We start from the raw sequence: 128,919 nt of genomic DNA, 5'->3' as shown, positions 1-128,919 counted from the left end.
TTTTGCGCTTTATAATGCACCGCACATTGTCAATGTGTGACAGGTCTGGGCTGCAGGCAGGCCAGTCTAGTACCCGCACTCTTTTATTACGAAGCCACGCTGTTGTAACAAGTGCAGAATGTGGCTTGGCATTGTCTTGCTGAAATAAGCAGGGACGTCCCTCAAATATTAGATTGCTTTATGAAACGGGGGCCCTGGTATTAAACAGGCTTAGCAGACACTTTGATTTTTTTTTTGTTCTTGTTGTTTCTTTGTGTGTCACAGTTTTAATTTGGGTAAATTTATTGTTATATTAAATGAGTAATAATAGGCGCCAGCACCCTGTGACAGATTGGAGAAAGCTGGTATAGAAAATGAATGAATGAATGAACAATTGAGTAGTAACAGATTAAGAAAAATACAACGCAATGCTAAATTACCCTTGGCCATATGATCATAAAAACAGGAAACAGATGTGTGACCTTTTGAACTCTAAAATTGGTCAAGGTTAGTCATCGTTGAACTTGTCAAGGTCGGTGTCTAAAAAATGTTCCCTGTGTATTTGAAGAGGACTGCACTTATGCAGAGTGGAGAGACAGACAGACGGACGGACGGACGGACAGACAGGCAAACGAACCGACACAAAGCCTTCGCAATACCTGATGGCCATATTTTGTCCTTGGGTAAAAATAAAATCGAGACAAATTAATAATAAAACTAGAAGCACTCAGAGAGTGCAAACCTCTGCCAAGGCCATGGGGTCACTGACGCCATAACATCTACACGCCGTGGAATCATTGAACCTAAAAAAGTCTAACAATGATTTTTGCTCAGTAGTAAAAAAAAAGCTTCATCTGCTGTGACTGGATAGCATGTATCCTTAGCGCTTGGCATCACAGTTTATTGCACCTTTCCCAGAAGCTACTGTCATCTGAGCACTGATATTGATATTGCATGTGCTTATAGACAAAAACAAATAAGAGACAAAATTCAATTTATTATTCAACTAAACTGCAAATATATGAATTTTTTAACATTTATGAAACACTTCTCTAAACAAGCAGCCATAGGGTCACTGACCCTAAAGAGATTCCCTCCTTGGCACAGTGATCTATTTCTTTTTGTCTCTTTATCTAAAATTGTATATAATAATCATTAGATTATTAATATATAAACAAAAATAAATTTAAGAAATATTACAATTTGAAAACAAATGCACCATGCCATAGACATGCTAACGCATTAGCATCGGGATCCGGATCGTGATCCGGATCACCACTAAAATTTAATCACTTGTTCCTCTTGTCAGTTCCAACCACTCCACAAAATTTCATCAAAATCCGTTCAAAACCTTTTGAGTTATCCTGCTGACAAACAGACAGACAAAGAAACAAACAAATGCGACCGAAAACATAACCTCCTTGGCGGAGGTAAAAAAATCACTGTTATTCACAGCACGTTTATTTATGTTACAATACATCAAACTAGATTTTGAAATTCTCCTCATAAAAACAGGAAGTCTTGGAAATCATCATGTTGGCAGCCTTGAGCCACAGCTCTTCCAGATTTTCATTCCTTGTTTCATTCCATGACCTTTTTCGTCTCCTCTTCACTCCATCTTGCCTAAAGATCTGCTCTGTGTCCACATACACGTCGTCTAGCACCAATAAAAAAAAACGACACTTCTCTAAAGAAATATTCTTGTTATTCTTAACATTTAAACTCATGAACGATGGCGTAATATCTGTGCCTCATTCCTGAGCTAGGAAACTTTGAGTGCAGAAAAATATATTGTACAAACACAATATACAGTATCATCCTCCAGAGTGAGACTTCTTTCTTCTGTGGTCCTGATATAGGAGAGAAAGAAACAAAAACAAAAGATAATCCCAGGTACTGTGGACAGGTGTGTCCAGCTTGCAGACCATGCGTGCATGTGGGACCTTTGTTGTCTTGCCAACTTCAAACTGTTTGGAATTCAGGCGACATATGAGCGACATGCCAGCGACACCTTACAACCCCGCGAATGTCATGCTGAATTCTTGCTAAATCCCTTGCAAAATGCTGTTCGGAAGCTGCTCCGGCCCAGTGAAATGCCACCAAAGAGGACTGTCAGGCCTTCACGCTGACTGATACACACGGATGGACCAGAGAAAACAGTGCAAACAGCCAAAGATCAGACAGATGGGCCAGATAAACCTGCTGAGCCACTGTGGCATGTGGACAGCAGTGAGTGATGCAGCTGTGGACAAGGGGACTGATGGGAAGTGAATATCAACTATTAATGAAGAGGCAATGGGAGTAAGAAAACTTGGGACTGACACACTACTGGACTGATGAATGGATGAGGTGAGTGATGACTGAGTGAGCATATCTAATGATAAACAGCTGTCTATCTATTGAAGGACAGGAAACCAATACAGAGTTTGACATGGGACACCCGCAGACACACAGAAGACACAGACAGAGAGCTCAGAAGTGATCATCAGAATGCACCTACTACTACCATTTCATTAATGAACTCATCCCATCATCACCTCTGCTGTTAATCAGTGAAATCATCTGGTGCCCTTTCTGGAGTCAGGGTGACACCTGTGGTCCTGTCTGACAGTTCTTCGGTCAACCATAACAGTTTCTTGTATCTACTTTTAGCCAAAAATGCTGAAATGAAGGTCAAGTAAAGTGCACAGTTTTGCCGTTGTAACTGCAATGTGTTCATGGCTTCCAGCTGTTGCAATATGAGTCTGATATGCTCCACGTAAGAGACAAAACTGAGCTGTCTGTCCCAAAAGTCACTTCTTCACATCCTGTCTGAACGCTGAAAACTTTTCCATGACATCTACTGACACACTGTAAGTGTTAGCGTTATGTTTTGTAGAAATTTATTTAGGTATTACAGGTAAAAGTAATTATTGTATTTAAATCTATTATTATTTTTATAATATGTTTATTTTATTGTTATTATTGTTTATTCTGAATAAAGGACATCATTTTGTAATGTATTTTGTTGAAAAAAAAAATAATAAAAATGCTAGTAACGCGGGGCTTTGCTGACGGAAGTAAGCTGTGAGACCCACTCTCGCTCAAACAGACACGAGACTGACAGAGCCACATGCAGCAGCATTGCAAAATTTGCAAGCTACACGATGTATTTGTTATTATTGTATTGTAATTTTCGGTTTTCTTATTGTTATGGTTTTCTAATTGATGTAATATTTGTATAGAATGCACAAGACGACGTTTGCACAAGTTTCACCCTTCAAAGTGGCAGGCAGCCACGAGGTAACTTCTTTTTTTTTCTTTCTGTGAAACCACCTGTGTCCATAAAAGGATACTAAAGCATGTATCTTTGTTTTGTAGTTTTCACGGCGCACGGAATCACCCTGTAAATTTTCATTCCCAAAACTAACACCTACATCATATCAGATCTGCTCATTAGTCTGCATCTAAAAAGGAGTGATCACACCTTGGAGAGCTGTTGCACCAAGTGGACTGACATGAATCATGGCTCCAACACGAGAGATGTCAGTTGAAACAAAGGAGAGGATTATCAAACTCTTAAAAGAGAGTAAATCATCATGCAATGTTGCAAAAGATGTTGGTTGTTCACAGTCAGCTATGTCTAAACTCAGGACCAAATACAAAAAACATGGGAAGGTTGTTAAAGGCAAACATACTGGTAGACCAAGGAAGACATCAAAGCGTCAAGACAGAAAACTTAAAGCAATATGTCTCAAAAATCCAAAAATGCACAACAAAACAAATGAGGAACGAATGGGAGGAAACTGGAGTCAACGTCTATGACTGAACTGTAAGAAACCGCCTAAAGGAAATGGGATTTACATACAGAAAAGCTAAACGAAAGCCATCATTAACACCTAAACAGAATAAACAAGGTTACAATGGGCTAAGGAAAAGCAATTGTGGACTGTGGATGACTGGATGAAAGTGATATTCAGTGATGAATCTCAAATCTGCATTGGGCAAGGTGATGATGCTGGAACATTTGTTTGGTGCCTTTCCAATGAGATTTATAAAGATGATTGCCTGAAGAGAACATGTAAATTTCCACAGTCATTGATGATATGGAGCTGCATGTCAGGTAAAGGCACTGGGGAGATGGCTGTCATTACATCATCAATAAATGCACAAGTTTACGTTCAAACCTGCAATTTACAACATGGCGCTGCTCTGCTGGCGACACGGAGGAGGGTTTCTGCTACAAAATGTTTGTTTGGTATGGAGGCTGCTGATGTTTGTTCTTTTCTTTCTCTCTACCGCTTGTCAACAGTGAACTAAATGTGCGCTTTGTGCTTTTGACTGTGTGTGGAGGCTGAGAGGGAGCATGGTTCTGTTAGCACTAGCATGGCTACTGCTACTTAGCCAAATAGCCCACTGCTCTGTGGATGGGACTGTTAGCACTGAGGGGCTAGTGTATAGCCGGACGGAGTTGTTGGGTTTACAAGACCACGGAGCTCGTCCATCGCTGGGTCTGCTGGACGAGGTTCCGAGGGAGTTGGTACGACAATACCGACCGGATTGTTGGCGAAGCAGGAGACGTAGGAAGCGGGGGAAGAGAGGCGGCCTGAGGTAACGCATCCGTGCAGCCACCAAGCTACCATTGCCGCCCATCCTGCTCTGCAATGCGCGCTCACTTAAAAATAAACTGGATGAGTTGCGCTTACAAACTGGAGCTTGTTACGAGTTCCGTGAGTCTGGATTAATGGCTTTTACAGAAACATGGTTTAGCGATGATATACCGGACAGCTTCATTCAAGTGGATGGATTTACACACATCCGCCTGGACAGGAACAAAAACTCTGGTAAAACACGGGGTGGTGGAGTTTGTTTATATGTTAAAGACAGGTGGTGTACAAACTTTGCTGTCAGAGACAGGGTATGTAACTCCGATCTTGAGCTCCTGTGTGTAACCTTACGACCTTATTACCTTCCTCGAGAATTCACAAATATATTTGTGTGTGTAGTTTATATTCCACCAAGTGGAAATGCCGCCAGGGCAGCTCGTCAGATTTCAGATTGTGTCCATTCTCATCTTCAAAATAAACCGGATGCTGCCATGATTGTTCTTGGTGATTTAAATCACTGCAGTTTAAATAAATCCCTGCCTGGCTTCTACCAATATGTTCAGTGTAGCACCAGGAGCAGTAAGACTCTGGATAAGTGCTATGGGAACATAAGAGATGCCTACACAGCCAGAGTCAGACCCCCTCTTGGCAATTCGGACCATAATGTAGTCCAGCTTCTCCCCACCTATCGATCAGCATTTAAATCTAGTAAACCTGAGGTCCACTCTGTTAAATTGTGGTCTGCTGACAAGATAGAGGAGCTGAAAGGATGTTTCTTGTGTACAGATTGGGACATTTTTTTCCAAAACGCGGATATCAATAATGCCACAGAGGCAATTACTGGTTACATCTCTTTCTGTGTGGACTCAATCATTCCCCAAAAGATTATTAAGAAATACCCAAATAATAAATCGTATGTCACACGGGAAATACGGGAATGTATTAATAGGAAGAAAGCAGCTTTTAAATCAAGGGACTTTGCTGGGGTTAGGGTCGCACAAAAAGACCTGAACCAGAAGATGAGAGATGCTCGACGGCAGCATAAGGAGCGCACAGAACGGGACCTTTCCAGAGCGAACAATAAGAGACTGTGGGATTCTATTCGGGGCATGACAAACATGGACACAAAAAGGAAACCTGTAATTGACAATAATGAATTTGCAAAAGCCAATGAGCTAAATGATTTTTATTTGCGTTTTGAGAGTGATAATCAGGAAGAGTGCAGGGAAATTTTAAAAGAGATTAGGTGTAATTTGCATGAGGACAAGTTTTTAAATCAATGTACATGAATAAAGCTACAGGGCCAGACAATATGTCTGCTTTTCTTTTAAAAAACATTTGCAGAGGAGCTCACTCCAGCTTGGCATCAACTCTTCCAGCTCTCTATTGATGCTTATTCAGTACCTGAGCTTTGGAAGAGATCAGTTATTATTCCAGTTTCCAAGAAATCATGCCCCCAAGTGAATAATGATTTTCGGCCAGTGGCCCTAACCTCTAATGTAATGAAAGCATTGGAGAAACTGTTAATTCAGGAGCTTACTGTAGAGGTGGAGCCACACTTGGATCAGTATCAGTTTGCGTATAAAAGGAAGCGGAGTACGAGTGATGCCATTTTAACTATAATGAACTTGGTTTTAAAGCATCTTGAGAGTTCCTCTGCATATGCCAAATTAGTTTTTATTGATTTTAGTTCTGCTTTTAACTGTATCCGGTCACATATCCTTCTTCAAAAAATGATTCAGTTGAATGTGAACCCTTTTTTAATTAAGTGGTATCATTCTTTTTTGACAAACAGGTCACAGCAGGTGAAGGTCAATTCTGTCTGCTCTGATATTGCATTAAGTAGCACTGGTGCTCCTCAGGGCTGTGTTAGTTCACCTTTTTTATTTACACTGTATACCAATGACTGTATCAGCTATCAGCCAAACCAGTATGTTGTTAAATTTTCAGATGATACTGTAATACTCAGTCTGCTGAACACTAGTACTAATTCGAGTTGTCACAAATCTGGAGTGGACAGGTTTGTGAACTGGTGTGATGTCCATCAATTGCAGATTAATGTTAATAAAACAGTGGAGATGTTGGTGGACCCTCGGGCTGTTGGGGACCGTAGTGTGGTCACCATACATGGACGTAACATTGAACAGGTGGATTCATATAAATATCTGGGGGTTTATATCGATAATAACTTAAGCTGGCACATGCAAGTGTCAAGTGTTTGTGCCCGAATCCACCAGCATTTGCACTTTCTCCGTTGACTCCGACTGTTTGGTGTATGTAGGAATATTATGCTGATTTTCTACAGAGCAACGATTGAGTCCGTGTTACAGTATGGTATTATTAGCTGGTTTTGTAATTTAACGGTTAAATCAAAAACTCAAATATTAAATCTGATTAAGATAGCTGGCAAAATCATGGGTATGGTGGTACCTGTAACTCCCCAAGAGTTGTTTGAACAGGCAGTTTTCAGATGTGCTGACAATATTTTAACAGATGAGTCTCATGTTCTGCACTCTGAATATACTTTACTTAACTCAGGAAGGAGGTACAGGGTTCCTTTTTGTAAATATAATCGATATCAATATTCATTTATTCCATTATCAGTGAAGCTCATAAATCTGCAGATAGTCCAGGGAAGATAGCTTAAGGGTATGAATTGCGGAATTTGCACAAGGATGTTAATATTGTTGTGTATTTATATTTTATCCTTTGACTTACTCTGTTGTTTTTAATGTATGGGTGCTATGTATTGGATGTGTTGTTGTGTAGCAGACTCTGTCCAAGGCAAATGTCTCCTTAGGGAGACAAATAAAGACACTTTGACTTTGATATTTTGGACAATTGAAAGGATGTTTGAGGATGATGAAATCATTTTTCAAGATGATAATGCATCTTGCCATAGAGCAAAAACTGTGAAAACGTTCCTTGCAAAAAGACACATAGGATCAATGTCATGGCATAGGGTCAATGTCAACGAGCAGATCTGATTTGATGCAGGTTTTAGTTTGGGGGATGGAAATTTACAGGGTGATTCCATAATTTATTCCTCAGAATTGAGTGATTCCATATTTGTTTCCTCTGCTTGGTCTAAAAAAGTAACCGTTACTGACTGTCACAATCTTTTTTTCTTGATTTCTTATAGTGTTTCTTAAAGCCAGAAAGTTGCCATTTGAAATGACTTTAGTTTTGTGTCATGTCTGTGATCTGCTTTTTTTCCACAAAATTAAACAACTGAGGCCGGTGATTCCATAATTTTTGCCAGGGGTTGTAGCTGAAGCAATAACTGCAAATCGTCTTCCAGCTCCAGAACCTGCATTGTTCACTGGGGCCCCTTTAAAGTTCAAAGACTGGCAACTGTCATTTGAAACTTTAATTGAAAGAAAGAACATTCCTAAGAATGAGAGACTATACTACCTCAGGAAATATCTCGGAGGACCTGCCAAAAGGGCAGTTGAAGGATTTCTTCTTGTTGGCACAGATGAAGCATACGACTCAGCGTGGAATCTTCTGGAAAGGCGTTTTGGAGATCTATTCACCATTGGGAAATGCTTCCGAGATAAACTTTATAGCTGGACTAAAATAAGCTCTAAGGATGGAGGTGAGCTGAGACAATTTGCTGACTTCCTCTTGAGCTGCGAAGCTGCTATGCCACACATTAAGGCATTAGAGGTTCTTAACGACTGTATGGAAATTCAAAGACTTTTACTGAAGCTTCCAGATTGGTTAACGACAAGATGGAACCGCACAGCTATGAAGATTCGCAGGACAAATAATGGAGAGTATCCATCATTTCACACATTTGTGGAATTCGTGTCATCTGAAGCTGACTTAGCATGTGATCCCATTGCCTCAATGCAAGCACTCAAGTGTCTGGAAATGAGCAAACCCAAACATGCACGCAGTCAAATCATTCAAGCAAAAACACACACAACAAACTCAAGTCATGCAACAAACCCAGGTCACACAAAAACTGTATCCTGCCTTTTCTGCAAAAAGACTGGTCACACTATTGAGAAATGTCTCAAGTTTACAGAAAAAACTGTTCAAGAGCGTATCAAGTTTGCACAAACTGAAATGTTGTGTTTTGGATGTTTGAAGACTGGTCATCATTCAAAAAGGTGTGATAAAAGAAGCACATGTGAAAAATGTCAAAAGAGACATCCAACATGTCTACACGATGACAAATTTCAAGAATGTAAAAGGCTAACGTCTGCAAAAACTGATAACTCTCAAGACAAAGAAGACACAAATGAAGAAGATAAATTGGCTACTGTGATCTCTAACAGAGTCACTCAAGAAACTTCAAGTACGTTGACATCCTCTGTATTACCAGTCTGGGTCTCATCCACAAACCACTCAGACAAAGAAGTTCTGATTTATGCACTTCTCGACTCACAGAGCGACATATCCTTTATCTTGGATGAAGTAGCCCAAGATCTCGACACAAAGAGAAGTAAAGCCAACCTACGGCTGTCCATTATGTCTGCGAAGTCAACCATTATACCTTGCGAGAAGTTAGTAAACCTTCAAGTCAGAGGATATAAGTGTGAAAAGAAAATCACATTGCCACCAGTCTTTACAAGAGAGTTTATCTCGGTTAACAGATCACATATTCCAACATCAGAAACTGCATTAAAGTGGCCTCATCTTGAAAGCCTGGCAGAAAAGCTGCCACCAGTGCTTGAATGTGAAGTTGGTCTACTTATTGGCTATAACTGCCAACAAGCCCTTCTACCAAGAGAAGTTCTTGCAGGCAAAGAAAACCAACCTTATGCACAGTTAACCGATCTCGGCTGGAGCATAGTTGGTTGCTCGACTCAAGTGCAAGATCACAATGATGCCATTGGCACAAGTCACAGAATCATTGTTCGTGAAGTAACTCCAATGTTACAATCTCAGGTTGAACTCAAACAAGAAGTGCACTTCGTATGCCGAACTCAAGTAAAAGAAGTCAGTCCAATTGACATAATAAAGGCGTTGGAATCTGATTTCTTGGAACAGACCACAGACGACAATCCAGTCTCCCAGGAAGACATTTTGTTCATGTCAAAGGTGACCAAAGGCATAAGACAAAAGGAAGACGGTCACTACAAACTCCCATTACCGTTCAAAACAGACAATCCCACTTTTCCAAACAACAAACAATACACTGAACATAGATTGTCTGCATTAGAGCGTTGACTCAGAAAGGATGAAAAGTACAAGAAAGATTATATAACATTTATGGATGATATCATAACCCGTGGAGATGCAGAACGGGAACCAGAACAAGAGCTAGATAGCGAGGCAACGTGGTATATCCCACACCATGGGGTATACCACCCCCACAAGCCTGAAAAGATCCGTGTGGTTTTTGATTGTTCAGCCCGCTTTCAAGAAACATCTCTCAATGATCACCTACTGACTGGACCAGATCTCACCAACGCACTGGTTGGAGTGTTATGCCGATTCAGAAAGGGTCCCATTGCCACCATGTGTGACATTGAGAGAATGTTCCAACAGTTCCACGTTGTCAAGGAACATCAAGACTACCTGAGATTTCTCTGGTGGGACAAAGGTGATTTGAACTCCAAGCCCTCAGTGTACAGGATGACGGTGCACCTTTTCGGGGCAGCTTCATCTCCCGGATGCTGTAACTTTGGACTCAAACATCTTGCATCACAAGGCAAAGACAAGTTCAGTGAAGAGACAGTCAAATTCATCCAAAGAGGATTTTATGTTGACGATGGACTGCCTAGTGTAGCATCAACAGCTGAGGCCATACAACTGGTCAAGGAATCAAGGGCACTTTGCAAAACAGGAAATCTTCATTTGCATAAGTTTGTGTCAAATAATAAAGAAGTGCTTACAGCCATTCCCCAAGAAGAACGAGCTCAAGCCAAAGACCAAGACATGGCTCTTGGAGAGCCCCACATCGAACGTGCACTTGGAGTACAATGGTGTGTCGAAGCAGATGAATTCCAAGTCAGAGTCCAAATCAAAGACAACCCATTGACGAGGAGAGGGATGCTCTTGACTGTCGCTTCGGTCTTTGACCCCCTAGGGTTTGTCGCCCCATTTGTATTGATAGGCAAGCAAATACTTCAAGTATTGTGCAGGGACAAGGTCAATTGTGACGACGCTCTCCCAGATCATATTGTACCATGTTGGGAAGCTTGATTGAGAGATCTACCCAAACTGGCAGCGCTGAAGATCCCACGAAGCTACTCACAAGATCTAAGTGTGACACAGTATGAGCTACATAACTTTTCAGATGCAAGTCTTGATGGTTATGGCGCTTGCTCATACCTCAGAGCAATAGGCAAGGACAGACAAATCAGTTGCTCACTTGTTATTGGAAAGGTGAGAGTTACACCCATTAAACAAATGGCCATCCCAAGACTTGAACTCTCATCTGCCATTACATCAGTCCGTAACGCAGATGTCATCAAACGGGAATTGGAAATTGAAAATCTCAAGGAATATTATTGGTCAGATTCACAAATCATATTGGCATACATACACAATGATGCAAAGAGATTCCACACATTTGTCGCCAATCGAATCCAAAGAATAAAACAAAGCACAAGTCCTGATCAATGGCAGCATGTTAACTCAGAAAGTAACCCAGCTGATCATGCCTCAAGAGGTTTAAACGCAACACAACTCAAAGGATCAAATTGGTTGAAAGGACCCGATTTTCTTTGGAAACAAGATCTTCCAGTCAAAGAGAAAATGGTGGGCGATATTGCAGAAACAGACCCTGAACTCCGTAAAGGTCATACACACACTGTACAGTCAATGGATGCCAACCCAGTGCTAGAGCGTCTTAAGAAGTTCTCTGATTGGTCAAGAGCAGTAAAGGCTATAGCCAGACTCAAAAGATGTATCAAGGAGCATAAAGGTGTTCAACAAAGAACAAACAAGATTACAGATCTTGAAGACAGAAAGGACGCCGAAGTGTTCATTTTCAAGCTGGTCCAAAGAGATGCCTTAGCTGAAGAAATACAGAAAATCAGATCTCAAAAGGAGAATTCCCTGCACAAGTACAACAGATTAAAGCAGTTAAATGCTTTCTTGGACAAGTCAGACGTACTCAGGGTGGGAGGAAGATTGTCCCAATCAGCCTTACACCACAACGTCAAACACCCTGCAATTTTACCTAAAGATTCTCATGTGTCAGCCTTACTCGTTAAACACCATCATGAACATGTACATCAACAAGGAAGAGGCATGACTATAAATGAATTGTGTGCAAATGGATTATGGATTTTAGGATGTGGAAATGTTGTTTCTTCACACATCCACACATCCACCGCTGTGTGTAGAAGATACAGAAAGACAACAAATGTCCAATAGATGGCAGATTTGCCAGAAGTAAGAACAGAAACAGCCCCTCCTTTCACATATTGTGGCGTTGACTGTTTCGGCCCTTTTGTCGTGAAGGAAGGAAGAAAGGAGGTCAAAGGATATGGATTATTGTTCACATGCTTATGTTCTCGAGCTGTGCACATTGAAACACTTGATTTATCCACAGATGCTTTCATGAATGCTCTTCGAACTTTGATTGCCATAAAAGGTCCTGTCCAACAAGTAAGATGTGACCAAGGGACAAATTTTATGGGCACTAAAAGAGTTTTCAGAATTAATGAAAGACATGGATCAAGAACCACCGAGAGCTATTGGCTGTGAATTTGTGATGAACGTTCCATCAGCTAGCCACATGGGAGGCATCTGGGAACGCCAAATTCGAACAGTACGAAGCATATTAACAGCAATGCTAGATAAATTTTCAAACAGACTCGATACAACTAGTCTAAGAACACTACTTTATGAGACGATGGCAGTCATTAATAGCAGACCCTTAAGTGTAGTTTCTTAATGATCCCACTGGTCCAGAACCACTAACCCCTAATCATATATTAACAATGAAGTCTTCAGTGATTCTTCCCCCTCCAGGACAATTCTGCCAGGAAGATTTGTACTTGAACAAAAGATGGAAGAAAGTGCAATTTCTTGCAAATGAATTTTGGCAAAGATGGAGGCGAGAATATTTGTTAAATCTCCAACAACGACAGAAATGGCAAAAGGTCACACGAAACCTACAAGTAAATATTGTGATGCTACAGGATGATAATGCTCCAAGATGCAAATGGAAGTTAGCTCGAGTAATAGAGACTCTAGAGAGCTCAGATGGCAAGGTTTGAAAGGTGAAGCTAAAAACTAGTGAAACTACGTTTGATAAAGGAAAACCATCGACGAGATTAATAAAACTGGAGAGACCTATTCACAAAGTTGTAACTTTACTTGAGACAGACACACATAGTAATACTGATTAAGACTCTAATCCTAACACTTATTAGAAAATCACGGACAAATCATTTGTGATTTTGGTGGGAGTGTAAGTGTTAGCGTTATGTTTTGTAGAAATTTATTTAGGTATTACAGGTAAAAGTAATTATTTATTTAAATCTATTATTTTTATAATATGTTTATTTTATTGTTATTATTGTTTATTCTGAATAAAGGACATCATTTTGTAACGTATTTTGTTGAAAAAAATAAATAAAAATGCTAGTAACGCGAGGCTTTGCTGATGGAAGTAAGCTGTGAGACCCACTCTCGCTCAAACAGACACGAGACTGACAGAGCCACATGCAGCAGCATTGCAAAATTTGCAAGCTACACAAGGTATTTGTTATTATTGTATTGTAATTTTCGGTTTTCTTATGGTTTTCTAATTAATGTAATATTTGTATAGAATGCACAAGACGATGTTTGCACAAGTTTCACCCTTCAAACTGGCAGGCAGCCACGAGGTAACTTTTTTTTCTTTTTGTTCTTTCTGTGAAACCACCTGTGTTCATAAAAGGATACTAAAGCATGTATCTTTGTTTTGTAGTTTTCACGGCACACACAAGCCTAAGTAAAACACCGTCTTTAAAGAAACCGTGCCAGTGTTGTCATTTTGGAGTCACACACACTTTCTCTCTGTCTAGATTAGTCCATGGGCCAAGCAGGCCTACACAAAAATGTGTCATAGCCATCCCAGGGTGGTACCTCTAGCCAGGTAGGGGTCAATGAAGAATTACACAGAGGTCAAACTTTAAAAATGCTCCAATCATGTTGAAAACTAACTAAAAAAAAAAAAAAAAAAAAAAAAAAAAAAAAAAAATATATATATATATATATATATACCGCTATTTTTCATTGAACTTTCATTTAAATTCATTGTATTAGAGATGTTAACACTTTAGAATACTGTTCTAAATCACGTTTCAACTGATGACTGACCTGAAGAAAAGAACAACCTACCCTGATCTTTTGAGGGTTCAATCAGGTGGGATACAAAATGATCAATTATTGTGAAACTCACCTTTGTTTCCATTTAATTTCAACAGTTGCAATAAAATGTCCTCAGTGCAAAGTTACTGGGTTAGCTTTCCACAAAACATTAACTAGTTATCTAATACTGTGGTCTGGCCAGAGTGTAATAGATGACAAACACAAACTTAAACTTAAACTCAAATTTTAAATCTGGACTCTGTGACAGTCTTGCATCAGTTTTCAATAAAATGCTTAATGCCCCCCCCCTCTCCCCCACTTTATGTCTGCTTACACAGTAACAAAAAACACAAACACATCCATCCATCCATCCATCCATCCACAAGTTTGGATGGATGGATGTTAACAGGGTTTTAAAAAGGAATAGTTTGCACCATGTGTCATGCTTAGTTATGATGTTACAGGGTAACATGTCACATGTCATAGAATCCAATGGACGTTGACATTGTTTGACCTTTACTTTGGAGACCAAACATTCAACACAGAACTATTCCATTTGTTAATCCTATAAGTTCAAACAATAATTTGCACAACGTTTTACCAAAACTGGAGCAACTTTAACTTTTGACCCCTGTACAAACTGAAACTGACCTTTGTCACCATTCTTGCTGTTTTTACCCCGTAACTCCAGAACATTCAGTCACAAATTGTCCAAACTATACCTTTTTGGTGTCATTATCATCAGACACATAATGTGGTATCACTTTCAATATGATTGGAACATTTTTTAAATTTTGACCCCTGTGCAATTCTTCAATTGACCCCTACTTGGCCCCCTATTGAAAATTAAAATGGCTAAAGTTATTTTTCTACAATATGTACCAAAAGGTATACACAGTCAAATTTTGGTGCTTGTAACCGGATTTGAACTATTCTTACAGTTACCTGCTGTACTATGTTGAAATTGCTTGCTGATTAATGTGACCATACATTCATGATTTCCAGGGACAATACCCAGTTTTGGATGGCATGTCCCCGACGAAAGCTGTCCCTGGAAATGTCCCAGATTTAAGTACTTTATGAATGAAAACAAAATGCAGAGTAGAACAACTATTCTTACGGTAGTTGGTCTCACTGTTGTTGACGCTACCAGGAGGTACGAGCAAAGCAGGGTCATTCTGTGCCAACACATCTAAATTTCAGGAACTTCCACAGGTCACTCCCTCTGATTTTATTAGAAATGTAGTTCTATATGGTATTACTCATCATGCAAAAGATTAGCTTTCAGTAGGTAATAGGGTACTTTGAAATGTGACCCTGAAAATGCCATTTGTGAAAATTAGCCTTTTCTCCACTTCAGGGGGACCTAGGAAGGTTATATTGCACATATTTATGAGATGGTAGTCATATATATATATATATATATATATATATATATATATATATATATATATATATATATATATATATATATATATATATATATATATGAGGTCTGTGAGAAAAGAAACAGACCTTTTTATTTTTTTCAAAAACTATATGGATTTGAATCACGTGCGATTACATCAGACAAGCTTGAACCCAAAAAAATTATGTTACTGTTTTATCAGGCAGTTCTTGAAAGCATTCTAAGATATGGCATAACCACTTGGTTTGGGAACCTTCCTGTGTCCCTAAGATCAAAATTAAACTACCTTGTTCTCACAGCAATGAAAATCATTGGTTTGAAACAGTATAACAATCCTCAGTCAATTTTTGATCAGTGCGTGATGAAGCAAGCGGACAGAATTCTTTCTGACTCCTCCCATGTTCTGCACACGCAATACAAGTTGCTACCATCGGGCCGGCGTTTCAGAGTCCCCCATTGCAGACTGAATAGATATAGGAACTCTTTTGTTCCTATATCAATCATAGCCCTTAACAAATATCATAATAAACACCGCTAACAATCAGGCACATTAGGAGGTTTTAGTACTTGTATGTTTTTTTATTTATTTTTATTCTTTATTTATGTATTTATTTATTTTTTGTTATGAACTGTTTATGTCTTGTTCTGTATCTTTGTATGGGTCATGATTTTTGAGAAGTCCAAGACAAATTTCCCCATGGGGACATTAAAAGTATATATCTATCTATCTATCTAACCCTCGTGCGCATGCGTGAGTTTTTTCACGCCTGTTGGTTGCGTCATTCGCCTGTGGGCAGACTTTGAGTGAGCACTGGTCCACCCCCCTCGTCGGATTTATATTGTCAGGGAAATGGCAGAGAGACTGGCGCTTTGCTTTATCAAAATTTTTTCAGAAACTGTGAGGCAGATCCGAGTGGACACCATTCGAGAAATTCAGACTGATGAGAGATTATGGAGTGTTACTGTCGCTTTAAGGACTGCCTGTTGTGAAAGTGTCGTGACACAGACCCACAACAGGGGGCGTTAATGAATGGACAATGGATAAGCCAAAAGTAACAATTTAATGTTGTGAATCGCACAACGACGTACAGACAATAACAATATGGTGGACTGTCAATTATACATCAGGTGACGTGTGGGCAGGCTCGACGATAGAAGACGCCTGGCGAGAGAAGAGCCGGATCCCACACAGCTTCCACCACCAACGGAGCTGAAGAACACCGGAGCCGCCAAGCCCTGCGCCCCAGGTGGCCGCTGTCTTCAGCAGTCAGACCCGGTACTGCTGGCAGAGAACAGAGACAGTCCTGATGAGTGTGAGTTCGCACACTCAGTAATCCCACAGTCTGTATTCAGTAAGGAGGGAGCACCTCCACCTCCAATCACACACTCGTGCAGCTCCTGTCTAACCACTTATCTGGTTGGGGTGTGAAGCGAAGCCGTCGCTGATCACACCAAACGCCAATCCCACAGATAAGGCAACACCAAAGGAAAACGGCTGCAAAAGAAGTTCAGACTATTACACAAGGTTTTGTTCAGCAGAGAAAATTACCTGAATGGTAGCTGATTTCTCGGCGGGGAGGTGGAGTTGCAGTCCGGCCTTTATGGCGGTGGTGATGAGTAGTGGATGAGTGACAGCTGGTACAGATGATGAGTGACAGCTGTCACTCCTGGTCGCTCCGACGCCCTCTTGTGCTTGAAGCCCGCACTTCAAGCGCCATCTTGTGGTGGTGGGCCAGCAGTGCCTCCTTTTCAGCGGCCCACACAACACTGCCCACGGAGCCGGACGGCGCACCGCGCCCCGAGCCATCATCGTCAGCCTGTTTCGAGCTGAAAACTTCCAAATTTAAGCCTCTGTTGACGTGCGGACGGATTCGCGCGTCGGCACCCAGCCGCTCATGGCACGTCTTTCATTACAAAATCTCCTTTAACAGTGGAATGTCCGGATAAACTGTTGATCCCGACCTCTTCTGAAACTTCTCTGTTCTCTCACGACGTCCTGCGTCAACAGAGGCTTAAATTTGGAAGTTTTCAGCTCGAAACAGGCTGACGACGGCGGCTTGGGGCGCGGCGGCCGTCCGGCTCCATGGGCAGTCCTTAAAGCGACAGTAACACTCCATAATCTCTCATCAGCCCTTAAAATTTTCACCGAAAACCGTCTGAATTTCTCGAATGGTGTCGACTCAGATCTGCCTCACAGTTTCTGAAAAAATTTTGATAAAGCAAAGCGCCAGTCTCTCAGGAAGACGTCAGACAAAGGAATTCCGACGGGAGGGGTGGACCAGTGCTCACTCAAAGCCTGCCCACAGGCGAATGACGCAACCGACAGGCGTGAAAAAACTCACGCATGCGCACGAGGGTTCAAGCTTGGCTGACGTAATCGCACGTGATTCAAATCCATATAGTTTTTTAGAAAAATAAAAGGTCCGTTTCTTTTCTCACAGACCTCGTATTTATATATATATATACGAGGTCTGTCAATAAAGTAACGGTCCTTTTTTATTTTTTTCAAAAACTATATGGATTTCATTCATATGTTTTTATGTCAGACATGCTTAAACCCTCGTGCGCATGTGTGAGTTTTTCCATGCCTGTCGGTTGCGTCATTCGCCTATGGGCAGGCTTTGAGTGAGCACTGGTCCACCCCACATGTCCAGCTCTCCACAATTTCACTGATACTTACTGGACTGGTAAGCATTGAAAGCCGAGATAGACATGTTCAAACTTGTCCTCTAACACGCCGAAACGGAGGTGTTCCTTTGTCTCGCTTCCAAAGCGAATCGGTCTTTACGCGCAAAGCCTCCGCGCGGCTCTCCATGACAAAATCTCTTGTTAAAAGTGAAATCTGCCGGAAAATGGCTGATGTCCAGCTCTTGTGATAACCAGAGAAAGAGCACACAACGGTCTCGTATCCACAGAGCCATCCGTTTAGAAATGGTCCGGTGGCTTGTGCCACATCTTCGCAACTCGGAGCGTGGCGCGCCAAGCGTCCTTAAAGGGGTCCTTAAAGCTGTATTAACAGACCTTATTCTCTGTGAAGCCCGTAAAATTTTCACCGAAAGCCAGATAAATTTTTCGAATGGTTTCCAGGTGCCAGTCTCTAACAGCTTCTGAAAAAATTCTGATGGAAAAAAAGTCCTTTTCATTCCACCATTTCCAGACAATGAAAATCCGACGAGGGGGCGGGACCACTCCTTCCCAAGGCGTGCTCACAGGCGAATGACGTCACCGACAGGTGTGGAAAAACTCATGTATGCGCACGAGGGTTCAAGCATGTCTGACGTAAAAACATATGAATGAAATCCATATAGTTTTTGAAAAATAAAAAGGACCATTACTTTATTGACAGACCTCGTATATATATATATATATATATATATATATATATATTTTTTTTTTACATCCATTAACATCTGGGATGAACACCTTTTGCACTGTATGAGGCTAAAGATGATTTTGGGCCAAAATGTGGAAATATGGTGGAATTGTAGGAACACTCTTGAAACTATCAACACCTTTCTCTTGATAGCGCAGTAATGATAGAATGTATTCACGGGTACACAGGTTGCCAGGGTAACACAGTTTGGTAATGAATTATAAAAAAATTTAAGTAGCCCCACCCTTCAAAATGCTCTAAAATGGGCCATCTTTGATTTCATATTCAGGAGCTTATAAACTGGAAATCGAACTGTCTGGTAAAGTAATGCTACAAAATGTCATCAGCATACAAAATTTTAGATTCTGGTATAAAAAAAACTAAAGTATATTTTCACAGCTGTAGCTACCATTGCAGGCACAAGGTCACCTCATGGTTTTCTGCCAATTTCAACATCACATTTGGAGGTGGAAAGGGCTTCTTCGGATATTGCTTTATTGCACAGGACCTGAAACTACACAAGTTCATCAATTCCCATTATCAGATTCAACCGAGACTGAACCGGATGTCTACCAGTCTATAACAGAAAATGGTATATTTGGAACATTATAACAAAAAATGATGATGAAAATGAGGTGTGTCAATTTCATGAAACAAGGAAGGCCATCAGAAAACAAAAAAGATCAATGCTGGGTGCCATTACTGGACATTCTTTGTGTGGTTCAGGCCCCAGACATACAGCAGGTAAAAATTTTTTTTATCACTAAATATATTTATATTTCTAATGGTCCTATCAACATGAAATTTTCGCCAAATATCGATAACCCAAGTAATTGACATGGAAAGAAACCAAACCAAGTACAGAAATTAAGCAATATGTAATAAATTGGAATGACAGGGAAAAAATATTGAAGACACCAACTGAAATTTATTTAATACTTCATACAAAAGCCTTTGTTGGTAATGACGGCTTCAGGATGCATCCTGTATGGATATACTAGTTGCATGCACTGCTTAGGTGTGATTTTGGCCAGTTCTTACACACAAACAGTCTTCAAAGTTTAGAAACATTTTCCCCACACAGACTGCCTCCTCAGAGACCAGATAGAACGGTGCTTTCCTAATTAGTACAAGGTTGTAATCGATGATTTTATTTCTGGTCCCTGTCTATCACTTCTGTTAGTTTTTAAGTGCAACAGCTATGAATTCTACTCCTGTGTGAATCCAAAGAGTGGTTAGCACTTTGTTACCATTTATCTTGCACTAGCTTTTGCTAAATGCTTAGGTTCTCTCAGTGGTGGGCACAGCTAACCAAAAAGGTAGCTTCGATAACAGATAATCAGCTAACTAAAAAGTTATCTTTTATAAAGGTAAACTGATAAAACCACCCAAAATTTATCAGAAGCTACAGCTAACCGATAACTTCCAGTATTGTCTCCAGTACCCTTGCAACTACTAACAAGCTGATTTTGAGAGGGCCAAAGGGATTATGGGTAAAATGTCCCTCCGCTAACACTGATTGGTTGACTTATTCATTCTATGTAAAAACCAACAAGTTAAAGTGAGGTGTGTGTTGGTGTTTACATATATAAATGTGCTTTTGTAAAATATGCCTTTTTCATTTGGGGGGAAAAAAAAAAGCCAAAAAATCAAGTTGTTAGTTTGACGACCGTCTGATATAACCGGGGTCACTGAGTCTGCGGGCTCGGTAAGCCTCACTCACACCACCCCCGTCTGCTGTGCGGAGCTGCGGCCAACTCCGGCACCGCCTCCCTGTCTGCTGTACGAAGCTGCGGCCAACTCTGGCAACAGGTCCAGAGACTAAGCTCGCTGTTTTGATGCGGAGCGCTCCAGCAATCTGCAAGGATAGACTTCTTGTGGAAAAATCCACAGCACCGCATGGTTTTGGTAACTGCAGCCGCAGAGCTCTGTGGCCTCTGAGAGAGGTTTGTATCTTTTTAATGACTTGGATTCTCTGCGGGTCCTGCATCCGTACCCCGCAACGGTAACACCGGAGGCAGTGTGAGCGAGGGATTAGACTTCAGCCATTGTTACCATAGTAGTCATTGATTTTGTTCTCCGTTTATATGTCCTTCACTTACACTCTTGCACCTGACTGTTTCATCTTTGTCTCTGTTTTTCCCGTGTGTTCACTTACAATCTTGCACCTGCCTGTTTCATCTTTGTCTGTCTGCCTTGATCACTCCCTCACTCTCTTGCATGTCTTCCCTCCTCTTGGATTCACCTGACCACACCTCCCTTCTAGAACTTTCTTCCACATGTGCTCCTTGTTAACCTAATTACCCCACCTGTGTATTTAAGGCCTTCACTTTCTCCACTCCCCTGCCAGTTTGTTGCGATCCATGTATCCATGTTCCAGCCTCTTGATTTTGTCTTGTTTTTGCCAAAGTGTGTTTCGACCTTGCTTTGTTTACTGGACCTTGTTTTTGCCTCTGCCTTTTATACAGTATCACAGTGTTTTTGAACCCAGCCTGCCTCTCGACCACGTTTTTGCCTAGCACTTATCTGCAGCTCTGCTTCGCTGCCTGCCTTCCCGTGTACTGTACCCCTTCTTGACAATACGATAAAGATTATCTTTTTACTTATAACACCTGGCCCTCAAATCTGCATTTTATGCCCTCACACATTTTTGTGCCATGCATCCTCGAACCTTGACATGCCCTCCCTGGTTGGGGTCCAGTGGAGGTAGACAAACGTGGCATAGCATGTTGGCAGGCTTTGCTGTGACCGATCGATCTCAGAGCTCAATCATCCGCAATCAGATCATTTTAGATGGTGTTTTAATGCCATCAGAATGTGTAAATTGCGGTCAGATGGCCATCAGATTACACATGGATCGCTGTGGTATAGGTGTCCCATCTCGACCTCACCCGGAGAATTATGAACATGTGCTTCACACTCAGGGCCGCAGGCCGATTTTGACCAACTGTGTGGACTTCCACAGATGGCTGTCAGAACGTTTTGGAACTGAAATCTGACATGGATGTGCGTGGATTCATACCGTCAACCCCATTCTGCGTGATTCCGGCTATGTGTGATGGGGGTATTTGGCACTGTCCCAGACCTCAACGCAATGTTGAAGAGACGTCTCATCCAAGACAGTCCCTCCACACCCAGAGCTTTCAGCATTTCTGGACAGATCTCATCAACCCCTGGGGGTTTACCACTGCGAAGTTGTTTGACTACCTCAGGGAAAATCCTCCATCAGCTTCTAGCTCTGCCCCTACTATAGAGGGCACTCCGGTCTGATGCAGGAGTTCCTCAAAATGTTCCTTCCAGCATCCAATTACATCCTCAGTTGAGGTCAACAGAGTTCCATCCTTACTGTAGACAGCTTAGATCACTCCCCGTGTTCCCATCCTGAGAATAGAAGCTTTATTTGTCATTGTACACATCTGAGATTAGGGGTGCCCTCCAGGCAATTTTTGTTGGTATAATAAAGAAAAATAAGACTTAGGCTTACTCTTCATAGCTCCTTTTCTAATAAAGAAACATTTATAAATATGATAGAAAAAATTGTCAATGTATTTGAGGGTATCATATTTTTGTCAAACAGTTGCTTGAAAATATGTCAGTCAGAAAATTCATGTTGGTGTAATGGGCAGACATGAACAGCACAGTTAGGCCAACGTGCCCGTGTAGTTTTACAAAATGGGAGCAGTTAACTGGTTAACTTACCCGACTTTTCAGGCGCTTAGTTTCATGGCTATTTTATTTGACATATAGCTGTAGATTATATGACATGTAAAATTCAAGACCCTGAATATACAGTAGTGTTCAGAATAATAGTAGTGCTATGTGACTAAAAAGATTAATCCAGGTTTTGAGTATATTTCTTATTGTTACATGGGAAACAAGATACCAGTAGATTCAGTAGATTCTCACAAATCCAACAAGACCAAGCATTCATGATATGCATACTCTTAAGGCTATGAAATTGGGCTATTAGTAAAAAAAAGTAGAAAAGGGGGTGTTCACAATAATAATAGTGTGGCATTCAGTCAGTGAGTTCGTCAATTTTGTGGAACAAACAGGTGTGAATCAGGTGTCCCCTATTTGAGGATGAAGCCAGCACCTGTTGAACATGCTTTTCTCTTTGAAAGCCTGAGGAAAATGGGACATTCAAGACATTGTTCAGAAGAACAGCGTAGTTTGATTAAAAAGTTGATTGGAGAGGGGAAAACTTATATGCAGGTGCAAAAAATTATAGGCTGTTCATCTACAATGATCTCCAATGCTTTAAAATGGAAAAAAAAAAAAAAAAAAAACAGACGCGTGGAAGAAAACAACCATCAAAATGATAGAAAAATAACTAGAATGGCAAAGGCTCACCCATTGATCAGCTCCAGGATGATCAAAGACAGTCTGGAGTTACCTGTAAGTGCTGTGACAGTTAGAAGACGCCTGTGTGAAGCTAATTTATTTGCAAGAATCCATCGCAAAGTCCCTCTGTTAAATAAAAGACGTGCAGAAGAGGTTACAATTTGCCAAAGAACACATCAACTGGCCTAAAGAGAAATGGAGGAATATTTTGTGGACTGATGAGAGTAAAATTGTTCTTTTTGGGTCCCAGGGCCACAGACAGTTTGTGAGAGGACCCCCAAACTCTGAATTCAAGCCACAGTTCACAGTGAAGACAGTGAAGCATGGTGGTGCAAGCATCATGATATGGGCATGTTTCTCCTACTATGGTGTTGAGCCTATATATCGCATACCAGGTATCATGGATCAGTTTGGATATGTCAAAATACTTGAAGAGGTCATGTTGCCTTATGCTGAAGAGGACATGCCCTTGAAATGGGTGTTTCAACAAGACAATGACCCCAAGCACACTAGTAAACGAGCAAAATCTTGGTTCCAAACCAACAAAATTAATGCCTCGCAGATGTGAAGAAATCATGAAAAACTGTGGTTATACAACTAAATACTAGTTTAGTGATTCACAGGATTGCTAAAAAAGCAGTTTGAACATAATAGTTTTGAGTTTGTAGCGTCAACAGCGGATGCTACTATTATTGTGAACACCCCCTTTTTCCTACTTTTTTTTTTACTAATAACCCAATTTCATAGTCTTTTTAGTCACATAGCACTACTATTATTCTGAACACTACTGTAAGACAACCCCATTTTTTCAGATGTACTCTCAAGGAAAAATAAAAACATCCCTTTAATCTGATCAGTTTTTATACTAAGGCATCTCAGATAAAGACCTCAAGGTGGATCTCTATCATAGAGTATCATAGAGAGCAGACCAGCTACAAGGAAAATGTTTTGAACTCAGTCTCACGGTGTGGTCCTGAGCTGGACCTTCATGCGGTACGGTTTGGGAGTCTGAGTGACCCCATAGACTGGAGTGTAGTCCGGCTTTCCTCCATCCTCAGGCCAGATGAACTTGAACTTCCTGAGCAGAGTCACCATGACGAGGAAAAGCTCCATACGAGCCAGACCCTCTCCAAGACACATCCGAGGACCTGACGCACCAGCAAGGAAGAAAGAAAATACATGTGAAACATACTTTTTCTGAAACAAACTATTGTAAGTTTGCAACTTCTGAAGCTTCTGACCTGCAGAGAACGGCATGAAGGCTTCTGGCTTAACAAACTCTCCCTGCTCGTTGAGGAAGTTTTCAGGATGGAATTCATTTGGGAATTTCCACTGTCCCTCTTCATTCAGCACTGAGTACATGTTCTGGATGATCAGTGTTCCCTGAGAAGTTAAAATAAATGAATGAATGAATGAATAATTAAATAAAAATGACAAACAGCTGTGAAAATCTAATAAAGTTTCCAGATAGTCACTTAAAAAAAAGTAAATATTCTCTTTGGTATCCCAAGTTATTGGTGTGTGTGTGTGTGTGTGTGTGGGGGGGGGGGGGTCCAGAATTAATCCCTATTCCAGACCTTCATGCTTGTGTTGTGAGGGTGCATGTTGCCTCTTTTTTCCATTTTCCGCAGCACTTTTTCCATTTTTTAACAACTGGTTTAACTGAACTCCAAAGGAAATTTAGTGACTTTAACATAATAATAATAATATTCCCTTTAATATAAAGGGAAGTCTGAGGTTCCCAGCTGGAGCTGTTGCCCCCGTGACCCGATCCTGGATAAGTGGTTAAAGATGAACTAAGCTGAGCTATTTTTCTTACTGGCTTGGTTAAAGTGAGGCAGGATAAGTGAATGGCAGCAAGAGCAGCAAGGCAGTTTGAGTTGTCTGTGAGACCAAGCTCTTGGGTTCACATGAGTTCTGTTTAAATAAAGAAACCAAACTTTTAATGATGTTTTCGTTTATTCTGATGCCATAAAACCACATCAAATTCATTGAATGTGTCAGGATCTGCCCCGGCCCGGGTTTCATGTCTTGGTTTTCCCCTTATTTGGGTCTAGGCTTCCGCTGAGGATTTTACGGTTTTAGTTTTTATATCATTATACGTTGTCATTTAAGTCTTGGCTTGGTTCTGTTTGTTTCTTTGTATTCTGTAGTCCCTGGTTTTGTTTTTGTTCATCATTTATTTCCTATTCAATCAATATTTTTTTTTGTCATGTTTACTGTATTCACTTTCCTGTATCAGGTCCTCACTAGTTTTAGTTATTATCATTAGTTTTCTGGTTTTACACTCTTTGACTCGCCACCTTAGTTCTTAGTTTTGCCTGTTTGTTTTGTTTGCGTTTATTATAGTTTGTCAAGCATGTCACATTTTGCACCATTGGGTTTTCTGTCACTTAATTATCTTGCACCAGTTCACTTTGCTTTTGTCTTACTGCAGTCTCTTGCACTTACCTTTGTCTTCTCTGGCCACGCCCCCTTCCAGCATCTTCTGCACACCTGTTCCTCATTTCACTGCCTGATTCTTCCACTAGTATTTAGGCCCTCACAGTCTCTCGCCAGATTGTTGTATTTTTGCACTTTCCAGCCTCAGGCCATTGTCCAGTTTAGTCTTGTAGTATTTCTGACCTTGCTTGTGTTATCGATTGCCACCTCGTCTTATCCCTGAACTCTGCTTGTTTTTTGACTTTGCCTCTGCCTCAGCCCTGTGAACTCCTTGATGCTGTGTATTTGGAACTTTGCTTGTTTTTGGACTTTGGACTCAGCTTGCTACCTGCCTGTACCTCCACTACGTTGACTGATATCCTGTGTTCTGAACCTGTTGCCTGCTTACCAAATAAAGCCATTTTTTTTAAATCCTACACCTGTGTCTGTGAGTCTGCATATGCCTCCTACAACCTTCAGGGCCAAGCCACGACGAATCATGACAGAATGTTGGTACATTTGGTAATGGTAGAATACACTGAATCATGACATTTCTTGCATGCTGTGTATGTCATGGCGGGGTGTGGCTTGGCACAGAAGGAGGTAGGACACACAATGCAGACTCACAGGCAAAGGAGTAAAGGTGAAAAGGCTTTATCAAGATAACAGGCAATGGTACGGTACACAGTGAGGTAGTCAGCGGGGCAGTGGTACAGGCTGACGAGACGCAGATTCGTAAGTCAGCAAACAAGCAGAGGTCAGGTGCACAGCGTGGTGGAGATTGGAGAACACAAGCAAAGGTGGAAAACACGACGCAAACAGGACTGATTCAAGGATACGAGGATGAGTAACAGGTACAACAAACTGGCAGGGGACAAAGAGAAAGTGAGGGCTTAAATACCAGGGGAGTAATCGGGGCGTGATGTGAAGCAGGTGCGAGGAAGGTTCTAGAAGGGGCGTGGCCAGACAAGACAGGGAAGACAGGTTGGTGTGACAGACAAGACAAGTGAGTGCAAGTGACCCCACCCACTACCAAACAGAGACAAAAAGAACTGAATACCACAGAAAATAAAAGGCAGAACTTAACTAAGATGGAACTCACTACATGGCTAAAGTGCAAAGGAAAAAAAACAACTGACTACAGTGAAAGGCAGAGTGCAAATACAAAGAAAAAATAAAAAGCAAAGACTAAACTAGAACTCACTGGTGGCAAAAATAGAATAACAGATAAATGATACACTAATGATAACAAAGAGGCAAACATGCTAATGACTAACTACAAATAAATGATGACCAGAGAATTCAATAAATAAACAAAGGAACATAACCAGATGAAAACACTGAAGATAAATAATAACCAAAACCAGAGACTAAGGCATAATACAATAAAAATGACAAAATTAAACGGAGACTGAAGTAACAAGCAATAAAGAAAAACAAACAACATGCCAGACAGGAACTAAGACAAAACTAAATACATGGCAACACAGAAAATAAATGAAACAAAACTAATCATAAATAGAACACGACCTAGATGAAAAAACAGACTGGTTAAAGAATGAAAAGCAATAAAAATACAAAAGTGGAAAAGCAAAACAGAACAGACAATAAACGTGACAAAAATAAAACAGCTATCAAATCAAGGCTGGTGTCACCGACCGATCAGTCCCCCCTGAAAACCGGGCTGCCTTTTGCATCTGCGCATGCGTCATTAGCCACGTTTCACAGATGAAAACCTCGGTTCTGCTTCAAACTACACCATCTGTCTCAATGACAGATAACTAAAGCTTTTGTACAACAATCATTTCCAGATAAATTCAGCATTATTTCATCATAAAAGACAGATGAAGCGATCAGAGCGCCGCGGTTAAACGAGCTGCTAGCAGATGCGTTCACTGCGCATCGGTCATTTCAAAGTGTCACAAAATTTTGCAGAGTTTCTGCTTAAAACGGCCTCCTTTCTGCGTAATGCTGACTTTAGAATGATTTAAGAGGTTTTACCTTTATCATCTGATGGTTAATAATCCCATTAATCTATTTGATTGTTTTGTGTGAAGAGACTCTATCTCAGACATGCTGCTGTGGTCCGAAATGACGCATGTGCAGATACAAAAGGCGGACCGATTTTTAGGGGTGGACTGATTTTTTGGTCTACGACACTGAGGCAGAACATGGGTACAAGAAAAGGGGAAAAAGAAATCATAACCCCGAACAGGGCCGAAACCTGACAACGTACTTAATTCTGAGTTGATACTGATAATTTAGCACTTGGCTCCATCTTACCTTTGGGATGGAATACCCCATGAGGTTGGTGTCTTTAGTGGTACTGTGGAAGACGGACAGAGGAACAGTGTTGGAAAGCCTCAGTGCTTCATGCAGCACAGCCTGATGAGGAGGACAGATGGAAGATGTTCTGTTTTATCTGAAAATTCAGACTCTCTCCAGGAGCTCTGCTGTACGTTGAAGACATTTAGATATCGGAAGAAACTTTGGAATATCAGCCTTTATTTTATGGTATTTGCATGTAGATGTGTTTAACATGTGGTTCCATGGCTGTTGCTTGCAGTCACTGCATCAAGTCAACAAATGACTGACATCAGGGAGTTTTGGTTTTTTTTTCACCTCTTTCAGAGATGAAAAGCTTGTCAGTTGGGTTAACGTCTGGTGATCAACTTTGATAGTCCAGAGCCTTCACTATCTTCTCCCTGAATTAATTCTTCTGAAGTCAGTGTGTCATGATAATGATTTTTTTGTTGTACAATATATTGTGTCAGAAATCATTTTGATAAACAATATTATCATCATTTTAGTCTTTTTAATGCAGCTGAATTGTCAAGGTCACTGTTGATGTCACTGACTGTTCTTTTGAGGATTTTGTTTGCAGTGATTGTTCCTTTGCTTGACTGACCTAATCGGTGTCTGTGGATCAGCAGACCACAGATTTATTTGTTTGTTTCAACATTTCAAACTGGTGTGTTGGCTGTGCAATGCCTTGGACTGATTTTCCCTCTTTTCTCTGATTTAAAATGACTTTTTCCTCTCATAGCCAACTCTTAGGTCTTTTAACTCCTGCAGTCTTCATGGGTGATGCCAAAGTTATAACCCAGAGTTGACATTTAGAGCTATTGTCTAAAAAAACAAACAAAAAACAAAACAAAACAAACAAAAAAAAACCTGAATGGGCAAATCCCCCACTCAGGTCTGGGTACAATTCTCCACTGCATATTGGATAAAATCATGATCTAAGTAAGGTCACCTGGTATGTATTGGATTCCGTAGAATCAGTTATAGGTGCCTGTAACCTTCTGATACTTTGTTACAAATCAAGCAGAGCACTCCTGGGTTTCAAAAAATGTGTTCCACTACTTTTCCTGCCAAAAAACAGGGCAGTATTTCACAAAGAAAGTTATTTTCTGCGCTGTTCAACACATCTGGATGTAATCACCATAAACTAAAGGCTGAAATTCCAAACTAGATGTCTCAAACGTACAACAAAACCAAATAAAATGGTGTTGCTGATTTTCTGACTGTATAAAATGGGAACTAGCAGCCTCAAATTTAAATATGCTTTTTGTGTGCGCACATGAAATAGTGACACCAAAGTTACCTGCACATAAGGCATGTTGCCTCTGTCATCAAAACTGGCTTGTTCCTTCCCTGCCAACACCCGGTCGATCTCCTGCTGACAGCGTTCTAGTCCAAGACGGGGGGGGGGGGGGGACAAAATGTTGACAAAATAAACAAATAAATAATAAGATATTTCTACATTATAAAATCAAAACCATGAATAACTAGAAGGACTCAGAGAGTGCAAACCTCTGCCAAGGCCATGGGGTCACTGACACCATAACATCTACACGCCGTGGAATCATTGAACATAAAAAAGTCTAACAATGATTTTTGCTCAGTAGTAAAAAAGGTTTCATCTGCTGTGACTGGATAGCATGTATCCTTAGCGCTTGGCATCACAGTTTATTGCAACTTGCACCTTTCCCAGAAGCTACTGTCATCTGAGCACTGATATTGATATTGCATGTGCTTATAGACAAAAACAAATAAGAGACAAAATTCAATTTATTATTCAACTAAACTGCAAATATATGAATTTTTTTTAACATTTATGAAACACTTCTCTAAACAAGGCCATAGGGTCACTGACCCTAAAGAGATTCCCTCCTTGGCACAGTGATCTATTTCTTTTTGTCTCTTTTTCTAAAATTGTATATAATAATCATTAGATTATTAATATATAAACAAAAATAAATTTAACAAATATTACAATTTGAAAACAAATGCACCCGAACGTGATGACAGCTGCAACTGCTTAATGCTAACTTTTAACACTGAAAATGCCATAGACATACTAACGAGTTAGCATCGGGATCCGGATCATGATCCGGATCACCACTAAAATTTAATCACTTGTTCCTCTTGTCATTTCCAACCACTCCACAAAATTTCAACAAAAATAAATTTAAGAAATATTACAATTTGAAAACAAATGCACCCGAACGTGATGACAGCTGCAACTGCTTAATGCTAACTTTTAACATTGAAAATGCCATAGACATGCTAACGCATTAGCATCGGGATCCGGATCGTGATCCGGATCACCACTAAAATTTAATCACTTGTTCCTCTTGTCATTTCCAGCCACTCAACAAAATTTAATCAAAATCCATTCAAAACTTTTTGAGTTATCCTGCTGACAAACAGACAAACAAACAAACGCAACCGAAAACATAACCTCCTTGGCGGAGGTAACAAGAGAAAAAGATAGTGAAGATAAATGCTTTTCCAAATTCTAACAAAGGCGTGTGTGTGCATGCGCACACGCTCATGCATGGACAAAGCACAGCATAAATTACCATTTACGTGTTGTCGTGAGAGCAGATGTCTGTGTGAAGTACATGCACGTGTGTTAACACAGTATGAACTGGAGGAGCCTCTGTTCAGCTCGCTGTCACGCGTCTGTCCCGTCTACTGCACTTCCTGTCTTATTTTGATATCCCTCGTCTCTTGTGCATTGTCATGGCTTTCTTCCCGTGTCTCTTCCCAGGTGTGCGGTCTATTTAACCTTCCGTGCTCTCTGTTAGATCTCGTGTATTTCCTGCATTCCCTGTGTTGTTGTACTTCCCTGCTTTGCCTCCTTGCCACGGGTTTTTGCCTGCCCTTGTGGACTCTGGTGCCTGGTCAGACTGCCTCTCTGGTTTTGAACTCATGCCTATTCTATGGACTGACATCTGAGCTGTGGGTCACACTTTCTGCATCACCCACTGTACTGGTGCGCTTCTTAATTAAAGACCATTTTTTTAGTTCTAGTGTTTTCTGGTGTTTGATTTGTTGTCACTGTACCTCATGTTTTTGGACCTTGTCTGCCGTCCTGACTGTTCTCCTGCCAAACCCCTCATGGACACTGTCGCCTGTTTGGACTGATATCCTGTGTATTGACCTCTGAGCTCCTCTCATGTGACTCAATAAAGACTGTATTTTGTACCTTCCAATGTGATCTCTGTACTGGGCTCTGAACCATTGTCCACATGTAACAGGTGCATTGCACAAAATAAATGTTATTGGTAGTTTCCACTCAATGCCAGATGGTTTTTATGTGCAGTCATATACATTCTCTACGTCACGAGTGTGTAATTCTAAAAACAAGGTGTGGTCAGGCATCGAGCGTGCACGTTCATATCGTTTAACACCAGAATGCATTTGCACCGGTGTGGCCAACTGAACGGTCCCCCCTAAAAATCATGCCCCCCGCCTTCAATGCGCATGCGTGTTTTCACTGCGTTAGCCGTGGTTCACGAATTATCACCTTGTTTCTGTTTAAACCTGCACTCCAGTCATCATCTGTCTCAGCGACAGATATCTGAAGCTTTTGTACAACAATCATTTCCAAAAATTCAGCATTATTTCATAATAAAAGACGGAGGAAGCGATCAGAGCGCAGCAGCAGCACGAAATGCTGGTGCTGTGTTCACGGCGTCTCTGTCATTTCAAAGCTCCAGTAGCGACTCACTGATTATCGCCTCGTTTCTGCTTAAAACTGACTTTAGAATGATTTAAGAGGTTTTACCTTTATCATCTGATGTTTAATAATCCCATTAATCCATTTGATCGCTTTGGGTGTCTCAGATGAGCTGCTGTGGTCCCAAATGATGCATGCGCAGTGGAGGTAGGATGGACCAGTTTTTAGGGGAACCGTTCGGTCTGCGACACCGGGAACAACCAAAAACCTGGCTTAAAGTCCAGTACAGTGTGCTTCTGGTATTTACAGAGTACAAAAGTCAAGTAGTCCCACATGTGGGGAATCGTGGCATATGCACACTCTGAACTCAGGGACGTCAATAAGCACCATGAAACTGAACTATAAAAAAAATTTAGTGCTCACTCAGTCCAACTGTGCCAAAGTGCACAACACACAGACAAGACAGAAAGAGCAGGGAATCATGGTGGCTTTGTGGTAGTACATCTAATGCCTCACAGCAAGAAGGTCATGGGATTGCTTCCCTGTGTGGATTTTGTCTGTGTGGGTTTCCTCCAAGAACTCTGGTGTCCTCCCACAATCAAAAACATGTTTATTTAGGGTCTGCTCTTTTCTCTGCCGCTGACCAAGGCAGAGTCTCTACATCTGGAGTTGGTCCCCGGGCGCCAAACTGTGGCTGCCCACTGCTCCTAGTAGTTGGATTGTGTCTAACTTTTATTAGGATGGGTAAAATGCAGAGGACAGATTTCATTGTGTGTATATGTGCAATGACAATAAAGGCTCTATTCTATTATATTTCAGAAAATAGCTTCATGATACTTGCATTTATTCAGGAATTTGCCTGTGAGATTCATCTCAAAGGCAAACTTTGCTCTGTCCACCCAGAATCAGTTCCTCACCAGAAAATGTATTTGCATCCACTTAATGTGACAGCAGCATGCACCTGGTGCACTCTGGTTTAGAGACACTGGTTGATTTTATGATAGAACCACGACATAACCAAACAGCATAAATCCAACACAGGGCTACTTTGTGTCCGTAGGGTGAATAAAAAGTCTGGCCTCAACTTTATCTAAAGTCTGGGTCTTTTAGTGAAGCTTAGGGCTAGTGGCCGGCGATCACCTTAGTATTTCTTCTGTTTTTCTTGTTGCTTAATGCTAACAAATTATACCTTAAGTGTACTTTTTCTGGCCGAATGATTTTGTTTTGCTTGAGCTGCTGCCCCCGCGACCTGACTCCAGATGAAGCGGAAGAAAATGGATGGATGGATTGATGATTTTGTTTTCTTTTCCTCTCTGTGCAAGATGCGACTGGAATTCACATTCTGGATTGGATGATTTCTGTGGCTCCGCTGTAGGAACAGATCCAACAAGTGGCTCAATGTCTGTTGTCTGTGTGCTTGCTCTAGGGGTTGCTAAGTATAGATCTTACTTGTGTAAAGCGCCTTGAGGCAGCTTGTTGTGATTTGGTGCTATATAGACTAAATAAATTGAAATTTAATTGAAATCCAACACCTTTGCCCTCCGTGCCGACTCCTATGTTCTGTTTAGGTTGCAACCAATAATCAAAACCTTATATGTGGAGAAAAACATGCTAAAAGAGACTGAGATAAACTAGAGACATAAAGTTACACATGCCATCATACCTTGTACATGTGGGTAAGTCATAAGGTAGAGGAAAGCAGTGAGCAGTGTGTTGGAGGTCGTGTCCGTCCCAGCAAAGTGAAGATCTATTAAATATATGAAGAGTTGTTCTTCTGAAAATGAGGAGTCGCCATCACATCTCTGGAGACAGAAGAGTCATCTTTAATTTGCATTGTCTACCTGAAATCATTTTGTATCTTTGATGTATGCCTATTTTACAGCTTGGGATTTCTTCAAAGTGCATCTGAACAGACAAGATGTGCAAGTAGACCTTCATCATTTCCACACACACAAACCTTGTCCATTTCGTCCAGGTAGCAATCAATCAAGTCTCGTGGTTTTCCTGGGATTCTGGTCACCTTGTGCTCTTTTACCAAATCCTTTATAATTTTTTTACATGTCTGGAAAAATGAAGTCAAAAAATTGTACAATTTTAAAATCCTTGATTTGAGTATTAATGCTCATTTGTGTAATATTATAAAAAAGTTCATAAATCACCATCATATGTTTGTGTTATATTTCATAGTCCTATGTGGTCTTGATATGAGGACAATTCTGTCCAAAACTGAACCACTTTATCTTTGACTAACACACAACCCTTCCATTGCATTTAACTGATCGTTGTGGTTGGAGGTTTACATACACTCATCATGGGCATCATGGCCATGATATCTTTGAACAGTTCTTTTGCTAGGGTGGAATGACTGTACAAGCATATTCATGACTGTAAAGAGGAAGAAATGGGTGCAAAACCAAAAACAACAGTCAACACATCGGGAGAATCATGGTGCAACAGGTAGCTAGTAGTCATAGCGTAGTGAGGTTCGTGAGGTGGCAGGCAGGTAGCAGTCGGGGTGGCGGGCAGTTCGTGAGCCTGCAGAGCACAGTCAGTTCGCTGTTGGGTGGTTTGGCAGTCAGCCAGAGGGGCACAGTTGGGTTGTCGCAAGTCAGGTCATCGTCGGGCAGATCAGCCATTAGCCAAAAGGGTACAGTAAGGTCATCATAAGGGCAGGTGGCTGAGCCATCAGTACCTGAGGCGTCATCAAGAGGGTGGCTGGGCGGCCCCTCTGGAGCAGGAACTGCACAAGGTGAGGCACACCAGTCCTCAGCCATCCAAGAATAGTGCAACAGATTGCTGAAACAATCTTTCACTTGCTGGCAAAAGCACCATATTTGGTACACATGTGCTCCAGGACCTATTCTCTCAGAAAAGTACATTACACATGTTGAAAAACAAAATGGCCACAATTTTTCCAGATGGCCACCATTTGAAGTGGTTTTAAACCATGTTTGAGCTAGATCTTGATGGAATAATGCTATGTCGATGTTCTATACATTGAAATATATGTTTCTAAGTATGAAAATCTAATTCTGCATTTAGACAAATGTAATTATTGAAAACTAAGATGATATGACAGGAATTAAATGATGAAACACACTCTTAGCAATGCTTTTAATTTGAACAAATGACTGTCCAGTATGTACATGTACAGTTACTGTAGTACTGTGCATGTTGCATTTCAACAGTATAAGGAGATGTGGTACTGCTAATCTGGGGTAGGCTAGAGCTTTAGACATATGATGAAACTTTTCCTGGTAGGTAGGATGATGACAACCTCCTGTCTACATTTTGCAAAAAAAATGTGAAGAAGCATATGGAGCAGGAATTGATTTTCTTTTGATTCATGTGGTGGATTAGTCAAACATTTGGTCCTCACATTTGCATGCACACAACTGTGTACACTTGAGGCTGAAACAATAGCATTTGCATCACCCTCGGCATTTGGTCTTGCAGCCACATTTTGTCAACTGCTGACAACTCTTGGCAATTGGTGGAAGAGTTGTCCAAAAAACTTGCATATGAGTGCGTGTTAGTGTGAATGTTTCTCTCTATGTGGCCCTGTGACAGACTGATGTCCTGTTAAGGGTGTACCCTGCTTCATGCACTATGACTGCTGGGCTAGGCTCCAGCACCCCCGTGACCCTTAATTGAAGTAAGTGGGTATAGAAAATGGACATAGTACTAGAATTGTAACTTTTCTTGTAATAGCTACAGTAAAGATTCCCTGTACATATAAGCATTTGGCCCAAATTTTAACCTTGCTTTTAACCAGTTCTTCAACAATACAAATCACTTTGTCTTTAGCTGACTCTCAGTCATTCCACCGGGTTTGGTCCCACTTGGATCAAAACTCTGTTTTTCTTCAAACGTTCGTACGGATTTACTAATGCTCCTGCTTTACATGGGTCTAAGAAACAATAAAAGACTTAAACTTCACCTCAACATTCTTTAAGGCCTTCCGGAAGGGCAGAGGCAGCTTACGAACCACAGGAAAAGAATCGTACACCTGTGAAGAAAGATGAACTTATTTTAGAATCAGAATCAATTTTATTGCCAAGTAAGTTCTCACAATCAAGGAATTGATCTTGTGTTGTTGGTGCATCAACAACAATAACAAAAAAAAGGAAAAAATATTTCTGTAAGAAGTAAAAGAGTCAAATAGTGAAATAGGTAGGCAAAACTATATACACACACACTCATCTTCAACCGCTTAGTCCAATTAAGGGTTGCGGGGGGCTGGAGCCTATCCCAGCAGTCATAGAGCGTGAGGCGGGATACACGCAGGACAGGATGCCAGTCTGTCGCAGGGCCACATACAGACAAACACATTCACACCTGCCCACACACCTACAGACAATTTAAAGTTTCCAATCCACCTAACCTGCATGTCTTTGGATGTGGGAGGAAACTGGAGCACCCAGACAGAACCCACGCAAACACTGGGAGAATACACAAATTCCACACAGAAAGGCCACATGTGGGAATCGAACCCATGACCTTCTCGCTGTGAGGCAACAGTGCTAACCACTAATCCACCGTGCTGCCTGAAACTATATTCATTGTGAAATAAAGATAACCGTTATACAGTTAAACCATTAAACCAGTGTACAGGTGTACAGTTCCTTTCAGTGCAGGGATGGCCAACCTGTACTTTGTGCAAGTTGGAGTGGGGGAGGCAGGGTAAATGGGGTTCTCTGGTGTTATTTATCAGTTTAGCTGCGGCTGGAAAGAAGCTGTTTTTGTATCTTGAGGTTTTTGGTCCTGATGGACCTTAGCCGCCTGCCAAAGGGAAGGGTGAGAAAAAGTTTGTGACCTGGGTAGGAGGGATCAGCCACAGTCTTCCTTACTCACCTCAAGGCCCTGGAGGTGTACAGGTCCTGTAGGGATCGCAGACTACAGTCGGTCACCTTCTCTGCTGCATGGATGATGTGCTGCAGTCTGCTCCTGTCCTTAGCAGTGACAGCAGCGTACCAGACGGTGATGGAAGACAAGATGATGGATTCAATGATGGCAGAGTAGAAGTTCACCATCACTGTTTTTCGCAAGTTGAATTTCCTCAGGTACCGCAGAAAGTACATCCTCTGTTGTGCTCTCTTGATGAGAGAGCTGATGTTCAGCCTCCACTTGAGGTCCTGGGTGATGATGATCCACAGGTAATGAAAGGACTCCACAATGGTGACTGGAGAGTCACACAGGGTGATGGGATGGCCAGGACTGGGTTCTTTCTGAAGGCAACAACCATCTCCACTGTCTTGAGGGCGTTGAGCTCCAGATTGTTCTGTCTGCACCAAGACACCAGGTGACCGATCTCCCGTCCGTAGGCAGACTCGTCCCCATCAGAGATGAGGCTGATGAGGGTCGAATCATCTGCAAAAATCAGGAGTTTCGCAGACTGGTGACTGCAGGTGCAGCTGTTGGTGTACAGGGAGTAGAGGAGAAAGAACGCAGCCTTGGGTGGATCCGGTACTGATGGACTGTGTTGGAGATGTGCCCTCTCAGCGTCACATGCTGCCTTCTGTTGGACAAGAAGTCAGTGATCCACCTGTAGGTGGAGTCAGGCATGCCAAGCTGAGAGAGCTTGGGATGATTGTGTTAACAGCAGAGCTGAAGTCCACAAACAGAATCCTGGTGTAGGTTCCTGGGGAGTCCAGATGCTGAAGGATGAAGTGGAGAGCCATGTTGACAGTGTTGTCTACAGACCTGTTGGCTCTGTAGGCGAACTGCAGGGGATCCAGGTGTGAGTCAGAGATGGCCTTGAGGTGTGTGAGGACAATGTGCTGGAAGGTCTTCATCGCCACAGAGGTCAGGGCAACAGGTCTGTAGTCATTAAGACCTGAAGTTCTTTGTTTTTTGGGGATGGGGATGATGGTGGAGGCCTTGAAACATGCTGGCAAATGCTTAGAGAATGCCATGTGGCTAAAGGAATTTGGCTACTTTCAGCCACAGAGCCTTTTTCATAGTCATACATAGTTCATACAAATTACACACCAGGTGAAATTATTTGGGAAACTACCTTTGATGAACCCTTTGCTATGTGAATTTGGCTTCTAATGATGTCTGTATCATTTATAACAGATGAATTGTGTGGCTCAAGGAGACTAACTGTGGCTAAAGAGACAACATGTCATGAAGCCACATTAGCTAAGCATTAAAATATCAGCGCAAGCCCAATAATCCCATTATGTAGGCTTTGCTCTTAGCAGACAAATCTGATGACATTTTCACTTGAAGCAAAAGACGAGCCAAATACAAAACTGTTGGGCAGAAATTATGTTTCAAACTAATGTTTGTGGTGGCCAATATATATATATATATATATATATATATATATATATATATATATATATATATATATATATATATATATATATATATATATATATATATATACACTCAACAAAAATATAAATGCAACACTTTGGTTTTGCTCCCATTTTGTATGAGATGAACTCAAGATCTAAAACTTTTTCCACATACACAATATCACCATTTCCCTCAAATATTGTTCACAAACCAGTCTAAATCTGTGATAGTGAGCACTTCTCCTTTGCTGAGATAATCCATCCCACCTCACAGGTGTGCCATATCAAGATGCTGATTAGACACCATGATTAGTGCACAGGTGTGCCTTAGACTGCCCACAATAAAGACCACTCTGAAAGGTGCAGTTTTATCACACAGCACAATGCCACAAATGTTGCAAGATTTGAGGGAGCGTGCAATTGGCATGCTGACAGCAGGAATGTCAACCAGAGCTGTTGCGCGTGTATTGAATGTTCATTTCTCTACCATAAGCCGTCTCCAAAGGCGTTTCAGAGAATTTGTCAGTACATCCAACCAGCCTTACAACCGCAGACCACGTGTAACCACACCAGCCCAGGACCACCACATCCAGCATGTTCACCTCCAAGATCGTCTGAGACCAGCCACTTGGACAGCTGCTGAAACAATCGGTTTGCATAACCAAAGAATTTCTGCACAAACTGTCAGAAACCATCTCAGGGAAGCTCATCTGCATGCTTGTCGTCCTCATTGGGGTCTCGACCTGACTCCAGTTCGTCGTCGTAACCGACTTGAGTGGGCAAATGCTCACATTCGCTGGCGTTTGGCACGTTGGAGAGGTGTTTTCTTCAACTCTATGCGAAGGAGATGTGTTGCACTGCATGAGGCAAATGGTGGTCACACCAGATACTGACTGGTATCCCCCCCAATAAAACAAAACTGCACCTTTCAGAGTGGCCTTTTATTGTGGGCAGTCTAAGGCACACCTGTGCACTAATCATGGTGTCTAATCAGCATCTTGATATGGCACACCTGTGAGGTGGGATGGATTATCTCAGCAAAGGAGAAGTGCTCACTATCACAGATTTAGACTGGATTGTGAACATTTGAGGGAAATGGTGATATTGTGTATGTGGAAAAAGATTTAGATCTTTGAGTTCATCTCATACAAAATGGAAGCAAAACCAAAAGTGCTGCGTTTATATTTTTGTTGAGTGTATATATATATATATATATATATATATATATATATATATATATATATATATATATATATATATTAGGGGTGGGCAAACATAAAAAATTTTAATCGCATTAATTCAGTGACTTTCTGTGATTAATCATGATTAATCGCATGGTATATGTGAAACCCAAAAATGAATTCAAAAGCCGCTTAAAAGCAGTTTTATTTGAAAATGTACATTGCATAAATTCGAAAATGTAAATTTCAACTGAAACACTAACGAAATCAAATATAAAACCACTGGCAGGTCATTTGTTATCCTGTTTCATATCAAAATAACAATATTCATGTCCATGACTAAATGTACTAAAACAAATACGTCACAATTGTACACATACCACAATTTGATATGTGTACAACTGTGATGTATTTGTTTTAGTATACGAGGTCTGTCCATAAAGTATAGGTCCTTTTTATTTTTTTCAAAAACTATATGGATTTCATTCATATGTTTTTACGTCAGACATGCTTGAACCCTCGTGCGCATGCGTGAGTTTTTCCACGCCTGTCGGTGACGTCATTCGCCTGTGAGCACTCCTTGTGGGAGGAGTCGTCCAGCCCCTCGTCGGAATTCCTTTGTCTGAGAAGTTGCTGAGAGACTGGCGCTTTGTTTGATCAAAATTTTTTCTAAACCTGTGAGACACATCGAAGTGGACATGGTTCGAAAAATTAAGATGGTTTTCAGTGAAAATTTTAACAGCTGATGAGAGATTTTGAGGTGATTCTGTCGCTTTAAGGACTTCCCATGGTGCGAGACGTCGCGCAGCGCTCTCAGGCGCCATCATCAGCCTGTTTCAAGCTTAAAACCTCCATATTTCAGGCTCTGTTGATCCAGGACGTCGTGAGAGAACAGAGAAGTTTCAGAAGAAGTCGGTTTCAGCATTTTATCCGGATATTCCACTGTTAAAGGAGATTTTTTTAATTTAAGACGTGCGGGCGGATTGCAGCGTCGGCTCGCAGCCGCCGCGACGCTCCGCCACAGGAAAAACACCTCTGTTGGAAGCCTTAAGGACAAGTTGGAACATCTCCAGCTGATAAACAATTTCTCATATACTCACTCCACTGAAAGCCATCAAAAGCCAACTGGATTTTAACAAATGGTTATCAACACAGAGGTGTTTTTCCTGTGCCGCCGCACCGCGTCGGCTGCGTCCCGACGCGCGGACCCATCCGCACGGACCCGTCCGCACGTCTTTCATTAAAAAAATCTCCTTTAACAGTGGAATATCCGGATAAAATGCTGAAACCGACTTCTTCTGAAACGTCTCTGTTCTCTCACGACGTCCTGGATCAATAGAGCCTGAAATGTGGAGGTTTTCAGCTTGAAACAGGCTGATGATGGCGCCTGAGAGCGCTGCACGACGTCTCGCACCGTGGGAAGTCCTTAAAGCGACAGAATCACCTCAAAATCTCTCATCAGCTGTTAAAATTTTCACTGAAAACCAGCTTAATTTTTCGAACCGTGTCCACTTCGATGTGTCTCACAGGTTTAGAAAAAATTTTGATCAAACAAAGCGCCAGTCTCTCAGCAACTTCTCAGACAAAGGAATTCCGATGAGGGGCTGGACGACTCCTCCCACAAGGAGTGCTCACAGGCGAATGACGTCACCGACAGGCGTGGAAAAACTCACGCATGCGCACGAGGGTTCAAGCATGTCTGACGTAAAAACATATAAATGAAATCCATATAGTTTTTGAAAAAAATAAAAAGGACCTATACTTTACGGACAGCCCTCGTATTTAGATTTTGTTGTGATTTGGCACTTTATAAGCCAATTAATTTTAATTGAACATTTTATTGAGTCTTAAAGTAAATAAATATGAATTTGGTCACTGGATCCTTAAACTTTGTACATAATGAACTCTACATGGTGAATCCTTGATCTCTGGACAGAAATAGGAATAAACAAAATCTGTAGTTTTTGTCAAAGGCATTTCCTTTCAGACATTGGCATGAATGTGTTTCCATATATCTGAGCTGAGCTTACAGCTGCTGTGCTTCACTTGAGGATGTAATTTGAAAAGAAAATACAGCACGTTTCATTTTGGGAGGAAAAAAAAAAACTTTTAGTCGATTGTAGTTTCTTGTCTGTATTACATTTGGAAAGCAGCGATTCATTTTGAAGTTATTAATTCCGACCGGACTCTTGTCTCGGCCGTGCAGCGTTTCGAGCTGTGTGAACTGAACGGAGGACGATTCTCGTTTCTTGACAGCAACAAGAGTCCCAGTTAGTGACTTTAATCCACACAAAAACGACTGACGATATTTTAATGGCTTTGCGAGGGGTTAAGAAGTGGCTTCCCGTTTCTGAAGAGCAGTGAATCAAAGAACCAACGAGCTACTGGATCGAAGCATTGCTTCAATGGTTCATGGTTTCAAAGTGGAGCCGTGCTGCAGAAATGGTTTATTACAGACCAAACCCTGAATATCCGACTTTATTTGTACGTCCGTATGACTCTGAAATTCGGAAAAAATCCGTATAATTTACGGACTATAGGTTGACATGAAAACCACCGAGAAGCTGCGTTCACCACGGGGACACGTTCGGCTATTCGAGATTATTCAAGATTTTTTTTTTTTTTACCGATGACGAACGATGCGTAAAAAAAATTTTGATCCGGGCCTGATCCTGTAGAACTTTGTACCGAAAATGTCCATTCAAAAGTTAGGCGTCTTTGTGCATTGCATAGTCTGTACTTTTCTCGATCCTCGTGTCGTTTTCTGTGTGAACTCAGCTATCAGCAGGAAGCAGCAGCATAAGCTCGCCCCCGACTGACGCTTTCAAAATAAAAGGCAACGAGCAACAGTCATAAGGCTAAAAAAAAAAAAAAAAAAAAAGCGTTAAGGGGAGGAACAAAATTGTCGGCGATAATGACCTCAACGTTGCCCAGCCCTAATATATATATGTTTGGTGAGGATTTACAAGCTGCAGAAAAAGTGTATAGATGTCATGGGTTTGACTTGCAATGACTGAGTGAAGACCAGCTTTGGAAAACTGTATGATCAGTAGTTTTAAAAGTGTTTTACATGAACTGAGGCAAACATTTAGGGAGTATGTCCCATACTTGTATTAGAGCATTAAACAGTACAAACACACTTACCAGAGACCAGGGTCCATTGATTATTTTAGAATTCTCTACAAAGCAGTGAATGATAACGTTGATCAGCTTATCGTCGTAGTTGTAACGGGTATTAAACAGAATCTGACAGATGATGTTGGAGGCTGCATTATGAAACATAACTCGAGGCCAGAAGGTTTTACCTGAAACACACCGACAGCACATGGTGCAACAATAAATGATCTATGAGTTTTTCAACACAGATATCATAATGAAGTTGAGGCAAAGAGGAAACTGGAAATGATTCATAAGAATCAGACTAATAATTAACTACTGACAAACCATTGTTGTTCTCCAGCGTAGTCATTATATATTGTATCTCTCCCAGAATCCTTTCCTCCATGGACTGCTTCCCTAGACCGAAGTTCCTCAGGGTCATCAGGGCAAAGCGACGATGTTCCTTCCAAACTGGGCCATAGTCAACCAGAATGACACCTATAAAGTGTACAGCAACAAAAGAACACTGTTCAAAGATGTAAGCATTCTAAAGTACCAACGGGCCGTGGAGGACTACAGACAAATTTGGCAAGGTGATGCTCATTCCTTTCTACTGAATCACATTATTCTTTTCCAAGGAACCTATGCTAATCAAAAGAGAAGAAAATACAATAACGGGGGTCACATGGTTTCAGTTGAGCTCCACTGGGACATAAGGACACAGAAAGCTCAAGTACAAGAGGGCATGAAATACAAAAGCTATGATATTTTAGCAAGTTATTGCCTGAGTTTAGCAAAAACAGCATCGGGCAGTTTGTGTACAGATTATGATGCGAACAAACGGGGATGTTAGAGGCATGTTAGTGGTGAGTATGAGGCTGTTAGAAGCCCATTATCTGAGTTCCTGGCGGCTACAAAGACAGGTGTAGCGCCATGGCCTCGATTCGCCCTAATTAAATAAATATATTAACGCTGTCTCAACAAAAACCTGAGTTTGGAACTACAGACAAAAGATTGTGTTTTCCCTCTCAGTTGAGAAATTCCTAAGTCATCTGGAGATCTTAAGATAAGCTTGTAGACATCCCCCATGGGCCAACACTGGGATTCACAGCAAAACAAAACTATAATTCAAAGTTCTTCAAAGGGGAGCCCTTGCCTTTTTATCGGTGAATTTTCAGTCATTATGAATTACTGTACATGACATTATAATTGCTTCACGTCAGAATTTGAAATTGTCCAGGCCCGAAGAACCCACTTTTATGAACTCAAGCCAAAGACAGAACCCCTCCTCACACCGAGGACCTTCCCCCCATAACATGTGGTCATAAAACTTTGTCTTAATAACAGCTATTATATTTAAGTTTAAGTGAAGAAAGACATCCTTTTGTTTAAAATAAAAGGAATGAGATCAGCATTCCTATTCATATATATCTAAAGACGTCTAATGTTCGTATTGATTAATAAAACGAAAGGCATTGCATGTGTCTCAGAACAGATATGTCAAAATAGTTAATGTGTTTAAATAATTTCATTTGTGTCTGCACTGTGACCACATGAAGTTTCTGTGAAGTTACACACCCTAAATGGGTGGAGTTTGGTGATGTCAGTCCCCTTTAAAAAGTTAAAACAGAGTCTTGCCACTCTCTCTCTTTCTCTGATGGCAACGCTTCTTTTTCTTTTCTCTTCTTTTCTTAAATGCTTAATTTTATTCTTGGGCCAAGGCCCCATTGCTAAGCTAAGCTAAGGCTACCACTTGGCATTCATTCTTTGTTCATTTTTGATAATTTTAACAAAGTTTTAACCTGACACTTTCAGGTGCGTCAAGTCTTTTGAATTTTTAAGAGAACTTCCGAGCTGAACTTTTCAAATTAATAGCGAATTTACAGAAAAGCGACTCTCCTTTTCCGTTGGCTATTTTGTTTATTCAACGCTTTTAAAGTTTTGCTTTTTTCTAAATTCACGAAGACTTTTAATCTGGCTCCAACAAACTTTTTAAAAGCTACCAGAAATCATTTTCAACAAACGCCTTCCACAACCTCTGGGGTCCAGCAGCTGATGACAGAGCTGATTTCAAACCTGACTGCAAGCAACCATCCTGTCGGTAAAACCAGCCGACCCAAGCCTTTGGGATCACACGGGGAGACCACTGAGTTAACCCCTGATCCAAGTGAGCACGCTGCAGAACCTACATCAGTGACGGACAGGCAGGCCGTCCGAACCACCTTTTCAATGAACCAGCTAAGTGACCCAGTTAAAGGTTCCAGAAAAAGGGTTTGTTGTTAATGGATACAAAGTGGCTCCTCCTTATTAGTATTCTTCCTTTTAAGTATATTCTTATGTTTGTTTAATATTTTTCTTAATAATTGGCTTCAAATTTCATCTCTAAATTCTAATCAGATTTATTTACTTAAAGTCTTTAAGCTTCATCTCTTTTCCTTTCACGTCTCATGAGTGAGTAAGACAATTGTTTCCATGAATGAACTTATTTAATTACTGTCCACAAAAATGCCAGTAAACTGTTCCTTTCTATATAATTGTAAATAAATTGTAATTTTTTCTGCTGTGGTTCATTTTGTGTTCAGAAGGAAACCCTTGGTCAATCGTATTGTGAATTCATGACTTTGAGATCAAAGACTGATTTAATTAAATTGAGATTAATTCATTTGAGACTGATAAATTAATGAATGTTTCAATTAAAGTACCTATGCTATAAATAGGTGGTGCCAAGAGTAATAACTAATAATAGTTATTATTAGTTATTAATAATTGCTCCCGGTGTGTAGTGAGCGCCTTGTATGGCAGCACCCTGACATCGGGGTGAATGTGAGGCATGATTGTAAAGCGCTTTGAGCATCTGATGCAGATGGAAAAGTGCTATATAAATGCAGTCCATTTAAATAATAAGTATTAAACCCTAAATCATTAATTATTTTGGTAACTCATCAGATGGGGCGTAATCCAATCTAATTCAATTTGGGCATTTAACTACTTATTCTGCTATATCTTTACGGTCCCCCGGTGTGAGCCGATCCTGAGGCTTTGTAAATTACATTACATTCATATGGTGCTCGCGTATGAAGTTTTCTTTAAAAATTACGTTACATCTTTTGGTCCCCCGTGTGGAGGCTCTAATAGATAAACTGCTACAATCTTTATGGTTCCCCGTGTGGAGGCTCTATAGGCAGACACCAAATCTATCATTCTGCTCTAAAATTCTCGAAAAAGTGGTTTCACGGCAGCTCGTGGACCACCTTACTAAGAATAATCTTTTTGAGCCAATGCAGTCTGCTTTTAGAAAATATCATTCCATAGAGACAGCTCTCACTAAAGTGGTGAATGAGCTTCTGCTTGCAATGGATTCGGACACCACTATAGTTCTGGTGCTGTTAGATCTCAGTGCTGCATTTGATACCGTGGATCATCATATTCTACTTGATAGGGTGGAAAATCACTTTGGGATTATTGGGAGTGCCCTTACTTGGTTGACGTCATACCTGGCCAGTCGTTCTCACTGTGTTTGTGGCATTTTGGGACTACCTTTCACTGCTATGCTGATGATACTCAATTGTACATGCCGATAACTGCTGGTAATCTCATCCACATAAAATGCTTAGAAGATTGCCTTGCATCAGTGAGAAGCTGGATGTCTAACAACTTCCTACTTTTAAACTCTGATAGGACTGAAATGATGGTTCTTGGTCCAGTGAGACATCGGCATCAATTTGAGCAGTTTATGCTTAGCCTAGGCTTGTGTGTCATACATCACACTGACAAAGTGAGGAACCTTGGGGTAATTTTTGATCCTACATTGTCCTTTGACCTCCACATTAGAAATATTATAAAGACTGCTTTCTTCTGCCTGCGAAATATAGCGAAGATTCGTCCCATCCCATCTATGGCTGATCCTGAGACCCTGATTCATGCATTTGTCTCTTCTAGATTGGACTACTGCAATATTTTATTTTCTGGTTTACCGCAGTCCAGCATTAGGGCTCTCTAATTGGTTCAAAATGCTGCTGCCAAACTTTCGACACAAAGCAGAAAGTTTGACCACATTACACCCATTTTGGCATCCCATTACTGGCTTCCTGTCCCAGTGAGATCAGATTTTAAGGTTCTGCTACTAGCCTATAAAATTGTTCACGGATTGGCACCTCCCTACCCAGCTGACCTAATTAAACCTTACGTACCGGCCCGGGCTTTGCGTTCTCAGGGTGGAGGGCTACCTTGTGTCTGTAGGGTGAATAAAAAGTCTGCTTTCTCTTATCCTGCCTCTGTTAAGACGCTTATTTTCCCTTTCGTATGGCTAGCATACTGGCATAGTATGTTACTATGCTTTTTACTCTTTTAGTTAATTTTATTAGGAAGCGGAGTGGGCCGCGGCCTCAACATTATGGAAAGTCTGGGTTTTTTAGTGAAGCTTAGGGCTAGTGACCGGCGATCACCTTAGTATTTCTTCTGTTTTTCTTGTTGCTTAATGTTGACAAATTACACTGTATTTATTGTCTTTCTGATGCTTGATTCTGCTTTTTTCTTTTCTCTCTGTTTAAGGTGCGGTTCCATCCAGAGATGGGTGTGGTATCTGTTCTGGAAACCCTTGTGTCCTGTGCACCGGTAACATTTCCTGTATGTTCGTTTTGTGAATTGTTTTGTAATTTGTGTCGGTAGCATGGCTGAGGCAGGGGGTCACCCCGTTGAGTCTGGTCTGCTTGAGGTTTCTTCCTTTGAGGGAGTTTTTCCTTACCACTGTCACCTGTGTGGTTGTTATGAGGAGCTGTAAAAGTATGTCTATGATCGATTTAACATCTCGTTATAATCGATCAGATACTTGATGCACACTGTTTTTTTTGGGGGGGGGGGGGTTTGCTTACCATGCTACACAGACAAAACACAGTTTTACTTCTACCCATACTGTTTTAGATGTACAACGTGTGCAGTCACTGCATATGAATGTCAAATGCAACATTTTTGAACCAATCACATGACTTTACTGATCCACACTGAGAGCAACGGCCCGCCCATCTGGGTGCGGAGTTAACTGCAGGCGAAAGAGGTAGAGAGAGTGCTGAGTGAGCAGCTTGCAAGCTGTTGTAGCAACTCCCTGTGTAGTGAAGGCATCTTTGAATGCATCATCTAAAATTGAAGTCCGTTTCCTGTCAGTCTTTGAGTGTTCTGAGTTCGCTCCCCACATGAAACTACCAAGAGGTGGGAAAAGCCCCAACAGCACGACTGATGTTTTATGTAAATTGCAATGGTTTGAAGGAGCTGATATGACCCACATGTGATTATATAGCAGCACAAAAGCGTAAGATGTACTTTATTACATAATGGCTGAGTGGATCCTTGTCATTTGATTGGTGCTTTGTAAGTCACATGACATGGATTATTTGTCCCATTTGTGTTGCATTGCATTTAGAGTGAAGTTTGGTTCCATTTAGTGTGCAAAATTTGGTTCCTTACGTTTGGTACCATTGCACTCTACACACACACACACCCACACACACATGCACGCACCCACACACATGCATGTGTGCATGCACACACACACACATACACCTGCGCACACATGCACGCGCCCACACACATGCACGTGTGCATACACACACACACACACACACACACCTACACACCCACCCACACACACCTGCGCACACATGCACACACCCACACACACACAGTCTGGATGCATGAAGAGCTGTTCAGATGAAAAGCTGAGGTGATTCTTGGCTGTACTGAGGAACTACACAGTGTTTTTTTTTATGGAAGTCCGAAGTCACCGGACTACACGTCACGATTTGGACTTTAGCAGCAGTGGAACACCAAAATGTAAGTCCCTTTTCTGTTGTTTATGAATTAATAAAATATCAAATGACAAGGATCTATTTTAGCCGTTATATAAAATGAATCATGAATGTTTTGTATTCTTTCAATGGGATGAATATTTCATGAGGTGAAAGCTGAAACAAACCATTCAACTCATAAACATTCATTATTTGTATACTCGTACATTTATTTGTAGCCATCTCCAAGGTAACAACTACTTCCGTTATGTGGCACTGGTGGCCCCCTTTAGATGGAGCTCCAAGAAAACAGGTTGGGGACAGCTGTTCTCAACTAACCTCCTGTTTAATTACAGTGCTGCTTTGTATCCATAAGCATTTTCTTTCAAATACATACACAAATAAAAAAAAAAACCCTCTAATTACCACCAGTTGTTTTACCTTTTTTCTGGCCAACCTCATTGATAAAGAGGTCTTTGGGTCGTCCAGCAAAATCGGTCGCCTTTGTCACCATTGCCTCCTTCATGGCCTGCACACCATTTAAGATGACAGCGGGTTGGAAGCCAATAAACAAACTGTAGACATTTCCATAAGTTCTTCTCAGCTGGGAAAGAGCAAAAAAATATAACAAGTAATATTACCAGCAAGAAAAGAAAAGGTAGTACTGCAAAGACATCCAGTTGTCGCTTTAGACCACTGGCTAGCATTACCTAAAAAAAGCTGGTGGATTATGTTTTTAAAGGAAAGTTGGTGCACAGATGTAACAGAGCTGAAGAAGATGTGATGTTCTAATTTAGAAGGGCTCTTCATCTACTGCAAGATTTTTCATTCAGTGCTGGAGTTTTCTTTGTTTCGACTGGTGAGTCTTTACATCTGTCCTCAAGAGTATTAGAGTGCAACACTACAACAACAGTGGCTGTTCATCTTTAATACAAGTGTAGTTTTGGGGCTCTCTGACCACCAGCCAGCAGGTATAAATTTAAAGCTGACAAGCTTGTAGTAAAGTCTGCCAAGAGATGGTCCAAACAAGCAGCTCAAGAATGTAATGAGTGCTCTGTTTGGTGTGTCCTTGAAGCTGCAGACAAAGATCTGAATGGGCACACCAGCACTGTAACATCCTTCATGAGTTTCTGGGAGGTTGTGTGTGTTCCCACCAGGATTTGCTGACATTATAAACCATGGGTTACAGCAAAACTCGGACAGCTCTACCTGGCTAAAGAACATGTCTACACGAGTGGGACCAAAGCCTTTTACAATAAGATACAAAAACAAAGGATATAAAAGCAGTTGTGGGATACTCTGAAAAGCTGTAGAACCTGTTTTCAGTCAATGACCCAGTGTGAAAAATCCTGAAAAACATCACAAACTAAAAGAAGCATCCCTCAACTGTGTAGGGAACCAGTAATCACCTGATGACCTACAAAAGCACAAAGACCAATGTCTCAACCACCTACCCAAAAGTCAACACAGACCAGCTGTCCATCTTCTTCTTTAAGAGCTTCAACAGATCATTGGAGTAGTGTGGTGCTCCAACATTCCAAAGAAACCAAAGACCACAAGATGGAATAGGTCTAGACCTGTTGCTCTGACATCTTTATTCATGAGCTCATTTGAAAGCCTTGCATTGGCCCACCTAATGAACATCAGTGGACCACTGCTGGGCCCCCTTCAAGCACGTCAGCTGATGAGGACACTGCTTTACTGCAGTATTTCAATGGACCTATGCATGAATCATGTTAGTGGACTTCAAGTTCAATGTTCAACACCATCATCTCAGATGTCCAACCCACCTCTCTGTGTCAGCGTCTACCTGTCAGTGGATCATCAACTTTCTGACAGGCAGAAGAAAATAATGAGGTGGTAATTCATTTCCAGCACTTGCACAGTTAATACTGGTGCACCCTCAGGATGTATGCTTTGCACTTCACTTTTTTCACTACTTTGTTAAGTTACAAAAGTTTGCAAATGACATCGCAGTCACTTACCTTATCAAGGACGCTGATTAGGCGCTGCACTTTTTCCATATTTTGTTATGTTACAACCTTATTCCAAAATGGATTAATTTAGTTTTTTCACAACACCCCATGATGACAATGTGAAAACTTTTTTATAATTAAATTTTGGCAAATTTATATATACGAGGTCTGTTAGAAAAGTATCCGACCTTATTATTTTTTTCAAAAACCATATGGATTTGAATCACATGTGATTGCGTCAGACAAGCTTGAACCTTCGTGCGCATGCGTGATTTTTTTTCACGCCTGTCGGTTGCATCATTCGCCTGTGAGCAGGCTTTGAGTGAGGAGTGGTCCACCCCTCTCATCGTTTTTTTCATTGTTTAGGAATGGCTCAGAGACTGCCGCTTTGCTTGATCAAAATTTTTTCAGAAACTGTGAGGGACACCATTCGAGAAATTCAGATGGTTTTTGACAGGCTGAGCGACCATTTCATTTCTAAACGGATGGCTGTATGGATCCTTGACCATCGTGTGCAATTTCTCTGGTTATCACAAGAGCTGGACATCAACTATTTTCCGGCAGATTTCACTTTTAACAAGAGATTTTGTCATGGAAAGCCAAGCGGAGGCTTCACGCGTCACGATGGATTCACTACTGGAGCGAGACAAAACCACCTCCGTTTTGGTCTCACAGGACGGCTTTGAGATGGCGTTCAGACAGCTGTCGGTGGTTTTTCCATCGAGTGATTATCCGAGAAATTGTGGATGTGCCTGGACATGCCAGAACATGTCCTGTGAGGCTTCATCACGGCGTTGCTTTGCGCCATGCGGCACCGCAGCGACGCATGGAATTCCTCCGCACGTCTGTCTCAATGTGCCGAAAAAGTGCTGATGTCCACGTCTTTTCACAATTCCTGTGCTAGCCAGATGACATCCCGGATAAAACACAGTGTCCAGTTTGGAAATGAACAGCACATTCCACTGTTACAGGAATTTTTGTCATGGAAAGAGGAGCGGAGGCTTCGCGTGCCCCGAGCGAGAGCCCGCTCGGGGCTCGCCTCCCCGCGTCACCGGGTAAGTGAAAAAAAGGATAAGAGTAGTGGTATTTCACCGGCGGCATACGAGAGACACCTCCCACTTATTCTACACCTCTCATGTCTCTTCACAGTGCCAGACTAGAGTCAAGCTCAACAGGGTCTTCTTTCGCCGCTGATTTTGCCAAGCCTGTTCCCTTGGCTGTGGTTTCGCTAGATAGTGGGTAGGGACAGTGGGAATCTCGTTCATCCATTCATGCACGTCACTAATTAGATGATGAGGCATTTGGCTACCTTAAGAGAGTCATAGTTACTCCCGCCGTTTATCCGCGCTTCATTGAATTTCTTCACTTTGACATTCAGAGCACTGGGCAGTTTCTAAAGGATAAGCTCCGCGGGTCAGATCCGACACCCTCTGTAAAACCATACAAAAATCACAGACAACTTCACACGTTTAAGATGTTTATTTAACTCTGGCAAGAGTTAAATAACAGGACATATCACAGTGAGCAAATTAAGGATGACGACATTCAATTAGCAATGATTATACGATGTTCTGATAGTTTGGTTTCGTAGCGGGAGTTTTAGGAGTAACATTCGTCCTAATTTAACAGGTAATTTACTTTGGTATTGTTAACCTGAGAGAAGATTAATGATTTTGAATAGAGTTAAATAAAGCCACTCTGTTTATCTGACAACATAGCCCGGTCTTGTGCAGTGCAGCGAGTCTCCGTGAGGTCCAATGCTGGAATTGTCTGGTTCAGTCGACGCTCTGTCTGCCACACGGCTGTCTGCAAGATTTCAAAAAGGTATAGGTTGGACCATCTATGACTGAATGTTCTGGAGTTATGGGGTAAAAACAACAAGAATGGTGACAAAGGTCAATTTCAGTTTGTACAGGGGTCAAAAGTTAAACTTGTTCCAATTTTGGTAAAAAAGTGGTGCAAATTATTGGTTGAGCTAATAGGATTCATAAATGGCGTAGTTTTGACTGTGTTGAATGCTTGGTTTGCAAAGTACTTGTCAAACAATGTTGATGTACATTGGATTCTGTGGCATGTGACAGATGTTACCCTGTAATGTGACAATTGAGAATGACACATGGTGCAAACTATTCCTTTTTAAAACCCTATTAACTTAACCAATAATTTGCATCACATTTTACAAAGAATGGAGCAAGTTTAACTTTTGACCCCTGTACAAACTGAAATTGACCGTTGTCACCATTCTTGCTGTTTTTACCCCATAACTCCAGAACATTCAGTCATAGATAGTCCAAACTATACCTTTTTGGAATCTTTGTGATCACACACATAATGTGGTATAGTATATAGTATTTCAATATGATAGGAGCATTTTAAAATTTTGACCCCTGTGTAATTCGTCATTGACCCCTACCTGGCCGCCATATTGGATTTTCAAGTGGCCACACTTTTTTCTCAAACACTGATTTATGAAGAACATTCATGCCAAATCTAATGCTTGTATGCCCAAGTGAAGGATTGTTTCGATTATCTGCTGCACTATACCTGTGTAGCGGTACGTTCTGTGTATATGACTGCGTATAACTAATGCATGTGTATAACTAAATCTGCATAGATTCAACAAAGTAATTCCAAGGTTATCAAGACGGAGTATTTGTGATAGGTTAGAAGGATAGCACGCCTTTAAACACTATGCTCAGGACAGCGCCAATAAATAATGATAACTCATAAGGTGATGTCATATTAAAAATAGTTAAAAATAGGAAAGTTCTTAAAATGTTAAAAAGGTTTGTAATAAATATACATTTACATAAAAGCCTTCAGAACAATATAAATACAGTTAAGAGTTGGTTAAAAGTATGTAAAGTATGTTATTCTTTATTTTTTCTAAATGTTTTGTAATTCTATTCAAAGGAATTGTGACCGCATTCTCGGAAATTGTCTAGTAATCCTGGGGGATCCTTTATTTTTACAACTTGTAATGTCTTCCCACACCACTGGAGTGATTTCGCGGGGTTTCTCCTCATTGCAATAAACCTCTGCGTGGGAGAAACAACCCGAAATAACTCTCGTGATCATTTCTCTCATATTTTCAGAGGTACTGCAGCATATTACCCCATATCCTGGGTACAGCATTTGGAGGCACCGCTGGGATTGCTGCTTAGATGTCCGATGTCCACAGCCTGTACGTCGTAGTCTGAGCCTGCTAAATCCCCCACATCACCCAGGCAGCCTACAGTGAGGAAGGTGTTGCGGTTAAGGAGAGGTGGCAGCTGTGCTCCAGTCCACGCATCCTGAGGCCGACCAGAGATCACCAGGAGCTGCACGGATCCCACAGCTTGGTCTCCCCTGTACCTGCAAAAGTTCCTCCTGTCTACTGCCAAAATGTCACTGCTGGAACAGCAACAAGAACAAATCGTGCATGGAGTGCACACTTTGCCTAAAGAACAGTTAGTGTCCATCTGTGAGTTTCTTGGTATAGCAGGGAAAATAAAGGCTGACACAAAAACACGCCTGTCCCTGCTGACGCACATCCAGATGCATATTGAAAGAGAAGAAATGAAAGAATTGGAGGATGAAGGGATGTCTGAACTATTGTCACTGAAGAATAAGATTGCTGAAATAATAAGTGTTGAAAATGACTTACCTGGAGAAAATGTAAATGAAAGAGAAGACTCAGGGCGAACAGACCAGCCAACTACTACTCCACGGGTAGCAGAGACAGTTAATACAGTGAGAAGCGCAGTGGCTAATATTCAGTCCCAAACAAGTAACCGCCCTGTGAGTAGTGTGCCCAGTCAGCAGCAACCAGGCGCCTATTGGCACAAAGATTTCAAAATATCAGGCCAAATAGGAGAGCCAGGCCAGAAGGATAAACTGACATTTTCCAGTCTTGCCCATCAGATCGAAAATGGACTGAGCAGAGGTTACTCAGAGTTTGACATTGTAGATGCTGTCATCAGGGCTATCTTGCCAGGTCTACAACTACGCAGCTACCTGGAGGGGAAAGCCCAGCTCACTTTGCCCACTCTACGCCGCATTCTTCGCTCTCATTTCCAGGAGAAGAGTGCCACTGAACTCTACAAACAACTCGCTTCAGAGGTACAGAACCCCAAAGAGACTGCCCAGAATTTCCTGATGAGGGTCCTCGATTTAAAGCAGAAAGTCTTATTTGCATCACAGGAGTCAGAGTCAGGTCTTAAGTATGACCCAGCACTAGTGCAGCGTATGTGCTTGCACACCATACTGACAGGCCTTCAGAGTGACAGTGTCAGGATCGACATGCAGCCACTGCTCTTAGACAATGGCACTCCCGATGAGCTCCTGCTAGAAAGATTAAACATAGCTTGTGCTAATGAAGCAGAGAGGAAGCACAAGAAAGGGTGTTTAGCCTCACAGTCAGCCACTAGTGTGAGCGCAGTTCAGTCAGAAGATGCCGGGCCTGTCAAAAATTCAGTAAAGGAAGTTAAAGCTAAAATCCCTCCTGAACTAGTCACAGAACTAGCAGATCTAAAGACAGACGTAGCCTCCCTGAAAGGTCTCAGTGCAGAGATACCGCAAATTAAAGAGACACTACAACAGCCAGTGTCTAGTGCTCAGTTGTACGTTCAGCCGCCAGTTATGCAGTACGATCGGGACCCGCAGCAGTTTCACTTCTATCAGGGCCCCCGCCAAAAACCATCACCCTCTCAGTATTCACCACAGCACTACCAAGGTCACCCAGCTCGTCCAGAAAGGAGGTGCCACGCCTGCCAGCAGTCCGTAACTAATGAGCGCTGCACCCACTGCTTCTTCTGTGGGAGCGAGGAACACTTCCAAGCTGGATGCAAAAACAGAGGCACAAAATCACCTCGAGAGAGACATTTAAACGGGCAACGGTTACCACTGAGGGACGAGTGTTAACCATCGCTGACAGCAACAGGTCCCAACAATGTGCCCACTGCAAACAAGAAGATCCAGACATGAACTTGAGACGGTGTTCAGCATGTAAAAAGACATTCTATTGTTCTAAAGCATGTCAGAAGCAAAACTGGATTGAACATAAGAGACAATGCAACAAGTTAAAGATAAACAATGAAAATGAGATGGTCCACATCCCACTGCCACCAGTCCAGGTGAACACCCCTCACAAGGTCACATCTCTGGTGGGCAGACAGTGTTTGGTCGAGTGTCTCCTGGATGGCCACAGACTTCAGGCCTTGTGGTACTCAGGCTCACAAGTGTCAATCATTGACGAGAGATGGAAAGAAGACTACTTGCCACACCTAAAGCTGAGAGATGTTGCCGAGATGATGGACTCCACTGAACTGAGCCTCACTGCAGCCAATGGGACCAACATGCCATACCTCGGGTGGATCGAGACTACATTCCAACTTGTTTCTGGGGCAGAACCACCTGAGGAAATGATCATTCCCATGTTGGTAATGAAAGGTTGTTACCTGTCGCACCCCATTATAGGTTACAATGTCATTGAATGCATCTTGAAAAGGACTGAAAGAGCTAAAGCATTCAGTACAGTGAGAAAAGCATTCCCCAACCTCAAAAGAAACAAGGTGAAAGCTTTCATTCAGGCTGTCAGTGCGAATACAGCAGATGAGTTTCAAGTGAAAACAAAAAAGGACTGTATTACTGTTCCTAAACAAAGGCATATCCAAGTGGAATGCCGTGTAGCAGCACAGCCATTTAAACAAGACATGACTATGCTATTTGAGCCAGATTTAAACCCTCAGTGGCCAGACAATCTTGAGTTCTTTGACACTCTGGTCAGAGTTAAAAAGGGCACTTTACCTGTCATAACTGTGGATGTCTCTAACCCCACTGACCACGACATTGTTCTGGTAGGTCGTACCTTAGTTGGAACGGTACAGACTATAACGGCTGTTTTACCTGCCCAGATGTTTGAAAAAGCCACTGTAGCTACAATTAATCCCACCAGCACACAGCCCTTATCTCGCTCTAATGAGAAGTGGGATCCTCCTGTAGATCTTGGCCACCTCAGTGAAGAACAGAGGGTCATAGTTAAGCAGATGCTCAGAGAAGAATGTGACTCTTTTTCTATAACAGACAATGACATAGGCTGCATTGAAAACTTGCAAATGACTATTTCACTCAAGGACAATGAGCCTGTCAAACGCACATATCTGTCAGTACCACGCCCCCTCTATCAGGAGATGAAAAGTTACCTGCATGACCTAATCGCACAAGGCTGGGTCAGGAAGTCAAACTCCTCATACTCCTCACCAGTCGTATGCGTTAGAAAGAAGGATGGCACTTTGAGACTGTGTATAGATTATAGAGACTTGAATAGAAAAACCCATCCAGATCGCCAGCCCATCCCACGTGTCCAGGACATTATGGACAGTTTAGGTGGTAACTCCTGGTTCTCACTATTAGATCAGGGAAAAGCATACCACCAGGGGTTCATGTCAGAGGAAAGCCGCCCACTCACTGCTTTTGTGACCCCCTGGGGATTGTATGAGTGGGTACGCATCCCCTTTGGACTCATGAATGCCCCTGCAGCATTTCAACGCTGTATGGAGGAGTGCTTGGAGGGACTTCGCGACAACATATGCATCCCCTACCTGGACGACACACTGGTCTACAGCAAAACTTTCAAAAGTCATGTGGAGGATGTGAGAAAAGTGCTCCAGCAGCTAAGAGACTTTGGTATTAAACTTAAGTCAAGTAAGTGTGACATTTTTAAACCTGAAGTGCGCTACTTGGGTAGGATAGTGTCAGCAGAGGGCAGCAAAGTTGATCCTGCTGATTTTGAAGCTGTAAGAGCACTCAAGGACATTAAACCGCAAACTGTTGGTCAGCTCAGAAAGATGTTAGGCCTTCTATCATACTACAGGCAATACATAAAGGACTTTTCCAGAAAAGCAAACTGTCTATATGAACTGTTAAAAGCAGACAAGGACAACGAAAATTTGACCACGAGAGTCACAAAGCAAAAGAAGACGAGTCCCGTTGTGCCCTCATCCACACAAATAATGTGGACTGACAAACACCAAAGTGCACTCGAGGAACTAATTGACTGCCTGATGAACCCACCAGTGCTCGGCTTTCCAGATTTCACCCAGCCATTTATTGTACACACTGATGCCTCACACGAGGGACTCGGTGCAGTGCTGTACCAAAGACAAAATGATAAGCTGCGAGTTATTGCTTATGGCTCGCGCACATTAACAGCAGCTGAGAAAAACTACCACTTTCATGCAGGCAAGCTCGAGTTTTTAGCTTTAAAGTGGGCGATCACAGACAAATTTCGAGACTACTTATATTATGCCCGTCATTCACTGTGTTTAGTGATAACAACCCATTAACTTATATTTTGTCCACTGCCAAACTGAATGCAACAACATCAAGATGGGTCGCAGAGCTCGCTGACTTTCATTTCACTATTAAGTACAAACCAGGAAAAGAAAATGGTGATGCTGATGCTTTGTCGAGAATGCCCCTTGATGTAGAGACTCTAATGAAAGACTGTTCTGAGGAACTCCCTCCTGACTCTATTGCAGCTGCTATCCAGGCCATAGAGGCACAAAAGGAGACCCCTGCCACATGGTCAATGTTGGCCACAGCTTTGTCAGTCACAGCACAAGGTGTGTCAGCCGAAGCATCACTCACACCCATCCCAAAAGAACAGCTAAGCCAAGCACAAAAGACTGATCCTGTTATTGGCCCTGTATTACAGAGCAAAATGTCAGACTCAAAGCCACTGACCAGAGAGCTAAGAACTTGCAGTCCAAAAACAAAATGCTTATTCAGAGAATGGGACAAGCTAGTGCTAGATAGTGATGGCATTTTGTACAGAACCACTTCTGTCCGCAAACAGCTGGTACTGCCAGAACACTTTAAGAAAACAGTGCTTGACGAACTGCACAATAAAATGGGCCATCAAGGTGTCGACCGCACCGTGTCTTTAGTACGTGACCGCTTCTTTTGGCCTTACATGCAGACAGACATCGAACATTATGTGACCCGTGTGTGTTCCTGTGTCAAACAGAAAAAACCCAGTCGCGATTCAAGAGCCCCTTTGACCAACATTGTAACAACACAGCCTTTTGAACTTGTGTGTATAGACTTTCTTCATCTTGACAAATGCAAAGGTGGTTTTGAATATATTTTAGTGATTGTTGATCACTTCACACGCTTTGCACAAGCCTATGCCACTACTTCAAAGTCAGGGAAAACTGCTGCAAACCTCATCTTCAATGACTACGCCCTGAGGTTTGGTTTTCCTTGTCGCATTCACCATGACCAAGGCGGTGAATTTGAAAATCAGTTATTCACTCAACTTAAGAAACTCAGTGGCATGGCCGGCTCAAGAACAACACCCTATCACCCAATGGGGAATGGTCAAGTCGAACGCATGAACAGGACGTTGTTACAAATGCTTAAGACACTCACTGAAACAGAAAAGTCAAACTGGAAGGACTCTATCAACAAGCTGGTGTACTCCTACAACTGTACTCGTTGTGATGTGACTGCTTACTCTCCATTTTATCTACTGTTCGGGCGCTCACCCAGATTGCCAGTAGATATGCTCTTTGGACTATATTCAGACCCTGGTTTTAGTAACCACAAAGACTATGTTGAAAAATGGAGAAAGGGCATGGATGAAGCATATACCATTGCAAATGAGAATGCCAAGAAAACAGCTGACAAGAGCAAAAGACATTATGACACGAAAGTAAGGAGTTCTGTGTTACAGCCTGGCGAGAGAGTCTTGGTCAAAAACCTGACTCCAAGGGGAGGCCCAGGGAAACTCAGAGACTATTGGGAGGACACTATTCATAGGGTAGACAGACAAATGGGGCCTGACCTCCCAATCTATGAAGTGAGACCAGAGAGAGGCAAAGGACGCTCTAGGGTGCTACACAGAAACATACTCATGTCATGTGACCACTTACCTTTTGAACCAGCCCCAGAAAAAGACAACCCTGTAAAACAGAAGAGGAGAGACAAAACTGCCCCAGATACTCATGTGTCTGATGATGAGAGTGGTGATGAGTTCAGCTTTTACCATGCACCACCTCAGCCGCCTGGTCCCCAGCCATCAGACCTTCCTGAAACGAAACAAGAACCTGCTGCAGTGAGACATCAGCCTCCAGCACCAGCCCTTGCTGCTGTTCCAGCAGGGCCAACCGGTGGAGACCATCTGGAAGCACGTCACCCTGCGGCTGAGGAGGCAACTCATGAGGAGATGGATTCAGTTGCTGGCGATCCTCCAGCCCCTTCGTTGCCTGCTGCATCTGAGGGAGCAGAGGAGACCACGTCCCAGCGCCCTCAACGAGAGAGACACCCGCCGAAACGGATGACCTACGACTACCTAGGGACCCCATCCTGCTACAGTGTCCAGCCTGCACCGCCTCTGCTGCCTGTGTACCCAGGTCTGGCCCCATGGTTCCCTACGCTGCAGCCATACTACACTCAGCCCTGCCATCGAGACTTTTCCTTCTATGGTTATAAACACAGACAATAGACTGCTTACTGACTCCTTAGTCTTCAGTCTTCAGACCTGATCTGTAGTGAAGTGATGGCTAGAGCCCACAGATATGGTTTGCTTTCAAGTTTATGGACTAACGGGTAAATATAGAATGTTGATAGTTTTGACATGTAAAAGTAAATGTTTTGATTATAATGTCGGGACGACATTTTTTTCAAGTGGGGGAGAGTGTGATAGGTTAGAAGGATAGCACACCTTTAAACACTATGCTCAGGACAGCGCCAATAAATAATGATAACTCATAAGGTGATGTCATATTAAAAATAGTTAAAAATAGGAAAGTTCTTAAAATGTTAAAAAGGTTTGTAATAAATATACATTTACATAAAAGCCTTCAGAACAATATAAATACAGTTAAGAGTTGGTTAAAAGTATGTAAAGTATGTTATTCTTTATTTTTTCTAAATGTTTTGTAATTCTATTCAAAGGAATTGTGCCCGCATTCTCGGAAATCGTCTAGTAATCCTGGGGGATCCTTTATTTTTGCAACTTGTAATGTCTTCCCACACCACTGGAGTGATTTTGCGGGGTTTCTCCTCATTGCAATAAACCTCTGCGTGGGAGAAACAACCCGAAATAACTCTCGTGATCATTTCTCTCATATTTTCAGAGGTACTGCAGCACATTACCCCATATCCTGGGTACAACATATTCACAGATGAAATTTGTATGGTCAACACATATGCACCTAAAAATTAGATATGTGTAAACAAAATAATGCAGGGCAAGTATTATTCAAAGTCTACACTCAATGCCAGTCAATTCTGTGCAGAAAGATGAAAAATATTTTCAGCACTGGTGAATACTTGTCACACATAAATTTTCAGTTGTCTGCAATAATTAAAGTACAAGAATGTAAGACATTATGATGCCATATGTCCACTTTCAGTGGTTTTCTTACCTGTTCAAAGCTCTTGATTGGGTTTTTTAAATTGATATGGTGCAGGTTTCCCAGTATTGGCAGTGCCCAGGGTCCGGGTGGGAAGTTTTTGGGTCTCCTGCATTTGAAAAGAAGAAGAAGACTAAAAACAAAGAACCACAGTAGGATGACAGAAGCCAACATAATGTAGACTGTAGGAGCTGACTGTAGGATGTGAGCCAGGAGGTCCAGTAGGAGAAGATATACCCCAGGTCTGTCAGACCTCCTCCACCCACAGATGTCAGAGGGTGGGGTTACAGTAAGAGGGACTGGATCTTTGGGGAAGCAGCAGACTGTCAGACATGTGGAGTCATGGAGTTTGTGCCAACACTGTCAAAAGTAAACTTTCACAGAAATCTCACATGTGAGTTCCCTGACAGTTCTACAGCCTGTATTACCATCAACGCAAGGCCGTCTGCTGCTGTCATCACAAAGCTGAAAAAATATAGAAAAGATGAGCTCAAACGCTCATCAAAAGAGTAAGAAAAAAAAATCCTTTAAAAGGAGGCGCGTACAAATGCTTTAATGAACTTGTCATGATGTCTGTCTGATCTTACACAACATGCTATGTGTGGTGTCGTGCACACGTGTGCACGGTAAATTTTGCAGAGTAAAATTTACTCTGCTGGGATAACATTTGGTCCCAGTCCAAATAGAGTTAAATATACTCTATCACAGTGCTAAATCAACTCTTATTGGAGTAGAAACACTTGATTTGACAAGACGGTGGAGCTGATTTCACTCTATAATAGAGTCTATTTAACTCTATTTAGACTGGGACCAAATGTTATCCCAGCAGAATATATTTTACTCTGCAAAATTTACCGTGTGAGGGGTCGTCTCTCAGTAGTGGTACCAAGTTAATGTGTTTGGTCTGCTAAACTGTTAAATAAAAATGGTTTGGATCCAGAAGCTCCTCCCTTGTCCTGACGTGGTGTCAGAACGACCTGACTGAATGGCCAATTCAATAGGGAAAATGTCGAAAGTCATATGAAGCGCAAAACACGACAACAGAGACAACTGTTGAACAACTGAAGTCGTACATCAAGCAAGAATGAGAAAGAATTCCACCTACAAAGCTTCAACAATTAGTGTCGTCAGTTCCCAAATGCTTATTGAGTGTTGTTAGAAGGAAAGGTGATGTAACACAGTGGTAAACATACCACTGTCCCAGCTTTTTTGAAACATGTTGCAGGCATCCATTTCAAAATGAGCAAATATTTGCACAAAAACAATAAAGTTGATCAGTTTGAACATTAAATATCTTGTTTTTGTGGTGTATTCAGTTGAATATAGGTTGAAGAGGATTTGCAAATCATATTCTGTTTTTATTTACATTTTACACAACGTCCCAACTTCATTGGAATTGGGGTTGTATACATACACACTCATAACAACAAATACAAAAGGAACAAAGACCTAAAAAACTTGTAAGAACTTGTTGGCATACAGAACAGTCTTCATATGACACTGTGTGTGACAGCTGATGTTCTTTTCCATTGATCAGTAAAACCTTTGCACTTTTTACCAAGATGATTAAAGCAGCGTAGAACAAAGTCTTGCACTTTACCACAGGTCCACATGACTGAAAGTCAAACAAACATTTTTACTCTCATTGTGTTGAGATTGTTGATGAGTAATCTCATTAGGACGATTTGAAAGGTGATGTTTACACAGAGAAGAAGCTGTCCATCCAAACTGTATCTTTGTTACGTAATAGTTCCTGGGCTCTCCGTGTCTGGTTTTTTTTGTTGTTGTTTTTTTTGTAACTTTGCCGTCTCTCTATTTCGCTTCAGCACAGTGATGTAGGACAAACTGAGGTTTGGTTGGTGCTGACAGATCCCAGTCTTCAGGAGGAGAAACCCAGGAGACCATGTGGACGAACACTGGCCCTGTGCGTGAAAACATCCTGCGTCCTCACTGCCCCTGTCCTCGAAGCGCTGAACTCCTCCCCTGCCTGCAGCTTGTCATTCACAGATCCTCTCAAAGAACATGGTAGTGTTTTTTGTTATATTGCATTCTATTAAATTCTTTTTTTTAATGTCAAAACTCGTGATCTAAAGCGGTTCTGTTTGGCTCATCACACCCAGGGAACTGTGTCAAACTAACACCATCTTACAGCCAACAAGCAACATTTTGTTCATAAAAAATGTTTTGTCATCGTTAACAGGCTTCTGTTTAAAATACTTATGAAGTTTGTCTGCTTTCATCCATTGCGGTGTTTTTTTTCACAGTAATTAAAGATGGCACCATTAAATGTATCAAACACGCCGCTTTTCACGCCACAATAAAGCCTTAAAAAAGTGGTGTAAAAAATGTAGTTTAGATGCACAAAATGTGTCAAATACACGGTCACGGTTGGGCAAGTAAGGTAAGACATTATATTTGTCTGCCCAACGGTTGGGCGTGTAATGTTCAATGTATGACTTATCTGCCCAGCGGTTGGGCGAATAGCCTTTGCCTTACAAAAATGGGGCACTTTTCGTGACAATATCATGAACCAATAGTTAATGTATATTTCGTGATGCTGAATCACGACATGCCGTGAGATATGGTAGGGAATAACATACAAAAAATAGAGAACAATACAAGGGGTGGAAGGGCCCAAAATAGGCTAATTTATGTTAATTAGGTATGAACGTCAAAGGAACCAAACAACTGAAAATCTTGTATCTGTCATCAAAAGGACTGAAATCCTGTTCAAATTCACCTGTAGTGTTGTTAGAAATCCTACAAACTGAAATCGGTGCATTTTTAGATAATTAGCTAATTATGTAATCATAATCAAGCCGGGGTCTTGTTCACGAGTGAGGGACGGATGGAACGTGAGATCGATAGATGGATCGGTGCAGCATCTGCAGTGATGCGGTCACTGTATCGGACCGTCGTGGTGAAGAGAGAGCTGAGTAGGGGGGCAAAGCTCTCGATTTACAGATCGATCTACGTTCTGATCCTCACCTATAGTCATGAGATTTGGCTCATGACCGAAAGAATGAGATCGTGAGTACAAGCGGTGGAGATGAGTTTCCTCCGCAGGGTGGCTGGGCACTCCCTTAGAGATAGGGTGAGGAGCTCGGAGTCGAGCCGCTGCTCCTCCACGTCGAAAGGAGTCAGTTGAGGTGGCTCGGGCATCTTTTCCGGATGCCCCCTGGACGCCTCGCTGGAGAGGTGTTCCGGGCACGTCCCATTGGGAGGAGGCCCCGGGAAGACCCAGGACACGCTGGAGGGACTACATCTCTCGGCTGGCTTGGGAACGCCTTGGGGTTCCCCCGCAGGAGCTGGGGGAGGTGTGTGTAGATCGGGAGGTCTGGGCGGCTTTGCTTGAGCTGCTGCCCCCGCGAACCGACTCCGGATAAAGCGGAAGAAAATGGATGGACTTATCACTTCAAACATATAAGTGTCAAATTCAGGAGGTGTTCAAATATGTAAGAATCCTAAAGAGGTTGTAATCATGCAAATATGGCTTAAACAAAAAAGTATGCCCCGTACCAGATAAGACAAAACCCAGAGGGAGATGATTCCAAAGGCACCAAAACACTTTTTGAAGCTCTGTGATTGCTCATTCATCAACTTCAGTCACAACTTCTGTATCCATGCAGAGAAAACATATGTACCAAAAAAAAAAAAAAAAGTCCCTGGCAGGAGTCTGGGTGTGTGAGCGATTTCCTACCTGGCTTTAGCATTTTCTTTTTACAAACAGATCACAAGCTGTTGGTTCCACTGATCACCATGTACAACCTGGACAAAGCACCACTCAGGTGCTTGTTGATGCATCTTATGTGTCAGTTTTAAAAGCCATGTACGTCCTCGATAACCAACTAACAGTTGATGACACACTTTGTTGAAATCCACCGAGGGACGAGACAACATCCAACACAGTGGAGGATGTTAAAGCATTTGTTGTGTTACGGCACTGAGGTAGCCTTCATCCACCTTCACACCTTTTGGGTGACAAGCCATCCCACCTTCTAACTGATCTGCAGGTGAAGACTTCTTGTTTCACCAGAACTCTGTTAGTGGACTCATGTTCAGGGTTCCTGTTGAGTCTTCATGGTTACTATTACAGCCAGGGGGCACACAAGGTCCCCACTGCATTTCACCCCAACAGGCCAACCCCAGGTGTTCGCATCGTGGCACCTGGGTATTGGATCAAGACTTGATCAGACAGCATTTGTGTCACAATGCAGATGACGTCCTGGATTTTGACACCTGATGATGGTGGAACTGTTCCACAGAAATGAAACAGAGAGTAAACTTGGCACACTTGTTGGATGAGTGTCACAGCAGCAGGTTGCACACACCGTGTTAAATCCTTATTTTGTTAGTGGAGTCAAAACAACAGATTGACCATATGCCTCAAAAAGTCTGTACTGATACCTCAACAACACCGCCCAAGGCAAAGCCAGAGGACGACGTGACCCAGTCCATCTGCACAAAGCTGTTATGTGAATTCTGAATAGATTAAAAAATATTCCACTGACATGTACATTTTTCAGTATTAAAAAATCAGTACCTTAAAATTTTCATGTGTCAGTAAAATAATCACAGTAAACAATATAACATAGGTGAGTTTGTTTAGCATCAGGTCTTTAATTCATTCATTCATTCATTGATGGGAAGAAATTAAAAACCCTCTTCACACTCAGGATGCCAAGAATCACTTTATCTTTTCCTGCAGATAACCCACTCTCCTCTGTTTTCCTGCAGGTGTATGAATGGCACCAAAAAGTCATCCTGAAGAGCCAACAGTCGAGTTGTAAATTGATCTATTACAGTCTAACAGAGCAATTACAAGGAGTAGAGGAGGTTCAGGTAGATTAGCTTGGGGTCAACTTGGGGTTAGCTATCCAAAGTAATGGACAGTGTGGTAGAGAAGCAGGCACGGTGGAGAAAGGTGGCAGAAGAACATCTGCAAGAGTGAAAGGGAAAGTTTACAAGACGCTGAGACCAGCTATGTTAGAGACAGTGGCACGAACAGAAAGACAGGAAGCCGAGTTGAAGATTGACAGGAATGTCATCTGATATAAATACTGCAGTTTTTTTTTTTTTTTTTTTGCAGCTTCTAGTCTTTTTTTCAAAGGGAGGGGCTGATGGAGCGGGGCCCTTACCTTTGAGATGGACCTTTTGGTTGAAGCAATAACATCATAATTTGTTTTACATTGGAATTTGGTTCTAATAGGCCCTTTAAGTGCTTCAGCCTGTTCATCTAGTATATTAAATATATTCGATTAGTATATTAAATTCTATCAATTTTCAGTCTTTTCTCACTCCCTCCTTTCTTGCTGCTTCCGCAGTTATTTTGTCTGATAGTGTCTCACACTCCAACACAATCAGTTTGCCCTTGAAGTCGTTTTCTCTTCCATTTTTCCACATATTTCTGTCTTTCTGGATCGCATTGTATCATAAATTTGACATCACCTTCAGGTGAATTGTTTTTTGTGCAACAATAGCAACACGATTGCGTATTCCCCATTTTGGTCGTCTGTGGGGTTGATTCCTAGGGAATCCTAAACAGACGATTTATTTTTCCCTTTTTTACTGTTTGGTTATCAGTCTGACTGAAAAGTGTCAACCACTTCAATCTCCCGAAGGAGGTGGGTGACCTTGCCTAGTGCCTCTTTTCAGTCACGTCCTTCAACACAAACAGGTGTGGTGCGTAGGAATGATTTCACAATTTACAGAGACTCTTTGTTTTTGTCCCCTGGAATGGGGGATGTCAGGAGTCCAGTGCTTCAATTGTTTGTCATTCCATTCATACAGGTCATTCATACAAATCTCATTCATTCGTTTAGACAGCTGTATTTTGTCGCATCCTGTTGTAAAATCCTGCGTAAATTTGATCACTATTACTTTTCACACTGTTAGACGTCTTCTGATGTTACGTTGATGGTAGTTTGATAGTACTTTGATCTTATAGTGGTCTTACTTTGATGTTAATTTGGTCGTATAGTGGACTTTTTTATTCTGTCATGACCCTGTCATGTTTTTGACAGTCACCCTGTAACTGCTTTTCTTTGGTCGTATAGTGGACTTTTTGTTCTGGCGTGACCCAGTCATGTTCTTTAACAGTCACCCTGTAACTGTTTACTAATTTGACCCTGTCAAATTTGAACTTAGTCCTGACCTTGTTAGTCCATAAAAGATTTTATTGACATGACCCTGTCACGTCGTTGACAGTCACCCCGTAACTGTTTCTTAATTTGACCCCGTCAAATTTGACCTTAGTCCTGCCCCTGTTAGACCATAAAAGAATTTACTTATTCATCTGTCAGGTTCGTTGATTTTTTCAGTCCACATGTCGTCAATCCTCCGTTGTGGCCAGAGGATGAAGCTGTAAGGACCGGCCAGGTTGAGAATTCACTCACCGGGATTTTCCTTCGGTCTCCCTATGGAGCCGGCCGTCGACGGGCTTCGGTCTGTCATCCTCTGGTCACAGCAGACGGGTATGTTGACATCCGGGTCACGGCACCAGAAAATATGTCAGGTTTAACCCCTTTTTCACCTGCACATACAAAAAATGACTCAACGGAAACAGACAGAGAAATTTCTTTTTGTGGCTTTGCGCAAAGGGGAAGAGCTCAACAGAACCTGCTGTGCAGCTTATTCCGAAGAGGTCCTCAACTTTGCAGCCTTTTATTGAGACACAAACATGGGTGGTTACAGGGTGAATCATTCATTTACATACACGTGATCGTATGATGCACTTTGCAAGTAGACAGACACAAGACACTTCAAGGCTGTGGAACATTCTGCTCCTCTGACTAATCAGTTTCTGCTGGCACAGGCCTCTGTCTGCAACCTTGACGGTCTTGGAATGTTTAAGCAACTATTCTTACAGGGTTCATCTCAGGTTGTGGTAATGAGAGAATTATGGTCAAAAGGAAAATATAAAAGAGCAGATGTAATAAATAATAATAATAATAATAACATGTTTGTACATTACATTTTATCTAACAAAGATACTGAATTTTTTTTTTGGGGGGGGGAGGATTACGAGGATGGACAGGATTAGAGGTGATCAAAGGGACAGCACAGGTTGGACAGTTTGGGAATGAAGTCTGAAAGGCGGGATTGAGATGGTCTGGACATGAACAGAAGAAGGCATAAATAGGGAGAAGGATGCTGAGGATGGTGCCGTCTGGCCGAAATATACACTAAAAAAAGAACTAACTTAAAAAAAGAGTTACAATTGGTAATGAATGAATGAAGTTGTTGAACTTAAGTTAGCAAGTAAGATCAACTCTAACTTACAAACCTAACTTCAAATGACTTCATTCAGGTTTTACCAATCGTAATGCTTTTAAAAGTTGGTTCAGTTCTCTTTTTTCAGTGTAAGACAAAGGCCAACAACGAGGTTTATGGATGTGCTGAGGGAGGACATGCAGGAGGTCGGTCTGACAGAAGAAGATGCAGAGGTTAGGGTGCATTGGAGATAGATGATCTGTGGTGACCCCTAGCTGACAGGAAAATCCTTGCTATAATCCAATGCCAAATATGGTCTCACAGTGTGGTCCTAAACTGGAACTTCATGCGGTACGGTTTGGGAGTCAGAGTGACCCCGTAGACTGGAATGTAGTCTGGCTGTCCTGCATCTTGAGGCCAGATGAACTTGAACTTCCTCAGCAGAGTCATGATGAAGAGTAAAAGCTCCATACGAGCCAGACCTTCTCCCAGACACATCTGAGGACCTGAAAGATGAACATGCAAAAAAACAAACGTATTTTAAAGTTACATTTTCTCTTGTGAGTTCTAACTGCGGAGCATTATGATGTCAAACCTGCAGAGAACAGCATGAAGGCTTCTGGCTTAAAAAACTGTCCCTGGTCATTGAGGAAGTTTTCAGGATTGCATTCGTTTGGGAATTTCCACTGTCCCTCTTCATTCAGCACTGACGACATGTTTTGGATGATTATTGTTCCCTAAGAAGAAAATTAAATAATCACAAAACTGAAAAGATTTAGTGTCAGGTGACCAGACACTGTGTGTAGTGGGTCCTTTTTTGTCCTGACTTATTTAGAAAGAAATCCCAGTTTGTGTTTTGAGCATTCATGCACATGCTGTGTGAACGTGAAGACTTCTGACAGTGTGAGAAGACAAGTAGGGTTGCCAACTCTCTGAAAAATAAATAAGGGACACCTCACCGCCAGGGCCGACCGGCCGACTGACCGTTGCCTTCACCCTTCCCAGCGTCTGTGTGAAACTATTTTTAACCATTTGACTGTTGACTTGACCCTGAATTTAGGTAGATGCATACATGCATTTGTTCTGATATGAACACATGGAAAACAAATTATTATTTAGCAATTTATTTTTAGTGCAAAATAAATTTTCACTCACAATTTCAATATGAGCATTCTGTCTTCTTTAAAAATAAATCTCTGTAGTGCTATTGCTTAACTTAAAATTGTATAAACAAAAAAAAAACAAAACAGAAAATTTGCATCATCCAAAACAATGTAACAGTGCAAAACAATGTAACAGTGCACATTTACACATTTAGTGTAATAAAAAGTGCAAAAAATAAAGTCTGAAAAGTAAACAATACTATTATAGCGCACCTTTTCCACCCAGCCATTTTCCTTTTCTCATTCTCCCCTGTATTTTTGCATTCTTTTTTGTTTTTTTGGAGGAGTAGTAACGTCGTTACAGACATTGCTGTCCGTAGACATATCTGCAGTGTCAGTGTCGGTGTCTGTATCGATATCAGCGATGCTGATTTGTTATTGTCGTCCAGCGACCGTCGTCGGCTCATGACGTCGGTATCTTCTTGCGAGCAGATGTCCCTCGACCAATGAGATAAGAGTGATTCTGTATCGTCAACTCGTGTCTGTCAGCTCATTGGTGAAAAGCAGGAGAGAGGCTGGGATCAAATTTACCATAAGTTTCCATATAAAGCGCCAGTCAATTCCATTGACATTTTACAGACTTTTTGATTCTCACAGAAATACGGGACAAACTGCGTCCCGTTTCAGGTCAATACGGAACGCACACTTTTATTTCCAAATAAGGGACGATTCCGTTTTTCAAGGGACGGTTGGCAACCCTAAAGTCAAGTGATACTCCACGGACATGTCCTCTCCATTCCATGTGTGACAAATGTGACTTTTCACTTGGACTTGTCTTGTCTTATCTCTGCAGCGACATTCATGTCTCTGGGTCCCGGGAGTTTGAGGTCAAGGTTTATTGACGAGACACTCACACACCGATTAGCCCAGTTTACCACACTTTGCTCCAGTGGAAGTGTGATACTCACTTCCTGTTAACAGCTTCACAGGTCTGATGTAACACTGCCATCTAGTGGTACTGGCATGGCACACATCTCAATATATCTTCCTTTTTACAAGAAAGTCATCTTGTACTTGAACATTACCACTTAAATTGTGCAACCTACTTGCACAATTTCACATATTTGTCATGATTCTTTTTATTGTTGTTATTATGCTTTTTATTTCTTTTAATATTTAACATTTCTTTTACTCTTTTAATTGTGCTTTTTAATTGTTTAATTCACTTTAATTTGTTTTTGGCTTGTTTTGTGTGAAGCACCTTGGGGCGACGCTGTCGTGTGTTGGCGCTCTACAAATGGACTTTCTGATCTTTAGAACTTAACACCATATAACCTATGTTTGCGCTACTGAATGTAACACTGTTCACTGTTCACAACTTCAACATAAATTTCTTCACCATCACATCCATATCTTTTCCCCTCCCCACAATCTGCACATTGCATCTCTTCAATCACTCTTTTTGGTTTCACAACCACCTTTTTTGGTCTTTGACCCTCTGTTACATCAGTTTGCTTGTCTTTGTCTGCCTCTAGACAGGTTTGATTGTCCATTCTTTCTGGTTGTTCTGCCTGGTTTGGAATGGACATCTCATTTGTGTTAGTGTCCATGAGCTCTTTCTGTGCACTTTTAGCAGGTGCCTTCTTTTTTGCCTCATTGTTGTCCCATACTCTGTGATGACTTCATACAATCTAGGTGTTGTCTCCTTGACCACCTTAGCTAGCGGCCCCCACTGCTCATCACATCTTACCCGGACAATGTCCTCCTGTGTGAGTGGGTCAGAGACTTGGCTGTTCTGTTGTACAGTTCAGTCTGTCTCTTTTTCAGATGGGGGGTGGAACACACTTTCCATTTGGTGTGTGACTGATGGAAGTCTGGTCCTGAGCGTATGATTCGTGAGCATTTCTGCTGGTGAAAGTCCACTGTCCAAGGGTGATGATGCTCAGTAGTTCAGGATGGCTAGATGGGGATCTTCTGCATTTTCTGCAGTTTTTTTCAGACTGTACTTCACAATTTGCACTCCCTTTTCTGCTAATCCATTCGATTGTGGATAGAGAGGGCTTGAGGTTACAGGTTCAAAACCATATTTTTCTGAAAAGTCCTTGGAGCATTGACTTGGGCATTGAGGTCTAGTGTCACTTATCACAGTCACAGCAATTCCATGGCATGTGAATATCACTTTGTGTGTGTGTGCTACGACTCTTTCAGCCATTGTGTCACTCTGACATGCAGATTCTGATTAGTTGGAGTGATAGTGATGACCAACAGGTAGTCCTTGCCTTTGAGTTGAATAAGGTCCTGGTATAGGTGGTGCTGGCAAGTTTCACAGCACTGTGTGTATGTCTCAATGTCTTTATGCATACTCGTACATGGCCAGTACAACACATCTTGTGCACATCTCTTGCATTTCCCAATTGCTAATGCACTAATCTGACCATCTGCTGTCTCATAGAGGTACATATGACAGTCTTGGTGCCTTTTAACAGAACACCATCCAGCACTGATAGTTCTCCTTTGAAGTGCTGGTATGGCTTGTCCAACTTAACATGCCCTGGTAAGTATATCTGCTCCATGACTCTTTTTAGTTGTTAATCCCTTTGTGTTTGTTTGCTATTCATGACCATTTTGTATCTGACACTGGCATATGTCCTCTAAAAGAGTCCAAATGGATCTGCAGTACCTAAACCATAGTGCTTCTGGCATTGCATAGGCTGGCCATACTCAATGCATCGGCCAATACCAGGTGTTTGACAGGTTTAAACTTCAATTTCACATCAGATTTCTGAAGTCTTAGCATTAAGTGCTGTATGCATGATGACTTCTGTGAGATAGCTATCGGTGGCTTATGATCATATCAGAGTATTACTGACCTTCCATAAACATATTCATGGAACTTCTCACAGACAATGACAGCTGCAGATGTCTCTTTCTCAATCTGTACGCAGTTTCTTTCTGCACTAGTAATGCTGTGAGATACATACGCCACCTTTTCTATTCCAAAGATTTGTTGCACTGTTCTGTGGAACACCTTGGGGAGCGGATTCCAAATGGAAGTCTTAAAAAGCAGTGTCTTCTAAATGGAGTATTAAATGTGCACAGTTGGGAGCTTTCCTCATCCAGCACATTTTGGTAACACCCAGAGGAAGCATCTCCTTTAGAGAAATACCATTCTCCACTCACTGCACTTGTTATGTCTGATTTAGATGGTAGCCTGTAAAGTTCACGTTGGATTGATTCATTTAGGCCTTTAGGGTCTATGCACGGTCTCAGATCTCTGTTAGGTTTCTCATTCATTGGGTTCCGCTATTTTCCTAATAACTCCTTCTGTAATCAAAGTGTCTATTTTCTCCTTGAGACTCTTTTGCAAAAGTGCAACTGCCACTTTTCTCACTACATGTATGACTGGTTCTGCATTACCTTTAAGCCTTATTTTATGTTTGCCTGATAGGTGGCCTACACTTCTGAACACCTCTTAGTACAGGTTCTAAGCAAACGTAGTGTTTAAATTATGAAGAAAGCACATGTAGCCAGGGATGCCAAAAAGGGAAGAATAAGGAGAAGGATTCTAGGGGCCCATGATTGACAGAGGCCAAGAGAGGCCTCTAATACAATTATAATACTGACAAAATAATATGGGGGATGGCCCAGTAATATTTCTTTTCATGGGACCCTAAATCCCTGGTGGTGTTCAGAATAATAGTAGTGCTATGTGACTAAAAAGATTAATCCAGGTTTTGAGTATATTTCTTATTGTTACATGGGAAACAAGGTACCAGTAGATTCAGTAGATTCTCACAAATCCCAACAAGACCAAGCATTCATGATATGCACACTCTTAAGGCTATGAAATTGGGCTATTAGTAAAAAAAAAAGTAGAAAAGGGGGTGTTCACAATAATAGCAGCATCTGCTGTTGATGCTACAAACTCAAAACTATTATGTTCAAACTGCTTTTTCTTAGCAATCCTGTTAATCACTATTCTAGTATTTAGTTGTATAACCACAGTTTTTCATGATTCTTCACATCTGCGAGGCATTCATTTTGTTGGTTTGGAACCAAGATTTTGCTTGTTTACTAGTGTGCTTGGGGTCATTGTCTTGTTGAAACACCCATTTCAAGGGAATGTCCTCTTCAGCATAGGGGAACATGACCTCCTCAAGTATTTTGACATATCCAAACTGATCCATGATACCTGGTATGCGATATATAGGCCCAACACCATAGTAGGAGAAACATGCCCATAGCATGATGCTTGCACCCCCATGCTTCACTGTCTTCAGTGTGAACTGTGGCTTGAATTCAGAGTTTGGGGGTTTTCTCACAAACTGTCGGCGGCCCTTGGATCCAAAAAGAACAGTTTTACTCTCATCAGTCCACAAAATATTCCTCCATTTCTCTTTAGGCCAGTTGATGTGTTCTTTGGCAAATTGTAACCTCTTCTGCACATGTCTTTTATTTAACAGAGGAACTTTGCGGGGGATTCTTGCAACTAAATTAGCTTCACACAGGCGTCTTCTAACTGTCACAGCACTTACAGGTAACTCCAGACTGTCTTTGATCATCCTGGAGCGGATCAATGGGTGAGCCTTTGCCATTCTGATTATTCTTCTATCCATTTTGATGGTTGTTTTCCATTTTCTTCCACGCATCTGGGTTTTTTTTTTTTTTTTTGTCCATTTTAAAGTATTGGAGATCATTGTAGATGAACAGCCTATAATTTTTTGCACCTGCGTATAAGTTCTCCCCTCTCCAATCAACTTTTTAATCAAACTACGCTGTTCTTCTGAACAATGTCTTGAACGTCCCATTTTACTCAGGCTTTCAAAGAGAAAAGCATGTTCAACAGGTGCTGGCTTCATCCTTAAATAGGGGACACCTGATTGACACCTGTTTGTTCCATAAAAATGACAATCTCACTGACTGAATGCCACACTACTATTATTGTGAACACCCCCTTTTCTACTTTTTTTTACTAATAGCCCAATTTCATAGCCTTATGAGTGTGCATATCATGAATGCTTGGTCTTGTTGATTTGTGAGAATCTACTGAATCTACTGGTACCTTGTTTCCCATGTAACAATAAGAAATATACTCAAAACCTGGATTAATCTTTTTAGTCACATAGCACTACTATTATTCTGAACACTACTGTATATACATGTACTCATACATACATATATATGCACACACGATGATAATACTGGCACACAACACACAAACCCGAAAGTAATAACAAATCAATAGACCTAAGTCTTCAACTATAGTATGCAATTTTGTTATTCTTGAAATGTCTTTTAAAACCTACTAACGTACCAAGTACTTTAATGTTGTCGGGACAGTTGTTCCAGATGTTAACACCTTTGACAGATACACAATGACTTTTTGCAGTAGTTCAGATCCTTAATTTTTCAAACAATAAAATTCCTCTCAAGTTATAACTGGAGTCCCTCAGTTTAAACAGATCCTGGACATGTTGTGGCAGCAGTTTATTTTTAACTTTATACATAATTTGTATTGTAAAGTAATAAACCAAGTCCCAGAATTTTAGAATATGCAAACAGGCAAACAATGGATTCGTTGGCTCACAATGTGATTTGTTACAAATAATTCTCACAGCTTTCTTTTGCAACAAAAATATTGGATTAGTAGTAATTTTATATGTATGTCCCCATACCATTTCTTTACTAATAGCCCAATTTCATAGCCTTAAGAGTGTGCATATCATGAATGCTTGGTCTTGTTGGGTTTGTGAGAATCTACTGAATCTACTGGTACCTTGTTTCCCATGTAACAATAAGAAATATACTCAAAACCTGGATTAATCTTTTTAGTCACATAGCACTACTATTATTCTGAACACTACTGTAACTGGTGACATCATAAAGCATAAAGAGTGGCTGTTGCTTGGAAACCATGTCAACCACCTTCTACCATCATAAGCAAACAAGCTTTGACTGAGCTTAGTGACATCATAAAGCAGGGTGCTGTGACAACACTTTCACCTCAAACATCAGGTCTCTGTTGTCACAAAGCCTCTAAAGTTAACTATAAGTGTGTGCACAGTTCACAACTTCATGGATCATCTGGAGTGAGCAGAGAAATATTTGTCTTGATTCTGAATAAACTTTCATCAACCTTTAGAATAAAAGATCTGTCAGAATGCCTCATAAAAGCAAGAAAGTGGTACGTTTTTCATATTTAATTGTTTGATGTTCCATTATGTTTGCACTGACCTGCATTATCTCACAGGGGTTCAAACTGTGAACATTCATATTGATTATAGTTAATTGGTACTAAATGACAGAGGAATTCTTGGCAATTTTAAATTATGTGTCTTACATCTCTGTACTGCAGTTGATGGATGAATTCATATATTCACTGTGAAAAATTTAACAGCCCTGTTGTTGTGCAGGTGTTAGTACACCTACTTATGGTCTGATTGCTGCTCAGCAACATGAGCAGTCGGACTACACGTGTGAATATTTTGTACTTTCTACTGGATTTTTACAAAGAATTTGATTCAGGTGACTGGGGGGTGGGGGGGGGGGGGGTATGTGGACATCCTGTCAGTTCTCAGGATCTCCACATCATTGTTGCTTAAAGTGATTTTTCAAAGTGGAGGCAGAGTCTCTGATGTCCTCCCAATGAATCCTGAGGTCCATCAACAGACCTTACTGGGTCACTGTGAGTCCTGGTTGGCAGAACCCAGGCAGCTCACTGGTCCATCCCCACCTCCCAAAAGTAGCCACGTACATCTGGCTGCAGCAGATGGATGGCTATGTTCCTGAGATGGGATTAGGCCGGTGGTCTGCCTGGGGGTTGACAACTAGGACCCAAGACAGTTCTATTATATGGTGAATGTGGGGATACATGATGGAACCACATGATCCCAGAACTGACCTGACATGAAGCCCAAGTTCTTCAGAGACTCTAAAGTGATGCATCCTAACGTATAGAGGGACGGACAGAGCGATCATACTTCATAATTAGTAATTTGTTTTTTTCTCTTTTGGTTCCCCACAGCAGGCTTTGAAGGAGACCAGTCAGCTGAAGCTGACAGAGAATGGACTACAAACTGAGCCAACTCTCTGTTCTCAGTCTACTGGTGATCAAGAAGGTCCTTCTGGTGCTCATCAGGATCAGATCAGCTACAATGGGCTGACTGAAGTGGAGCATTTAAAGCAGACGATCCACCAGTTTAGAACCAGGATGCACAAAAAGGACGAAGAGATCAAAAATCTCAAGAAAACCCTGGAGAAAGAGACAGAGGACAACCTGATGTATTTGGTTCAGCAAACTGCAGATGTCAAAGCTCTGACAAGGAAACTGGACGGTGTCAGAAAGCTGTCCAAAAAAGAACTGTCAAACATGCAACAGGAATTTAAGAAAATGATGGAGGAGAAGGAAGAATGTCTGAAGGAAAAAGAACAACATTTCAAAAAACAGATGAAAGCTAAAAATGAATATTTCACAAAGGAGATGGACGCCCTGGAAGAAAAATTTAACACAGAGAAGAAGATCCAGGAGGACCACCACAATAAAGAATTGGAACAGAAGAACAACATGTTCAGAGATAAAGAGGAGAGATTAAAAAAAGAGCTGGAAGACACAATTTCTAACTTCAACAAACAGCTGGCAGCGAAAGATGACTGGCTGAAGAAAGAGCTGGAGGTCCAGCAGAAGAAGTTCAACAGAGATCTTGAAGCCAAGGACAAGTGCTTCAAGGAGGAGCTGGAGGCCCAGAAGGAAGAATTCCTGAAGGAGCTGGAAGCAAAGAACTGCTTCAAGAAAGAGCTGGAGGTCCAAAAGCAGGAATTTCAAAAGCAGCTTGAAGCCAAAGACAAGTGGCTGCAAAAAGAGCTGGAGGCCCAGGAGGAAAAATTCAGAACGGAGCTGGAAGCAAAGAGCAGTTGGTTCAAGAAGGAGCTGGAGGCCCGGGAAGCAACTTCCCAAAAACAGGTTGAAGCAAAGCAGGACAGCGAGCAGCGAGAATTATCTGGTCAGAAGGACAGTCGGCGCAGTTTTGTTGTTGGTGGTATTTTGTTTTTTGCGGGGTTCTTAACAGCAAAATACCTCAGCAAGTAGGACGGACAAGAACAGACAGAGGACGGCTTCAGTAGATTTAAAAAGTGCACAAATAAAAGTTTGAAATCTTCTAAAAAATTATGCTTTTAGTGTATTTTTTCATGACTCAACTTTTGAAAAACATTGTAAGAAAAAGTTGTGCACCCCTTAGTGTTTATAAAAAAACTCATACATTCATACAAACACTCACAAAAATCACACTGTTTCTCCGTGAAACAGAAATGTGACTGTTATCCTGCAACAGATATAAAGTCTCTAACAAAAACTGTACAATACAGACAAAAAACAGTGTGCAAATACAAAACACACATATTAATACAGATGTGCAAGTAAGAAAACGTGTAAACACTTTAAAAAGTTTTTCAGTGCAGTTCTATATGATGAGGCAATATTTAAAGTGTAAAGTGACATTAAAAAGACACAGTGATGTTAAAGTGCACAGTGGCTACATATACTGAGGTAGAAGAGGGCCAGACAACCTGTGTATGTGATCAGGGGGTCAGGGGTCAGTTCTTATGGCTCAGGGGAGGCAGCTGATTAACAAACTGAAAACCTAATTAAATAATCAATACTAGAAGCACTCAGAGAGTGCAAACCTCCGCCAAGGCCATGGGGTCACTGACGCCATAACATCTACACGCCGTGGAATCATTGAACCTAAAAACGTCTAACAATGATTTTTGCTCAGTAGTCAATCAATTTCAATCAGTTTTTTTTTATATAGCGCCAAATCACAACAAACAGTTGCCCCAAGGCGCTTTATATTGTAAGGCAAGGCCATACAATAAATATGTAAAACCCCAACGGTCAAAACGACCTCCTGTGAGCAAGCACTTGGCTACAGTGTGAAGGAAAACCTCCCTTTTAACAGGAAGAAACCTCCAGCAGAACCAGGCTCAGGGAGGGGCAGTCTTCTGCTGGGACTGGTTGGGGCTGAGGGAGAGAACCAGGAAAAAACCATGCTGTGGAGGGGAGCAGAGATCGATCACTAATGATTAAATGCAGAGTGGTGCATACAGAGCAAAAAGAGAAAGAAACAGTGCATCATGGGAATCCCCCCAGCAGTCTACGTCTATAGCAGCATAACTAAGGGATGGTTCAGGGTCACCTGATCCAGCCCTAACTATAAGCTTTAGCAAAAAGGAAAGTTTTAAGCCTAATCTTAAAAGTAGAGAGGGTGTCTGTCTCCCTGATCTGAATTGGGAGCTGGTTCCACAGGAGAGGAGCCTGAAAGCTGAAGGCTCTGCCTCCCATTCTACTCTTACAAACCCTAGGAACTACAAGTAAGCCTGCAGTCTGAGAGCGAAGCGCTCTATTGGGGTGATATGGTACTACAAGGTCCCTAAGATAAGATGGGACCTGATTATTCAAAACCTTATAAGTAAGAAGAAGAATTTTAAATTCTATTCTAGAATTAACAGGAAGCCAATGAAGAGAGGCCAATATGGGTGAGATATGCTCTCTCCTTCTAGTCCCCGTTAGTACTCTAGCTGCAGCATTTTGAATTAACTGAAGGCTTTTTAGGGAACTTTTAGGACAACTTGATAATAATGAATTACAATAGTCCAGGCTAGAGGAAATAAATGCATGAATTAGTTTTTCAGCATCACTCTGAGACAAGACCTTTCTAATTTTAGAGATATTGCGTAAATGCAAAAAAAAAGTCCTACATATTTGTTTAATATGCGCTTTGAATGACATATCCTGATCAAAAATGACTCCAAGATTTCTCACAGTATTACTAGAGGTCAGGGTAATGCCATCCACAGTAAGGATCTGGTTAGACACCATGTTTCTAAGATTTGTGGGGCCAAGTACAATAACTTCAGTTTTATCTGAGTTTAAAAGCAGGAAATTAGAGGTCATCCATGTCTTTATGTCTGTAAGACAATCCTGCAGTTTAGCTAATTGGTGTGTGTCCTCTGGCTTCATGGATAGATAAAGCTGGGTATCATCTGCGTAACAATGAAAATTTAAGCAATACCGTCTAATAATACTGCCTAAGGGAAGCATGTATAAAGTGAATAAAATTGGTCCTAGCACAGAACCTTGTGGAACTCCATAATTAACTTTAGTCTGTGAAGAAGATTCCCCATTTACATGAACAAATTGTAATCTATTAGACAAATATGATTCAAACCACCGCAGTGCAGTGCCTTTAATACCTATGGCATGCTCTAATCTCTGTAATAAAATTTTATGGTCAACAGTATCAAAAGCAGCACTGAGGTCTAACAGAACAAGCACAGAGATGAGTCCACTGTCCGAGGCCATAAGAAGATCATTTGTAACCTTCAGTAATGCTGTTTCTGTACTATGATGAATTCTAAAACCTGACTGAAACTCTTCAAATAGACCATTCCTCTGCAGATGATCAGTTAGCTGTTTTACAACTACCCTTTCAAGAATTTTTGAGAGAAAAGGAAGGTTGGAGATTGGCCTATAATTAGCTAAGATAGCTGGGTCAAGTGATGGCTTTTTAAGTAATGGTTTAATTACTGCCACCTTAAAAGCCTGTGGTACATAGCCAACTAACAAAGATAGATTGATCATATTTAAGATCGAAGCATTAAATAATGGTAGGGCTTCCTTGAGCAGCCTGGTAGGAATGGGGTCTAATAAACATGTTGATGGTTTGGATGAAGTAACTAATGAAAATAACTCAGACAGAACAATCGGAGAGAAAGAGTCTAACCAAATACCAGCATCACTGAAAGCAGCCAAAGATAACGATACGTCTTTGGGATCGTTATGAGTAATTTTTTCTCTAATAGTTAAAATTTTGTTAGCAAAGAAAGTCATGAAGTCATTACTAGTTAAAGTTAATGGAATACTCAGCTCAATAGAGCTCTGACTCTTTGTCAGCCTGGCTACAGTGCTGAAAAGAAACCTGGGGTTGTTCTTATTTTCTTCAATTAGTGATGAGTAGAAAGATGTCCTAGCTTTACGGAGGGCTTTTTTATAGAGCAACAGACTCTTTTTCCAGGCTAAGTGAAGATCTTCTAAATTAGTGAGACGCCATTTCCTCTCCAACTTACGGGTTATCTGCTTTAAGCTACGAGTTTGTGAGTTATACCACGGAGTCAGGCACTTCTGATTTAAAGCTCTCTTTTTCAGAGGAGCTACAGCATCCAAAGTTGTCTTCAATGAGGATGTAAAACTATTGACGAGATACTCTATCTCCCTTACAGAGTTTAGGTAGCTACTCTGCACTGTGTTGGTATATGGCATTAGAGAACATAAAGAAGGAATCATATCCTTAAACCTAGTTACAGCGCTTTCTGAAAGACTTCTAGTGTAATGAAACTTATTCCCCACTGCTGGGTAGTCCATCAGAGTAAATGTAAATGTTATTAAGAAATGATCAGACAGAAGGGAGTTTTCAGGGAATACTGTTAAGTCCTCTATTTCCATACCATAAGTCAGAACAAGATCTAAGATATGATTAAAGTGGTGGGTGGACTCATTTACTTTTTGAGCAAAGCCAATAGAGTCTAATAACAGATTAAATGCAGTGTTGAGGCTGTCATTCTCAGCATCTGTGTGCATGTTAAAATCACCCACTATAATTACTTATCTGAGCTAAGCACTAAGTCAGACAAAAGGTCTGAAAATTCACAGAGAAACTCACAGTAATGACCAGGTGGACGATAGATAATAACAAATAAAACTGGTTTTTGGGACTTCCAATTTGGATGGACAAGACTAATAGTCAAGCTTTCAAATGAATTAAAGCTCTGTCTGGGTTTTTGATTAATTAATAAGCTGGAATGGAAGATTGCTGCTAATCCTCCGCCCCGGCCCGTGCTATGAGCATTCTGACAGTTAGTGTGACTCGGGGGTGTTGACTCATTTAAACTAACATATTCATCCTGCTGTAACCAGGTTTCTGTAAGGCAGAATAAATCAATATGTTGATCAATTATTATATCATTTACCAACAGGGACTTAGAAGAGAGAGACCTAATGTTTAATAGACCACATTTAACTGTTTTAGTCTGTGGTGCAGTTGAAGGTGCTATATTATTTTTTCTTTTTGAATTTTTATGCTTAAATAGATTTTTGCTGGTTATTGGTAGTCTGGGAGCAGGCACCGTCTCTACGGGGATGGGGTAATGAGGGGATGGCAGGAGGAGAGAAACTGCAGAGAGGTGTGTAAGACTACAACTCTGCTTCCTGGTCCCAACCCTGGATAGTCACGGTTTGGAGGATTTAAGAAAATTGGCCAGATTTCTAGAAATGAGAGCTGCTCCATCCAAAGTGGGATGGATGCCGTCTCTCCTAACAAGACCAGGTTTTCCCCAGAAGCTTTGCCAATTATCTATGAAGCCCACCTCATTTTTTGGACACCACTCAGACAGCCAGCAATTCAAGGAGAACATGCGGCTAAACATGTCACTCCCGGTCCGATTGGGGAGGGGCCCAGAGAAAACTACAGAGTCCGACATTGTTTTTGCAAAGTTACACACCGATTTAATGTTAATTTTAGTGACCTCCGATTGGCGTAACCGGGTGTCATTACTGCCGACGTGAATTACAATCTTACCAAATTTATGCTTAGCCTTAGCCAGCAGTTTCAAATTTCCTTCAATGACGCCTGCTCTGGCCCCCGGAAGACAATTGACTATGGTTGCTGGTGTCGCTAACTTCACATTTCTCAAAACAGAGTCGCCAATAACCAGAGTTTGTTCCTCGGCGGGTGTGTCGTCGAGTGGGGAAAAACGGTTAGAAATGTGAACGGGTTGGCGGTGTACACGGGGCTTCTGTTTAGAACTACGCTTCCTCCTCACAGTCACCCAGTCGGCCTGCTTTCCCGGCTGCTCGGGATCTGCCAGAGGGGAACTAACGGCGGCTAAGCTACCTTGGTCCGCACCGACTACAGGGGCCTGGCTAGCTGTAGAATTTTCCACGGTGCGGAGCCGAGTCTCCAATTCGCCCAGCCTGGCCTCCAAAGCTATGAATAAGCTACACTTATTACAAGTACCGTTACTGCTAAAGGAGGCCGAGGAATAACTAAACATTTCACACCCAGAGCAGAAAAGTGCGGGAGAGACAGGAGAAGCCGCCATGCTAAATCGGCTAAGAGCTAGTAGCTGCGCTAAGCTAGCGGATTCCTAAAAACACGCAAAGTGAATAATGTGTAAATAATTTAGAGGTGATTCAGCAGAAGGAGTGCTTTAGTTAAGGCACGTGAAGATTACACTGGGAAACAAATCGTAATCTAGATAACTAGATCAATCTAACTGCGCAGATTAAACAGCTAACAGATACAGAAAAACACCGCTGTGCTCCGGAACAGGAAGTGATACAATACCGCAGTGAGAGCCAACCACCAGTAGAGTAGTAAAAAAAAGTTTCATCTGCTGTGACTGGATAGCATGTATCCTTAGCGCTTGGCATCACAGTTTATTGCAACTTGCACCTTTCCCAGAAGCTACTGTCATCTGAGCACTGATATTGATATTGCATGTGCTTATAGACAAAAACAAATAAGAGACAAAATTCAATTTATTATTCAACTAAACTGCAAATATATGATCATATAATCACAGAGGACCGTTCCAGCTGCAGCTTTTCTCTCTCTCTCGTGCACTTCATAATGCGGAGAACGCAATTTCAACAGTCTAAAAGGTAATTATTTGTAATATTTATATTGTAATACCTTGGTAAAACAGTTGCATGTTCATTCCTTCTTATGAGTAGCTGTAAAATTATGTTTATGATACACTTAAAGGCCCTGTCACACTGCATTAGCGAAGAGCAATGAAGCTCAAGTGAAACAAGAAATCTGGACTTTCATTGACTTTCACTGGCATCATTTAAAATCTTCACACAGCTTTGTTCCTGCAGCCGGCGCTTCGACTGGATTTTTAAACTGTCAAAACAAACGCCGCCGAAAACCTCAGTTCGTCCATATTTTGTTTTGCTGTCATTCTTGACATTTTTTTATCGTTTGCTTAGTTTTTGTAACGTTGTTTAAATTTCAGACAACTTTACTGATCCCAAAAAGGGCAATTACGTTTACACTCCAATTATCTCAGACAAGATACAGCAATTAATCCACAATTATTATTTGTTTACCATAATAATGGCACACATCAAAATTAAAGACAACTCACATACATTTGACATTTATTTATGACGTTTATGTGCTCTAAACTTGAAGCAGTCCATCATTTGAAATTGAGGTAAAGTGGGTGAAGGCCTCAGCAGGAGGGGCCCGTGCCACCCATTTTTTTTTTTTTTTTTTTTGGGGGGGGGGGGGATTTTAGTTGTTTTGTTTAGTTTAGTTTAGTTCGGCTGCTGCTGCTGCATTCATGTACTGTCGGAAATTACAGGGCAAACTCAGCCTGTTTGCTTGGATTTTTTTTTTATCTGGGTGGGGGGTCAGCTTCACTGGGCTCAGGCACCTTATATAGGCCAGAATTAATCTTTTGTGTGGATACAACAGGGTTCTCCCCAGACAATAGAACAACGGCGTTTTGCCATTATAGTGTTATCACAGCGCCATTATACTGTGCCCTGCTCTCAGGTAGTTTTTTTAATCCAGCCAGGCTGTGCTGAACTGCCTGCTCACCCCTCCGTGCTGGCAGAGAGGTGAGCAGAACAGCACTGCAGCTCAGAGTGAGAGAGCACAGCGTCTCACAGTGAAAAAAAACTGTCAAAGTCTTCCAATATAAAGAGCTCCTAGTCTTGAGTGAGGGAGGAGAGGAGAGACAGAGAGGAGGAGTGTGACCAGCGGATGCTACATGCTGTAAAAAAGCAGCGAAGCAATTTTACCACACAGCCTCAGTGAAACAGTAAAGTGTGAAAACTGATTCATAAAGTTTTTCATCTAGGTTTCACCATTAAAAGAGCAGATTTTCTTCTTCTTCCTGTTCCTTCTTACAGAATTTTTTTTTTTCATTTTCTTTTTATTATTGGTATTTATGCACCAATGACCCCAGATCAAATTACTCATATGTGAGAACTTTCTTGTGATTATGATTTGACAATCAAATCAGTCCAGATTTAGCTCTTGTTCAAACAAAACAATTAGGAGTTATATTGTTTTTAAAAAGTGTGCAATCTTACTGAAAAATGTTGAAAAAAAACCCTAAACTGTCAACATGACATAAAAACGCTGCCTCTCTTACTGGATTAAAGGAACAGTGTGTCATTTGTGAAGAAGAGAGTAAATACTATGTCCATCAAATATTAATGTGTTTTTAAACTTTTCAATGTTATTTATTTTCTTAACTTAGAAAATGCAAAATTTGATATTACAACATAAGTGTCATTTTTTTTTTTTTTTTGTCTATTATTCTTGCTTTGAATGCATCTAAAACCAGTCAAAATGACTCGCAGCGTGCGCCGCCTCGGGTAATTGCAGCCAACAGCACCACTATACAAAAAACTGCTGGGGAGAACCCTGATACAATTAATTATTTTTACCAAAAATAAAATGAAAACCACACTCCTGTCACAAGCAACTGCTGAATTTGAAACAACAAAAAAGTTATATAATAGAGAAGCTTGAATCTTCGACTGGACTGGGTTGCTTGACGTGAGGACGTGTCGCTTCAAATCGCAGAAGCTTCCTCAGCTAAAATTCTTGCTCTGGTAGTCTGGCTTCTGTCTTGACCCTTTTTTAAGAGTTTTAAACCTAACCAGACCCCTCCTACCAGGAGGAGTTTCTTCCTCATTATCACCAGAGGGAGTTCTTCCCTACCACTTGCTCAGGGGAGTTGGTAAGGTTAGACTCACTCATGTGAAGCGCCTTGAGGGAGCTTTGTTGTGATTTAACGCTGTACAAATAAAATGAACTGAACTGTATAGTAAACAAATTCAACTAATTATGCCCTCAAAATCACATTATGTTCATCAATGGTCTCTAAACTGGTCTGAAAACAGCTGTTGTCACTTGTGCAACATGTTGAAAACTCATGATGGCTCAATATCCAATTATTTTTGGAATGGCTTTGGCTTCAAGCGTACCAAGTTAAATGCACAGTTGTTATCTGCATGACTAGTTATGGGTGGTTGTGATTAGCCAAAGTGTAGCATGTGTACAGTAAATTCCACCATTACATTCAAAATATGTCAGATTAGTTCCAGTTCATCTATATGTTAAATCCTCAAAAGGGAAACAGTTTTTCAGCAAGTGTATTAAAATAACTTTTTTTGTTTTTTGAACTTAAAATAATTTGTAACCTCGCTGCCTTACAATTTTGATTAAGGCTCGCAAATTACACTCAACAAAAATATAAACGCAACACTTTTGGTTTTGCTCCCATTTTGTATGAGATGAACTCAAAGATCTAAAACTTTTTCCACATACACAATATCACCATTTCCCTCAAATATTGTTCACAAACCAGTCTAAATCTGTGATAGTGAGCACTTCTCCTTTGCTGAGATAATCCATCCCACCTCACAGGTGTGCCATACCAAGATGCTGATTATACACCATGATTAGTGCACAGGTGTGCCTTAGACTGCCCACAATAAGCATCTTGATATGGCACACCTGTGAGGTGGGATGGATTATCTCAGCAAAGGAGAAGTGCTCACTATCACAGATTTAGACTGGTTTGTGAACAATATTTGAGGGAAATGGTGATATTGTGTATGTGGAAAAAGTTTTAGATCTTTGAGTTCATCTCATACAAAATGGGAGCAAAACCAAAAGTGTTGCGTTTATATTTTTGTTGAGTGTATTTTAGGTAATTTGAACTCACAACTAAGTGTCTCCAACTTTAAAGACCAAGTTCACATGACATTACTTTGTTCTGGGAACTTTCTTTTTTTAGTCAAATAAACAAATATTTATGTTCCATCAGCAGCGATACTCAAGTAATCTCAACTCACTTTTAAATCAGGCCAACAAGTTATATCAAGTAATTTCAACTCACAACTAAGTGTCTCCAACTTTAAAGACCAAGTTCACATGACATTACTTTGTTCTGGGAACTTTCTTTTTTTAGTCAAATAAACAAATATTTATGTTCCATCAGCAGCGATACTCAAGTAATCTCAACTCACTTTTAAATCAGGCTCACAAGGTATATCAAGTAATTTCAACTTAGTTGTGAGTTGAAATTACCTGAAATAATTTGCTAGCCTTAATCAAAATTTTAAGGCAGCGAGGTTACAAATTATTTTGTTAAGTCATGGGATTTTTTTTTTTTTCTTTTTTTACAGCATGTATCAAAGGCTACTCTTAACTGCAGCTGTCAGGGTTCGAATCTGACACAAATCCTGTGTTGAGAAAGGCCATCTTCAACTACTTTGTTTGAAAACAATAGGCTACCAAGTAGAACATAAAGTAAAACCAATCAATTTCTGAAACAATTTATTCAGTAAACATTCATTTCAAGTTATTCTTAAAACATCTTTTTAAATCATTAACATAACTAAAAACAGAACAAAATGACAGACTGTCTCTTACCACGTGTCAGTGTGTGGGTTGGGGATACACAGAGAGGGACCATCACAAGCAGCAAGAGCACTTGACTGCCATTCATTCTAAATGGACAGTGGCATTATAGAGCACCTTGGCGCCCAGCGCCCTACGATGCCAGCGTTCATTGAGAATGAATGGCAGCCAACTGCTCTTGCTGCTCATTACGGTCCCTGTCTGCATGTACAGTTACTGAGGCTGTGTGTGTGTGTGCCTGTAACTCCAGCATAAAACAAAACTTTGCACAAAACTAAAACTTTTCTTTCACATTTCTTGTACTTGTAATTCTTTTAAAATGTACTGGAAACAGGTATGGCTTAACTAATGTGGAAATAGGTGGCTACTTTGTTGTGCAGAACATCTGTGTGTGTCATTTATGTAAACAGGACACTGAAAACATTCAACAAATACAACCCCTGGCAAAAATTATGGAATCACCGGCCTCGGAGGATGTTCATTCTGCTGTTTAATTTTGTAGAAAAAAAGCAGATCACAGACATGACACAAAACTAAAGTCATTTCAAATGGCAACTTTCTGGCTTTAAGAAACACTATAAAAAATCAAGAAAAAAAGATTGTGGCAGTCAGTAACGGTTACTTTTTTAGACCAAGCAGAGGAAAAAATATGGACTCACTCAATTCTGAGGAATAAATTATGGAATCACCCTGTAAATTTCCATCCCCAAAACTAACACCTGCATCAAATCACATCTGCTCGTTGACATTAACCCTATGTCATGAAATTGACCCTATGTGTCTTTTTGCAAGGAATGTTTTCACAGTTTTTGCTCTATGGCAAGATGCATTATCATCTTGAAAAATGATTTCATCATCCCCAAGCATCCTTTCAATTGTCCAAAATATCAACGTAAACTTGTGCATTTATTGATGATGTAATGACAGCCATCTCCCCAGTGCCTTTACCTGACATGCAGCCCCATATCATCAATGACTGTGGAAATTTACATGTTGTCTTCAGGCAGTCATCTTTATAAATCTCATTGGAACGGCACCAAACAAAAGTTCCAGCATCATCACCTTGCCCAATGCAGATTCAAGATTCATCACTGAATATGACTTTCATCCAGTCATCCACAGTCCACGATTGCTTTTCTTTAGCCCATTGTAACCTTGTTTTTTTCTGTTTAGGTCTTAATGATGGCTTTCGTTTAGCTTTTCTGTATGTAAATCCCATTTCCTTTAGGCGGTTTCTTACAGTTCTTTCACAGACATTGACTCCAGTTTCCTCCCATTCGTTCCTCATTTGTTTTGTTGTGCATTTTCGATTTTTGAGACATATTGCTTTAAGTTTTCTGTCTTGACGCTTTGATGTCTTCCTTGGTCTACCAGTATGTTTGCCTTTAACAACCTTCCCATGTTGTTTGTATTTGGTCCAGAGTTTAGACACAGCTGACTGTGAACAACCAACATCTTTTGCAACATTGCGTGATGATTTACCCTCTTTTAAGAGTTTGATAATCCTCTCCTTTGTTTCAACTGACATCTCTCGTGTTGGAGCCATGATTCATGTCAGTCCACTTGGTGCAACAGCTCTCCAAGGTGTGATCACTCCTTTTTAGATGCAGACTAACAAGCAGATGTGATTTGATGCAGGTGTTAGTTTTGGGGATGAAAATTTACAGGGTGATTCCATAATTTATTCCTCAGAATTGAGTGAGTCCATATTTTTTCCCTCTGCTTGGTCTAAAAAAGTAACCGTTACTGACTGCCACAATCTTTTTTTCTTGATTTGTTATAGTGTTTCTTAAAGCCAGAAAGTTGCCATTTGAAATGACTTTAGTTTTGTGTCATGTCTGTGATCTGCTTTTTTTCTACAAAATTAAACAACTGAATGAACATCCTCCGAGGCCGGTGATTCCATAATTTGTTCCAGGGGTTGTAGTGTTAGAATACAAATGACAGGGCAGAACATCTCTACACTGTGTGCTGAAGCAATTTGTTGTGCAGTCCATGACCCGAGCAGAGCAGGTGCTTCCCCCAATGTCCATGATTACCTTCTGAATGACCTCGAAGGTGTACTTCAGTCCCTTAGGATAATCAATGTTGACACAGTAAAGTAGTCCAATCAGCATCGCAAAGCCGTTTGGTACATCTCGCAACTCGCGCAAAACTGCGCTCCTCCAGGATTACTGCAACATCCACAATGTTCTGGGTTGTCATCTCCGCATTTTGCTCTGTGATGATCAGTAGGCCAACATCCACTCCTTTTATCACTGCTGGTGTCTCCATGGAGTCAGTGGTCTGAAGTGTAGCAGAACACAATGTGTATGTTGTATTATGCATTCAAAAGGATTCCATTTGTTGATGGTGTAGTTCTGCAGAGTGCAGAGATAAAATTCTCTCCTTTAATCCACCATGAGGCAAAGAAAATTTGCAATGCTGGATTACGGCAGTGGATGCATAGAGTGGATGCAGGCACGGGTTGACAAAGGGGATTGTGCAGGGGCGGTGTTCTGAGCATGTGCGAAACCTGCCAACTTATTGGACAAGTTGGCCATTCACATATTTCTCGTTAAATGGATCAAAACTTAACATTTCTAGTTGTCTCAACTTTTTGGCAAAATTTAGTTGACCTGAATCAAAAAAATAAGTTAAAGGAACTAAAAGCAAAAACTTTTTTTTACAGTGTACCTCAGTATTCTTGAAGGCCTTCATGAAGGGCAGAAGAAGCTTCCGAACCATGGGAAGAGAGTTATACAGCTGTGACATAAAGTGATATTTTAATGTTATCATAAGACTTCTGTTGCCAAGGGAAAAAAAAACAGTTGGCAGATCAAACTGTTCTGTTAACAATGCAATCAAAAAGACAAGTGAACAAAATAAGTACTTTCTAAATCTAACTCACGCACTCTAACTTTGGATTTGCCAGTGGATGTGGCACCAGTGCCACCTTTCAGGACATAAATAAAGTTTCCATCTTTGGACATTCCAACTCAAACCTCACCCCATTACTGACTCAAGTAGAAGGAAGCCAATTGGAGTCTTTTAACAGGTCTAAGCTCTCTGTGTGGGAAAAGCCAAGCATATGTAGATTCTAGTCTAACCATGATCTAATACCCAGCATGTTGTTGCAAATAATGCAATTCCAATTTATTAATTAGGGTAAACACAATATTATGTACTCTGTAAATAAGTAAGTCTGAAATAGGCACTGAGGCTCACTACTGCCAGTACGTGTCCCTGGACCGACTGCAGTGTGAAATTGTATGGTTCTGAGTCCAACTCAGCCCAATATTAAATATCCCTCCAGATCATCGTTCTTTGATTTAATTTTAGCAAATGCCTCCCCACAAGTATTCTGGTGTTGGGGCATTTGAGAATGATTTGAGTGACTGTTATCTGATTGTAGCGGTCAGAAATGCTAAAGTTCACAAAAATAAACCACACATTTTACTTAAAAGAGATTTTACACGTTTTTACAAGAGGCTTTCTTGCATGATCTGTTTTATTTAACAGAGGGACTTTGCGGGGGATTCTTGCAACTAAATTAGCTTCACACAGGCGTCTTCTAACTGTCACAGCACTTACAGGTAACTCCAGACTGTCTTTGATCATCCTGGAGCTGATCAATGGGTGAGGCTTTGCCATTCTGGTTTTAATTCTATCCATTTTGATGGTTGTTTTCCATTTTCTTCCACGCATCTGTTTTTTTTTTTTTTTGTCCATTTTAAAGCATTGGAGATCATTGTAGATGAACAGCCTATAATTTTTTGCACCTGCGTATAAGTTCTCCCCTCTCCAATCAACTTTTTAATCAAACTACGCTGTTCTTCTGAACAATGTCTTGAACATCCCATTTTACTCAGGCTTTCAAAGAGAAAAGCATGTTCAACTGGCTTCATCCTTAAATAGGGGACACCTGATTGACACCTGTTTGTTCCACAAAAATGACAATCTCACTGACTGAATGCCACACTACCATTATTGTGTACACCCCCTTTTCTACTTTTTTTTACTAATAGCCCAATTTCATAGCCTTATGAGTGTGCATATCATGAATGCTTGGTCTTGTTGATTTGTGAGAATCTATTGAATCTACTGGTACCTTGTTTCCCATGTAACAATAAGAAATATACTCAAAACCTGGATTAATCTATTTAGTCACATAGCACTACTATTATTCTGAACACTACTGTATATACATGTACTCATACATACATACATATGCACACACGATGATAATACTGGCACACAACACACAAACCCGAAAGTAATAACAAATCAATAGACCTAATTCTTCAACTATAGCATGCAATTTTGTTATTCTTGAAATGTCTTTTAAAACCTACTAACGTACCAAGTACTTTAATGTTGTCAGGACAGTTGTTCCAGATGTTAACACCTTTGACAGATACACAATGACTTTTTGCAGTAGTTCAGATCCTTAATTTTTCAAACAATAAAATTCCTCTCAAATTATAACTGGAGTCCCTCAGTTTAAACAGATCCTGGACATGTTGTGGCAGCAGTTTATTTTTAACTTTATACATAATTTGTATTGTAAAGTAATCAACCAAGTCCCAGAATTTTAGAATATGCAAACAGGCAAACAATGGATTCATTGGCTCACAATGTGATTTGTTACAAATAATTCTCACAGCTTTCTTTTGCAACAAAAATATTGGATTAGTAGTAATTTTATATGTATGTCCCCATACCATTTCTTTACTAATAGCCCAATTTCATAGCCTTAAGAGTGTGCATATCATGAATGCTTGGTCTTGTTGGGTTTGTGAGAATCTACTGAATCTACTGGTACCTTGTTTCCCATGTAACAATAAGAAATATACTCAAAACCTGGATTAATCTTTTTAGTCACATAGCACTACTATTATTCTGAACACTACTGTAACTGGTGACATCATAAAGCATAAAGAGTGGCTGTTGCTTGGAAACCATGTCAACCACCTTCTACCATCATACGCAAACAAGCTTTGACTGAGCTTAGTGACATCATAAAGCAGGGTGCTGTGACAACACTTTCACCTCAAACACCAGGTCTCTGTTGTCACAAAGCCTCTAAAGTTAACTATAAGTGTGTGCACAGTTCACAACTTCATGGATCATCTGGAGTGAGCAGAGAAATATTTGTCTTGATTCTGAATAAACTTTCATCAACCTTTAGAATAAAAGATCTGTCAGAATGCCTCATAAAAGCAAGAAAGTGGTACGTTTTTCATATTTAATTGTTTGATGTTCCATTATGTTTGCACTGACCTGCATTATCTCACAGGGGTTCAAACTGTGAACATTCATATTGATTATAGTTAATTGGTACTAAATGACAGAGGAATTCTTGGCAATTTTAAATCATGTGTCTTACATCTCTGTACTGCAGTTGATGGATGAATTCATATATTCACTGTGAAAAATTTAACAGCCCTGTTGTTGTGCAGGTGTTAGTACACCTACTTATGGTCTGATTGCTGCTCAGCAACATGAGCAGTCGGACTACACGTGTGAATATTTTGTACTTTCTGTTATGTGTCGGACGCAGCTCGGAGAACCGACCAGCGTTTGAAGGACCCAGTATGAAATAAGCAGAGCACGGTACAAAGGCTAACTGAATTTAATACATAACAGTGATCATAATAATAATAAAAGGTGCGGTCTGGCGTGGTGCGCTCCCAGCAGCGCTAACGGTCCGGAGCCAGAAGCTGTTTCGGACCCAAGGACCCCGCCGACACCCCCCAGGTGGCCGCAACAACCGAGTCTGTGAAAGAAGGAACCATTATGTGAGTCCACACTCTACACACAGAACACTTAAAGGTGTACACCACCGCAGTGGAAGTTGATACATGACTAACATACAGCTCAATACAATAAGGTGTGAGGGACACCACATTTACTGACTGTATAACTGTTAGTCACAAAATCCAACGTACCTCAGGAAGTGTGCTGACGAGCGTGAGACCTCACCCTCTCCTCTTTCACAGACCGTGCATCAAACCTGGACATTCTCAGCGTCCGCTGCTGATGAGATGGCTCCCAAGACGACGATCTCACCCGTCTGGTCACAAGGTCGAGTCTCTGGCAAATGCACACTGGGCACTTCAGTCTTAAATGCCAACATACTCCAATCCCTCCAGATGCACCTCAGCTGTGAGTCCTGACGAGTCGCAGGTGATCAGGGTGAAGTCCTAACAGCCTCAGCAACACAGCCACTCAGTCCCAAATGCATGCCACCTGGGAGGAAACACAAAAGGCAAACAAACCGGCAGCCAGGCCCCCCCAGCCATACAACACTTTCTACTGGATTTTTACAAAGAATTTGATTCAGGTGACTGGGGGGTGGGGGGGGGGGGTATGTGGACATCCTGTCAGTTCTCAGGATCTCCACATCATTGTTGCTTAAAGTGATTTTTCAAAGTGGAGGCAGAGTCTCTGATGTCCTCCCAATGAATCCTGAGGTCCATCAACAGACCTTACTGGGTCACTGTGAGTCCTGGTTGGCAGAACCCAGGCAGCTCACTGGTCCATCCCCACCTCCCAAAAGTAGCCACGTACATCTGGCTGCAGCAGATGGATGGCTATGTTCCTGAGATGGGATTAGGCCGGTGGTCTGCCTGGGGGTTGACAACTAGGACCCAAGACAGTTCTATTATATGGTGAATGTGGGGATACATGATGGAACCACATGATCCCAGAACTGACCTGACATGAAGCCCAAGTTCTTCAGAGACTCTAAAGTGATGCATCCTAACGTATAGAGGGACGGACTAGAGCGATCATACTTCATAATTAGTAATTTGTTTTTTTCTCTTTTGGTTCCCCACAGCAGGCTTTGAAGGAGACCAGTCAGCTGAAGCTGACAGAGAATGGACTACAAACTGAGCCAACTCTCTGTTCTCAGTCTACTGGTGATCAAGAAGGTCCTTCTGGTGCTCATCAGGATCAGATCAGCTACAATGGGCTGACTGAAGTGGAGCATTTAAAGCAGACGATCCACCAGTTTAGAACCAGGATGCACAAAAAGGACGAAGAGATCAAAAATCTCAAGAAAACCCTGGAGAAAGAGACAGAGGACAACCTGATGTATTTGGTTCAGCAAACTGCAGATGTCAAAGCTCTGACAAGGGAACTGGACGGTGTCAGAAAGCTGTCCAAAAAAGAACTGTCAAACATGCAACAGGAATTTAAGAAAATGATGGAGGAGAAGGAAGAATGTCTGAAGGAAAAAGAACAACATTTCAAAAAACAGATGAAAGCTAAAAATGAATATTTCACAAAGGAGATGGACGCCCTGGAAGAAAAATTTAACACAGAGAAGAAGATCCAGGAGGACCACCACAATAAAGAATTGGAACAGAAGAACAACATGTTCAGAGATAAAGAGGAGAGATTAAAAAAAGAGCTGGAAGACACAATTTCCACCTTCAACAAACAGCTGGCAGCGAAAGATGACTGGCTGAAGAAAGAGCTGGAGGTCCAGCAGAAGAAGTTCAACAGAGATCTTGAAGCCAAGGACAAGTGCTTCAAGGAGGAGCTGGAGGCCCAGAAGGAAGAATTCCTGAAGGAGCTGGAAGCAAAGAACTGCTTCAAGAAAGAGCTGGAGGTCCAAAAGCAGGAATTTCAAAAGCAGCTTGAAGCCAAAGACAAGTGGCTGCAAAAAGAGCTGGAGGCCCAGGAGGAAAAATTCAGAACGGAGCTGGAAGCAAAGAGCAGTTGGTTCAAGAAGGAGCTGGAGGCCCGGGAAGCAACTTCCCAAAAACAGGTTGAAGCAAAGCAGGACAGCGAGCAGCGAGAATTATCTGGTCAGAAGGACAGTCGGCGCAGTTTTGTTGTTGGTGGTATTTTGTTTTTTGCGGGGTTCTTAACAGCAAAATACCTCAGCAAGTAGGACGGACAAGAACAGACAGAGGACGGCTTCAGTAGATTTAAAAAGTGCACAAATAAAAGTTTGAAATCTTCTAAAAAATTATGCTTTTAGTGTATTTTTTCATGACTCAACTTTTGAAAAACATTGTAAGAAAAAGTTGTGCACCCCTTAGTGTTTATAAAAAAACTCATACATTCATACAAACACTCACAAAAATCACACTGTTTCTCCGTGAAACAGAAATGTGACTGTTATCCTGCAACAGATATAAAGTCTCTAACAAAAACTGTACAATAGAGACTAAAAACAGTGTGCAAATACAAAACACACATATTAATACAGATGTGCAAGTAAGAAAACGTGTAAACATTTAAAAAAGTTTTTCAGTGCAGTTCTATATGATGAGGCAATATTTAAAGTGTAAAGTGACATTAAAAAGACACAGTGATGTTAAAGTGCACAGTGGCTACATATACTGAAGTAGAAGAGGGCCAGACAACCTGTGTATGTGATCAGGGGGTCAGGGGTCAGTTCTTATGGCTCAGGGGAGGCAGCTGATTAACAAACTGAAAACCTAATTAAATAATCAATACTAGAAGCACTCAGAGAGTGCAAACCTCCGCCAAGGCCATGGGGTCACTGACGCCATAACATCTACACGCCGTGGAATCATTGAACCTAAAAACGTCTAACAATGATTTTTGCTCAGTAGTCAATCAATTTCAATCAGTTTTTTTTATATAGCGCCAAATCACAACAAACAGTTGCCCCAAGGCGCTTTATATTGTAAGGCAAGGCCATACAATAAATATGTAAAACCCCAACGGTCAAAACGACCTCCTGTGAGCAAGCACTTGGCTACAGTGTGAAGGAAAACCTCCCTTTTAACAGGAAGAAACCTCCAGCAGAACCAGGCTCAGGGAGGGGCAGTCTTCTGCTGGGACTGGTTGGGGCTGAGGGAGAGAACAAGGAAAAAACCATGCTGTGGAGGGGAGCAGAGATCGATCACTAATGATTAAATGCAGAGTGGTGCATACAGAGCAAAAAGAGAAAGAAACAGTGCATCATGGGAATCCCCCCAGCAGTCTACGTCTATAGCAGCATAACTAAGGGATGGTTCAGGGTCACCTGATACAGCCCTAACTATAAGCTTTAGCAAAAAGGAAAGTTTTAAGCCTAATCTTAAAAGTAGAGAGGGTGTCTGTCTCCCTGATCTGAATTGGGAGCTGGTTCCACAGGAGAGGAGCCTGAAAGCTGAAGGCTCTGCCTCCCATTCTACTCTTACAAACCCTAGGAACTACAAGTAAGCCTGCAGTCTGAGAGCGAAGCGCTCTATTGGGGTGATATGGTACTACAAGGTCCCTAAGATAAGATGGGACCTGATTATTCAAAACCTTATAAGTAAGAAGAAGAATTTTAAATTCTATTCTAGAATTAACAGGAAGCCAATGAAGAGAGGCCAATATGGGTGAGATATGCTCTCTCCTTCTAGTCCCCGTTAGTACTCTAGCTGCAGCATTTTGAATTAACTGAAGGCTTTTTAGGGAACTTTTAGGACAACTTGATAATAATGAATTACAATAGTCCAGGCTAGAGGAAATAAATGCATGAATTAGTTTTTCAGCATCACTCTGAGACAAGACCTTTCTAATTTTAGAGATATTGCGTAAATGCAAAAAAAAAGTCCTACATATTTGTTTAATATGCGCTTTGAATGACATATCCTGATCAAAAATGACTCCAAGATTTCTCACAGTATTACTGGAGGTCAGGGTAATGCCATCCACAGTAAGGATCTGGTTAGACACCATGTTTCTAAGATTTGTGGGGCCAAGTACAATAACTTCAGTTTTATCTGAGTTTAAAAGCAGGAAATTAGAGGTCATCCATGTCTTTATGTCTGTAAGACAATCCTGCAGTTTAGCTAATTGGTGTGTGTCCTCTGGCTTCATGGATAGATAAAGCTGGGTATCATCTGCGTAACAATGAAAATTTAAGCAATACCGTCTAATAATACTGCCTAAGGGAAGCATGTATAAAGTGAATAAAATTGGTCCTAGCACAGAACCTTGTGGAACTCCATAATTAACTTTAGTCTGTGAAGAAGATTCCCCATTTACATGAACAAATTGTAATCTATTAGACAAATATGATTCAAACCACCGCAGTGCAGTGCCTTTAATACCTATGGCATGCTCTAATCTCTGTAATAAAATTTTATGGTCAACAGTATCAAAAGCAGCACTGAGGTCTAACAGAACAAGCACAGAGATGAGTCCACTGTCCAAGGCCATAAGAAGATCATTTGTAACCTTCAGTAATGCTGTTTCTGTACTATGATGAATTCTAAAACCTGACTGAAACTCTTCAAATAGACCATTCCTCTGCAGATGATCAGTTAGCTGTTTTACAACTACCCTTTCAAGAATTTTTGAGAGAAAAGGAAGGTTGGAGATTGGCCTATAATTAGCTAAGATAGCTGGGTCAAGTGATGGCTTTTTAAGTAATGGTTTAATTACTGCCACCTTAAAAGCCTGTGGTACATAGCCAACTAACAAAGATAGATTGATCATATTTAAGATCGAAGCATTAAATAATGGTAGGGCTTCCTTGAGCAGCCTGGTAGGAATGGGGTCTAATAAACATGTTGATGGTTTGGATGAAGTAACTAATGAAAATAACTCAGACAGAACAATCGGAGAGAAAGAGTCTAACCAAATACCAGCATCACTGAAAGCAGCCAAAGATAACGATACGTCTTTGGGATCGTTATGAGTAATTTTTTCTCTAATAGTTAAAATTTTGTTAGCAAAGAAAGTCATGAAGTCATTACTAGTTAAAGTTAATGGAATACTCAGCTCAATAGAGCTCTGACTCTTTGTCAGCCTGGCTACAGTGCTGAAAAGAAACCTGGGGTTGTTCTTATTTTCTTCAATTAGTGATGAGTAGAAAGATGTCCTAGCTTTACGGAGGGCTTTTTTATAGAGCAACAGACTCTTTTTCCAGGCTAAGTGAAGATCTTCTAAATTAGTGAGACGCCATTTCCTCTCCAACTTACGGGTTATCTGCTTTAAGCTACGAGTTTGTGAGTTATACCACGGAGTCAGGCACTTCTGATTTAAAGCTCTCTTTTTCAGAGGAGCTACAGCATCCAAAGTTGTCTTCAATGAGGATGTAAAACTATTGACGAGATACTCTATCTCCCTTACAGAGTTTAGGTAGCTACTCTGCACTGTGTTGGTATATGGCATTAGAGAACATAAAGAAGGAATCATATCCTTAAACCTAGTTACAGCACTTTCTGAAAGACTTCTAGTGTAATGAAACTTATTCCCCACTGCTGGGTAGTCCATCAGAGTAAATGTAAATGTTATTAAGAAATGATCAGACAGAAGGGAGTTTTCAGGGAATACTGTTAAGTCCTCTATTTCCATACCATAAGTCAGAACAAGATCTAAGATATGATTAAAGTGGTGGGTGGACTCATTTACTTTTTGAGCAAAGCCAATAGAGTCTAATAACAGATTAAATGCAGTGTTGAGGCTGTCATTCTCAGCATCTGTGTGCATGTTAAAATCACCCACTATAATTACTTATCTGAGCTAAGCACTAAGTCAGACAAAAGGTCTGAAAATTCACAGAGAAACTCACAGTAATGACCAGGTGGACGATAGATAATAACAAATAAAACTGTTTTTTGGGACTTCCAATTTGGATGGACAAGACTAATAGTCAAGCTTTCAAATGAATTAAAGCTCTGTCTGGGTTTTTGATTAATTAATAAGCTGGAATGGAAGATTGCTGCTAATCCTCCGCCCCGGCCCGTGCTATGAGCATTCTGACAGTTAGTGTGACTCGGGGGTGTTGACTCATTTAAACTAACATATTCATCCTGCTGTAACCAGGTTTCTGTAAGGCAGAACAAATCAATATGTTGATCAATTATTATATCATTTACCAACAGGGACTTAGAAGAGAGAGACCTAATGTTTAATAGACCACATTTAACTGTTTTAGTCTGTGGTGCAGTTGAAGGTGCTATATTATTTTTTCTTTTTGAATTTTTATGCTTAAATAGATTTTTGCTGGTTATTGGTAGTCTGGGAGCAGGCACCGTCTCTACGGGGATGGGGTAATGAGGGGATGGCAGGAGGAGAGAAACTGCAGAGAGGTGTGTAAGACTACAACTCTGCTTCCTGGTCCCAACCCTGGATAGTCACGGTTTGGAGGATTTAAGAAAATTGGCCAGATTTCTAGAAATGAGAGCTGCTCCATCCAAAGTGGGATGGATGCCGTCTCTCCTAACAAGACCAGGTTTTCCCCAGAAGCTTTGCCAATTATCTATGAAGCCCACCTCATTTTTTGGACACCACTCAGACAGCCAGCAATTCAAGGAGAACATGCGGCTAAACATGTCACTCCCGGTCCGATTGGGGAGGGGCCCAGAGAAAACTACAGAGTCCGACATTGTTTTTGCAAAGTTACACACCGATTTAATGTTAATTTTAGTGACCTCCGATTGGCGTAACCGGGTGTCATTACTGCCGACGTGAATTACAATCTTACCAAATTTATGCTTAGCCTTAGCCAGCAGTTTCAAATTTCCTTCAATGACGCCTGCTCTGGCCCCCGGAAGACAATTGACTATGGTTGCTGGTGTCGCTAACTTCACATTTCTCAAAACAGAGTCGCCAATAACCAGAGTTTGTTCCTCGGCGGGTGTGTCGTCGAGTGGGGAAAAACGGTTAGAAATGTGAACGGGTTGGCGGTGTACACGGGGCTTCTGTTTAGAACTACGCTTCCTCCTCACAGTCACCCAGTCGGCCTGCTTTCCCGGCTGCTCGGGATCTGCCAGAGGGGAACTAACGGCGGCTAAGCTACCTTGGTCCGCACCGACTACAGGGGCCTGGCTAGCTGTAGAATTTTCCACGGTGCGGAGCCGAGTCTCCAATTCGCCCAGCCTGGCCTCCAAAGCTATGAATAAGCTACACTTATTACAAGTACCGTTACTGCTAAAGGAGGCCGAGGAATAACTAAACATTTCACACCCAGAGCAGAAAAGTGCGGGAGAGACAGGAGAAGCCGCCATGCTAAATCGGCTAAGAGCTAGTAGCTGCGCTAAGCTAGCGGATTCCTAAAAACACGCAAAGTGAATAATGTGTAAATAATTTAGAGGTGATTCAGCAGAAGGAGTGCTTTAGTTAAGGCACGTGAAGATTACACTGGGAAACAAATCGTAATCTAGATAACTAGATCAATCTAACTGCGCAGATTAAACAGCTAACAGATACAGAAAAACACCGCTGTGCTCCGGAACAGGAAGTGATACAATACCGCAGTGAGAGCCAACCACCAGTAGAGTAGTAAAAAAAAGTTTCATCTGCTGTGACTGGATAGCATGTATCCTTAGCGCTTGGCATCACAGTTTATTGCAACTTGCACCTTTCCCAGAAGCTACTGTCATCTGAGCACTGATATTGATATTGCATGTGCTTATAGACAAAAACAAATAAGAGACAAAATTCAATTTATTATTCAACTAAACTGCAAATATATGATCATATAATCACAGAGGACCGTTCCAGCTGCAGCTTTTCTCTCTCTCTCGTGCACTTCATAATGCGGAGAACGCAATTTCAACAGTCTAAAAGGTAATTATTTGTAATATTTATATTGTAATACCTTGGTAAAACAGTTGCATGTTCATTCCTTCTTATGAGTAGCTGTAAAATTATGTTTATGATACACTTAAAGGCCCTGTCACACTGCATTAGCGAAGAGCAATGAAGCTCAAGTGAAACAAAAAATCTGGACTTTCATTGACTTTCACTGGCATCATTTAAAATCTTCACACAGCTTTGTTCCTGCAGCCGGCGCTTCAACTGGATTTTTAAACTGTCAAAACAAACGCCGCCGAAAACCTCAGTTCGTCCATATTTTGTTTTGCTGTCATTCTTGACATTTTTTTTATCGTTTGCTTAGTTTTTGTAACGTTGTTTAAATTTCAGACAACTTTACTGATCCCAAAAAGGGCAATTACGTTTACACTCCAATTATCTCAGACAAGATACAGCAATTAATCCACAATTATTATTTGTTTACCATAATAATGGCACACATCAAAATTAAAGACAACTCACATACATTTGACATTTATTTATGACGTTTATGTGCTCTAAACTTGAAGCAGTCCATCATTTGAAATTGAGGTAAAGTGGGTGAAGGCCTCAGCAGGAGGGGCCCGTGCCACCCATTTTTTTTTTTTTTTTTTGGGGGGGGGGGGGGATTTTAGTTGTTTTGTTTAGTTTAGTTTAGTTCGGCTGCTGCTGCTGCATTCATGTACTGTCGGAAATTACAGGGCAAACTCAGCCTGTTTGCTTGGATTTTTTTTTTATCTGGGTGGGGGGTCAGCTTCACTGGGCTCAGGCACCTTATATAGGCCAGAATTAATCTTTTGTGTGGATACAACAGGGTTCTCCCCAGACAATAGAACAACGGCGTTTTGCCATTATAGTGTTATCACAGCGCCATTATACTGTGCCCTGCTCTCAGGTAGTTTTTTTAATCCAGCCAGGCTGTGCTGAACTGCCTGCTCACCCCTCCGTGCTGGCAGAGAGGTGAGCAGAACAGCACTGCAGCTCAGAGTGAGAGAGCACAGCGTCTCACAGTGAAAAAAAACTGTCAAAGTCTTCCAATATAAAGAGCTCCTAGTCTTGAGTGAGGGAGGAGAGGAGAGACAGAGAGGAGGAGTGTGACCAGCGGATGCTACATGCTGTAAAAAAGCAGCGAAGCAATTTTACCACACAGCCTCAGTGAAACAGTAAAGTGTGAAAACTGATTCATAAAGTTTTTCATCCAGGTTTCACCATTAAAAGAGCAGATTTTCTTCTTCTTCCTGTTCCTTCTTACAGAATTTTTTTTTTTCATTTTCTTTTTATTATTGGTATTTATGCACCAATGACCCCAGATCAAATTACTCATATGTGAGAACTTTCTTGTGATTATGATTTGACAATCAAATCAGTCCAGATTTAGCTCTTGTTCAAACAAAACAATTAGGAGTTATATTGTTTTTAAAAAGTGTGCAATCTTACTGAAAAATGTTGAAAAAAAACCCTAAACTGTCAACATGACATAAAAACGCTGCCTCTCTTACTGGATTAAAGGAACAGTGTGTCATTTGTGAAGAAGAGAGTAAATACTATGTCCATCAAATATTAATGTGTTTTTAAACTTTTCAATGTTATTTATTTTCTTAACTTAGAAAATGCAAAATTTGATATTACAACATAAGTGTCATTTTTTTTTTTTTTTTGTCTATTATTCTTGCTTTGAATGCATCTAAAACCAGTCAAAATGACTCGCAGCGTGTGCCGCCTCGGGTAATTGCAGCCAACAGCACCACTATACAAAAACTGCTGGGGAGAACCCTGATACAATGAATTATTTTTACCAAAAATAAAATGAAAACCACACTCCTGTCACAAGCAACTGCTGAATTTGAAACAACAAAAAAGTTATATAATAGAGAAGCTTGAATCTTCGACTGGACTGGGTTGCTTGACGTGAGGACGTGTCGCTTCAAATCGCAGAAGCTTCCTCAGCTAAAATTCTTGCTCTGGTAGTCTGGCTTCTGTCTTGACCCTTTTTTAAGAGTTTTAAACCTAACCAGACCCCTCCTACCAGGAGGAGTTTCTTCCTCATTATCACCAGAGGGAGTTCTTCCCTACCACTTGCTCAGGGGAGTTGGTAAGGTTAGACTCACTCATGTGAAGCGCCTTGAGGGAGCTTTGTTGTGATTTAACGCTGTACAAATAAAATGAACTGAACTGTATAGTAAACAAATTCAACTAATTATGCCCTCAAAATCACATTATGTTCATCAATGGTCTCTAAACTGGTCTGAAAACAGCTGTTGTCACTTGTGCAACATGTTGAAAACTCATGATGGCTCAATATCCAATTATTTTTGGAATGGCTTTGGCTTCAAGCGTACCAAGTTAAATGCACAGTTGTTATCTGCATGACTAGTTATGGGTGGTTGTGATTAGCCAAAGTGTAGCATGTGTACAGTAAATTCCACCATTACATTCAAAATATGTCAGATTAGTTCCAGTTCATCTATATGTTAAATCCTCAAAAGGGAAACAGTTTTTCAGCAAGTGTATTAAAATAACTTTTTTTGTTTTTTGAACTTAAAATAATTTGTAACCTCGCTGCCTTACAATTTTGATTAAGGCTCGCAAATTACACTCAACAAAAATATAAACGCAACACTTTTGGTTTTGCTCCCATTTTGTATGAGATGAACTCAAAGATCTAAAACTTTTTCCACATACACAATATCACCATTTCCCTCAAATATTGTTCACAAACCAGTCTAAATCTGTGATAGTGAGCACTTCTCCTTTGCTGAGATAATCCATCCCACCTCACAGGTGTGCCATATCAAGATGCTGATTATACACCATGATTAGTGCACAGGTGTGCCTTAGACTGCCCACAATAAGCATCTTGATATGGCACACCTGTGAGGTGGGATGGATTATCTCAGCAAAGGAGAAGTGCTCACTATCACAGATTTAGACTGGTTTGTGAACAATATTTGAGGGAAATGGTGATATTGTGTATGTGGAAAAAGTTTTAGATCTTTGAGTTCATCTCATACAAAATGGGAGCAAAACCAAAAGTGTTGCGTTTATATTTTTGTTGAGTGTATTTTAGGTAATTTGAACTCACAACTTAGTGTCTACAACTTTAAAGACCACGTTCACATGACTTATTGCTTTGTTCTGGGAAGTCTCTTTTTTTAGTCAAATAAACAAATATTTTTGTTCCATCCACAACAATACTCAAGTAATCTCAACTCACTTTTAAATCAGGCCAACAAGTTATATCAAGTAATTTCAACTCACAACTAAGTGTCTCCAACTTTAAAGACCAAGTTCACATGACATTACTTTGTTCTGGGAACTTTCTTTTTTTAGTCAAATAAACAAATATTTATGTTCCATCAGCAGCGATACTCAAGTAATCTCAACTCACTTTTAAATCAGGCCAACAAGTTATATCAAGTAATTTCAACTCACAACTAAGTGTCTCCAACTTTAAAGACCAAGTTCACATGACATTACTTTGTTCTGGGAACTTTCTTTTTTTAGTCAAATAAACAAATATTTATGTTCCATCAGCAGCGATACTCAAGTAATCTCAACTCACTTTTAAATCAGGCTCACAAGGTATATCAAGTAATTTCAACTTAGTTGTGAGTTGAAATTACCTGAAATAATTTGCTAGCCTTAATCAAAATTTTAAGGCAGCGAGGTTACAAATTATTTTGTTAAGTCATGGGATTTTTTTTCTTTTCTTTTTTTACAGCATGTATCAAAGGCTACTCTTAACTGCAGCTGTCAGGGTTCGAATCTGACACAAATCCTGTGTTGAGAAAGGCCATCTTCAACTACTTTGTTTGAAAACAATAGGCTACCAAGTAGAACATAAAGTAAAACCAATCAATTTCTGAAACAATTTATTCAGTAAACATTCATTTCAAGTTATTCTTAAAACATCTTTTTAAATCATTAACATAACTAAAAACAGAACAAAATGACAGACTGTCTCTTACCACGTGTCAGTGTGTGGGTTGGGGATACACAGAGAGGGACCATCACAAGCAGCAAGAGCACTTGACTGCCATTCATTCTAAATGGACAGTGGCATTATAGAGCACCTTGGCGCCCAGCGCCCTACGATGCCAGCGTTCATTGAGAATGAATGGCAGCCAACTGCTCTTGCTGCTCATTACGGTCCCTGTCTGCATGTACAGTTACTGAGGCTGTGTGTGTGTGTGCCTGTAACTCCAGCATAAAACAAAACTTTGCACAAAACTAAAACTTTTCTTTCACATTTCTTGTACTTGTAATTCTTTTAAAATGTACTGGAAACAGGTATGGCTTAACTAATGTGGAAATAGGTGGCTACTTTGTTGTGCAGAACATCTGTGTGTGTCATTTATGTAAACAGGACACTGAAAACATTCAACAAATACAACCCCTGGCAAAAATTATGGAATCACCGGCCTCGGAGGATGTTCATTCTGCTGTTTAATTTTGTAGAAAAAAAGCAGATCACAGACATGACACAAAACTAAAGTCATTTCAAATGGCAACTTTCTGGCTTTAAGAAACACTATAAGAAATCAAGAAAAAAAGATTGTGGCAGTCAGTAACGGTTACTTTTTTAGACCAAGCAGAGGAAAAAATATGGACTCACTCAATTCTGAGGAATAAATTATGGAATCACCCTGTAAATTTCCATCCCCAAAACTAACACCTGCATCAAATCACATCTGCTCGTTGACATTAACCCTATGTCATGAAATTGACCCTATGTGTCTTTTTGCAAGGAATGTTTTCACAGTTTTTGCTCTATGGCAAGATGCATTATCATCTTGAAAAATGATTTCATCATCCCCAAGCATCCTTTCAATTGTCCAAAATATCAACGTAAACTTGTGCATTTATTGATGATGTAATGACAGCCATCTCCCCAGTGCCTTTACCTGACATGCAGCCCCATATCATCAATGACTGTGGAAATTTACATGTTGTCTTCAGGCAGTCATCTTTATAAATCTCATTGGAACGGCACCAAACAAAAGTTCCAGCATCATCACCTTGCCCAATGCAGATTCAAGATTCATCACTGAATATGACTTTCATCCAGTCATCCACAGTCCACGATTGCTTTTCTTTAGCCCATTGTAACCTTGTTTTTTTCTGTTTAGGTCTTAATGATGGCTTTCGTTTAGCTTTTCTGTATGTAAATCCCATTTCCTTTAGGCGGTTTCTTACAGTTCTTTCACAGACATTGACTCCAGTTTCCTCCCATTCGTTCCTCATTTGTTTTGTTGTGCATTTTCGATTTTTGAGACATATTGCTTTAAGTTTTCTGTCTTGACGCTTTGATGTCTTCCTTGGTCTACCAGTATGTTTGCCTTTAACAACCTTCCCATGTTGTTTGTATTTGGTCCAGAGTTTAGACACAGCTGACTGTGAACAACCAACATCTTTTGCAACATTGCGTGATGATTTACCCTCTTTTAAGAGTTTGATAATCCTCTCCTTTGTTTCAACTGACATCTCTCGTGTTGGAGCCATGATTCATGTCAGTCCACTTGGTGCAACAGCTCTCCAAGGTGTGATCACTCCTTTTTAGATGCAGACTAACAAGCAGATGTGATTTGATGCAGGTGTTAGTTTTGGGGATGAAAATTTACAGGGTGATTCCATAATTTATTCCTCAGAATTGAGTGAGTCCATATTTTTTCCCTCTGCTTGGTCTAAAAAAGTAACCGTTACTGACTGCCACAATCTTTTTTTCTTGATTTGTTATAGTGTTTCTTAAAGCCAGAAAGTTGCCATTTGAAATGACTTTAGTTTTGTGTCATGTCTGTGATCTGCTTTTTTTCTACAAAATTAAACAACTGAATGAACATCCTCCGAGGCCGGTGATTCCATAATTTGTTCCAGGGGTTGTAGTGTTAGAATACAAATGACAGGGCAGAACATCTCTACACTGTGTGCTGAAGCAATTTGTTGTGCAGTCCATGACCCGAGCAGAGCAGGTGCTTCCCCCAATGTCCATGATTACCTTCTGAATGACCTCGAAGGTGTACTTCAGTCCCTTAGGATAATCAATGTTGACACAGTAAAGTAGTCCAATCAGCATCGCAAAGCCGTTTGGTACATCTCGCAACTCGCGCAAAACTGCGCTCCTCCAGGATTACTGCAACATCCACAATGTTCTGGGTTGTCATCTCCGCATTTTGCTCTGTGATGATCAGTAGGCCAACATCCACTCCTTTTATCACTGCTGGTGTCTCCATGGAGTCAGTGGTCTGAAGTGTAGCAGAACACAATGTGTATGTTGTATTATGCATTCAAAAGGATTCCATTTGTTGATGGTGTAGTTCTGCAGAGTGCAGAGATAAAATTCTCTCCTTTAATCCACCATGAGGCAAAGAAAATTTGCAATGCTGGATTACGGCAGTGGATGCATAGAGTGGATGCAGGCACGGGTTGACAAAGGGGATTGTGCAGGGGCGGTGTTCTGAGCATGTGCGAAACCTGCCAACTTATTGGACAAGTTGGCCATTCACGTATTTCTCGTTGAATGGATCAAAACTTAACATTTCTAGTTGTCTCAACTTTTTGGCAAAATTTAGTTGACCTGAATCAAAAAAATAAGTTAAAGGAACTAAAAGCAAAAACTTTTTTTTACAGTGTACCTCAGTATTCTTGAAGGCCTTCATGAAGGGCAGAGGAAGCTTCCGAACCATGGGAAGAGAGTTATACAGCTGTGACATAAAGTGATATTTTAATGTTATCATAAGACTTCTGTTGCCAAGGGAAAAAAAAACAGTTGGCAGATCAAACTGTTCTGTTAACAATGCAATCAAAAAGACAAGTGAACAAAATAAGTACTTTCTAAATCTAACTCACGCACTCTAACTTTGGATTTGCCAATGGATGTGGCACCAGTGCCACCTTTCAGGACATAAATAAAGTTTCCATCTTTGGACATTCCAACTCAAACCTCACCCCATTACTGACTCAAGTAGAAGGAAGCCAATTGGAGTCTTTTAACAGGTCTAAGCTCTCTGTGTGGGAAAAGCCAAGCATATGTAGATTCTAGTCTAACCATGATCTAATACCCAGCATGTTGTTGCAAATAATGCAATTCCAATTTATTAATTAGGGTAAACACAATATTATGTACTCTGTAAATAAGTAAGTCTGAAATAGGCACTGAGGCTCACTACTGCCAGTACGTGTCCCTGGACCGACTGCAGTGTGAAATTGTATGGTTCTGAGTCCAACTCAGCCCAATATTAAATATCCCTCCAGATCATCGTTCTTTGATTTAATTTTAGCAAATGCCTCCCCACAAGTATTCTGGTGTTGGGGCATTTGAGAATGATTTGAGTGACTGTTATCTGATTGTAGCGGTCAGAAATGCTAAAGTTCACAAAAATAAACCACACATTTTACTTAAAAGAGATTTTACACGTTTTTACAAGAGGCTTTCTTGCATGATCTGTTTTTGAGTGGAACCAAATATCTCTCTTTGTTGATAATGAGTTGGCCTGGCAATTTTTTTAATGATAAATTCTTTAAGCTAATTAATAAACATGTTCCATTACATAAATTTAGAATAAAGGGGCAGACTAATAATTCGTTTTCCACTGAACTTGGAAACCTCTTAAAAGAAAGAGACCATGTCTGGTCCAAGGCACGAAAAATGAAAACAGAGTGTCAGGCTCCTGGGTTGTGGGGTGTTTTTTGTGTCCTGTCTGTCTCTTTTTCTATCTTTCTGCTTGGGTTTACTCGGTCCTGTTATTTCTTGCCTTCTTCTCTTGGTTCTTGGTGGTGGGTGTCGCCTGAATTCTGAATTTTATCTATCTAAAATCAATGAAAATTTTAAAGATCCCAAGAAGTTTTGGAAGGTTGTGAGATCTGTTTCTGGTGCTATGTCTTCTAGTGGATTGCCTAACTTTTTGGTCAAAGATTCTACAAATCTGACTAATAAATGTGCCATGTTAAATTATTTTAATGAACATTTCATTAAAGTAGGGCATTTGTTTGATTCTTTCAACAGTAATCTGAACCTGCTGTTGTAAGCGGTCCTCCTGTTGAGTGTTAATTTCATTTTAAATCTGTGTGTGTTTCTGAGGTCTGTAGGGTGTTGAAGATGTTGGATTCCAAGCAAATCAGCTGGTGTTGATGTTTGGATCCATTTTCTTTTTTTTTTTTTTTTACATCGGCCGCTGATTTTTTTGCTGAGCTTGAATTGAATTTTCCTGAACTTGTATTTTAATCTGGGCCCAAGCACAAACAAACTCTTAAAGTTTGGAAATCCAATTTGGTCCTTCCACTGCTCAAAGGGGGCAACCCTTTGAATGTGAATAATTACAGACCAACCTCAAACTTATACATTTTGGCTATAGAATTTGAGAAACTGGTCTGTGATAAATTGAAGGAATTTTTAGAATCAATATTTTAAACCCTCTTCAGTCTGGTTTTTGGAAGCAACATAGCACTGTTACTGCTATTCTCAAAATTTTAAATGATGTGTTTGTGGCACTGGATTCTAAAAAGTTTTGTGCTTCACTGTTTCTTGATTTTTCAAAGTCATTTGATACTGTGGATCACAGTCTCTTGTTAGAAACTCCACAAAAATGGTATTTCCACACACATCTAGCAGATTATTTGGCAATTAGGATGCATTGTGTTCAGTTGGTTGGCGTTAGTTCCACAAAAGGTGTTTGTCAAGGTTCAGTTTTAGGACCTATTTTGTTCACAATTTATATACTGATCTGTGTGTAAACCTATCAATTGCCTTCTATCATCTTTATGCAGATGACACTGTAATTCATTGTTGTTCAAACTCAACTGCACAGACATTTGAATTCTTGCAGTTCGCCTTTGATGTAGTGCAGAGAGGAAAAACACCTCCGTTGGAAGCCTTAAGGACAAGTTGGAACATGTCCAGCTGTTAAACAATTTCTCAGATACTCACTCAACTGAAAGCCATCAAAAGCCGCTTGGTTTTTACAAATGCTTATCAACACAGAGGTGTTTTTTCTGTGGTGGCGCGCCGCGCCGGCTGCCTGCCATCACACCAATCCGTCCGCATGTCTTTCATTACAAAATCTCCTTTAACAGTGGAATGTCCGGATAAACTGCTGATCCCGACCTCTTCTGAAAGTTCTCTGTTCTCTCACGACGTCCTGGGTCAACAGAGGCTTAAATTTGGAGGTTTTCAGCTCGAAACAGGCTGACGACGGCGCCTCGGAGCGCTGCGCGACGTCCTGCTCCGTGGGAAGTCCTTAAAGCGACAGTAACACTCCATAATCTCTCATCAGCCGTTAAAATTTTCACCGAAAACCAGCTGAATTTCTCGAATGGTGTCCACTTTGATGTGCCTCACAGGTTCTGAAAAAATTTTGATCAAGCAAAGCGCCAGTCTCTCAGCAACTTCTCAGACAAAGGAATTCCGACAGGAGGGGTGGACCACTACTCACTCAAAGCCTGCCCACAGGCTAATGACGTAACCAACAGGCGTGAAAAAACTCACGCATGCACACGAGGGTTCAAGGTTGGCTGATGTAATCGCACATGATTCAAATCCATATAGTTTTTGAAAAAAATAAAAAGGTAGGATACTTTTCTAATAGACCTCGTACCATTAATTATAACTGCCTGAGGTAAACCTCTTGAGCTAGTCACCAGCTACAAGTATCTAGGGCTAGTTATTAATGCACAGCTTTTTAAAGGTTCATCTTAAACACTTGGTCTCCAAGTTAAGGGTGAAGCTCTGGTTCTTTGATAGAAACAAGTCATGTTTCTCCCTGATAACTATTGGAGAAAAATTGTTGATCCCCAATGTCTGCATACAAGACCAAGGTTATCCATCGCCTGTCGGCTGTGTTGATAGAACAGGTTTTGTTTCTCAGAGTCCACGACAAAACATATGATTGTTTTCCACACTATTTGAAGGCCACATCTGTATTGTGGAGTCCTTAAGATGGCTCTGGGGGTTGCTAAGGTCAGAAGACTCTGTGCTTTAGGTTTGCTTGCATGTCTTTCAGGGTCTTCTCCAAATATATCTGTTTATGTGCAATTAAACCTTTCTCTCTGCATCGTATACTGATTTAAATATACTGATTTTAAATCCACAAGGTTTCTGTTCAGATACAGTTATACATTAGGCTGTCTTGTCAGTCTCATGATATTTAAACAGGACCAGTCTACCCTTATTTGGAGTAAGTGGGTACAGAAAGTGGATGGATGGATATCGAGCCTTTTCTCTCTCCCTCACGTCATCACTATGGCAGAGAACAATTCTAGCTCCATGTAGTAGTTTGTTGCAGCCACAGGGTGGCAGGTGTCGTGCAAGAAATAGAGCACCTGTGCAAGAAGAGCAGCTGCACATCATTCTGAATGCAGGGTTTGCATTAGAATTTTTGGCCACCAAGTCCAGGGACACACCAGGAATTGAAATTGTGAGTCCCAAGGCAACAAAAGTCCCACCCGCTCATTTCAGGATCAGGTGTGCTGAGAAAGGTGGAGTGGCAAATGATGCCATAAAAGCAAAGTGTGTCTAAGATTATATAGTTTAATATTTGCAAAAGGCAGCGAGGAGAAACAAACAAACGCAGACAACGTTATTTTAAAAACTGATTTTTGAATCAACACAACTAACAGATATGGACATGGGACTGGACACAATGACACTTCACATAAGGACACAGACAGGGGACAGGTCACAAAGACAACTAACAAGGACAGAAGACACAGACAGGGGGCAGGTCACAAGACAATGTGATGTGTCCAGGCATTATATACCACTGAGCATGTGGAGGATAGGTGACGTAGCACCAGGAACTACCACTGGATCGTGGAACCAAAAAGTATTTAAATGTCTGATTTGGAATTCATCTTTATCAACATCTTAAGAAGAATAGCTCAAAGGCACCCTCCATGAGATTAAGATATAATTGTCCTAAGTTCCACCAGGCACCAAAGACGGAACAACTCAACATGTGTTTTCCACCCAATGCAATTGTGGGTTTTGCAATGTGCCCATATCGTTCAAATATCGCGAATAATTGCTCTCACCTGTCCACCAGTTGGTGTAATGGCTCACATTCCTGCTCACCTTTCCCCCCAGTGACATGTGTGAATAACACATCTTGAGGTCGTCCAGCAAAATCCACACCCTTGGTCACCATCGCCTCCTTCATAGCCTGCAATCCATTTATGATGACGACTGGTCTGGGGTCGAGGAACAGACTGTAGATGTTCCCGTAAGAGTTCCTTAACTAGGAAAGAGCAAAATTAAAATCATAATCATAATAATAATTGTGAGGATTTTAAATATAAAATCAGATACAATTTCAAAAACCCAAATCACCAAATCAAGCCATTATCCAAATTACCATAGCCACACTCTCAAACGCTGAGGCCCCGATCACATCTATTTTTCAATTTAATTTCAATTTATTTTCCTTTATATAGTGCCAAATCACAACAGAGTTCCCTCAAGGTGCTTCACACAGGTAAGGTCTAACCTGACTAACCCCCACAGCAACAGTGGTAAGGAAAAACTCCCTCTGAGGAAGAAACCTCAAGCAGACCAGGCTCAAAGGGGTGACCCGCTGCTTGAGCCAAAAATAAATTACAGAAACAATTCACAGAACAATTCACGGACGAATATACAAGAAATGCTGTTGGTGCACAGGACAGGAGGGTCACCAACACAAATACACCTCCCATCTCCCATCAGAGAGAAAAAACAGAATCAGGCATCAGAAAGACAAGAAATACAGTATAAGTTGCCAGCATTAATCAACAAGAAAAACAGAAGAAATACTAAAGTGATTGCAGGCCACTAGCCCTAAGCTTCACTGAAAGACCCAGAATTTAGGTGAAGTTGAGGCCGCGGCCCGCTCCGTTTCCTAATAAAATGAATTAAAAGAGTAAAAAGCATAAAACAAAACTGTACCAGTATGCCAGCCATACGAAAGGGAAAAGAAGTGTGTCTTAAGTCCATCCATCCATCCATCCATTTTCTACAGCTTTATTCGGAGTCGGGTCGCGGGGGGCAGCAGCTCAAGCAAAGCCGCCCAGACCTCCTGATCCACACACACCTCCCCCAGCTCCTCCGGGGGAACCCCAAGGCATTCCCAAGCCAGCCAAGAGACATAGTCCCTCCAGCATGTCCTGGGTCCTCCTCCCGATGGGATGTGCCCGGAACACCTCTCCAGCGATTTGTCCAGGGGGCATCCGGAAAAGATGCCCGAGCCACCTCAACTGGCTCATTTCGACGTGGAGGAGCAGTGGCTCGACTCTGAGCTCCTCCCGAGTGACTGAGCTCCTCACCCTATCTCTAAGGGAGCGCCCAGCCACCCTGCGGAGGAAACTCATCTCGGACGCTTGTACTCGTGATCTCGCTCTTTCGGTCATGAGCCAAATCTCATGACCATAGGTGAGGATTGGAACGTAGATTGTTCGGTAAATTGAGAGCTTTGCCCCCCTACTCAGCTCTCTCTTCACCACGACGGTCCGATACAGCGACCCCATCACTGCAGCCACTGCACCGATCCGTCCATCAATCTCACGCTCCATCCGTCCCTCACTCGTGAACAAGACCCCGAGACACTCAAACTCCTCCACTTGAGGCAAGGACACTCCACCGACCTGTAGAGGGCAAAGTACCTTTTTCCGGTTGAGAACCATGGCCTCGGATTTGGAGGTGCTGACCTTCATCCCGGACGCTTCACACTCGGCTGCAAACCACCCCAGTGCACGCTGAAGGTCCTGATTTGACGAAGCCAACAGAACCACATCATCCGCAAACAGCAGAGACGAGATTCTGTGGTTCCCAAACCAGACCCCCTCTACACCCTGGCTGCGCCTAGAAATTCTGTCTATAAAGATAATGAACAGAACCGGTGACAAAGGGCAGCCCTGGTGGAGGCCAACGTGCACTGGAAACAGGTTTGACTTACTACCGGCAATGTGAACCAAGTTCCTGCTGAGGTTGTACAGGGACTGGATAGCCCTTAGCAAAGGGCCCTGGACCCCATACTCCCGGAGCAGGTGCCCTGAGGTACACGGTCGAACGCCTTCTCCAGATCCACAAAGCACATGTGGACTGGTTGGGCGAACTCCCATGAACCCTCGAGCACCCGATGGAGCGCGTAGAGCTGGTCCAGTGTACCGCGACCACGACGAAAAGTACACTGCTACTCCTGAATCCGAGGTTCAACTATCGGTCGAATTCTCCTCTCCAGTACTCTGGAATAGACCTTACCGGGGAGGCTGAGGAGTGTCATCCCCCTGTAGTTGGAACACACCCTCCGGTCCCCCTTCTTAAACAGAGGGACCACCACTCCGGTCTGCCAATCCAGAGGCACTGTCCCCGACTGCCACGTGATGTTGCAGAGGCGTGTTAGCCAAGACAGTCCCACAACATCCAGAGACTTAAGGTACTCAGGACGGATTTCATCCACCCCAGGAGCCTTGCCACTGAGGAGCTTTCTAACCACCTCGGTGACTTCGGCCTGGGTAATGGATGAGTCTGCCTCTGAGTCCCCAGTCTCTGCTTCCTCTTCGGAAGACGTGAGGATGGGATTGAGGAGATCCTCGAAGTATTCCTTCCAACGCCCAACAACATCCCCAGTCAGGGTCAACAGCTCCCCACCCGCACCGTAAACAGTGCTGGTGGAGAGCTGCTTCCGCCTCCTGAGGCGTCGAATGAATGAGTTTATTCGGCACACAATTCAACAACAAAAACAAAAAAACTCATAACAAAGCAACTTCACAAAAGTCCTGCATGGATAAAAGGGTGAGGGCAGAAGCAGATCTTATAAATACCCACCCCTTATACTAAAAAATAACAAACATATACACACAAACACAATTTCATAAATACATATCTACACAATCACACACACACACACAGAAATATATATATACAATAGTGTTCAGAATAATAGTAGTGCAATGTGACTAAAAAGATTAATCCAGGTTTTGAGTATATTTCTTATTGTTACATGGGAAACAAGGTACCAGTAGATTCAGTAGATTCTCACAAACCCAACAAGACCAAGCATTCATGATATGCACATTCTTAAGGCTATGAAATTGGGCTATTAATAAAAAAAAAGTAGAAAAGGGGGTGTTCACAATAATAGTAGCATCTGCTGTTGATGCTACAAACTCAAAACTATTATGTTCAAACTGCTTTTTTTTTTAGCAATCCTGTGAATCACTATTCTAGTATTTAGTTGTATAACCACAGTTTTTCATGATTCTTCACATCTGCGAGGCATTAATTTTGTTGGTTTGGAACCAAGATTTTGCTTGTTTACTAGTGTGCTTGGGGTCATTGTCTTGTTGAAACACCCATTTCAAGGGCATGTCCTCTTCAGCATAGGGGAACATGACCTCTTCAAGTATTTTGACATATCCAAACTGATCCATGATACCTGGTATGTGATATATAGGCCCAACACCATAGTAGGAGAAACATGCCCATAGCATGATGCTTGCACCACCATGCTTCACTGTCTTCACTGTGAACTGTGGCTTGAATTCAGAGTTTGTGGGTTTTCTCACAAACTGTCTGCGGCCCTTGGATCCAAAAAGAACAGTTTTACTCTCATCAGTCCACAAAATATTCCTCCATTTCTCTTTAGGCCAGTTGATGTGTTCTTTGGCAAATTGTAACCTCTTCTGCACATGTCTTTTATTTAACAGAGGGACTTTGCGGGGGATTCTTGCAACTAAATTAGCTTCACACAGGCGTCTTCTAACTGTCACAGCACTTACAGGTAACTCCAGACTGTCTTTGATCATCCTGGAGCTGATCAATGGGTTAGGCTTTGCCATTCTGGTTTTAATTCTATCCATTTTGATGGTTGTTTTCCATTTTCTTCCACGCATCTGTTTTTTTTTTTTTTGTCCATTTTAAAGCATTGGAGATCATTGTAGATGAACAGCCTATAATTTTTTGCACCTGCGTATAAGTTCTCCCCTCTCCAATCAACTTTTTATTCAAACTACGCTGTTCTTCTGAACAATGTCTTGAACATCCCATTTTACTCAGGCTTTCAAAGAGAAAAGCATGTTCAACTGGCTTCATCCTTAAATAGGGGACACCTGATTGACACCTGTTTGTTCCACAAAAATGACAATCTCACTGACTGAATGCCACACTACCATTATTGTGAACACCCCCTTTTCTACTTTTTTTACTAATAGCCCAATTTCATAGCCTTATGAGTGTGCATATCATGAATGCTTGGTCTTGTTGATTTGTGAGAATCTACTGAATCTACTGGTACCTTGTTTCCCATGTAACAATAAGAAATATACTCAAAACCTGGATTAATCTATTTAGTCACATAGCACTACTATTATTCTGAACACTACTGTATATACATGTACTCATACATACATACATATGCACACACGATGATAATACTGGCACACAACACACAAACCCGAAAGTAATAACAAATCAATAGACCTAAGTCTTCAACTATAGTATGCAATTTTGTTATTCTTGAAATGTCTTTTAAAACCTACTAACGTACCAAGTACTTTAATGTTGTCAGGACAGTTGTTCCAGATGTTAACACCTTTGACAGATACACAATGACTTTTTGCAGTAGTTCAGATCCTTAATTTTTCAAACAATAAAATTCCTCTCAAATTATAACTGGAGTCCCTCAGTTTAAACAGATCCTGGACATGTTGTGGCAGCAGTTTATTTTAACTTTATACATAATTTGTATTGTAAAGTAATAAACCAAGTCCCAGAATTTTAGAATATGCAAACAGGCAAACAATGGATTCATTGGCTCACAATGTGATTTGTTACAAATAATTCTCACAGCTTTCTTTTGCAACAAAAATATTGGATTAGTAGTAATTTTATATGTATGTCCCCATACCATTTCTTTACTAATAGCCCAATTTCATAGCCTTAAGAGTGTGCATATCATGAATGCTTGGTCTTGTTGGGTTTGTGAGAATCTACTGAATCTACTGGTACCTTGTTTCCCATGTAACAATAAGAAATATACTCAAAACCTGGATTAATCTTTTTAGTCACATAGCACTACTATTATTCTGAACACTACTGTAACTGGTGACATCATAAAGCATAAAGAGTGGCTGTTGCTTGGAAACCATGTCAACCACCTTCTACCATCATACGCAAACAAGCTTTGACTGAGCTTAGTGACATCATAAAGCAGGGTGCTGTGACAACACTTTCACCTCAAACACCAGGTCTCTGTTGTCACAAAGCCTCTAAAGTTAACTATAAGTGTGTGCACAGTTCACAACTTCATGGATCATCTGGAGTGAGCAGAGAAATATTTGTCTTGATTCTGAATAAACTTTCATCAACGTTTAGAATAAAAGATCTGTCAGAATGCCTCATAAAAGCAAGAAAGTGGTACGTTTTTCATATTTAATTGTTTGATGTTCCATTATGTTTGCACTGACCTGCATTATCTCACAGGGGTTCAAACTGTGAACATTCATATTGATTATAGTTAATTGGTACTAAATGACAGAGGAATTCTTGGCAATTTTAAATCATGTGTCTTACATCTCTGTACTGCAGTTGATGGATGAATTCATATATTCACTGTGAAAAATTTAACAGCCCTGTTGTTGTGCAGGTGTTAGTACACCTACTTATGGTCTGATTGCTGCTCAGCAACATGAGCAGTCAGACTACACGTGTGAATATTTTGTACTTTCTACTGATGCATCCTAACGTATAGAGGGACGGACAGAGCGATCATACTTCATAATTAGTAATTTGTTTTTTTCTCTTTTGGTTCCCCACAGCAGGCTTTGAAGGAGACCAGTCAGCTGAAGCTGACAGAGAATGGACTACAAACTGAGCCAACTCTCTGTTCTCAGTCTACTGGTGATCAAGAAGGTCCTTCTGGTGCTCATCAGCATCAGATCAGCTACAATGGGCTGACTGAAGTGGAGCATTTAAAGCAGACGATCCACCAGTTTAGAACCAGGATGCACAAAAAGGACGAAGAGATAAAAAATCTCAAGAAAACCCTGGAGAAAGAGACAGAGGACAACCTGATGTATTTGGTTCAGCAAACTGCAGATGTCAAAGCTCTGACAAGGAAACTGGACGGTGTCAGAAAGCTGTCCAAAAAAGAACTGTCAAACATGCAACAGGAATTTAAGAAAATGATGGAGGAGAAGGAAGAATGTCTGAAGGAAAAAGAACAACATTTCAAAAAACAGATGAAAGCTAAAAATGAATATTTCACAAAGGAAATGGACACCCTGGAAGAAAAATTTAACACAGAGAAGAAGATCCAGGAGGACCACCACAATAAAGAATTGGAACAGAAGAAGGAGCTGGAGGCCCGGGAAGCAACTTCCCAAAAACAGGTTGAAGCAAAGCAGGACAGCGAGCAGCGAGAATTATCTGGTCAGAAGGACAGTCGGCGCAGTTTTGTTGTTGGTGGTATTTTGTTTTTTGCGGGGTTCTTAACAGCAAAATACCTCAGCAAGTAGGACGGACAAGAACAGACAGAGGACGGCTTCAGTAGATTTAAAAAGTGCACAAATAAAAGTTTGAAATCTTCTAAAAAATTATGCTTTTAGTGTATTTTTTCATGACTCAACTTTTGAAAAACATTGTAAGAAAAAGTTGTGCACCCCTTAGTGTTTATAAAAAAACTCATACATTCATACAAACACTCACAAAAATCACACTGTTTCTCCGTGAAACAGAAATGTGACTGTTATCCTGCAACAGATATAAAGTCTCTAACAAAAACTGTACAATACAGACAAAAAACAGTGTGCAAATACAAAACACACATATTAATACAGATGTGCAAGTAAGAAAACGTGTAAACACTTTAAAAAGTTTTTCAATGCAGTTCTATATGATGAGGCAATATTTAAAGTGTAAAGTGACATTAAAAAGGCACAGTGATGTTAAAGTGCACAATGGCTACATATACTGAGGTAGAAGAGGGCCAGACAACCTGTGTATGTGATCAGGGGGTCAGGGGTCAGTTCTTATGGCTCAGGGGAGGCAGCTGATTAACAAACTGAAAACCTAATTAAATAATCAATACTAGAAGCACTCAGAGAGTGCAAACCTCCGCCAAGGCCATGGGGTCAGTGACGCCATAACATCTACACGCCGTGGAATCATTGAACCTAAAAAAGTCTAACAATGATTTTTGCTCAGTAGTAAAAAAAGTTTCATCTGCTGTGACTGGATAGCATGTATCCTTAGCGCTTGGCATCACAGTTTATTGCACCTTTCCCAGAAGCTACTGTCATCTGAGCACTGATATTGATATTGCATGTGCTTATAGACAAAAACAAATAAGAGACAAAATTCAATTTATTATTCAACTAAACTGCAAATATATGAATATATATGAATATGGGGTCACTGACCCTAAAGAGATTCCTTCCTTGGCACAGTGATCTATTCAACAATTCAGTGTTACAACCAAAACTATGATACATACACTTTTCTTTCCTTTATATTTGACATCCTTGACCATGAAAACATACCACTAGAACTTGGAATCACTTTTATGTCTTTATTAGTTCAAAAGTTATTGTATAAAAATGATTTTTTGGTAATGGCGGTTTTCTTCTGGATCTAGCTCCATAACATTTGAAGCTACATCAAATCTGATGACACCTTACTGAATCAGTACAGATTCAGCTACAATTTGGTGTTAGTTGTGCATCTCTAGCTTCATTTGTCACCTCACACTGACACATTTTCTATTTTCCCTATATTTTTGCATATTCTGGATCACCAGATCCGGAATCCGGATCCGATCATCACCAAACTTTGTTGTTTGATAGACCATTTGACTATGTTACACCCTAATTTTTTTCAAGCCTTTTTGCCTTGTTTTGTGGAGTTAGAAACTAGAATGCCAAAATTCCCCCTATCCCGCAATGGTGAAGAATCCTTTAAAAAAATCCCTGGATCCGGATCGTGATGCGGATCACCACTAAAATTTAATCACTTGTTCCTCTTGTCATTTCCAACCACTCCACAAAATTTCATCAAAATCCGTTCAAAACTTTTTGAGTTATCCTGCTGACAAACAGACAAACAAACAAATGTGACTGAAAACATAACCTCCTTGGTGGAGGTAACTAGAAGCACTCAGAGAGCGCAAACCTCCACCAAGGCCATAGGGTGACTGACGTCACATGGAATACCTTTTGGCAAAGAGACTTATTCCACGTCGTTTCATGCATCTACCATCAATGTTTCAGATTCAGTGGTTAAACCCTTTGATCTTCAGCAAATGTATTTATAAAGAGAAACTGCATGAACTACACAAGATTTTTTTTTTATTTTCTAATACGTTTATTCAATGAGGAGAAACAAATGCTAAATTATTGTTGTGTCGTAACTTAATTTTGGTTCAGCCTTTGTGACCCGTCTTCATGAAGTTTGATGCAGAAATGTTGAAACTGGCCCTATTCTGGAATGATAAAGAATCCTTAAAAAATTATTGGATCTGGAGCGTGTTCCGGATCATTACCAAAATTTAATGACTTCTAAGTTAGGCCAAGATACACCCCTGGTAAAAATTTCACTGAAATCCGTTGAGGATTTTTTGAGTAATCCTGCTAACAAACCAACCAACCAGCAAACAAACGGACGCGATCGAAAACATAACCTCCTTGGTGGAGGCAGTGGTGGGCACAGATAACCAAAAAATTAACTTCGATAACAGATAATAAGGTAACTGAAAAGTTATCTTTGATAAAGATAAACCGATAAACCACCCAAAAATGTATCGGAAGTTACAGATAATCGATAACCGATAAACTCCGGTGTTGTCTATGGGACATTTGCAGTTACTAAAGAGCTGAAATTGATTTTTAACACGATCGCTTTTAAAAGCATCAAAAGCCGTAAAAGACCTAAAGAATAAGCAAGAATGTTTGACCATGCTGCCCCCTGCAGAAAGCAGCACAGACAAATCCTGAGAACACCCACGAAATCAACTCTTTACTAATCATAATCATTTTTCTTTCAACATTCTGCTCCTGCTGGAAGCTCTTGTTTACAACAGCGCTTCCCCCCACAGAGGAAAAACCAATCATAAGACCAACTTTCTGTCAACTTCAACACTCCGGTCAGGCGGAGGTCTTGAAAAATAAAGTCATACTAACTTATGGTTTTTTGAAAATACTGATAGAACAACTCCATTAATGTCAATTCTGTCATTTGTACAAAGTTAAAATATAACATATATCTTTTAATGTTGAATAAGGCACTAATTCTGAGGTTTTGTAACAAACACAGACCGCAAAGCATTCTGGGTAAAAGTGCTAAACAGTGATTGGTTCAGTAATCCATTATGTAAACCAACACGTTAATGTGACGTGTGTCATGTGTTGGTTTAAAGATAAATGTGCTTTTGTAAAATATTCCATTTTTATTTGTAAAAACAGGCATTTTTACGCAGCCCTGGAAGTGTCATCGCAATTGCATGTTTTAAAACTTTTATGATGTTGTAAAACGTGCACTCAGTATTAGTAAGTAAGTAAGTAAATTTATTTATATAGTGCCTTTCACAGACATAAGGCCATGTACACATGTTGTCGGGTATTTGTAAAACCGAATATCTTACCCTTTCAGTTTGGGGAAAAAAACATCATCTACACTACGTCGTTTAAAAAAAACAATCCACATCGAACCGTATAAATGTGTTGTAATTAGTCTGCCAAACCTTTGGGTGGCGGTACTGATTAAAATTCTATCCAATCAGGAGCCTTATTCTCTTGTCGTCACTTCCACAAAAACTGAAAACATGGCACCAACCTCGTTCGTGTGGACCGATAAGGAGTCGGAATTACTTCTAACCGTAGTTTTAGAATACAAAGTTAACATATATGCACACAAAAAGCGCCTGGACAATGGACAATACCAACACTTTGAGAGCAGCCATGTACCCAGACGTTTAATACTGCCATGAACACTCCTGGCCAGTAGATGGCAGTAGCGGCCTTGAAAAAATGTCAAACAAAATTCTAGATAATCCATGTCCGCTACATTTAAGATGCGTGGAATTTAACAAACGCAAATACACTAACGTCTATAAACCCAGAGAATATATTCACGAGAGTTTTAGGCACTAGAGTTTAATGCTGTTATCTGTGGACCCTGAACAAAGTGTCTGAAATGCATTTGTCCTGTCGTGAACGTCTGAGATTACCTTACGCTACCCATAATGCATTGCTGCCTGGCACAGCATGTGCTCACAAAACCTTACAGACGATATAGTGGTTTCTGATTGCAGAGAGTAGAGCAACATGCCTATTAGGAAACTTCTAACAGGTAAATCTCAACAGCTTTAACAGTTTTAAAAATGTTTTTCACTGTTCAGTTTAGTACGTTATCGGACAGTAATTCATCGGAAGATAATTAGTCCGATGATGGTTTTTAAATTTATCTAAAAAAAATAATCCGATAATGAAAACATTATCTTCGATAATTATCTGTTATTGGATTATCGGAAGTGTGCCCACCACTGGGTGGAGGTAATAATTCAGCACGTTAAAAACTATTATAACGGTGGTCCTGATTGAGATTTAAGTGTGCTCACACCTGCTGATGTGGAGACCAGTTGTGTTGTTGAAAAAGATTCAGTATAGACAAATGATGGAGAGAGAGAGAGAGAGAGCTGTATGTTCATCTCCCTTCTCTTCTGCTACTATTTCCCCTCATCTAAGGGCGCAACACTAGGGCTGCAGCTATCGATTATTTTAGTAATCGAGTATTCTGGCGATTAATTGAGTAATCGGATAAAAAGTACTTCTGCATTTTTAAACAACACTGCGCAAAAGTGTTGGCATTTTGCCGAAATAGCAATGGGATGTGGCTTTTTGTTTTATTTTCTCAAACTTGTAAAATGTAAGGGTTTTTTTTTGTTTGTTTTTATAAAGGTTGATGGACTGGGTCCCTGTGTGATTTTTTTTTTAATCCCTCTTTCTCTGCAATTCAACAGTTGCATTTCAGCTGGAGGTTGAACATGCAGCCTTGCAGTCAGTTTTTTTTTTTTATTATTATTATTTTTATTTAAGTTACCATGTTTGTGAAGTGTTGTGTGTTGCCCAAAAAAGCAAAAATTAAAAAGTCAAACAGTGTGAGTCTGAGGGAAACACAAAAGAAAGAGTGGACTTCTGCTGTCAAAGTAGCGGGGTAGAGCTGTGACTCGCCCGGCCTGAGAGCCCCTCACACTGGGCAGAGAGAGACAGCAGCCGGCCGCCGGGTCAATAATCCCTCCACACGTAGAGCAGACCGTGTGTTTTTTAAAAATAGACAAACACACTGCTTCACTTTAAATGCACAGTAAGTCTATTTCAGATGATCAGCGTGGACCATCTTTCTCTTAAAAGGCTTTATTTTACTCTATGTGTCACGTTGGAAAGCGGTAGCTATCGTTGCTAATTTGATTAGCTGTTATGCTCCAGTCTTCTTCTGTTTTTTTTTTTTCCTGCGGACGTTGCAGCGCCACACACAGGCCTGGCATATGTACTACAACGTTAAACGAAGCTTCGAGGCACAGAATTTGCCTCGAACATTTTTTGTAATCGAATTATTCGAGTTACTCGACTAATCGTTTCAGCCCTATACAACACTAACATCACCGTAAGATGTCTTGTAAATCATCTCATTGATTTTATCTACTCAGTAAAATCACCAGTGTTAATTTTACACTGGTAATTTTACTGTGTAGATACAAAACCATCAGTTTTGCATTTTGAAGTGTTTATTTCTCACTAACCTTTACAAAATACAAGACAAAATGCCAAAAATATTACATTTATCCAAAAATACACCTGTCTCAGAGTGTATTCCACCATCTTGTTTGAGCAAACAATCAACTTAAGTCACATTGACGACACATTGTTTTAACTTCGATTGGGTATTCGCTGTGTTGCATCGCTTAGCATTTACATAAAATAGATTTGTTGTGTGTATGTGGTGTGTGTGTGTGTGTGTGGGGGGGGGGGGGTGTTTCCGGCGCGGGCCGTTCCCCTGGTGGTTCGTTGTGCTGCCCCCATGGCTCTGGTGGCTGCCCTTCTTCTCCTTGTTTCTCCTGGGACCCTGCGTCCTGGACCCATTTCTGTCATTTTGTGCGCCGGGCCGTATGGCTTCTGATGTGCCAGAGTGGTCCACGTCATATGGTAATGTTCTGTACTTTTGTCTTGGCTCAACACACCAGCTACAGTAGTGATCGGATATTTAGCTGTGATCTGGGTCTCTGTGTGTGGCTGGTTGTGTGTTTGTGGCCGTCACCACAATTCAGTTTTGGGTGCTCTCAAGGGGATCAAGACTCTGGTGTCCTAGATTAAGGTATGGATGCTCACTAATTAGACAACAGATTGTTACTGTCACTACTTGTTCATGTGTGGTTGTTTGTCCTGGTATGTTGTATGTAGAGTATGTTCCCTTAGGCAGTGTTGTGAAAGTGTAGGAACACGGACCCACAACAGGGGGCGCAATGAACGGACAATGGAGGAAGATAAATAACAAGGTTTACTATTGTGAAACAAGCACAATAAGTACAACAATCACAATTTGGGGTCGAATTTGCTGGTGTCGTGTGGGCAGGCTCGAAGGTAGGAGACGCCCGTCTCAGTCGAACCGGAACCACCCCGATCTCCTCTGCCACCGAACCCTGGAAATACTGGAACCGCCAAGTCCCGAATTCCCAGGTGGCCACTGCCTCCGCTCGTCGGATCCGGTACTGCTGGCAGGAGAGAGCAACAACACACAGGTGTGATGCGACAGCACCCAGTAACGAAGAGGGGAGAAGCCGCCTCCACCTCTTGTCAATGCACAACAGGAAGGTGAGTACTTATCCAAGCAATATAGCTTTTAGCAGTCAACAATCCTGAAAAGGTTTAACAAATGATTAGCTGGTTAATCAGAATAAGAATGCAGAGATACTACCTCAGTCTTAGGCGATATCTCGGCACTGAGGTGGAGACGCCGTCCTCCTGATATACCTTGGTGCCGAGTAGAAACAGCTGTGTCCAATAATGGGTGACAGCTGTCACCCTGGCTGCTCATCTCAGGTGGCGACGCCCTCTGGTGCCTGGAGCCCGCACTCCAGGCAGGGCGCCCTCTGGTGGTGGTGGGCCAGCAGTACCTCCTCTTCAGCGGCCCACACAACAGGCAGTATTATTAGACAGCATTGCTTACATTTTCATTGTTACGCAGATGATACCCAGCTTTATCTATCCATGAAGCCAGAGGACACACACCAATTAGCTAAACTGCAGGATTGTCTTACAGACATAAAGACATGGATGACCTCTAATTTCCTGCTTTTAAACTCAGATAAAACTGAAGTTATTGTACTTGGCCCCACAAATCTTAGAAACATGGTGTCTAACCAGATCCTTACTCTGGATGGCATTACCCTGACCTCTAGTAATACTGTGAGAAATCTTGGAGTCATTTTTGATCAGGATATGTCATTCAATGCGCATATTAAACAAATATGTAGGACTGCTTTTTTGCATTTGCGCAATATCTCTAAAATCAGAAAGGTCTTGTCTCAGAGTGATGCTGAAAAAGTAATTCATGCATTTATGTCCTGTAGGCTGGACTATTATAATTCTTTATTATCAGGTTGTCCTAAAAGTTCCCTGAAAAGCCTTCAGTTAATTCAAAATGCTGCAGCTAGAGTACTGACAGGGACTATCAATCAACTTCAATCAACTTTTTTCTTATATAGCGCCAAATCACAACAAACAGTTGCCCCAAGGCGCTCCATATTGTAAGGCAAGGCCATACAATAATTATGAAAAACCCCAACGGTCAAAACGACCCCCTATGAGCAAGCACTTGGCAACAGTGGGAAGGAAAAACTCCCTTTTAACAGGAAGAAACCTCCAGCAGAACCAGGCCCAGGGAGGGGCAGTCTTCTGCTGAGACTGGTTGGGGCTGAGGGAAAAAACCAGGAAAAAGACATGCCGTGAAGGGGGGCAGAGATCGATCACTAATGATTAAATGCAGAGTGATGCATACGGAGCAAAAAGAGAAAGAAACAGTGCATCATGGGAACCCCCCCACAATCTACGTCTAAAGCAGCATAACCAAGGGATGGTCCAGGGTCACCCGATCCAGCCCTAACTATAAGCCTTAGCGAAAAGGAAAGTTTTAAGCCTAATCTTAAAAGTAGAGAGGGTATCTGTCTCCCTGATCTGAATTGGGAGCTGGTTCCACAGGAGAGGAGCCTGAAAGCTGAAGGCTCTGCCTCCCATTCTACTCTTACAAACCCTAGGAACTACAAGTAAGCCCGCAGTCTGAGAGCGAAGCGCTCTAATGGGGTAATATGGTACTACGAGGTCCCTAAGATAAGATGGGACCTGATTATTCAAAACCTTATAAGTAAGAAGAAGAATTTTAAATTCTATTCTAGAATTAACAGGAAGCCAATGAAGAGAGGCCAACACGGGTGAGATATGCTCTCTCCTGCTAGTCCCCGTCAGTACTCTAGCTGCAGCATTCTGAACCAACTGAAGGCTTTTTAGGGAACTTTTAGGACAACCTGATAATAATGAATTACAATAGTCCAGCCTAGAGGAAATAAATGCATGAATTAGTTTTTCAGCATCACTCTGAGACAAGACCTTTCTGATTTTAGAGATATTGCGTAAATGCAAAAAGGCAGTCCTACATATTTGTTTAATATGCGCTTTGAATGACATATCCTGATCAAAAATGACTCCAAGATTTCTCACAGTATTACTAGAGATCAGGGAAATGCCATCCACAGTAACGATCTGGTTAGACACCATGCTTCTAAGATTTGTGGGGCCAAGTACAATAACTTCAGTTTTATCTGAGTTTAAAAGCAGGAAATTAGAGGTCATCCATGTCTTTATGTCTGTAAGACAATCCTGCAGTTTAGCTAATTGGTGTGTATCCTCTGGCTTCATGGATAGATAAAGCTGGGTATCATCTGCGTAACAATGAAAATTTAAGCAATACCGTCTAATAATACTGCCTAAGGGAAGCATGTATAAAGTGAATAAAATTGGTCCTAGCACAGAACCTTGTGGAACTCCATAATTAACTTTAGTCTGTGAAGAAGATTCCCCATTTACATGAACAAACTGTAATCTATTAGACAAATATGATTCAAACCACCGCAGCGCAGTGCCTTTAATACCTATGACATGCTCTAATCTCTGTAATAAAATTTTATGGTCAACAGTATCAAAAGCTTCACTGAGGTCCAACAGAACAAGCACAGAGATAAGTCCACTGTCCGAAGCCAAAAGAAGATCATTTGTAACCTTCACTAATGCTGTTTCTGTACTATGATGAATTCTAAAACCTGACTGAAACTCTTCAAATAGACCATTCCTCTGCAGGTGATCAGTTAGCTGTTTTACAACTACCCTCTCAAGAATCTTTGAGAGAAAAGGAAGGTTGGAAATTGGCCTATAATTAGCTAAGATAGCTGGGTCAAGTGATGGCTTTTTAAGTAATGGTTTAATTACTGCCACCTTAAAGGCCTGTGGTACATAACCAACTAACAAAGATAGATTGATCATATTTAAGATTGAAGCATTAAATAATGGTAGGACTTCCTTGAGCAGCCTGGCAGGAATGGGGTCCAATAAACATGCCGATGGTTTGGACGAAGCAACCAATGAAAATAACTGAGACAGAACAACCAGAGAGAAAGAGTCTAACCAAATACCGGCATCACTGAAAGCAGCCAAAGATAACGATACATCTTTGGGATGGTTATGAGTAATTTTTTCTCTAATAGTCAAAATTTTGTTAGCAAAGAAAGTCATGAAGTCATTACTAGTTAAAGTTAATGGAATACTCAGCTCAATAGAGCTCTGACTCTTTGTCAGCCTAGCTACAGTGCTGAAAAGAAACCTGAGGTTATTCTTATTTTCTTCAATTAGTGATGAGTAGAAAGATGTCCTAGCTTTACGGAGGGCTTTTTTATAGAGCAACAAACTCTTTTTCCAGGCTAAGTGAAGATCTTCTAAATTAATGAGATGCCATTTCCTCTCCAACTTACGGGTTATCTGCTTTAAGCTACGAGTTTGTGAGTTATACCACGGAGTCAGACACTTCTGATTTAAAGCTCTCTTTTTCAGAGGAGCTACAGCATCCAAAGTTGTCTTCAAAGAGGATGTAAAACTATTGACGAAATACTCTAACTCCCTTACAGAGTTTAGGTAGCTACTCTGCTCTGTGTTGGTATATGACATTAGAGAACATAACGAAGGAATCATATCCTTAAACCTAGTTACAGCGCTTTCTGAAAGACTTCTAGTGTAATGAAACTTATTCCCCACTGCAGGGTAGTCCATCAGGGTAAATGTAAATGTTATTAAAAAATGATCAGACAGAAGGGAGTTTTCAGGGAATACTGTTAAGTCTTCTATTTCCATACCATAAGTCAGAACAAGAGCTAAGATATGATTAAAGTGGTGGGTGGACTCATTTACTTTTTGAGCAAAGCCGATAGAGTCTAATAATAGATTAAATGCAGTGTTGAGGCTGTCATTCTCAGCATCTGTGTGGATATTAAAATCGCCCATTATAATTATCTTATCTGAGCTAAGCACTAAGTCAGACAAAAGGTCAGAAAATTCACAGAGAAACTCACAGTAACGACCAGGTGGACGATAGATAATAACAAATAAAACTGGTTTTTGGGACTTCCAATTTGGATGGACAAGACTAAGAGACAAGCTTTCAAATGAATTAAAGCTCTGTCTAGGTTTTTGATTAATTAATAAGCTGGAATGGAAGATTGCTGCTAATCCTCCGCCACGGCCCGTGCTACGAGCATTCTGACAGTTAGTGTGACTCGGGGGTGTTGACTCATTTAAACTAACATATTCATCCTGCTGTAACCAGGTTTCTGTAAGGCAGAATAAATCAATATGTTGATCAATTATTATATCATTTACCAACAGGGACTTAGAAGAGAGAGACCTAATGTTTAATAGACCACATTTAACTGTTTTAGTCTGTGGTGCAATTGAAGGTACTATATTATTTTTTCTTTTTGAATTTTTATGCTTAAATAGATTTTTGCTGGGTATTGGTGGTCTGGGAGCAGGCACCGTCTCTACGGGGATGGGGTAATGAGGGGATGGCAGGGGGAGAGAAGCTGCAGAGAGGTGTATAAGACCACAGCTCTGCCTCCTGGTCCCAACGCTGGACAGTCACAGTTTGGAGGATCCAAGAAAATTGGCCAGATTTCTAGAAATGAGAGCTGCTCCATCTAAAGTGGGATGGATGCCGTCTCTCCTAACAAGACCAGGTTTTCCCCAGAAGCTTTGCCAATTATCAATGAAGCTCACCTCATTTTTTGGACACCACTCAGACAGCCAGCAATTCAAGGAGAACATGCGGCTAAACATGTCACTCCCGGTCTGATTGGGGAGGGGCCCAGAGAAAACAACAGAGTCCGACATTGTTTTTGCAAAGTTACACACCGATTTAATGTTAATTTTAGTGACCTCCGATTGGCGTAACCGAGTGTCATTACTGCCGACGTGAATTACAATCTTACCAAATTTACGCTTAGCCTTAGCCAGCAATTTCAAATGTCCTTCGATGTCGCCTGCTCTGGCCCCTGGAAGACAATTGACAATGGTTGCTGGTGTCGCTAACTTCACATTTCTCAAAACAGAGTCGCCAATAACCAGAGTTTGATCCTCGGCGAGTGTATCGTCGAGTGGGGAAAAACGGTTAGAGATGTGAACGGGTTGACGGTGTACACGGGGCTTCTGTTTAGGGCTACGCTTCCTCCTCACAGTCACCCAGTCAGCCTGCTTTCCCGACTGCCCGGGATCTGCCAGGGGGGAACTAGCGGCGGCTAAGCTACCTTGGTCCGCACCGACTACAGGGGCCTGGCTAGCTGTAGAATTTTCCACGGTGCGGAGCCGAGTCTCCAATTCGCGCAGTCTGGCCTCCAAAGCTACGAATAAGCTGCACTTATTACAAGTACCGTTACTGCTAAAGGAGGCCGAGGAATAACTAAACATTTCACAACCAGAGCAGAAAAGTGCGGGAGAGACAGGAGAAGCCGCCATGCTAAATCGGCTAAGAGCTAGTAGCTACGCAACCTAGCGGATTCCTAAAAACACACAAAGTGAATAATGTGTAAATAATTTAAAGGTGATTCAGCAGAAGGAGTGCCCCAATCAAGGCACCAAACAGGCCATGAAGCAGCACAGGCAACGCACGACAACAGCGAACGCACGACAACGGTGCTAAAATAAAATAAAAATCAACTAAACACACTGTGGAGCAGCACAGATAACGCACGACAACAGTGCTAAAAGAGAAAAAAAAAAAAAAAAAAAAAAAAAAAAAAAAAAACGAAAGCATTAGCAAGCTAGTTAGCTTGCCAACGCTGATGAAAGTTAGCTGATAAAAGTGCTCCGTCGCGATGTTTCGACCGTTAGAGGTCTTCCTTAGGCGTTGGAGCACAGTAAAAAAAAAAAAAAAAAAAAAGTAAAAA

The 128,919-nt window shown here is 41.1% G+C and overlaps 1 protein-coding gene and 2 long non-coding RNA genes across 3 annotated transcripts; 1 reads left to right on the top strand and 2 right to left on the bottom strand.

The window, feature by feature from the left end:
* Nucleotides 1-23,892: 23,892 nt before the first annotated feature.
* Nucleotides 23,893-60,261, bottom strand: LOC117516190 (cytochrome P450 2J6-like). Its single transcript, XM_034177102.1, has 11 exons — nucleotides 60,100-60,261; nucleotides 48,153-48,315; nucleotides 42,277-42,429; nucleotides 41,977-42,137; nucleotides 35,287-35,355; nucleotides 33,304-33,408; nucleotides 33,010-33,148; nucleotides 28,983-29,068; nucleotides 27,659-27,760; nucleotides 24,196-24,337; nucleotides 23,893-24,102 (listed from the first exon to the last, which is right to left on the bottom strand). Exons 1-11 carry the CDS (start codon nucleotides 60,259-60,261, stop codon nucleotides 23,915-23,917), a joined length of 1,470 nt encoding a protein of 489 aa, XP_034032993.1. The 3' UTR covers nucleotides 23,893-23,914.
* LOC117516194 lies at nucleotides 50,759-71,386 on the top strand. Its single transcript, XR_004562327.1, has 3 exons — nucleotides 50,759-51,076; nucleotides 54,149-54,151; nucleotides 71,376-71,386. It is a non-coding gene; the product is annotated as an uncharacterized LOC117516194 (long non-coding RNA).
* Nucleotides 62,306-74,476, bottom strand: LOC117516195. The gene is made up of 3 exons (XR_004562328.1): nucleotides 74,398-74,476; nucleotides 73,177-73,182; nucleotides 62,306-62,317 (listed from the first exon to the last, which is right to left on the bottom strand). It is a non-coding gene; the product is annotated as an uncharacterized LOC117516195 (long non-coding RNA).
* Between the last annotated feature and the right edge of the window lie 54,443 nt (nucleotides 74,477-128,919).

This window comes from Thalassophryne amazonica, chromosome 8 (assembly GCF_902500255.1).
Source record: "Thalassophryne amazonica chromosome 8, fThaAma1.1, whole genome shotgun sequence".
Taxonomy (NCBI): Eukaryota; Metazoa; Chordata; class Actinopteri; order Batrachoidiformes; family Batrachoididae; genus Thalassophryne; species Thalassophryne amazonica.
This window is presented reverse-complemented; position numbering and strand designations above follow the sequence as displayed.

What these genes read in the sequence shown, in the direction of transcription:
- LOC117516190 (XM_034177102.1), bottom strand. Translation starts at nt 60,261, where the DNA reads ATGTTGGCTTCTGTCATCCTACTGTGGTTCTTTGTTTTTAGTCTTCTT. An exon ending in GCAACATGCCTTATGTGCAG is followed by an intron (nt 27,761 to 28,982) that starts GTAACTTTGGTG and finishes CCTCCTCATCAG; the next exon opens with GCTGTGCTGCATGAAGCACT. An exon ending in TGGGGTATTCCATCCCAAAG is followed by an intron (nt 24,338 to 27,658) that starts GTAAGATGGAGC and finishes TTAACTTCTCAG; the next exon opens with GGAACACTGATCATCCAGAA.